General features: G+C 39.7%; 2 protein-coding genes, 1 long non-coding RNA gene and 1 pseudogene across 8 annotated transcripts; 1 reads left to right on the top strand and 3 right to left on the bottom strand.

Annotated features, from left to right (window-relative positions):
• Positions 1 to 14,012: 14,012 nt before the first annotated feature.
• On the bottom strand, positions 14,013 to 35,300 carry CYP2R1 (cytochrome P450 family 2 subfamily R member 1). 5 transcript variants are annotated; one of them, XR_009602256.3, is made up of 6 exons: positions 34,985 to 35,300; positions 22,804 to 22,945; positions 18,716 to 19,348; positions 17,755 to 18,084; positions 16,419 to 16,716; positions 14,013 to 15,165 (listed from the first exon to the last, which is right to left on the bottom strand). XR_009602256.3 is itself a non-coding variant. In XM_060606081.3 (5 exons), exons 1-5 carry the CDS (start codon positions 35,207 to 35,209, stop codon positions 16,541 to 16,543), a joined length of 1,506 nt encoding a protein of 501 aa, XP_060462064.1. In that variant the 5' UTR covers positions 35,210 to 35,300; the 3' UTR covers positions 14,013 to 16,540. The 5 variants fall into 5 exon arrangements, 4 of the variants coding, with proteins under 4 accessions (XP_060462064.1, XP_060462068.1, XP_060462066.1 ...); XM_060606081.3 differs by having other exon boundaries at positions 14,013 to 16,716; XM_060606085.3 differs by lacking the exon at positions 22,804 to 22,945 and having other exon boundaries at positions 14,013 to 16,716; positions 18,716 to 18,939; positions 34,985 to 35,097.
• Positions 35,301 to 53,826: 18,526 nt separating this feature from the next.
• LOC132661495 (uncharacterized) lies at positions 53,827 to 121,231 on the bottom strand. The gene is made up of 4 exons (XR_009602257.1): positions 121,139 to 121,231; positions 111,925 to 112,046; positions 54,460 to 54,502; positions 53,827 to 54,111 (listed from the first exon to the last, which is right to left on the bottom strand). It is a non-coding gene; the product is annotated as an uncharacterized LOC132661495 (long non-coding RNA).
• LOC132677285 (calcitonin receptor-stimulating peptide 1-like) lies at positions 94,881 to 99,441 on the top strand. Of its 2 annotated transcripts, XM_078434000.2 has the most exons (5): positions 94,881 to 94,995; positions 95,981 to 96,075; positions 96,392 to 96,529; positions 98,553 to 98,732; positions 99,278 to 99,441. In XM_078434000.2, the coding sequence occupies exons 2-4, from the start codon at positions 95,990 to 95,992 to the stop codon at positions 98,716 to 98,718; spliced, it is 390 nt and encodes a 129-aa protein (XP_078290126.1). In that variant the 5' UTR covers positions 94,881 to 94,995; positions 95,981 to 95,989; the 3' UTR covers positions 98,719 to 98,732; positions 99,278 to 99,441. The 2 variants fall into 2 exon arrangements, with proteins under 2 accessions (XP_078290126.1, XP_078290125.1); XM_078433999.2 differs by lacking the exons at positions 98,553 to 98,732; positions 99,278 to 99,441 and adding an exon at positions 97,448 to 97,829.
• Positions 121,232 to 124,270: 3,039 nt separating the features above from the next.
• LOC132660635 (thymosin beta-15A-like) lies at positions 124,271 to 128,076 on the bottom strand (annotated as a pseudogene).
• Between the last annotated feature and the right edge of the window lie 16,103 nt (positions 128,077 to 144,179).

The following is a 144,179-nucleotide window of genomic DNA, read 5'->3' as shown; positions in this document are numbered from 1 at the left end:
AGGACATTAGATGTTTATATTAGAAAAAAAGACTGATAAGTTGAGCTAAGGATCTAGCTTAACTTAGAAAAAGGACAGAATATAGATATACCACATTAACAAAATAAAAGGATAAAAATCACGATCCATAGAGCAGAACAAGCATTTGACAAATTTCACCGTCTGTTTATACAATCTCTCAACAAAGCGGGTAGTGGAAGAAACGTAATAAAGACCATATATGACAAGCCCACAGTTAACATTCTAAAATAAAAAGACACAGCTGCCTACCCTCACCATTTTTATTCAACTTAGTATTGGAAATCCTAGCCAGAGCACTCAGAAGAAATAAATCTTCCAGTTTGAAAGGAAGAAGTAAAATGGTCGCTACTTGCAGATGACATGATACTGTATACATAGAGAAAACCCTAAAGACTTCACCCAAAAAACTTAGAATAAACAAGTTCAGTAAAGCTGATGGGTACAAAATGAAAAAACTCTTGCATTTCTATAAATGAATGAAATATCAGAAAAAAAGACATTTACAATTTCAAGGAGAAAATATATAAGAATAAATTCAGCTAAGAAGGTGAACGTACACACTAAAAAAGTAACACATGTATGAAGAAAATGGAATGCATAAAAATTGAGTGTTCATGGTTGAAAGAATATTGTTAAAATTGACTCAATGCAACCTCTATCCAAATCCCAGTGGCATTTTTAAGACTGAATATAATGGACATGAAATTTGTATAGAAGCACAAGACACCCTGAATAGCCAAAGAAATCATAAGAAAAAAAAAAAAAAAAGCTGAAGACATGCTTCCTGATTTCAACCTTTATTGTAAAGTTATAGTTATCAAAACACAATAGTAATAAGCTAAAAACAGACATGTAGACCTAAAGAACAGAAGAGAACCCAGAAATAAATCCACACATGTATGGTCAATTTAGGAGAAAAAAGCCAAGAATCTAAGTGCAGAAAAGATAGTCTTTTTGGTAGTGTTGGGAAAACTGGACAGCTACAAGCAAAAGAATGAAACTGCACCAGTTTGCCACACCAAATACAAACTAAACTCAAAATGGATTAAAGACCCATATGTGAGACCTGAAACCATAAAACCCAGAAAAGAAAACATAGGCAGTTACCTCGACATGGATTGGCACTCTTTTTTTTTTATAGGTCACCACTAATTTTTTAATAGGTCACCACAAGCAAAAAACAAACACAGACAAATCAAACTACATCAAACTAAAAAGCTTCTGCACAGTGAAGGAAGCCATCAACAAAACAAAAGGCAAGCCACTGAATGGGAGAAGTTATCTGTAGAAGGACATACCTGATAAGAGGTTAGTTAATATCTGAAATACATTAAGTACTCGTATGCCTCAACAGCAAAAAACAAACACGACAAAAACAAAACCCAATCTGATTTAAAAAATGGGCAAAGGATCTGAGTAGACATCTTTCCAGGACATAAAGATGGGCAAGAGGTACATGAAAGGGTGCTCAGTCACTAGTCAAGGAAGTGCAAATCAAAACCGCACGAGTGATCACCTCATGCCTGTTATTCCTGCCTTTTGTATTTGTGAGCGTTCTAACAAGTGTTGGCAAGAGAGAGGAGAAAAGGGAACTCGTGTGCGGTTGGTGGGAAAGTAAATTGGCATAGCCACTGTGACTGACAGTAGGAAAGCTACCCCCTGAATAAAACAGAACTACCACATAATCCAGCAATTCCACTTCTGGGTATTTATCCAAAGGAAACAAAAAACACAAACTCAAAAAGGTATATACACCCTCATGTTCACTGCAGCAGTATCTGCTATAGTCAAGTCATGGAAGCAACCTAAGTGTCCATTGATAGATGAATGAATAAAGAAAACGTGGCATCTACGTCCAACACAATAGTATTCAACCATGAAAAAGAAAGAAATCTCGCCATTTGTGACAACACAGATGGACTTTGAGGATCTTAAGCTAAGTGAAGTAAGTCAGAGAAAGAAAACCACCATACAATCTCCCTTATACGTGGAATTTAAAAACAAAAACAAATGAACAAAAATAAAAAAGATTCATAAATACACATAATAAACTGGTGGTTGCCAGAGGAGAGGGTTGGAAGGAGGCTGAAAGAGGTGAAGAGGATCACTAGGTACAAACTTGCAGTTATGAAATACATAATGCACATAGATATGAAGTATAGCAGGGGGAATACTGTGGTTAATAATGTAATATAGCATTGTGTGGTACAGATGGTCAACACTATGATAAGCACTCCCAATATACTGCAATGTTGAATCACAATGTGGTACGCTTGAAGCAAATATAATATTGTACGTCAACTAGATTTCATTAAAAAAAATAGCGTAATGAAACACATTAGCCAATTAAAAAAAGAAAAAAGATAGTATCAATAGAGCAAATAATTCATCTTTTTATCATTTAAGGGAGAAGAAAAGAATGAACGAAGGAAGAAAGGATGGAAGAAAGGAATAAGGAGGGAGGAATAAGACAAACCTAGAATAGAAACAAACAAGTTCTAGGGTCATGAAGAAAAGAAACTACAACAAATGTCACATAAATGATGAAATGTTAGGGTCATTCCTTTAAACAGACAAGAATGATCACTAACCCCACTTTTCATCAGTATTGTACTAGAGCTTCTAACCTTAGGAAGAAATAAAAACCATGCTAATTTGGAAAGACACAAAACTGTCATTATTTATAAGCGATGTAATTGAGAAAATCCCAAAGAACTGAGAAACAGGATTAAAATTTTTCAAATTGCATGTTTAGCATTATTGTCATATGCTATCAGTGTACAAATTTCTACTGCATTTTTATAGAACAGCTTCAAATTCTGCTATTACCATTTCAGTTTGGAAGTGGTCCCCAAGTTTAGGATCTTAGACTCACTTTAATCTCTTGAAAAGGCTTCACATAGTCAAAATTCTCATATGGGGGGAGGGGGTTGCCGATTTTTAATGAGAATATTCAGTTAATTTCATCAAGAAGAAGAAATTAAGTGGGGATCTGTTTGCTGAAGATTTCTTTGCCTTGATTTTCCCTTAATAGCTGTTTCACTATTATCTGCCTGAATGAAGACACAGAAGATCAGTAAAGATAAGAAAATCAACCATGAAGATGATGAAATTCAAGAAGAATAAACAGGATTCCTTGCATTTAAGTTCAAATAACTCCTTTTAGAAAGGATAATTGAAGGGCTGGTTTAATAAGACCTCTACTACTAAAAGCACTGAAAGCTGTTGTTAATTACCTCTAAGTATGTTTTTCTGGTTTAAGAATAGGCAAAAGGAGGTCTCAAATTGCATTCCTAAAAAAAAAAAAAAATTAAAAAAAAAAGTGCATCCACCCCATTCTGAAATAGCCAGATGATATGCTTTAAAGTAAACATTGGTACATTGAAGAGGTCCAGAGAGAATAAGGACCAAATTATGTAAAGAACCTAGAATATTTAGTCTTTAGAAGCAAAGATTCACACTAGAACACAAATGAGAGCTTTCTTCAAATGTTTTAAGTGGGGCCACATATTTAAATACCTACAAGACTGGATAGAAACTGTAAATTAATAATTTGGGCTTGGTGCAATATATATGTATACTCATTTAGAAAGCCACAACTAAGCTCTAGTTTTTTACCACTCAAGATGCCAGCCCAGCATTGACAGATCTTCATTTTTCAAGAAAAGGCTAAAAATACAGATTTTTATAAGAAATTTCAGTTTTTTAAGTGCTGTTTTACTTTAAAAAATTTCTTTAATGTTTTATTTATTTTTGAGACAGTGAGTGGAGGAGGAGCAGAGAGAAGGAGACACAGAATCCAAAGCAGGCTCCAGGCTCCAAGCTATCAGCACAGAACCTGACGCTGGGCTTGAACTCACGAGCCACGAGATCATGACCTGAGCTGAAGTCGGAGGCTTAACCGACTGAGCCACCCAGGCGCCCCTAAGTGCTGTTTTATTTTGAAATTAAACTTAATTGTTCTAGAATTCCAATGGGGGAATGTGGTTTCCCCACACCACTACCAATTCTGCAACACCAGCTGCGTGTCCTACAATTCAACTCAATTCTGACACAATTTACCGAGAAATAGTATCACATTCCACAAGTGAAGGACTCAGTCCCACAAGACTGCCCTCTGCTTCAGACACCCATCGCTGACCAACCCACTGACTACGGATTGGAGGGTCCCACAACCCCCTCCTTGGGTTCCATTAATTTTCTAGAGTTGTTCATAGAACTTAAAAAAAAACCCATTTACTCACAAATTACCAGTTTATTACAGAGAATATTAAAGGATACAAAGCAACAGCCGATGAAGAGATACAGAGGGCAAGTTCCTCAACACTGGACCTTCTGTCATTATGGAGCTTCGGACCTAGCACAATGATAGGTGGAAACATTCTGGTTCACCAACCTGGAAGTTCTCCAAACCACTTCCTTTTGGGTTTTTATGGAGGCCTTATAACACAGGCATGATTAATTAAATCATTTACTTTTGGTGATTGATTCAACCTCCAACTCCTTTCCCCTCCCCGGAAATCAGGGGGAGGGACTGAAACTTCCAACCTTTTGATCCTGATTGGTTCCCCAGACAACAAGTCCTCACACTTAGGCGCCTCCCCAAAGTCACCTCATTAACATAAACCTAGCTGTGGTGGAAGAGGGCTTGTTATGAATAACAAGACACCCATTTCACCTTTATGGCTCTGAAGCATTTATTTAGATATTGACGACAAGGGACCAAACATTATAACAAAAGATGCTCTCATTGCTTTTATCGCTCAGGAAATTCCAAGGGTTTTGGAAGCTGTAGACCAGATATATATGAGAAATATATTTTGGTTGTAGATATGGCCAAAGATATATTTCTTATAAATCACAACATTGCAAACCTCTCATTAGTCATTACTACGTAACACATTTGAAAAATATCCAGCATTGTTCATTCAGTATACAGGCTCATCTGCTTTAGAAGGTATTTATAAGTGAAATATTTTTACATTAAAAATGAGTACAATGGGTAAAATTTTTAATGTTTTCGTGAAATATACATAGACGTATACACCAATATTCGCAGCAGAATAAAATACTATGAACACCATTATGCAGCAAACATTGCTGTCCCCTCAGAAGCTCTCTCATGCCTCTTCCCCATCTCAATCCCCTCATCTTCCTGCTGAAGACAATCACTCACCTGCCTTCTCTTTGTCTGAAATGTCTTTCACGTTTTGGAGTGAGGGTTATCAAGGCTGAGTGTAATATTCTAGATGAAGTATTTTCTTGCAGCATAAAAGGTATCATGCTTTTGCACTGTTTCTTTTATAAAGTTATTTATCAGTTTTATTGTTGTTGCTTTGAAGTGATTTTCTTTCTATTTTCACTGTATGGTATTCTTAGGCCTTCTTGAACCTCTGGCTTAAAATCTTTTAAGTTTTGGAAAATTAGATCTTCAAATACTCTGTCCCATTCTTTCTTTTTCCCCTCTGGGTTTTCAGGTACCCAAATGTTAGATGTTATTATATTCCCCATGTCTCTTACACATTTAAAATTTTCCACCCCTTTATCTCTCCATGCTTAATTCTAGGCCACTTCTTCACTACACTTTGGTCTGCTACAAAATCTATCTCGTTCTTATAATTTAGCTAAATTTTTTTTGTTCAGCTTTAGAATTTCCATTTTATGGTTTTAATTCTCTAATGAATTTTTCCATTTTAAACATTATGTTAGGTTTCCAAGAAGCAGAGCCTTCAGCTAGGGACTCTTGTGTAACTTATTTATTGAGGAAATGCTCTCAGCTGAAATTTATGAGGGGCAGAGGCTAGGATGGGGAAAAAGCCGAAGACACTGATGTGGCTGAAGTCCTCGGCCTGATCCCACAGGATGGTGCCCTGAGGCACCAATAGCATCACACAGTTGTCCTCTTTGAGGCAAGTGGTGTGTGTATATAATGTATGGGGATGGGGGGTTTAGGCTAACCTCCTAGGGAATTCCAGGATAGATGACCCCATCAATTGAGGACAGTTCTGGGAGAGTAAGAGCAGCTAACACTGGGGGTAGGGGTGGGGGCATAATTGAAGTGAATCCACCTAGAAAATACAATTATGGCAGAGCACTAAGAGTGTCCACTACAGGCATATTAAGCATGTTTACTGTTAACTTTGCAGTTGGTAATTCTATTACCTGGATCTGTTAAAGGTCTCTTTCTGTTGTCTGTTGTTTCTTTTGGTTTCAGTCAATATTTTGTCTCCTTACATGCTAGTTATCATTTAGTGCCAACAATGTAAATGAAAAAATTGAAGAAATATTTGAGGCCTAGAATTTTTATTTTCCTTCGGGGAGGATTTGTTTGCCTCTGGCAGGATGCTGGGACATTAGTACTAGTAATCTTGAATCACCTTAATCCAATCAGGGACTAAACTGAGCAATTCAAAGCTGGGCTTCAACTTCAGTGAAGCCCATTTTTTCACTTACACTGAAAACACAGCTTTTTAGGGGCCCTTGTTAGGCATATTCTCCCAAGTTTTGGGACTCTAGCTCTGTGAATCCACCAAAAACCGTGCTTACCTTCTCAGCCTGTGAGTGGTCTCCCCCAGATTGGTTCACAACTCTAGGAGAAAATAAGCAGGACACAGTCTAAGCTCACTTCTCCAGGTTTCCTCTTTTATTTGGATCTTGGCCCCACAATTCTTCACTATCTTGTTGTTAAAAGCTTAATTGTATATGTATACCCCCAAATCCGTATGTTGAAGCCTTAACCCCCAGTATCTCAGAATGTGACTGTAATTGGAGACAAGGCCTGTAAAGTGGCAATTAAGTTAAATGAGATTATTATGGAGACCCTAATCAAATCTGACTGGTGTCCTTGTAAGAACATTGGTCATGTGTGAAATATATATATATATTTACCTGTTTCCCTTGCCTGAGGAAGTGTGTCTAAAAAAAATGTTTCTATGGCCAATGTCAGAGACATTACTGTCTGTTCTCTTTTCTAGGATTTTTATAGTTTTGCATCTCACATTTAGGTCTTTAATCCATTTTGAGTTTTTGTATGTGGTGTGAGAAAACAGTCCAGTTTCATTCTTTTGCATGCAGTCTTCCAACACCATTTATTGAAGAGACTGTCTTTTTTCCATTGCATACTCTTGCCTCCTTTGTTGTAGATTAATTGACCATAAAAGGGTGGGTTTATTTCTGGGCTCTGTTTTGTTCCATTGATCCATGTGTCTATTTTTGTGCCAGTACCATACTGTTTTGATTACATGTGGTAATCTCTAGTATATCTTGAAATCTGGGATTGTGATGCCTCCAGCTTTGTTTTTGTTTTCCAAGATTGCTTTGGCTATTCAGAGTCTTTGGAGGTTTCATACAAATTTGAGGATTATTTGGTCTAGTTCTGTTAAAAATGCTGTTGGTATTTTGATAGGGGTTGCATTGAATCTGTAGATTGCTTTGGGTAATATGGGCATTTTAACATTATTTGTTCTTCCAATCCATGAGCATGGAATATCTTTCCATGTGTTTGTGTCTTCAATTTCTTTCATCAATGTTCTATAGTTTTCAGAGTATTTCACCTCCTTGGTTAAGTTTATCACTAGATATTTTATTATCTTTGGTGCAATTGTAAATGGGATTGTTTTCCTAATTTCCTTTTCTTCTACTTCATTATTAGTGTATCAGCTCAAATAGTTTCTCTGAGGGCTACGCTTTTGGCAACTTTTTCTTTGATGAAAACTGATCTGTTGAACCTGTTTCTTTTAGGGTGAATGTCAGTAAATTCTATTTTCACAGTTTATCGATTTCATTCAGCTCTTCAAACTTCTTTGCATTGTTATGTAAATCAATTTCTTATGATTATTAAAATTCTGTTTCTGTGATTACTCTCCCTTGTCATTTCATATTTTGAGTACTTATGCTATGTCCCCCTTTCCCTGGATTAATCAAGTTAGCTAGTGCTTAGTTTGCTTGTCTAATTCCAGAGGCAGCAAACTTTTTCATATAGTGGTGTATAGTAAATATTTTCCACTTTGCAGGCCAAGAACATTAGGTAGATATTTGTAAAACAGGAGTGAAAATTTTTACAAAATTTTTATTGACGACATTCAAAATGTAATAAGTACTTAAAAAATAATACTGATCCACTAATGAGAAAAAGGGAATTCTTTTCCAGGAGATAAAATTTTGCTTAACTGGGGTTCAAACTTCATGTTTCCTATCATCGAAACATTACAAATGTTCATCTGTTAATGCTGATCTGTAATGAGATTTACATATTTCATATTTGACAGTGCCTTTTCACAAAGATGGATACTGCCAATACTGATATCAATCCCTGAGCACCTAATTTTATTTTTTTATTATTTTTTTCAATATATGAAGTTTATTGTCAAATTGGTTTCCATACAACACCCAGTGCTCATCCCAACAGGTGATGAGGTATTTAAAAATACCCATCACCTACCCTACCCTCCCTCCCATCCCCATCAACCCTCAGATTGTTCTTTTTTTTTTTTTTAATTTTTTTTTCAACGTTTTTTATTTATTTTTGGGACAGAGAGAGACAGAGCATGAACAGGGGAGGGGCAGAGAGAGAGGGAGACACAGAATCGGAAACAGGCTCCAGGCTCCGAGCCATCAGCCCAGAGCCTGACGCGGGGCTCGAACTCACGGACCGCGAGATCGTGACCTGGCTGAAGTCGGATGCTTAACCGACTGCGCCACCCAGGCGCCCCTGTTCTCAGTTTTTAAGAGTCTCTTATGCTTTGGCTCTCTCCCACTCTAACCTCTTCTTTTTTTTCTTCCCCTCCCCCATGGGTTTCTGTTAAGTTTCTCAGGATCCACATACGAGTGAAACCATATGGTATCTGTCTTTCTCTGTATGGCTTCTTTCACTTAGCATAACACTCTCCAGTTCCATCCATGTTGCTACAAAGGGCCATATTTCATTCTTTCTCATTGCCACGTAGTACTCCATTGTGTATATAAACCACAATTTCTTTATCCATTCATCAGTTGATGGACATTTAGGCTCTTTCCATAATTTGGCTATTGTTGAGAGTGCTGCTATAAACATTGGGGTACAAGTGCCCCTATGCGTCAGTACTCCTGTATCCCTTGGGTAAATTCCTAGCAGTGCTATTGCTGGGTCATAGGGTAGGTCTATTTTTAATTTTTTGAGGAACCTCCACACTGTTTTCCAGAGTGGCTGCACCAGTTTGCATTCCCACCAACAGTGCAAGAGGGTTCCCGTTTCTCCACATCCTCTCCAGTATCTATAGTCTCCTGATTTGTTCGTTTTGGCCACTCTGACTGGCGTGAGCCTGAGCACCTAATTTTAATTGAGTATATTAATTACTGGGAAGACATTTATAGAATTCTATTAAATTCTTCAATATTTGCCTTTTTAGCATGTCATTACTTTACAGACTAATCACTTGCAATTGAAGGTTAGATGGAAGCTCTTTGGTCACACAGTTAAATAAATTTTGAAATATGGAAATTTCCTTTGCACTGGCATTCACATCTGAAAAAGTGCTGCTGAAACTTTAGTGTGAGCTCACGAAACATGTGCTGGAAAGATGTGTGGGAATGGAGGGCTTATTTCTCATTTGAACTTTTGACGGCACAACCAGTATATAAAGTGGCGTAATATTACAATTGCCTCTTGAACAACACAGATTTGAACTGTGCAGGTCCACTTATATGCAGAGTTTTTATAGTGCAGTACTGTGAATGTATTTTCTCTTATGTTTTTTAAAAATTTAAATTCTAGTTAACTTCGCCTCAGTATGCTTCCCACATAAGCACTGTTTGGCCTTTCAATTTTAGGTTAAACTCATTAAGAATGATCTGCTGTAAAAGTTAATGTCCAGGGGCACCTGGGTGGCTCCGTCGGTTAAGGGTCCCACTTTGGCTCAGGTCATGATCTCACAGGTCATGGGTTCGAGCTCCACGTCGGATTCTGTGCTGACAGCTCAGAGCCTGGAGCCTGCTTTGGATTCTCTGTCCCCCTCTCTCTCTCTGCCCCTCCCCCACTCACATTCTGTCTCTTTCCTCTTTCTCTCTCAAAAATAAACATTTAAAAAAAAAAAAAAAAAAGCTAACGTCCAAAGCCATTCAGTATGTAATAACAATGGTTAAGGATGGTTGCTTTCATTCAGAAAAAAATTCAATTTTGGTCCCAAGCTAAAAAAATTTGCAATAAAACGTTATCACTGCTAAGTCATTGAACCGTGGCTTGGGAGAGCAAGTCAGGATATTCAGCCTCTATTTCTAACAAAAATTCTCAAAACTGATGATGGTTAAGTCCATGAGAATAAGTGAAGTTCAGTGCTGACCTCACCAGTTCTGTAACACGTGACAGATTCAAGTATTTTGTGCAAAGTACCTGCTGATGAATCATAACTTGTCTACCCCTTGTTCTGTCCCACATCTACCTTTACTGTCAGTGATAACACATCTTAGCTGATTCCATCTCAAGTTGTACTGAAATAGTGTTTTCTCATCTTCTTTGAAAATATCCTCTTCTGTAGTTGTTTCATGGAGACTTCACAGAGGCTAAATTTTCAGTCAGTCAAACTTGGCACTGACTTCTTGAATAAACAGCAACTCAACAGTATGGGTAACATCTGTTTACTCATCAAGAACCAAGGAAAATCACTCAAAATCATCTGCATTGTTTTTAATTGACTATCAACATTGCTCCAATGTCCTTAACTCTGAGCAACTGTTCTCAATGAAAGACTGTTAGTCTTAAGCAAGTTTATTTTCTGGACACATTTCTTTGGCTGCTTCAATTAAACACAACTAATTCACAAGTAGCAAATGACTTTTCCTACCTGGATAACAAATGAGCCACTCAGAAACTTTGGTTGCAGCTTCATTTTCATTTCTTGGGAGGAAATTGTGAGAATGATATCATTAAAAAATACCTAATTTTCCTGACCACTGCTTTCCTGTGTGAGGGATACTGTGATAAGTGCTCAGTCTGGTAATGCCAGAACATTCTGCATTATTTTGGCAGAGCTGCAGTGTTATTCTATAATAATTTATTAATTATTAATATTTTGCCACCTAATTTGGTTAAAATAATCCACACTCCACTATGCCCTAAAAGCATGACATTCAAAATTCACTTTTCTCTCTCTTCTTGTTTTTGTTTGATGAGTATCCACTGGTAAAAAAATAAATTTAAAGATTAAATAAAATGCTGCAATTTGGATATATGCATGGAGCTGGGAATACTGTCACGTTCTAACCACATCACTGGTTTGCGGTGTGTCTAGAGGCACGCAAAGTGGTAAGACATGAAAGTGCCATATACAATTACTGTCACTACTCAACTCTGCCATCATTCCACAACACGCAGCTGTAGGCAATATATTTTTTTAAATGAGTGTTTCTGTATTCCAGTGTAACTATGAACACTCAATTTGAAATTCAGAAAATTTTCATGTGTCACGAAGTATTTTTTTCAACCATTTAAAAATGTAAAAACCATTCTTAGCTTGTAGGCCATACAAAACAGATGATGGGCCACATTTTGACTGTAGGGTGTAATTTGCTGACTCTTGATCCAATGTATTGATTTAAAACAAATACATCTTGGGGTGCCTGGGTGGCTCAGTCGGTTGAGCGTCCGACTTCGGCCCAGGTCACGATCTCGCGGTCAGTGGGTTCGAGCCCCGCGTCAGGCTCTGGGCTGATGGCTCAGAGCCTGGAGCCTGCTTCTGATTCTGTGCCTCCCTCTCTCTCTGCCCCTCCCCCCGTTCATGCTCTGTCTCTGTCTCAAAAATAAATGTTAAAAAAAAAAAATTAAAACATATACATCTTACTAGTTCTGTTTCTCTATTGTCTAACTCATTAATTCCTGCCTGTCAGGAATTTGTAATTCTTTTCTTATGCTTTCCTTTGGTTATTTTTCTAATTAAAAAAACCTATATTTAATTCATTTTCAACATTTCATTTTTCATTGAAGTGTTTAGGGCTATGACTTTTCTTCTGAGGACTACTCTAGCTATATTCCATAGATGTAAATATTCAGAGTTTTTATTGTTTTCTAGAAATTCTGCAATTTTGGTTTGTAGTTCCCCTTTGCCCAAAGATTATTTTTGATTTTTTTAAAAATTCCACAACATAAGGACAATTTCATTTTCTGGTTTCATTATTTTGTTATGAATACCCAATCTTATTGTATTTTCAGAGAATGAAATCTGTATTATTTATACTTCTGGAATTTATCAAAGTTCACTTTTCATCCACTGATATGGTCAATTTTCATGAATACTAGAAAGATGGCATATTCTATTATCAGGTATAGAATTTGATGTATATTTGTCAGATCTATCTGACTGATCATGTAGTATGGGTCTTCGTTATCTTCATTTGTTTTGTGTTTTGTTGTTGTTTGGTTTTTTGGTCCACTCAAGTTGTCTTAGGCCGACAGAAGTGAATTCATTCGTCTCCTAGTATTAAGGTACTTCTACATTATTTCTCCATGTATCTCTTGTCATTTTTGCTTTATGAAAGATGCCGTTATTAGGTGCAATATTTATTCATAACTATCATAACTTCCTTGAGAATTAGTCTTCAGGATTATAAAATGAATTTCTTTGTCTTGCTTATGCTTTCTGCCTTGAATTCTACCTTGTTTCACTAAGATCATGAATTCTGCTTTCTTTTTATTTCCATTTGCCTGGTATGCGTTGCCCAACCTTTTATTTTTGACCTTAATCTGTTTTAGATGTCTCTTCTGTATAGCATATACCTAATATAGCATTAGGTTTTGTCTAGGATCCAATCTGAACACCTTTTTATTTTAATAAGTGAGATAAAAGCCTCTTTACATTTCCTTAGTGTGACTGTATGTAGAGACTTAGTTTAGTTCTCTCATATTATTTGCTCTTTACTAAAAAATTAATTTTAGTTCTGATACTTTTTGTGTTTTTGATTTAGTGGTTTTCTTTATACTTCTACCTTTATGTAGCATTTTTGCACCTTATTTCTTTGGACAGTATCTGCTTCTCCTTTATGTATAGCATTAGCTTGTATCTCTTCTTCCTCCATATCTCCCACTACCCAATTTTAGGCAATATTACTATCCTTTACTTTTGGACTTTTAGGTATACTTAAAATTCTACTACTTGATTTGTCAGTTTTAAATTATGTCCTTTGATTCTTATTATATAGGGAGCTTATTCTACATTCTACCTTCTCTCCTTTTACTTATTTTTGTTAGATACATTGTTTCTACACAGTCAGAGTATAAAACGTTTAGGTATTACTCTGTCACACTTATTCCACCTTTGTAATGCTAGCCCTTTTGCTGACATTTTCCCCTAATTACTTGGTTGACTGAAACTCGCCCTCACACCTGATTAATAGTTTTAGTTGATGTAGAACTTTAGGTTCAAAATCAGACCAAACTAGGGGGCTGCCAATCTAGGGCACCAATCCCTATGTAGGAACACCATCATCTCCCAGGCACAGTACTCAATTTGTTTAGACTTTTCTTTCAGCACTGGGAACAAGTTCTACAGCTGCACAAACAGGAAGAGAAAGTGGAGTGAGAACAGGGCATAAGCTTGATTTCTTTCCACTCTTGTTGTCCTCATGAGCTCCTCTCCTTATCTGATTTTCTCCTTAGCTGTCCTTTGAAGAATGAGCTCCCACCTCTACCTCAGCCTTTGACTATGCGTGGTCTTGTCTGTAGTGCTTTCAGTATTGTTCCACTTGCCTTCTATCTTTTAGAACTTCAAAGTATATAATTCACTAATATGGTCCTCCATCCCCATTCTCAATGCCTTTATCCCTTTTTCTATCCTTAGAGTTATTTCAATGGTATTTGAGGAGAAGAATGCTCAGTTGCCATTTTGAATTGCAAGTTAGATTTCCAACATTCTAGCTAGGAGCTCACCACTGATTGATCAGAGAAGGCATTTCCACTGCAGAAGATCCATAGTCTATTACTACATGGTTTCCCAAAATAAGTATTTTCCATTATGGACTACTAATTCATGTTAATTTATAGTTTTCAAAAACGGCAGCATTTTATTTTTTACCACAGTTAATTGGCTCCAAATAGTCGAGTTGACAGTATATTGAAAAACAACCTTATAAACTGTAAAGCACAGTATAAATCATTAGGAGTAAAAAGCATAGGGATGAAGGACATGTGTCTGCTATGAACTACAGGAATCATTTTCCCTCTGAACTCCTATTTCTTTGGCTATAAAATGAGCACAATGAGATGAAAGCTCTTTTACATTTAACAAGCTATGAATCTACATTTTTAAATGATTTTGTCAAGTTCGCACTGACCTCAGTAAGAAAAAATGTAACATAAGAAATGGGTACAAAGTAAAGAAAATAAATAGTATGTTCTTCATTCTCTGTAGGTTTATGAAGGTCATCCTAAAAGAAATAGTGATAGCATTCAGGAGCAAAAAAAGCCTCCTTAATTTTGATTACAATCCATTCCAGTTCGGTAAATTTCTTTGCTAAGACCACCAACCCTCCAGAATCTCCAGTCTCAGAAGTTCACCTCAGGCATTCAGAGGAGATATGACAGTAAGCAGGAGGCCCAGGGATGAGAGATTTGCTCATCAAAGGAAGAGAAAGATCAAAAAGCAACTTGAATGAACACATTTGTCTAGAGGCAGGGAGGCAGGTAGGATAGCTGCTGGGCCTAGCAAGTGGTCAGGGGGCAGTGAAGTGGACATTGTAATTGGTCTGCTAGTCAGGAGTTCCTCTTCTCTCCTTATTTCTGTTTAGGTAACTATACTTCCCCAGGGTAGCACATGTACTTTGGGAGAAGCCAACTCCATCACGGGCTCTAGAAGTCAGGCCTAAGTGAACCATAATCCCACTCAAAAGACAGAGTTTTAAAAGATGGGCATGTAACTTAGTTAGGACCAATGGGACACAAAGAACAGTTCTGGGGGAATATCTGAAAAGCTCCCATGTCTCTACAAGGAGGAGAACAAAGCACATGTACTTCCACGAGTCTGCCTTAAGATAAAGCTGATGCCATCTGGGAAGCCAAATCGAGGGATGTGAGCAAGCAGATCTTTGTAGTATGGAGCATGTAGGACATACTCACCATAAAACTGCCATACTACCTCCAAATGTCCCATTGAAGTGTATCTACCCAGGACTTTTTCCCTCCTGCAACCAGAAACATCTTAATAAGCCAGAAAGGCAAAGACACCTGATTCATCACACTTGGAAATATTCAACAGATGAAGTTACTAAGGTTAAATTCATATTCTCTCTTTTTTTTCTTTTAAGTAGGCTCCACGCCCAGCACAGAGCAATGTAGGGCTCAGTCTCACGACCCTGAGATCAATACCTGTGCTGAGATCAGGAGTCAGACGCTTAACCAACTGAGCCACTGAGGCACCCCTAAATTCATATTCTTAACAGAAGTCATTGTTGTATATATACATACAAGGCTGCAAGTACTCATGAGCCAAGTTATACGAGCAGAAATCCTTGATGTATAATCTTGGAAGAAATCTTGTTAAAAAACTATATACGGGTAGATACACAGAGCAGTTTGATCAGGACAGTCAGTTCACACATTTTCCTGGCATCATTATTAACAGAAGCCCATCACTCTGAAGTGTCCCAATGTATACATTTACCCTGACTCTAAAGCATGTTTTTTTTTTTTTGGATTTATATAGTATTATCTTCAGGAAAATACAGTAATCCAAGGAAATGACAAGAGACCTCTACAAGTAAAATGATTCAATCTTTGGGACCTGTGCCTGGTTTAGGAAAAGAGTGGTACTAGGAAAAATGTCTGTGCCTGTGAAGAATTAATAATCACTTTCTGGGGGTCATTTTTATTGTAATTACATTATTGCAATTTCCTTCTACGGAACTGATGCTATGAGGATGAATACTCAGGGGTCACAGGGACCCTCATTTATAAGGAGATGACACAATTCTTATGAAGGTATAGTAGGGAGCAAGACTTGAAAGCATTCGCAGGTTCTAAAATATGTAGATATTTCTTCTATTATCTGCCACCATGTCTAAAATACCTCTGTACTCCAAACTCCTTTATTTGGGTTCTAATTTCTCCTTTAGTCCCCTATTAAACTGGACGCATACCACACTACCCATTAATGATGATACCTAATCAGAAGGGGGCTGGCATTGGCATTTGGAAACAGGGACCCCAGGACCAGAGCAAGATGGAGTTAAGAAAGGATGAGAAGTACGTGGTGTTCAACAAGAGGCTGAAAAGTCAGGCTCTGCTTAGGGCATCCACAGCCCTTCTTACTTAAGCAACACCTGTCATTTGCACCTTTGTTTTCCTCCACAGATAATTCTGCCTTAGAAGTCATAAAAGCTTAAAAAAAACATAGCTAATGCTTATTATTGCTTTAGTACTGTTTTCAAAGACACACCTGTGTTCATTTGGCTTTATGATGCTGTGATTTTTGTCCAAACGCACACACTGATTAGATAAACAAGGTTCAGAGGTAAAAGGCAACCAGATAGCCTTTTCCCAGAAAACATCCATGCACTTTCAGCGCCTTTCTGCACAGATGAGGTAGGGCTGGGGTTGCAATGTCATGCCTAATCTGGGCTTCAGATCTGGAACCAGTTCATGTGGAAAATGCAGGTGAAACCTCTGAAGCAATGTTGTAAAAAACAGGAACATTTCCATCCGAGCCAGCTGTTCTCCAAGACAGTGTCTTCTCCCTAAAAACAAAACAAAGCAAAACAAAACAACAAAACATATTTTTTTAAAACTCCACAATATTGGGGTGCCTGGGTGGCTCAGTTGGTTAAGCGTCCCACTTTAGCCTCAGTGAGTTCGAGCCCCTCGCCAGGCTCTGTGCTGACAGCTCAGAGCCTGGAGCCTGCTTCAGATTCCGTGTCTCCATCTCTCTCTGCCCCTCCCCTGCTCGCGCTCTCTCTCTCGCTCTCAAAATTAAATAAACATTAAAAAAAATCCACAATATTTACCAAAATTTGTATCTAATATGTGGGTACCGTTAAGGAAATCTGGAATTTAAAGAAAGTTATGTTTATTAAAAGGAATAAAAAATTGGCCCTTCAGTTCTCAGAGCCCATTTCTTTACCTTCTGTCAGATCATGGACTTCTGTAAGCTTATGAATCCCCTTCCACACTTCCCTTTCATGTTGCAACACAGCCCAAGATACACCATGAAAGACTGAATTTGAGGTATGACATTTTGTTCTCTAGATCCAGGAGAAACTCATTTCATTTCAAATGACTGAATGTTAACCCTTCCTCAATTAAAGGAAGAGTTTTCAGTCCATTTTCCATGGATCTTGTGATCTGTGTATTTTTTCACAGCAGAAGCCATATTTTTGGAGATGAGGTATAATAAACTAGGAGCCAAGAGAGCTGTGTTCTCATTTTACTTCAAATTATGGTGTCATCTCTTCCCCTGGGTCTCAGTTTCTCAAGCTACCTGTTACGGACTTCTAGCTCTGTAAGTTTTGCTTACAAGCCAAAATCCACAAGCAAAAAAGTTTCAGAAGAAGCCAGAGCTTCTCAACAGTTTCTTTCTAGTTACAAAATTAAGCGTTGAGTAGAAACAGGTGTAAATGACTTCTAATTAAACCATTCTCTCCTGTGAGAATCGATGTTGTGTTTCTGGTGTTGGAATCTTTAATTCTACAATGGAATGCTTCAGATTAAGATGTCATACGTGAGCAACCATCATTACACTCTGTCCTGAAGTTATGCCCCTGTGAAAGTTCTCTTACCCAAGGAAAAAGGAACCAAAGCTTCTTTCTTGGCAAAATAGCCACTGCTGTCCAGAAAACGCTCGGGATAGAATATTTCTGGGTTTCTCCAGTACTTTTCATCAAAGTGTACAGAATAAAGATTGGTAATTACTGTCGTGCCTTTAGGAATGGAATAACCACGTACGACTGCATCTTCAGAGGTTGCGTGGAAAATCCCTAATGGCACTATATTACAGAATCTTAAAACTTCATGCAAAACTGCCTCGGTATAAGGCATTTTGCATTTGTCATCCCAAGAAGGCTTCCCAGTGGGTCCCATAATTAAATCGATCTCTTTCTGAACTTGTCCTGTCAGAGGAAAAGTGTTCAAGTTATTATGCAATTCTTAGAATTATAGCCAAAGTAATTTCTCTTTGGGACAAAACAAAGGATAACCTATAATAAGTCAACAGGGTATGGGGACAACCAGGTTCAGATTTTTCATCATCTGGGAGTTCTATTTGACCATATGCCATATATTGTGTGCTACGAGAAACCAATGCTCTGAGTAACTTTGTTGTGAAAAACACACTAAAAGTAATAAAAAATTAACAATCGAAAGTAAGACAAATAAAAATTAAACAACCCTACAATTGGAATAACATCACTCTCAGCCAGGGAAATAGTGAAACATAAAATTTGACTTGAAGAAACTGGCGTTCAGGTTCCAGCTCTGCCACTTCTAGTGGCTGAACTTGGGCAAGGCAGCCATTTAGCCTTTTCCCTCATTTACAAAATAGGTGTAATAAGACCTATCTGAGGTTTTTACATGACTTGGGAGAACAGATGTGTGAAACTCTTTACAACTACTAAATATTTTTCTTCTCGGCTAGTACAGGAGAAATTCCCAAATAAAATGCTTTGTACACAGCCAAAGACTCTAAGACATGTGTGAGTCCTAAATGTAAGGACAGCCCTATATGGTCAACAGAATCCTCACCTTGAATGTTAGGATAAAGGGCCATGAAAAGAATTGCCCACCGTAGCACATTGGTTGTAGTTTCAGTTCCAGCAATGATGAGTTCACCCACGGAAAAAATAAGATTTTCTCTGGAGAAAGTAGATGATGGGTCATTTTTACCTTGATCCATCTCATCCAAATAAGCATCAACGAAATGCTGAGGTAACTGAGGCTTTCTGTTGATGGAAGCTTTTTCAATAAGCCTGGAGAGAAAATCATAGACCACAGCTGCATTTCTAAATAGCTGTTGATGTTTTCCAAAAGGTAAGATGCCAATCCACGGAAAGGCATTATACAGGAAGACAGAGGCACTGGCAGCCAGTTCCACATTTTCACTGAATAACTCAATCATGTGCTGAAAATCAGTGTCTTCATAAGTGAATCGTTCTCCAAAAATGATCAGATTGGTTATGTTTGAAACAGCATTTGTTATTAATTGTTTCAAGTCAAAAGGTCTACCTTTGTATGTTTCAATAACATCAATAAAAAATTTGGTTTCTTCTAAGATTTTAGATTCAAAAGACTTTTGACCATATCCAAAATAGCGAAAGCTATTTACAGCTAATCTTCTGTGATCAATCCATCCTCGACCATATCTGGAATTAAGTAAGCCTGAAAAAACAAAAGTATTAAAAAATTTGATCATTCCAACATTCCTGTATCTAACACCTGAAAACGCTATGGAGTAAAAAAGGGTGGTCAGTCATTCTACTCCAAATTCTCTTTCTATAAACCTAGTGGTTTTAAGCCCTGTTCTCTGCTACTCATTAGCCACAGAATACTGTCAACATATAAAGCTTGTCTACTTTTTATCTGGGGACAGGCAGAAAAGACCTGTAATTCTCCCACCACATGAAACTGGACAGTCTTATGTAATTCATCCTGGGTGAACTAGACCTGTATTCTCTAACTATTACTATACCCCTCATCTATAAACGACAAATGACTGCATGTTCCATGGGCAAAATTTTATCTTGGACTAAACAAACAGCTGAAAATCATCCCTCAAGGATTAGGAATCTTCTGCATTAAGAGTCTAGGTTTTAGAATACAGACATCCTCCTGTTAAAAGCATATGTTACACAAGGTAACTCTTGAAGAGGCCAAGGAAAGCTGAATGAGGCGTCAATGTGGTGGAAATACTCAAGCCTAAAGGAGGATACCAAGAACTGAATGTTTGTGTCCCCACAAAATCCGTATGTTGAAGCCTAACCCCCAGTGTGATGGTATTAGGAGGTTGGGCCTTTGGGGAGGTGATGAGGTCATGAGGGTGGAGCCTCATGAACTGGATTAGTGCCCTTACAAGAAACACAAGAAGAGATGATTGTTCTCAGCTATGCGAGAATACAGGGAGAAGGCATCTGTCTATAAGTCAGGAAGCAGGCTCTTCCCAGACACCAGATCTCCTGGCACCTTGATCTTGGATTTCCCAGCCTCCAGACCTGTGAGAATAAATGTTTGTTGTTTATGATACTAAGTCTATATGGTGTTTTTATTAAAGCAGCCCAAATGAAGACAGAGGGACAGAGGGCAAACATGAAACTCAAACTTCCAATGTTGATATTGCTTGCCTTAAAATTTCAGTCTTCACAGTATACTCTGCTCTTCTCATGTTGCTACTATGGAACATATTCCCTTTAACTTAACTATCAAGATGCACCCCTACATTTACTGTAGTATTTACAATAGCCAAGATATGGAAGTAACCCACGTGTCCACTGATGGATAAATGGATAAAGAAGATGTGGTATATACAAGGGAATATAATCAGCCATAAAAAAAAAATGAATGAAATCTTGCCATTTGCAACAACATGGATGGATCTAGAGGGTATTATGAAAGTAAAATAAGTCAGTCTGAGAAAGACAAATACCATATGATTTCACTCATATGTAGAATTTAAGAAACAAAACAAAGAAAAAAGAGACACACAATAAAACAGACTCTAAAATATGGAGAACAAACTGGTGGATGCCAGAGGGGAGGTGGGTGGGAGGGATGGGTGAAATAGGTGAAGGGGATTAAGAGTACACTTATGATGATGAGCACTGAGTAATGTACAGAATTGTTGAATCACTATATTGTACACCTGAAACTAATATAACACTGTAGTTATAAAATAACTGTAGTTAATTATACTTGAATTTAAAAGGTGATTTGCAAAAAGTTAAAAAAAATAAGTTGCCTATCAAGAGGAAAACATCTTTAGCATATACATTTATGTAACATGTGCTTTATTTAAAATTTCATTCATAACTGGTACATACATGTACCTAATACAAAAATGTCACATTCTCCTGTACATGAGGTACCTATGAAATTTACATTTCAGCAATAGTTTTTGAATTTGGAGCTTATAATAACATTAACCATACATAAGGGGTCTGAAGTGCTATGTAATAATCTTACGTTCCCATAGTTGTCTTTTCTATATTTCCAGATGACTATTCATTCAGCAAATACTCATTCAACATGTATTTATAGAGACCTACTGTGTTCCAGGCAGTGTGCTAGGTAACAGACCTAGCAGTAAATGGAAGAGGCAGAGATCCCTACTCCTCTGGATCTTACATACTAGTGAGGAGAGGCAAACAAACAAATTATACAGCAAAGATGGAGACACAGGGTGGTCAGGGAAAGCCTCACTGAGAAAGTGACATAAGTAAAGATATAGGACACGAGAGAGTGAGCCAAGCAGATATCCAGGGAAAGATCACTGCTCTAGAGGGAACAGCTAGTGCAAAGGCACTGGGATGAAAGCAAGCCCCAGAGAGATGTATGCATATGAGACACATGTACAAAAAGGTTCAGAGGAGCCTTGTTATAACTCTACACTGGCCAAGCGTAGGCTGAGCCCACCTACCGGGCAACTTTCACTCAAAGAGTGGGCTAATGGTGGCTCTCATTTCCCAGTTTCAAATTCAGTGCATATGTATCTTAAAATAACACATAATTTTCTACTTCTGTTTGTCTTCCTGTTTTTTGGACACATCAAGTTGAATGCTTATTTTAACTTTCTTTATAATAAAAACAGTCCAAACTATAAATCTATAGCTTTGAAAAATATATAGTATTATACTTTATCCCAAATACTGCTCTGCTAACATCATCTTTCATTTTCACAATTTCTTTAAAGGTCTCCTATTATGATTGTGGTATAATTTCTTCTTTGGCCTAATTATTATTGAGAAGAGTATTTAAGAGGCTGGATATTTGTGTTTTATTTATTTTATTGCTTTCAAATATCATTGTACTCTGGCCTGAGAATTTGTCCTTTACAACTGGTATTTTCTTTGCATTAGTTTTTTTGTTTTGAGATTTAATATATGGTTAATTTTTATTTTCTTTTCAATGTCTTTATTTTTAGTCTATGTAAGCAAAATATTGTTACATTTTTCTTTGAAATTAAGTGTGACGCTCTCATTAAACTAGAGAATATTGGACACCATTATTGTATAACTCTTAGACTATTAAGTATTAAAACCACTGTATCTGACTTCAACATTCTAGTTTAGGCTTTCTGCTCACCAATCTATTAATTTTCAGCCTTTCTCTCTTGTTGAATATGGAATCACCCAACACTGATCAACACTAAATCAAACAGAAGCTAGTCCTTTACACAAATCCCACAATTCTTCATTTACATGTCATTAACTACATATGTAGTTAAGAAAGCCTGCTTCATATTCTAGAAGCAAAATGATAGTAAAAATGTCATCAAGTATTCAAGACAGGCTTTAAAAAATACTTTTGATTCAAGTGTGCATGCACATATGTGTATTCCTAACCTGTTTCACAAAACTTGAAGATATTATTAAATGTTAATTCTTTAAAACATTATTTATAATATTACAGACTGGATTACTACAATAGAATTAGCATGAATTGGTCTAAAATATGGCTGTCAGACCTGAAAGGTCTTCAAATACGAGGTTCTATAACCTAAATTAACTGATTATTTCCTGTTTTTCAGTACAACAGAATCCAAACTCTATGTACTAAATTTACATAGAATAAGGAATGTAATTTAAAATAGTAAATCACTAAACAAGTGAAAATACACATACCTCCCATTTTTGTCATCTTCATGAATAAAGGAAGGCATGGTCTGTCTGCAAAAATCTCACTTTGATGAACAAGGCATTCTTTTACTACATCATAGCCATTTAAAACCACAGTTGATATTCCTCCAAGATCTAAACTGAAGATCTTAAAGAAGAAGAGAACAACAACATGTAAATGGCAAAATGTATGGACCAATATAACCATGGAAATCCACATGTGCTAAGTCCAGCTCTCCCAGCATTTGTTACTTCCCTGAAAACAGAACGATCTTTTACTCAACTGACAATGGTTTGAATGCCTTCTCTCTACAAGGCGTATCAAACACTATGATTTCATTACCGAGTCAGTGCCTGGAGACATAATCTTATAAATGGTGTAATGAAAAGAGTACTGGGCTCCTGAAGCCTGGGTTTTAGTTTAAGCTTTGTCATTAAACAAATGTAGGACCCTGGGCAGAACGCTTAACCTTTTTGGGCTTCAGGGTTGCCCGAGAAAACATGGTACTTGATTTAGATGCTCTTTTAAGATTCATTCCAACTTAATACCTTCAATGATATCTAGGGATCTCTTTTTATTTCCAAGATAAATGAGGAAGCAACACCATCTACATATTATTTATTACTCCAACCTTAGGTAGGGGACGGGGTTACTTGAGAGATAACTTTGAAATATGAACATATTATAACTAGGCTCATTTGTATTTGGGTCCCTGAATTCCATGAAGTCAACAAGGAGGTCCTCTCAGGGAATGTGACCTTGGAGAAAAGGCCTTTACCACATAGGCACAGGTGGATGCCGCTCAGCTAAGGGGAAGGCAAGACAGAATAGCCATCCTTTCCTTGCTGGAGTTCCTCAGGTGCTTCACCTCAGGTTCATGTACAATGAAACACCTCTGTAGTCTAGCTAGTCCACAATAAGAGACTAGTCCAGCGAGGGAGCAATGCTACTTTATCAGTGGGGTGCAAAGATCGCTTATCTTCATCCTCTCAGGGCTTGGCTGAGAGCATTTTAGAACCAAAATACTTAGTCAAGCCTCATCTCGGTGCAAATAAGTACAGCAGATTTAACCATGGTTCACACGACTTCGTAAAAAACAAAACAAACAAACAAACAAACAAAAAACCCAGGAGGTTTAGCAGAGAACATAAGTTCAACGGAAGTAATTACTGGGAAAAAAAAAAAAGTGATGAAACCTCCAAATAATCTCCAAATTGTAACAGAAGCAACCAACTGAGCAACAGAGTCTTTGGCACAGGATAGGTTCTGCCAACTGAGCAGCAGGAACACTAGAACCCTGGGGAAGTAGCATGGACTGTGTGTGACAAGCAGTGGTATCAGTCAAAAGTGGCAGTGTGAGAGTTTCAGCGCAAAGGGAACGGCTACCGGCTGAGCAAAAGGTGGGACTCTTTCGGCTCCCAAAGCAGTAATGGAATGATCTTGAAGTCATTTCCCAGCAGTGTAATTTTAACAGCTATAAAGGAAAAAACACCTCCTGTGTGCCTCCTCTATTCCCAATACTCTCCTATAACACTGTGACAACCAGACGTGAGGGTTTTCCACACCTCAGCAATTCTGGGACACCAACCGAGTGTCCTAGAATTTAACCCAATTCTGACACTATCCACCTGGAGATAGTGTCAGATCCCACAAGTTAAGGGCTCAGTCCCACAAGACTGCTGCCTGTCTCCACTTCAGGTGCCCATCCCAAGTCCTGTGCTTCTGACCAAAAGGCTATTAAGTCAGAGGCTCCCACGACCTCCTCCTTGGGTTTGATTAATATGCTAGAGTGGCTCACAGAATTCAGGAAAATATTTTACTTACTAGATGAATGGTTTATTATAGAAGGACATAACTCGGCCTATTATAGAAGGACATAACAGCCACGTGGAAGACACACATAGGGCAAGGTATGGGGTAAGGGGAGTGGAGCTTCCATGCTCTCCCCAGGCATGCTATCCATCTTCTGCTCACCTCCACCTGTTCACCAACATGGAAGCTCTCTGAACTCTGTAATTCAGGCATTTTTATGGAGGCCTTATTACCTAGACATGATTAACATGGGCTATTGGTGATGGAATCAACTTCTAGGCCCTCTGCCTTCCCCAGAGGTAGTGGAGGCGTGACTGAAAGTTCCAACCCTCTAATCAGGCTTGTTTCTCCTGGTAATAAACTCCCATTTTAGGATCTTTCCAAAAAATTACTTCATTAGCATAAACTCCCATGTGGTTGAAAGGGGCTTGTTAAGAATAACAAAAGACACCTTAATCACTTAGGAAATTCCAAGGACTTTAGGAAGTATATTCCAGGAAAGGGACAAAGACCAAATATATATTTCTTATTATAAATCACAGTATCACAGCATGAAAGAATGGCATTAGAAAATAGGAAAAAAAGCAGACTGGTGATTTCACAGGATGGTAGAAAACCCTGCGATTGAAAAGTGTCTTAATAGGGAGGGAGAACAAACATGAGGGTCATAGTGCAGGGTACAGCCATCTATCAGGTGTGGACACTATGGATTATAAAAACCAAGGAGGAGCCATGGCTTGAGAAGACTGTTACACAATCCACTTTTCCTCAAAAATGTGGTCCCCTATTTGAGGGTAAAACTGGGGAATTTGTTATCTGAACTGTTATTTGAACTATTCTGTTATATGCTGTTTTCAAGGATTTTTGATAAAGGTTTGTGAAACACTTTCCTTCTCATCTAGAAGTTAGTCTATGAACTTTAAGTTTCTTCCCTTCCCTACAAACCAGCTCTACCCACAATTTTTCACTGTCTCAGTTAATGACCACTCCATCCACCCTTCCAGCTCTTCAGGACCCAAGTTGCCCATGAGCTGCCCAGGTAGACTCTTATTTTTCTTTCCAGCCCCACGTCACTTCTTAGTAGCCATGTTGTTTCTATTTTCAGAATATAAACAGTGTATGATAATTTCTTACCCTTCCATCACTGACACTCTAAGCCATCTTCATTTTCTCCCTATGTTATCATAACAGCCTCTCAACTTGTCTCGTAATAGGTGATTCTTGACATGGCATACTCCCACTTCATGGCCTTTGTAAGTGTTCTCTTGGCCTGGAATGTTCTTTCCCTGGTTATTCTTATAGTTTAAGCTTTTGCTCAAAGGCCTTCTTTTTTGCAGTGAGGCCTGCTCTAACCCAGTTAAAATTTCATCCCTTAGCATTCTTCCTCTCTCTTGCCTTAATTTAGTTTATTTCATACTCTGTACTCCAGCATATTATTTACTTCACTTATTGTATTTATATTGCCCATCTCCCCCCCTCCGCTCAGCCCCCAGGAGAATGTAAGCTACACTAGGGCAGGGATTTTTAACAGTTGTGTTTGCACTCTCAACGATAGCCAAATTATGGAAAGAGCCTAAATGTCCATCAACTGATGGATAAAGAAATTGTGGTTTATATACACAATGGAGTACTACGTGGCAACGAGAAAGAATGAAATATGGTCCTTTGTAGCAACATGGATGGAACTGGAGAGTGTTATGCTAAGTGAAATAAGCCATACAGAGAAAGACAGATACCATATGTTTTCACTCATATGTGGATCCTGAGAAACTTAACAGAAGACCAGGGGGGAGGGGAAGGGGGGAAAAAGTTACAGAGAGGGAAGGAGGCAAACCATAAGGGACTCTAAAATACTGAGAACAACCTGAGGGTTGATGGAGGACTGGGGGAGAGGGGAAAGTGGGTGATGGGCATTGAGGAGGGCACCTGTTGGGATGAGCACTGGGTGTTGTATGGAAACCAATTTGACAATAAATTTCATATATTGAAAAAAAATAAAAATAAAAAGAAATTTCATAACCACCCTATGGATGACACAATTAAGTTGCACAGCATTTTCATTTCAAAGTATAAATTTTCAAATAAATGTTAAAAAAAAATTAAAAAAATAAAAATTAAAAAAAAAAAACAACAAAAAACAAAAAACAGTTGTGTTTGCTACTATTATCTTCACCCCAGGACAGTACAGAGCAGAGGCTGACAATTGTTAAATATATGTTGAATTAATGACTGGCGGTAGAGACATACATTTATGCACACTATTATACAATATCATGGGTGAAGGACTAGGAGGAGAGGTATGTGAAAGTGTCATTGATGAAACATGATTGCCACACACTTTTCCACATCTGCTTGGGTTGTCTTCTCATTTGAGATGCCTCCCATCACTGCCATACTGTTCAAACCATACCAAGTCGTTAGGGAACACCCCCACTGAAGCCTTTCTTGGTGCACTCTCCCTCTTTCTCTCCTCTGAACCACCACAGCACAAGCTGAGATACCTCTGTGGCACTTACTTAATACTACCTTGAACCAGAAACCAGGAATGTTCTTGTCTCCTGATTGCCTCCTAAATTATAAACTCCACAGAATCAGGGATTTCATCTTTCATCTTCTGAACCTTCCAAAGAATCTCACACAGTGCCTTGCATGAAAGTCTCAATAAATGCTTTCTGTGTAAATATGTCAATAAGCAGCCAAATCTACTTGTCTTAAAGTAAGGAATTGTTTTATGGTCCTTACGTTCATTACTTGAAAATAATCTGTAAAAAATACTTTTACTACCTTTGCTAGCTAAGAAATGCTTCTCAAAATTTGGATTAAGAGTAAAGTCACTGCAGAAGCTTACACATTCAGAGTGAATCGCCAAGGAAATGATACTTCTTGATGTGGTATATTTCCATTTAAGATTACCTTTAAAATGAATGTATGAGACCCCAGTACTGGTTATTTTCCCTTCAAGATTTATAAAAAAAGAACTGAATTCACAGATTACATAAAAGTAAGTGTCACTTGAGGTGACTGTCATTTCTCATACGCAGTTTTCAAGTCCAGGCTTTTTCTGTGAGCACACATCTCCAAATTAAGAAGAGAGTGGAAAAATAAGATTCTATTTACAAATAAGCCCTATAAACAACTTGCACAGCCTCTCAGAAGTGTAAGAGATAATAGTCTCCTCCTACTTTCAAAAAAGGTATAGTATTTAACAACTTGTACTAATGGTAAGACTTCATCAGAATTGCAAAATACCAGTAATGCAATGAGAGACCTTTAGGATGTTTCACAACTAAGATAAAGATCAAATGTTGCCAAGGAGGGTCCAAGACAAAGATATAGGAAGACCTGGAACTCCCCTCCTCCAAAACCACAGCAAATCTACACCTATTTATAAAGCAATTCCTCCTGAAGAACTAAGTAGCTTTTTCTTTTTTTTTATTTTAGTGAGAATGAGAGAGAGAGAGAGAGAGCGAGAGAGCGTGCACATGGGAGAGAGGGGCAGAAGGAGAGAGAAAGAGAGAAAATCTCAAGCAGGCTCCATGCTCAGTGCAGAGACCTATATAGGGCTCAATCCCATGACCCTAGGATCATGACCTGAGCTGAAATCTAGAGCTGGATGCCCAACCAACTGAGCTACCCAGGCGCCACCCCCACCCCCCATCCCAAAACAGCTTCTATACAACAAAAGACGACCACATAAAGAATGACAAGAGAGATGGAGACACAATAACAAAGGGAATCCCCACCCCCAATGCTGTGAATTTTGGTGGGGAGGGACAGTACTAAGGGGCTGAGAGCAGACTTGCCTGTCTGGGGCACAGACAAAAAAAAAAACAAACAACAACCCATGGTTTAAAAGGGCAACTAGAATATAAATAAACTAGCCCTATAACCCTGCCAAATGACAGGGGAGCTGCTGGAAATCTGCCCAATCAGGAATGGCTAGTGCCATGGTTTACATTTCTTCTCCACCTTGACAGCATAGAAAGGAGCAGGGGCTGGGCACCATAGCCAGCCTGCAGCCTCAGTGAGCACTGGGCCCCTAGCCCACACCAGCCCAAGCCATCCCAACAAGGAGGCCCCAGCACAGCACACACCAAGATACCCCTAGTCAGCTGTCTCACCAATGTGACAGGTGCAAAGCACCCTGGAATACTCCAGGCCCACACCATTTCAGCTCCAGATGACTTGCCAGGGTACCCCTGATGCAGAGGGCCCAAGGACCTCCTTGTGCATGTCTGCCTCGGCTCTAGCCACCCTGCCAGGGCACCCCCTGCTCACAGGGTCCTGGGATCCCCCTGGGACACCCATCCATCCCTGCTTTCACCTACTTCACCTTCAGCTGTCCTGCCAGGGTGCTCTCTGTGTGGAGAGCCCCAGGAGCCCATTGGCTTACAACCTCTTCAGTTCCAGCTGTCCTGCCAGGGAGCCCTCTGTGTGAAGATCCCCTGGACTATTCAGGCCCATGCCCACTGCAGCTCCAGTCATTCCAGCAGAGTGCCCAGGACCTCCAGCCCACATCAGCCACAGTTCCAGCCATCCAGCCAAAATCGCCAGGCACAACCACTCCACCCATGTTTAGGAGCAGTATCTATTCATTTAATTCATAAAAACAAACGCAGAAAGTCAAGCAAAATGAAAAGACAGGAGAGTATGATCCAAATGAAAGAATAAGACAAAATGTGAGAAAAAGAACTAAATGAAATGGAGATAACCAATCTACCTGTTCAAAGTAGGTTTGACTTCTGAGGAAGATGGTGGAATAGGAGGATCCTAAACATAAATACATGGAGGTTAAATAACATGCTACCAAACAATAAATGGGTCAACCAAGAAATCAAAGAGGAAATAAAAAAAAATACATAGAGACCAATGAAAATGAAAACACAATGGGCCAAAATCTTTGGAATGCAGTAAAAGCTGTTCTAAGAGTGAAGACTATAGTAGTATAGGCCTACTCAAGAAGCAAGACAAATCTCAAATAAAAAACCTAATCTGACACCAAAATGAGCTGGAAAAATAAGTAATAAAAACCAAAACCAGTATAAGGAAGTAAATAATAAAGATCAGAGCAGAAATAAGTGAAACAGAAACTTAAAAAAAACAACAGATCAATGAACAAGAGCTGGTTCTTTGAGAAGATCAATAAAACTGATAAGCCTTTAGCCAGACTCATGAAGAAAAAAAGATGACCCAAATAAACAAAATCAGTAATGAAAGAGGAAAGTAACAACTAACTTCAAAGAAACACAAAGGATTATGAGACTACTATGAAAAATTATATGTCAAATTGGACGACCTAGAGGAAATAGATTTCTAGAAGCATATAATCTTCCAAAACAAAAAGAAAATCTGAATAGACTGATTTTGACTAATAATAAACTAATAATGACACTGAATGACTAATCAAAAAACTCCCAACAAACAAGTTAGGACCTGATGGCATCACAAATGAATTCTACCAAATACTTAAATAAGAGTTAACACTTATTCTCCTCAAATTGTTCCAAAAAGAAGAGGAGAGAAAACTTCCAAATACATTCTACAAGGTCAACATTACCCTGATAATAACAGCAAAGACACTACAAACACACACACCACACAAACACTCACACAAAACCCCAAACTACAGGCGAATAACCTCAATGAACACAGAACCAAATATCTTCAACAAAATATTAGCAAACCAAATTTAAAAATTAATTAAAATGATCAAGTGGAATTTATTCCGGGGATGCGAGGCTGTTTCATACTTGAAACTCAATCAATGTGATACACCACATTAACAAAATAAAGGATAAAATGAGATGATCATCTCAACAGATGCAGAAAAAGCATCTGAAAAAACTCAACATCTGTTCATAATGAAAACTCTCAGCTAGAGGGAACATATCTCAATATAATAGAGTCCATATATAACAAACCCACAGCTAACATCATACACAATGGTGAAAAATTAAGAGTTTTTTCCCTAAGATCAGGAACAAGACAAGGATGTCCACTGTCACCACTTTTATTCAACATAGTACTGGGGTCCTATCCAGAATAATCAAACAAGAAAAATAATAAAAGTTACCAAAATTGGCAGGAAGAAGTAAAACTATTTGTTGATGACATGATACTATACATAGAAAATCTAAAGACCCCACCAAAACACTATTAGAAGTAATAGATGCATAAGTAAAGCTGTAGGATACAAAATCAATATACAAAAATCTGTTGCATTGCTATACATAATAATGAAGTAACAGGAAAAGAAATTAATAAAACAATTCCATTTATAATAGCACCCAAAATAATAAAATACCTAGGAGGTGAAAAACTTGTACTCTGAAATCTATAAAACACTTATAAAAAAACTGAAGATGACACAAACAAATGGAAAGATATTCCATGCTAATGGACTGGAAGAACCAATACTGTTTAAATGTCCATACCATCCAAAGCAATCTAAAGATTTAATGCAATCCCTATCAAAATACCAACAGCATTTTTCACAGAACTAGAAATACTAGAACAAATAATCCTAAAATTTGTAAGGAACTATAGAAGACCCCAAATAGGCAAAGCAATCTTGAAAAACAAAAACAAAGTTGGAGGTATCACAATCCCAGATTTCAAGATATACTACAAAGATATAATAATCAAAATACTATGATCCTGGCAAAAAAAAAAAAAACCCAGACACACAGATTAATGGAACAGTAAAGAGAGCCTAGAAATAAACCCATTAATATAAAATTAACCTACAACAAAGGAGGCAAGCACATTCAATGGGAAAAAAGACAAACGGTGTTGGGAAAACCGGACCAATATATGCAAAGAATGAAACTGGACCACTTTCTCACACCATATACAAAAATAAACTCAAACTAGATTAAAGGCCTGAATGTGAGTCCTACAATCATAAAAATCCTAGAAGAGAACATAGGGAGTATTCACTTGGTTATTTCCCTTAGCAATTTATTTATAGATATGTTCCTCAGGCAAGGGAAACAAAAGCAAAAATAAACTATTGGGATTACATCAAAAAATAAAAACTTGTAAACAGCAAAGGAAACCATTTAAAAAAAAGAAAACTGAAAAGGCAACTACTGAATGGGAGAAGGTATCTGCAAACTGTATATCCCATAAGGGTTTGCTATCCAAAACAGATAAAGAAATTATACAACTCAACACCAGTAAAACAAATAATCCAATTAAAAATGGGCAGAGGACTCAAATAGGCATTTTTCCACATAAGACACACACGTCATAAGACACACGAAAAGATGCTCAACATCACTAATCATCAGGAAAATGGCATATCAAAACCACAATGAGATATCACCTTATACCTGTCAGAATGGCTAGTATCAAAAAGACAAGAAATAACAAATATTGGTAAGGACGTGGAGAAAAAGGAACCCCTGTACACTGTTAGTGGGAATGTAAATTGGTGCAGCTACTGTGGAAAACAGTATGAAGGTTCCTCAAAAAATCGGAATTAGAAATAGCATGCAATTCACTAATTCCACTATTGGGTATTTGTCCAAAGAAATTGAAAACACTGTTTCAAAAAGATACATGCACTGCTATGTTCATGACAGCACTATTTATGATGGCCAAGATACGGAAGCAACCTAAATGTCCATCAATATATGAAAGTATGAATATGTGATATAATGTACACATTATTATTACTCAACCATAAGAAAGATGAGATCTTGCCATCTGGGACAACATGAATGGACACAGAGGCTATTATGCTAAGAAAGACATATACGATTTTGCTTATATGTAGAATCTAAAAACAAAGTCAAAAGCAGAAACAGACCCATAAATACATAGAACTGGTGGTTGCCAGAGGGGAGGGGATGAGGGGATGGACAAAATGCGTGAAGGTGAGTGGGAGGTACGAGCTGCCAGTTATGGAATGAGTAAGTCATGAGAATAAAAGGTACAGCATAGGGAATATGGTACTAGAATAGCAATGCATGGTAACAGATGGTAGTCACATTATGGTGAGACTAGCACAGGGCACAGAATTGCTAAATCACTACACTTTATGCCTAAAATTTAACATTGTGTGTCAACTACAATTTAAAAAAAAAGAATCAGGGGCACCTGGGTGGCTCAGTCAGTTAAGTGTCTGACTCTTGGGTTTCAGCTCAGGTCATGATCTCACAGTTCTGTGAGGTGGAGCCGTGTCAGGCTCTGTGCTGACAGTGCGGAGCCGGCTTGGGATTCTCTGTCCCCCACCTCTCTGCCCCTCCCCCACTCGCACTGTCTCAAAACAAATAAATAAACTTAAAAAAAAAGGATCAAATGTTGTCATAGCTGAAAGAATTAGTATGTTAGGTGTGGTTTTCAATATGTTAGGTAGTTTTCAACTTAAGTGTAAGGGCAGAGTCAGGCAAACAGTTATCTACTCTTCAATGCATACATCCTTTTCATTTTTTCTCCTCTCTTCCTCTGTTCTTCCTGTACTTAACAGCACTACTTGATTTTATCACCTCCAGTAAATTGCCCTCTTTGTAAAGAACCATGGTCACCTCAAACAGTCGTAACAGCAATAAAACGAATTACTCATGCCAAATTCTTAAATCCATTGAACCAGATCTACTTATCCCAAAATGAAGTCTTGTATAATTTGTAATCTATTTTGATAGGAAACTCAGGTTACCCCCTTCTGGAAAAGAATGTTCATTGTAAATACAATGATCCTATCAGTTCAAATATTTATATATGAAAAACAACTTCTTATTCTGCAAGACAGTGTTTCACATAATTAGCTTAAATATACTTTTTATGTTGTAGACCTAATAAATTGTTCTGCAATTTATAACCAAGAACATTTGAGAAGCAGTTAACTGTTTCTAGTCATTATTCTCATTACACAAGAGGAAAAATTAAAATTCAGAGAGGAAAAAGTCCAGTTTTATCTGACAAAAGAGGACTCAACTGCTAGGCTCATGCCTCCTTTCACATCTTATGATTTCTCTAGAATAGGGGTGCCTGGTTGAGTGTCTGACTCTTGGTTTTGGTTCAGATCATGATCTCAATGGGCTCTGCACTGACAGTGTAGAGTGTGCTTGGGATTCTTTCCTTCTCTCTAAATAAATAAATAGTTTAAAAAAAAAAAAAAAAAGAATTCATGATGCTTTGTACCCACATACCAGAGCTCATATACACTCAATGGAAATCACAGAAATACACTCAACTCCTGGAGAACTTACCTAAATCCACTTACCCTTTAACAAAGTTAACGGTTACCGAGGTACCAAAATCCAGGGTAATTCTTGTAAACACTGGTTCAGATAAGGTTTTAAGCCCCAACCTGAAATACCACAATTGCCAAACAGCAATACTCTACTTTTCCTTTTAAGCATTCACAATTTGTGGTCGATACCTAGATTTGCTCTCTCAGTGGGCTCGAACTCCCTGAAATCGGGCCGTGTCTGCCTTCCTCACCACATCTCCAGCACCTGGCACACAGCCTAGCTTCCTGCTGCATAGGAATGGATGGATTCGAAACATAACAGGCGAGCTCAGCCAGGGCCAATGCTCTGGAAACTTGTCTCCTTCTGGGGTCAGGACACCTTTCCAATCACAAGCTTGATTCCCGGCCTTGTCCCCTGCATGGAGGGGCCTAGCTGCTGTCTGCAAGTCACTCAGCATTTCTGTGCCAAACTTTCCTTCTCTAGACAGTGGGAGACACTGTAAATGGTTAGTGGGAGAGGCCGGAAGTTGGCCCTGCGGTGGGTCCTGAGTTTACCAGAGGGCACCTCGCTCAGTGTTTTCTAAGATGCTCCTGGCTGGTCAGGGCGACACTGCTCACTCTGCCCTGTAGGCCTCCGCATCGATTTTTAGTCATAAATTCATTCGCTTTCACAATTAATTTTCGAGAGCGCATCTTGGCCAAGGGCCTTCACCTGCGCTTTCTTACCCCCCTCCCCCCCACCCCAGCAGACGCCTAGACCAGGCATCCTCAGATGCAAACATTCAGGAACTTCCTGTTAAAAACATTAACCTGGACCTACGCTTCGAAAGCCTCATTTTCGCAAGAATCCGTGGGTAGAACCGAATACACGCCTAACTCCCGCGAGAGGACCAAAAAAAAGAAAAGAAAAGAAAAGAAAAGAAAAGAAAAGAAAGAAAAAAGGCCGGAGCTCCACCGCGCAGGCGTGGGAGCACGACCTCCGCGCCCTTGCTGGGGGCCTGGCCCAGATGGATCCCGCTGGGCTTTGGAAGGGTGGGGACTCTGGCTGGGCGGAGTTTCCCCTCAAGTCACTTGCACATAGGGTTGGGGACGACAGCTCGGGTCCGGGAGCCGCCGTCAGGTCCACCCCGGAGGTAGACCCGGGCCCTCCCTGCCCGTAGCCCGTCGGGCTGTACCTCGCCGTACACCTGGCTCTGCTTTCTCATGTAGACGTGGGGCAGCTCGCCTGAGGCGGCCAGCGAGTAGATGTTGCCGATAAATGGCAGCCCCGACGGCCCGGGAGGGAAGCCAGTGGGCCGCCTCTGCTTCAGCAGCTGGCGGATCCCAAACGTGAAGAACAGCAAAAAGAGCACGCCTCCGAGCGCCGCCACGCACGCCTCGGCACCCGGAGGGCCCCACATTGCCCGAGCCGGGGGCTGGGGCTACGAACCCCCACCGCCGTGGGGTGGGGTCGCCCTTCTGCCCCGCTGTGCTCCTATTGGCCGGACATCCCGAGGTCCCGCCCCCGTTCCCTGGCCATTGGCTGGCTGAGCGTAGAGTCCTCTGGCCGCTCCCCACATTTACTCCCAGCTCTGTACTGCTCAGAGTCTACAGTGCAGAGGCGGGTGCGAGCCTTTGGATCTGGGCGTGGCTCTTAGGCGATCTCCTGAAGGCCTTTTCCAGGGTGTTGACCCCAGGGCAGGGCGAAGGAGACAGCCTTCCCCACTGGGCTGCTGCCAGCCCTTTCTGAGGGGGTCTTTTTAGGAATTATTAAATAAGGAACTTTTAAACAAACTATTTAAGAGTGACAAAATTTCAAAGATTATCCGAATTCAGTTTTGAGCTAAACCTGATAATCTTAAAAATTTCCACTTGAGAACTGATTCATCAACATATTGTGATTACGGAATATGTAGGTAACCTGAATTAATCATGTATTTTTTCACCCCTTTCTGGTCTTCCCAAACTGGTTACTTCTTGGCAGAGGACTCATTAGGCTGCAGTTGCCCACAGATGGTACTTAGTCTTCAAGCTTTCTAAATTAGCTAAAATTAAGCAACTGATTGCTTATTTGTTAATTCCCATTTGGTATGTTTCTACTCCTGCTTTCTATTGAGCAGTTTCTTGCAACATAGGACCTACCCAGGCATGGGACTCTTCTAACAGGTGTCTTCTAGTTGTGATTCAGCAGTGGCAAGAGTGTTACGGTCGTTAGCTTAAGGTGCATTCATGCAACAAATATTTATTGGATGTCTATCATGTAGTGGTATCGTAAGCAATGGAGATACATAGGTGAAAAGAGCAACAAAGTCTTCACCCTCCTAGAATTTACATTCTTGTGAAAAGGAAGAGGAATAAACAGAAAATAATTTTAGATAATTATAATCAGAGGTTCCTGGGTGGCTCAGTCGTTAAGGGCCCACTTCGGCTCAGGTCATAATAATCTCACAGTGTGAGTTCGAGCCCCGCAATCGAGCTCTGTGCTGACAGCTCAGAGCCTGGATCCTGCTTCGGATTCTGTGTCTCCCTCTCTCTCTGCCCCTCTCCTGCTGGTGCTCTGTCTCTGTCTCCCTCTCAAAAAAAAAACCAAAAAACAAAAAAAACCCCCAAAACTTTAGATAATTATAATCAAATGAAAATAAGTGTGTAGTGAGATACCTTAGCAGGTGTGAGATATTAAGAAATGTCTCTTTAAGAAGATGACATTTGAACTTAGGATAAGGAGATGTATTAGTTTTCTATTGCTGCTGTCAAAACTACCACAAACAGTGGCTTAAAACACACACATACACACACACACAGAAACTTATTATCATACAGTTTTTGAGCTCAGAAGTCCAAAATAGGTCTTCCTAGGCTAAATGGTAGGTGTTGCTATGGCTGCATTCCTTCTACAGGTTCTAAGAGAGAATCAGTTTTTTTGCCTTTTCCAGCTGTCCACATTCCTTGATTTGTGTCCCCATTCCTCCATCTTCAAAGCTGGCAACATCAGACTGTCCTTCTCACACTGGATCTATCTTTTCTGCTTTCCTCTTCTACTTATAAAGACCTTTGTTGATTGCATTGGGCCTATATAGATAATACAGGTAATCTCTCCATCACAGAATCACCTGTTTAGCAACCTTAATTCCACCTGCAACCTTATTTCCCCTTGCCATGAAATCTAACATATTCACAGATTGTAGGCATTAAGAAGTGGACATATGGGGTGGAGGGATAATTATTCTGCTTACCACAGGAGGCAAGGCTGAGAGAAATCTGGGGAAAAATATTCCAATGAGAGAATATCAAGAGGACAGGTCCCCATATATGAAGCAAGCTCTATCATCTGAGAATATTTTCAGTTTCTCATTTCTGTATTTCTAATGCAAATACAGTGGAGATGAAGCCAGCCAGTTAGGTAACCTTAGAGTTTGGCTGTTCAACTGTTTTGAGCTCACCATTTGGTATGTGGATATCCTCAGATTTGGAAGATGTATTGCACAGGATCTCCAGGTGTGGAATATCTACCTATTAAAACAAGGTGCTTCATAGGATCTCCAGCCACAGAATATCTACCAAATGTCTATTACAAATGCCTGATATATTATCTTTAGAGATTCCTTACAATTATTTTGTAATGTTTATTTATTTATTTTGAGAGCAATCATGAGCAGGGTAAGGGTGGATAGAGAGGTAAAGAGAGAATCCCAAGCAGGCTCTGTGCTGTCAGCTTGGAGCATGACAAGGGGCTTGATCTCATGCCCACTAGATCATGACCTGAGCCAATATCAAGAATCAGACACTCAACCTGAGTGTCTAGGTGCCCCATGATTCCTTAAAATTCTTATTAATTAAGAATCTTCTGGGGCACCTGGGTGGCTCAGTCAGTTAAGCATCCAATTTTGGCTCAGGTCATGATCTCACAGTTCATAGGTTTGAGCCACACATCAGGATCTGTGCTGACACCTCAGAGCCTGGATCCTGGAGCCTGCTTCAGATTCTGTGTCTCCCTCTCTTTCTGCCCTTTCCCCATTCATGCTCTGTCTCTCTCTCAAAAATAAACATTAAAAAAAAAAAAAAGAATCTTCTAGTAAAATGGATAAAATAAGAGATCATCGTTAAACTTAGTCCTCAATGTCTTACCAAAGGCCAATGAAGATGACTAAATATGGATGTTGGGACTGCAGATGGAGTACAGGGATGCCAAGGCACCAGGAGCAGTGGCACTGCAGGATCATTGGACGTCAGCCCTGCCTGCTTTCCCCAACATCATCAGGTTTGCAGGGTCTGGGCTGGCCACGACTATTAGGCAGTATTGGTATTCAGTTAAAGAATGGTCCCTTCCCATCATTTTTTACAATAAAGTATTGATCTTCATTTCAACAATACCTTTCCATTCGTTTAAAGTAAGAACTGTCCCTTCTTTGGCATTCTCCCCCCCCCCCCCCCCCGCCCCCATAGTCACTGCAGTCCTGACAGCAGTCTGACAGACTAACAGCACTAATGAGCTGCCTCCTCCTTCACCCACACCACCCCTTGGGGGATAGTGGTGGTAGAGGGGGTGGTCCTCACGAATCATTAAATGTCCCTCAGAACACAGATCTTTTCTTGTCACCACTTATCATGTTTTCTCACTGCTCAGCTAAGAAAAATAGCTCACTTTGTTCCCTCTCCCCGCATTTGCTCCTAGAGTGATAGAAAATGATCAGTAAAGTTTGTCTGTGGATTTTATTATGACAGGGATGTTTGGCGGGACAGGAAGTAAAGGATTTTACTGCTTCATGGCCAGGATCCCGTCTACAGTCTGCAGAGTAGAATGGATACCTGGGGAAATGTGAAAACCCTGTATATGGCTCTGACATTTGTGTGTACAGAATAGCAACAGTCTCAAGAGAGGACAGTATTGCTGTGCTGGTACAAGAGCCTCTTTCTTGGCCTTTGGGAACAGTCCCTCCAAGGGCTCATTCTGAGGGGCAGGGGCAGATGAGTGGTTTCCTGCTAGTTCTTGGATGGCTGTAACTCTGGCCTGAGCCCTGGGTGCTCACCTGACATTCCCCCCAGTGGACAGTGTTGCAACCAACACAAATGTATTTCTCTTGCACATTCCATTATGTGCACTCACACCTGTGTTTCATTAGAATGAGAGGAAATGAGAATCAGAGGAAGTGTTGAGGTGAGCCATATTGGAACCTGAGGCAAAAGAAAAACACAATACTGATCATGACTTTTAAAATCTTGATATCTTTTTTTTTAAAGTTTATTTATTTATTTTGAGAGAGAGAGAGAGAGAGAGAGAAAGAGCATGGGGGAGGGGCAGAGAAAGAGGGAGAGAGAGAATCCCAAGCAGTCTCTACATCATCAGTACAGAGTCCTATGTGGGGCTCAGTCCCACAAACTGTGAGATCATGACCTGAGCCAAGATCAAGACTCCAACACTTAACCAACTGAGCCACCAAGGCACCCCTGATATCTTTAAAAAAAAATTTTTTTTAATGTTTATTTATTTTTGAGAGAGACAGAGAGACAGAGTGTGAACACAGAGAGAGGAAGACACAGAATCAGAAGCAGGCTCCAGGCTCTGAGCTGTCAGCACAGAGCCCGACATGGGGTCTTGTTTTCTTTTTTTAATGTAAGTTCTATGCCCAATGTTGGGCTGAAACTCATGAACCTGAGATCAAGAGTCACATGCTCTACTGACTGAACCAGCAGGTGCCTCCAAATTTTGATATCTTGTTCATCATGGATTTTTGCACTAATTTAGATTTTGAAGTGTTACATTAAAATATTTTCTTGATTACTGAGCTTTTTGGTGCTTCCTTAAATTTTGCTTCCAAAGTAAATGCTTCTGTTGTCTCACCCTAGTCCTGACCATGGGAAGTAGAGCACCCAAACGATCATTTTGATGACAAAGTGGGAGGTAGGAACAGGAATGAGAAACTTTTTCCCTTCATAATTTTCCCAAAGGCCAGATGGCCACAGAGAGATCACATTTCTCCAAAGAGTCATTTCTGCCATGTTCTAGGGATACTCACCTGGCCACCCCTGTCACTGCCTCTCCTCCAGCTCCATACTGGATTATCCTCTAATCTTGACATCTTCTATCCTTTCTTGTATTTAAAAAGATTAGAAGTCTAGAGTGGATGAACCCTTTATGACCATTTGTTAAAGACCCTCTTCCAAATGTGGTATCTGAGACTCAGAGGATGTATAATGCTCTATCCAAGATCACACAAGACAGCACCAACACAACCAGAAATCGGGGCTCTGGACTTGCCACATGTTCCTTCTGTCATTCATCACAAAATTATTCGGCACTTACTAGGTTAGTTTCTAGGGATGTAATGGTGAACAAAACCAGTCATGGGCCCCACCTTCCTGGGATTTACAGTCTTTTAGAAGATGCAAACATTAGTCAAATAATCACAAATAGACACACCATTACAAACAGTTTTCTGAAGTAAAGAACAGTTCTATAAGCATATATATCACAGGAAATGTGATCAGTGTTGGGGGGGCGGTCAGAAATTGAAGTCTGGGGCATAGAACTAGCTTATTCCCAGGGACTTAACTTCCCTAGAATAATGACCAAAAGCAAGTTTTACTGAAATTCTTCTCAAGCTACTGGTCTTCTGTGGGACACTGAGTGGCAGGTAGAAAGGAAAAGGAAAACAGATATAACGAAAATCCATTCTTTAAAGTTTATGAATATCACTCAGAGCCACTTCAGCCCCAATTTGAAGCCTTCTTACTTTTTCTTTGCAAATGCTTTGATAAAGATTCTTATATTGTGTCTCTAAAAACAGTAACTTCTTTTTAAAAAAAAATTTTTTTTTTTACATTTATTTATTTTTTGAGAGACATAGAGAGAGCACAAGCCGGGGAGGGGCAGAGAGAGAGGGGATGACACAGAATCGGAAACAGGCTCCAGGCTCCAAGCTGTCAGTACAGAGCCCGATGCGGGGCTCAACCTCACAAACCATGAGATCTTGACCTGAGATGAAGTCGGACGCTTAACTGACTGAGCCACTGAGGTGCCCCTAAAAACAGTAACTTCTAAGAAACAAAGTAAACAGCAGATGAAATTGAAGATGCTCATTAAAGAAGATTCGTCATTTTAAGAACATTCTTAAAAGTGCAGAGGAAATGTGTAACGTATTATTGGAAGATTTGGCTAAGTTTCTACAACACAAAGAAAAAACTGCTGGAATCTGAAGGATTAACTTCAGTTATCTAGAAAACACGCTTTGGGAGCCCTAATTCTTTGACAATGACAGTAAAGATAAGAAACCTTACAGCACTGGCCTGCTTCTGCAGTGGGTTTGCCTGGCCCCTCTCTTCCAGATTTTATAAATCTGTGCTCCCAGTGGACACAAGGGGAGAGTCATAAGGCTTTTGCCTTTGAGCCAAAACTAATTTTAATCATTATAGAACATAACCTAATTCTTCCATGTCATGTGTGGAACATGTCTACTTCTCAGTGACCAACCTGGTCCATCACACTGCATCTAGAGTCATCCTATTCAGCTCATTTTCTTCCAGAAAAATCTTCTGTTCTTCAGAAGAGACATTTGTAGGTGGCTGGTGGGACAGAAGGTTTATTTGTCTGGGGTTTGAAGACCAGCATTTTGAGTATGACAGAGGGAATGGGCAATTTTCTGGGCCTACAGGAGATGGAGGGCCAGTAAGACTTCACATAGGAATACTTGGCTTCTTACTTTCTGCCTATCCCAAATCATCCCACCCCAGGCCTACTCCAGACTACCTTCACTGAGGAGTCTTGAAATGCTCTGGACCATAGTGACCTACACATCTGAGCTACTCTAGCCTTTATACTCCTTATCATTCTGATCAGCTTTCACCTCTCAGTACCTTCTCTTTTTCATTAATCCTTTGATTTTTGGAAGGTAGGATTCCTGTTTTATTCTCCTGAATCCCAATATCCTTACACATGGTTAGGGCACCATGGGCCCTAAATCCATGATAGATGATTGGCAGCTGGGAATGTCTCCTCTGTCAAGACTCCTCCCTAGAGGGCCCTCTGGGTAGAGCGATGCAAGCCATTTTTCAGGCTCCAACAGAAGACATGTTTTGTCTCTAGGTTGGTTCATCAGGCAAACACTTGGGAAGCATTTACCTACAGCAAGGCATCATACCATCTGCACTGAACTTGTTCTCAGAGAAGCAAAGGCCCAGACACAAAGGCAGGTCTGTTTCAGAGAAGCAGGAATAAGCCCTACTGACACTGGTCTGAAGAGCATAGTGCTCCTTCCTCCTTTACAGCCTTGTTTGAGTGTCTCTCATTCATCCTATCCGGGAGATAGAGCAGGAAGTTTCTTGATTATGCCTCACGCCACAGTGACGTATCCTTGCATCCCTTGGCAACATTTTGGGAAGGCAGAGAGTGACCTGCTATCGGAAAGTAGTATAGGGTCTACATGGCACAAAGCTTACAGCAACTCTAGAAAATTTCAGAACTGGAAGGAGCATTAAGAAGCATTCAATCCAATTCAAGCTACATTTTACACATGTAGAAGCTGAGGCCCTGAGTGGACAGATTCACTCAAGGTCACATATGCAGTTGGTGGCAGGAACATGAAAGCAGTGTGCTGGTTCCTGTCCTCTGTCCATTTGCTCAGGCTGCCTCAACTGAGTGACAGTGAGTTTAACTCAGGGCTGATAATATGAGGCTCTCCAATCCGAAGTCATTTCACAGATTTTTGAGTTCCAATTTAAGCAAAATGTATTTATTTGGTTAAGCAGATTTATAAACACAGAATAAACAGAGTGGAGACATTTTCTGCTGGTGCAAAATGTCTCTTTTAATCTACTTAATTATTTAGGAAATTTTATGATTTACTTTGAAATAAGTGAGTAAACACATAATTTTCTACTGCAAAACTGAAAGTCTCCCCCACATATCCCACATGTATCTTTGGGCAATTTATCTTGTGACATTTTGTCTTTCATTACAATCAGTCTGGTTCTGAAAGACCTATGTTTTCTTTGGAACACATCTGTTGTCCTAGGGAACCAGATGTGTTAGCAAATATGGCAGAAAATAGAGAAGACTATTTGCTAATATATTTTAATAAAAAGTTTATGGTGAAACTGCAAAAATGTTAATTTTTAAGTCGAGACAAATTGGGAATGTCTGAATTTAACAATTTACAGAACATAAGGTCTAAAGTTTTAGTTTGGGGACATCGTATTTATGTGTTGATATCTTTATTTTTATTTATTCATTCATTCATTTTAAAGTTTATTTACTTATTTTATTTAAATGTTTATTTATTCTGTGAGAGAGAGAGAAAGTGTGAGCAGGGAAGGGACAGAGAAAGAGAGAGGGAGAGAGAATTCCAAGCAGGCTCCACACTGTTGAGCGTGAAGCCCGATGCAGGGCTCCATCTCACAAACTGTGAGATCATGACCTGAGTGGAAATCAAGAGTTGGATGCTTAGCCAACTGGGCCACACAGGTGCCCCTATTTACGTTTGAGAGGGAGAGAGAGTACAAGCAGAGGAGAGGCAGAGAGAGAGAGACAGAGGGAGGGAGACAGAATCCCAGGCAGGCTCTATACTGTCAGTGTGGAGCCAGAGGCGGGGCTCAAACCCACAAACCATGAGACCAAGACCTGAGCTGAAACCTACAGTCAGAGGCTTAACCTTCTGAGCCACCCAGGTGCCTCTGTGTTGACATCTTTATAACACAATCATACGGTTAAGTTTACAATCAAACTTCCCAAATTTCCCTGCGGTAAAGCTATACAGATAGTATAATGAACATCTTCCTTCACACTGGTTCTCTATGTTTGAGATAATTATCTTAGTGTAGGTTTCCAAACGTTGAATTAGTAAACTCATTAGTCAGGGTTCTCCAGGGAAACAGGACCTGTAGGATTTCGATTTAGAGATAGAGGTAAAAATGTACAGATGTGTAATTATAAGAGCAGATGTATTATAGGAATTGACTTACATGATGATGGAGGCTGAGAAGACTCATGATCTGCTCTCTGAAAACTGGAGAACCAGGAAAGCTGGTGGTATAATTTAGTCCAGGTCTGAAGTCCTGAGGAACTGGGGAGCCGATGTGTAAGTCTGAGTCCACAGGCCCAAGAACCAGGAGTGCCGATGTCTGAGAGCATGAAAAGACAGTGCAGCAAGAGCAGTTGGAGTCACCAGCTGGTCAAGCTTACCACAATCCACTGTCAGTCTCCAAGATCCATCTTTCTTCTGAACAGTTCAAATAGGAAAATTAAATAGGGATGTGTGACAATCACCAATCTTGTATCTTTCAAGTCCTTGACGGTGGCACTAATCTCTATGATTCCTCCAAAGATGCAGTATTGCATTCAATTCACTATTTTCCTAGGTAGAGGCCGTTCTGATGACTTTCAGTTGGCCTCTTGCATCACAGAAGCCCTTACTCCACAGTTCGGGAAACAAATGTGAGGATTTTGCAAGTTCTCAGTAGGTCTATGCCAACGATAAATTCTGGAAATGGGGAAATAATCACAGAATGGGTTTGGAGACCCACTGGACCCACAGTGAAATGGACCTGAGCTAAAACTCCATTGATCACCTGACCTACACAAGCATATATTCTGACTTCATGGCCACAGTGATGTTCCAGGTCCCCTGGAGTTAGTGTCAGTTTGGAGTCAGCATCCAGTAGTCTCTAAAAGATCAGATTATTTCCTTTTCTTTAGTGTACAGTTATGCTGGTAAAAACCTGTAGGTCTCTTTGAGGACCACAGGGAAAAAGATTAGCGGTATAAATTTTTGATGGTATACTATGGTCCTTTCTCAATGACCTTCATTCAAAGGAGTTTCTTGGTCTTTAAACTGTCTCAACTCTGAGAGCTGATTGCGGGTCCATGACTCTCTGTTTTCATTATTTAAGTTAGATTTGTGTTAACTTGATCTAAAACTTCTCTGATTATACAGATCAAGTAAGAATTTAGTAGGTTTCCTAACTATCTCACTTTTAGGAATCCTCTGATAAACTAGGCAATGCTGTAGGTCTGCGTAAGTCAGAATACTTTGATTGCTGCTTTGACCCTGTTGTCTGTTATGGTAACCACATGCACCTTGCTTTTGGTTGTGAGTGCCATCACTTGGCTCCTGCCACCCTGGGATCCAATTACTCCTGCTGTATTTCGGTTTCCCAATTGAGTGGCTGCCGTTCCCACTGTAAACATCTGGCCTACAGAAAAGAGTGACCACAAAGCTCTTCAAGGATGCTAGGGCTCCCCTCATGAATTAATTTCTCACAGTGTTGGTGAAAGTTACATCATCTGGACCCTCCCACTGTGAGTGGGTAGGTCTTAAATGACCAATTCCCTCAAACATTCCAATCTCCTTATACTTCGGGAATCCCTTACTCTACCATTAAAGCAAGGGAGGTAAAATATTTCCAGCTCACTCATGATAGACCATCTTCTGGTTTACGTTTCAGCCAACTAAACAAATTATTAGAGCCTTAAAAAAAAAAACAACAACAACAAAAAAAAACTACCTGAACTGCAACGTTTAGTGCAGAATTTCTGCTTAGTGAGCCCGTATCAATAAATTTAGCCTGCTCCAATTTTATGCTCCTTCTACCCTTACCTTGTATTCTTAATACCCATTCCCACACACATTCCCCAGATTTCTGCTTGTATAAATTAGAAAACTCAGATAGTTCTTTTGGAGTTTAGTGCACCTCCTCATGGGTCACACTTTTTACCTCACCTTTAGAGTCCTGCTGGGACCTGTGTCTAGTTAGAGGTCTGCAAGCAAAGAGGGGATGTGGAATTGGGTTCTGAGGAGAATCAGCATTGTCTAGCATGACAACTGCCTCAGGGGAGGCCATTGTTGTTTCCTTGCCCTACGCCCTACACATATCTTTTCATCTGGCTGTTCATCTGCACCCTTTACCATCTTTTTTAATAAACTGGTAAATATGTTTCCCTGAATTCTGTCAGCCACACTAGCAAATTAATTGAACCTGAGGAGAGGATCATGAGGAGACTCTGATTTGTGGCCAAGTCAGAGAGAAATTGTGGGTAACTGGGGGATCTGTTGCTTGTGATGGGCATCTGAAGTGAAGACGGGAGCACTCTTGTGAGACTGGGCCCTTAAACTATGGGATCTGACATGATCTTCAGGTAAATAGTGTCAGAATTGGTTTAATTGTAGAACACCCAGCTGGTGTTGCAGACAACAGTTTGGGGCAGGGGGGACTCTTACACATGTGGTGTCAGAAGTGGTGTGAGTGTGGTGTAGTGTGAGAGTAAAGGAGACACACAAGGAAAACTGGATTTTTCCCTAATACACTGCTGGATTCCTAAGCATTCCCATGTGGGTACCCTGCTACCTGGATCCTGGATTTGATGGCTCCCCAAGGACAAGTACCACAGTTCTCTCTGATAATATCTTAATATACAGCAGACTAGCAACGATGTCATTTTCTTTCTGCTTTCTTTCTCAATAGGCCCTTTGATAGAAGGCTCTTGGCTCTACACTTCCAAAACTATAATCTCTGTGTGGTTTGGAACACTCCAGTTAATTAGAGATCTTCAAATCCTGCCAAGATAAGAGGAAGAGCCAGGGTTAGAAAAATACTGTCTTGCTCACACATAGGTTGATCCAAAAGCAGTATTTTAACCTAAGCTCTGAAATATACTTTTTCAGTAACTATTATCTTAGGGAAAATGAAACTTTGAAAAAATGTATTTTGCCTACTTGATATTTTGCTCAATTTCAGAACTTTGTAATAATCTGTCAGCTATGAATCTGCTGATTGCCTAGAATTTATTTAAAATCAAAGTTAAACAAGTTATTTTGTTTTTGTCAGGTTGTGTGTGTGTGTATGTTTCAGTGGTAATGGTATTAAATTTCCAAAGAGTACAAAATTTGTTTAAAATATATATAGTTGGGGCGCCTGGGTGGCTCAGTCAGTTAAGCGTCCGACTTTGGCTCAGGTCACGATCTTGCGGTTCGTGGGTTCCAGCCCTGTGTCAGGCTCTGTGCCGACAGCTCAGAGCCTGGAGCCTACTTCAGATTCTGTGTGTCTCTCTCTGCCCCTCCCCTTCTCGTGCTCTCTCTCTCTCTCTCTCTCTCTCTCAAAAATAGACATTAAAAAAAGTTAAAAATATCTATACAGTTAATCCCGTCAGGTTATTTTAGAATAAATTATAAAATAATTTATAGAATCTCCTTTTGTAAGTAACTTTTAGGATTGGCCATGACTGCAAAAATAAAGGCTCCAGACTAGCCCATTAACAACACAGGGACAAAAACCCTGCCCACCACAGGCAAACTGGGCCTTGCAGCAAGCTGGACTGAAGGTGAATGAGGCTCAGATACAACAGAAGGGCATATGTAACACACATAGGAAACATCCCTGAAGTACCTGGTTTTGATGAGCAGGGGGCATTGCACTCTAGGACCTCTTCTTCATAAGGCCACCACTTTCAAAATCAGGAGACACACTGGCTTTCCTAATACATAGAAACAAACAATGAATTAGACAAAATGAGGAGACAGAGGAATACATCCCAAATGAAAGAACAGAACTAAACCACAGCAAAATAGCTAAATGAAATGGAGATAAGCAATATACTTGATAAAGAATTCAAAGGAATGGTTATAAAGATACTCACTGGACTTGAGAAAAGAGTGGAAGATCTCAGTGAGACATTCAACAAAGAGAAATTATAAAAAGGAACCAATCCAAGATGAAGAAATCAATAACTGAAGTTAAAAAAATACTAGCAGTAATCAATAGTAAATGAGAGGAGGCAGAAGAACAAATCAGTGGAAGACAGACTATGGGAAAGCAGCCACAATGGACAAAAAAAAAGAAAAAAAGAAAAATTTAAAAAAAGAGGATGGTTTAAGGTAACTCAATGACATCATCAAGCATAACAACATTCACATTATAGGGATCCCAGAAGGAGAAGAGAGAGGAAAAGGGTCAGAAAATTTATCTGAAGGAATAATGCTGAAAACTTCCTTAATCTGGGGAAGGAAACAGATATCCAGATCCAGAAGGCACAGAAGGCCCTCAACAAAATCAACTCAAGGAAGCCCACACCAAGGGACATAATCATTGAAATGACAAAAAGTAGTGATAAAGAGAGAATTTTAAAAGCAACAAGAGAAAAGAAAACAGTTACATACAAGGGAAAACCCATAAGGCTGTCAGTTCATTTACAATTGCACCAAAATGAATAAAATACCTAGGAATAAACTTAATTAAGGAGGTGAAAGGTCTGTACTCTGAAAGCTATAAAACATTTGATGACAGGAAATGAAGATGAAACAAACGGAAAGATATTCCATGCTAATGGACTGGGAGAACCAATATTGTTTAAATGTCCATACTGCCCAAAGCAATCTAAAGATTTAATGCAATCCCACTCAAAATATCAACAGTATTTTTCACAGAACAAATAATCCTAAAATTTGTATAGAACCACAAAAGACCCCAAAAAGCCAAAGCAATCTTGAAAAAGAAAAACAAAGCTGGAGGTAACACAATCCCAGGTTTCAAGATATACTACAAAGTTGTAGTAATCAAAACAGTATGGCACTGGCACAAAAATAGACACATGGGGGGTGCCTGAGCCTCCAACTCTTGATTTTAGCTCAGGTCATGATCTTAACAGGTTTGTCAGATAGAGCCCCACATCAGGGTCTATGCTAACAGTGATAAGCCTGCTTAGGATTCTCTGTCTCCCTCTCTGTCTGCCCCTCCCCAACTCTTGTGTATGTGCATGTGCACACACATCCTCTAAGTAAATAAATAAACTTAAAAAAAATAGACACATGGATCAACAGAATAGAGAGCCCAGAAATAAACCCATACTCTGATGGTCAATTAATCTGTGACAAAGAAGGCAAGAATATGCAGTGGGAAAAAAGACAATCTCTTCAACAAATGGTGTTGGGAAAACTAGCTACATGCAAAAGAATGAAATGGGACCACTTTTTTTTCATCATACACAAAATAAACTAAAAATGGATTGAAGACCTACGTGTGAAACCTGAAACCATGAAATTCCTAGAAGAACATATAGGTAGTAATTTCTTTTTTTTAATGAAAGAATTAACAAAATTGATAAACCCCTAGCCAGTGTGATCAAAAAGAAAAAGGAAAGGACCCAAATAAGTAAAATCAAGAATGAAAGAGATCAATGAAAGAAATAAAGAATGAACACTGCAGAAATACAAACAATAATAAGAGAATATTATGAGCAATTATATGCCAATAAATTGGGCAATCGGGAAGAAATGGACAAATTCGTAGAAATATATAAACTACCAAAACTGAAACAAGAAGAAATAGAAAATTTGAACAGACCCATAACCAATAAAGAAATTGAAATAGTAATCAAAATCTCCCAAAAAACAAGAGTCCAGGGCCGATGGCTTTCCAGGGGAATTTTATCAAATATTTTAAGAAGAGTTAGCACCTATTATTTTGAAGCTGTTCTAAAAAAAAAAAAAAAAAAAAAAAAAACATATGGAAAACTTCCAAACTCATTCTATGAGGCCAGCATTACCTTGATTCCAAAACCAGACAAAGACTCCACTAAAAAGGAGAACTATAGACCAATTTCCCTGATCAACAGGGATGCAAAAATCCTCGACAAGATACCAGTGAACCAGATCCAACAATACATTAAAGAATTATTCACCGTGGCAAGTGAGATTTATACCTGGGATGCAGGGCTGGTTCAATATATGCAAATCAATCAATGTGATACACCACATTAATTAAAGAAAGGACAAGAACCACATGATCCTCTCAATAGATGCAGAGAAAGCATTTGACAAAATACAGCATCCTTTCTTGATAAAAAGAAAGGATGGGATAGAAGGGGGATAGAAAGTAGGGATAGAAGGATCATACCTCAAGATCATAAAAAGCCATATATGAAAGACCCACCACTAATATCATCCTCAATGGGGAAAAACTGAGAGCTTTCTCCCCAAGGTCAGAAACACATCAGGGATGTCCACTCTTGCCACTGTTATTCAACATGATATTGGAAGTCCCAGCATCAGCAATCAGACAACACAAAGAAATAAAAGGCATCCAAATTGGCAAGGAGGAAGTCAAACTTTCACTCTTCACAGACAACATGATACTCTACATGGAAAACCCAAAAGATTCCACCAAAAACCTGCTAAAACTGATCAAGGAATTCAGCAAAGTCGTAGGATATAAAATCAATGCACAGAAATTGGTTGCATTTCTATACACCAATAATAAAGCAACAGAAGGAGAAATCAAGGAATCGATCCCATTTACAACTGCACCAAAAACCATAAAATACCTAGGAATAAACCTAACCAAAGAGGTGAAAAATCTATACATTGAAAACTATGGAAAGTGTATGAAAGAAATCAAAGAAGACACAAAAAATGGAAAAATATTCCATGCTCATGGATTAGAAGAACAAATATTGTTAAAATGTCAATACTAAGCAAAGCAATCTACAGATTCAATACAATCTCTATCAAAATAACACCAGCATTCTTCACAGAGCTAGAACAAACAATCCTAAAATTTGTATGGAGCCAGAAAAGATCCCGAATAACCAAAGCAATCCTCAAAAAGAAAACCAAAGCTGGAGGCATCACAATTCCAGACTTCAAGCTGTATTACAAAGCTGTAATCATCAAGACAGTATGGTACTGACACAAAAACAGACACTTAGATCAATGGAACAGAATAGAGAACTCAGAAATTGACCCACAAACATATGGCCAACTAATCTTTGGCAAAGCAGGAAAGAATATCCAATGGAATGAAGACAGTCTCTTTAGCAAGTGGTGCTGGGAAAACTGGACAGAAACATGCACAAGAATGAACCTGGATCACCTTCTTACACCATATACAAAAATAAACTCAAAATGGATGAAAGACTGAAATGTAAGACAGGAAGCCATAGAAATCCTAGAGGAGAAAGCAGGCAAAAACCTCTTTGACCTCGGCTGCCGCAACTTCTTACTCAACATGTCTTTGGAGGCAAGGGAAACGCAAAAATGAACTATTGGAACCTCACCGAGATAAAAAAAACTTCTACACAGTGAAGGAAACAATCAGCAAAACTAAAAGGCAACCGACAGAATGGGAGAAGATATTTGCAAATGACATATCAGATAAAGGGTTAGTATCCAAAATCTATAAAGAACTTATCAAAGTCAACACCCAAAAAACAAATAATCCAGTGAAGAAATGGGAAAAAGACATGAATAGACATTTTCCAAAGAAGACACTCAGATGGCTAATGGACACATGAAAAAACGCTCCACATCACTCATCATCAGGGAAATACAAATCAAAACCACAGTGAGATACCACCTCACACCTGTCAGAAATGGCTAAAATTAACAACTCAAGCAATGACAGATGTTGGTGAGGATGCGGAGAAAGAGGAACTCTCTTGCACTGCTAGTGGGAATGCAAACTGGTGCAGCCACTCTGGAAGACAGTATGGAGGTTCCTCAAAAAATTAAAAATAGAAATACCCTTCGACCCAACAATTGTACTACTAGGTATTTATCCAAAGGATGTGGGTGTACTGCTTTGAAGGGGCACATGCACCCCAATGTTTATAGCAGTGCTATTGACAATAGCCAAAGTATGGAAAGAGCCTAAATGTCTATCGACAGATGAATGGATAAAGAAGATGTGGTATATATATATATATATATATATATATATATATATATACACACACACACACACACACACACACACACACACACACACACAATGGAGTATTACTCAGCAATCAAGAAGAATGAAATCTTGCCATTTGCAATAATGTGGATGGAACTAGAGTGTATTATGCTCAGCAAAATTAGTCAGAGAAAGACAAATATCATATGACTTCACTCATTTGTGGAATTTAAGATACAAAACAGATGAACATAAGGGAAGGGAAGCAAAAATAATATAAAAACAGGAAGGGGGACAAAACATAAGAGACTCTTAAATACAGAGAACAAACTGAGGGTTGCTGCAGGGATTGTGGGTGGGGGGGATGGCTAAATGGGCAAGGGGCATTAAGGAGGACACTTGTTGGGATGAGCACTGGGTGTTATATGTAGGGGATGAATCACTGGATTCTACTCCTGAAATCATTATTATACTATATGCTAACTAACTTGAATGTAAATTAAAAAAGAGTAAATAATAAAAAAATTTCCTTTTTAAAAAAATGTTTATTTTTGAGAGAGAGAGAGAGTGAGAGAGAGTGCATGTGTGAGTTGGGGAGGGGCAAAGAGAGAGGGAGACAGAGAATCTCAAGCTCTGTCAGCACAGAGCCCGATGCGGGCCTCGAACTCACAAACTGGGAGATCATGACCTGAGCTGAAACCAAGAGTCAGATGCTTAATCTACTGAGCCACCCAGGTGCCGCAGTAGTAATTTCTTTGATACTGGCCATGGAAACATTTTTCTAGATATGTCTCTCTGCAAGGGAAACAAAAGCAAAATTAAACTATTGGGACTACATCAAAATAAAAAGCTTTTGCACAGTGAAAGAAACCATCAAGAAAACAAAATGACAACCCAAAGGGAGAAGATGTTTACAAATGATATATCTGACAAGGTGCTAATATCAAACATACAAAAAGAACTTCTACAACTCAACACCAAAACCACAAATAATCCAATTAAAATTGGGCAGAGGACCTAAACAGAAAATTTTCCAAAGACCTCCAGATGGCCAACAGACACATGAAAAAGATGCTCAACATCACTGATCATTGGGAAATGCAAACTGAAACCATAATGAGATACCACTTTACACCTGTCAGAATGGCTAAAATAAAAAACACAAGAAATAACAGGGAGAAAAAGAAACTTTCCCACTATTGGGGGGAATGCAAAATGATGTAGCCATTGTGGAAAATTGTATGGAAGTTTCTAAAAAAATTAAAAATAGAAATACCATATAATCCAGTAATTCCACTACTGGGTGTTTACCCAAAGGATATGAAAACACTAATTCGAAAACATACATGCACCTCTGTATTTACTGAAGCATTATTTACAATAGCCAAGATAGGGAAGCAACCCACGTGTCCATCGATAGGTGAATGGATAAAGAAGATGAGGTATATATACACAATGGACTATTATTCAGCCATAAAAACCATGAAATTTTGCCATTTGCAACAACATGGATAGATTTGGAGGGTATAATCCTAAGTGAAATAAGTCAGTCTGAGTAAGACAAATATCACAGGATTTCGCTCACGTGTGGAATTTAAGAAACAAAACAAATGAACAAAGAAAGAAAGAAACACACAAACAACAGCAACATAAAAAAAAAAACCAGACTCTTAAATAAATATAGAGAACAAACTAGGGGCTATCAGAGGGGAAGGGAGTTGGGGGGGTTGTTGAAATAGATAAAAGGGATTAAAGAGTACATTTATCTTCATGAGCACTGAGAAATGTATAGAATTGTTGAATCATATTGCATAACTGAAACTAATATAACACTATATGTTAGTTATACTTGAATAATAACTTGAAAAACAATATACTTGCTGTAATGCTGCAAGACAGCTTCAGAACAAGAAGCCTGTCCTCCCTCTGAACAAGATTGCTCCCCAAGTCTCTCACATATAGACTCTAAACTGCCACTTGATTACCAGTTTGGGGAAACATCAAGTTATATTCAAAATGTATATTTAAAAATTACAAACGTATTAAATAACTTAATGGTCATATGTTTTACAAAGTAACATTGAAAGTTTTTTATATGTTCATTTAGATACAGTGTCTAAACGTGAATTTTTGAAAGAACTCATAAAGGGAAAGGTCAATACATAACTTTTGTACAAGAACCAATTAATCACAGTGAAATTAAAAACGGCAGGAAAAATATTTGTGTTAAGTGTTAGGGAAAGGGATTATTATGTATAAAATACAAAAGTTTACTCTAACATATATAAGTATCATAAATGCCCCCTTAATGGCAAATGACCTGAACAGAATGAAATGCTGATAGTGAGCAAGTGGGAAAATATTCAGGCCATAACAAAACTCAAACAACAAGATATATTTTTCCATCTATTAACTTGGCAAAGAAGATGTAACAGTAATACTGGCAGAGTGTGCAATAAATTGATGTGCTCATCCCTTTCTGACAGCTGATATAAAACAGGAACTTGAGGGTATATATTAAGAACCATAAAACTGTTCACACCCTTTGACCCAGTAATTTTCATTCATTGTAATTTAGGTGAAGGAGCTGATTGATGAGGAGGGCAATCCCTAGATGTGAGGCTCTTCATTGTGGCATTTTCTATAATAGCAGAGATGCATTCACCTAAATGTCCAACAATAGAAAAAGTACAAACAGGTAAGTCGTAGTACATTAACTGGATGGAATATTCTGCAGTTAACAGAAAAAAATAACTATGAAGAATATCAGATAGGTAAGGAGCTGTTCAAAATAGCATTTTGAAAACCAAAATATCCAATTATGTAGATGATTTGATTATAGCACTGTTAAATATGCCAGTATGTAGATAAGGACGATGAGGGAGAAAAGAAAAACAGATTGTGTTTGTTCCTTCTCTTTCTCTTCAAATCACGAAACTGGTAATTTTTCTTTTGGCATCGACACGCTCCTCTACCTGCATCGTTCCCTCTTTTATTCATTTCTCTGTCTTACCCATTTTTTGAACGAGCATGCTTTTCCCGGGTATCCACGTCACCTAGAAAGAAAATCAACAGATACTTTATTCATTAATTATGGAGCCTTTATTTTGTATTCAGCAATGGGATACAATAATGGTTAAGATCTATTTCCCTCTGCTCATTGAGCTCACCATTTACACACACATGGATAAAGAGATATTTGCTATATAGTACAGAAGTTCAAAAACTGATAGAAAAAAAAAAGGAAGCTAACTAGGAACCAGAATTCTTAGGAGTCAAATGTTTTATCTCTTCAATGGGATTTTTCATTTCAAAGGGCTCAAGGGATTTGCATTTTTAATTACTCCACTTTTCTCTGACAGCACACTTTCTTGCTCCTCCCCCAGAGACATAAAAATGCTCCTCTCTGGGGTACCTGGGTGGCTCAGTGGGTTGAGCATCCAATTTAGGCTCAGATGATGATCTTGCAGTTTCTGAGTTCAAGCCCCACATCAGGCTTGCTGCTGTCAGCACAGAAACCACTTGGATACTCTGTCCCCCTCTCTCTGCCTTCCCTTGCTCATGCTCTTGCTCTCAAATATAAAAACTAAAAAAAAAAAAAATGTTCATCTCTCCTCCAAGGCAAAAATCGAGTTTTTACTTCCACACTCCTTCTCATTATTATTCCTATAACTCTCCTTCCTTTTAGTCAGGATTCCATATGTGTTTCTAATTCCATGCACTCATCCATCCAGTAATGATTATTGACCATTAACCAGAGATGTACCAGCTCTGGACTAGGTGGCCTCTGGGGCAGAGGTAAAGCAGTAGAAGATTCCTGACCACTGGCTCCTTAGGGAACAAATGAGGCAGGATTTGACCCCATCTAGGGAGAGGTAGCCAGACCTGGGACCTCATGACACTCTGACCAAACTGCACAGTAGACCCTTGGGCAAGAAAATACAGCATGGAGGGTTTTTGAAAATCTGTTTTTTATCAACTTCTTCGCCACCACTGTCATTTAGACAACCTCTTCTCAGGTCCCAAACCTTAAGACACATCTCTGCTATTTCCTTACCTTCTTCTCCTAGACTTATAACATCTTCATGAACTCTGATCTTCATGGTGATAACAGGAAATAAGTAGAAAAGGTGAGAACACCCATTTTACAGGTGAGGAAAATGAGACTTGCCTAAGGCCACATGACTATAAGTGGAAGAAGGATGGTAAATGAGAAAATCAATTGGTCTGGAAATTCATGAGATAAAAGTTATGGTCCTCTATTTGTAATAATCTTAATCCAGGCAGGTGGCCTTTCCTTCTTGGCCCATTGCTTCACTGGAGAAGCTGTGCCCTGTAGACGTCCTTCCAGCTCTCCACTATGAAATGATAAAATCTTTCCATTCTCTTTCAGCCTCCTCCTGGAGGAAGAGAAAGCTTCCTAACCCTAAAACCCAGGCCACAAGCCAGACCAATTTAATCAGAGTCTGGAGGAGGTGATGGAACCTGAGTATCAGGATTTTGTAAAGTCCCAGGAGATTCCAATGAGGTTCAAGGTTGAGAGTCAGCCTATTAGAAGCTCCTGAGGGGCAGGCATGTGGGCCACCCAGATCTGCATTGCCCTGCCCCTCCCTCCTTATCTTCTATCACTGTCCCCCAGGTGACTCCTCCCTGTCCTAGGGCTGATGCTGAAGATGAAGTCAAGCCACATCCCTTAACTGCTTTCCACAATATTTACTGTCCCCTCCTATTGACAGCCCTAATGGATTGTACTGATTAAATAATCCCTGTGATTTTGGGCTGCCCTGGGGCTGGTCTGTCAGACAATGGCAGAAGCCGCCATTGCTTGGTTCTAAATGAATCATTTGCTGTAAATAGCCTCTTATCCAGAGTCAGGCTCTAATGGGACTCAGGAGCAGAAATGAGCTGCCCATATGGCAGCTGCCCATATGAACTTGTGGTTGCAGCAGCCATAGCAACCATTGACCTCAGAGACACAGGCTTCAAGTCTTTCTTGTAACTAACCATTCCTGGTCAGGGAAGCACAGCCAAGAACCCTGCAGAAAATGTTGCAGGCTCCAGGGTGGAATTTTCAGTTAGGAAGGGCCCCAGGGCAGGTGATGGAGAGGTTCCCTCTTCCGTCTTCCTACAAACTTCTTCCTTCCCTCTTCTCACTCCCTCTCCCAGACACTTGCTCTGTCCTAGTCTCTCAAAGTATTCCATATAGTCTTGCTCCCATTCAGTTTAAGAGAGAAGTTCTTACTCTTTTTTTTAATGTGTTATTTATTTTTGAGAGAGAGAGAGAAAGAGAGAGAGACACAGAGAGACAGAGAGAAAGTGGGGTAGGGGCAGAGAGAGAGGGAGACACAGAATCTGAAGCAGGCTCCAGGCTCTGAGCCATTAGCACAGAGTCCCATGCAGGGCTCAAACCCACAAACTATGAGGTTATGACATGACTGAAGGCCAGCGCTTAACTGACTGAGCCACCCAGGTGCCCCATTACTTTTTCAAAGTCTAGCTCTGAGATCAGGTATTCCTCAGCCAGGGTAAGGGAGAACCTAAGATCAAGGTGCCTGATAGCAGCTTTCACGGGTGCCTTCCTGGGATCCAGAACCCTTGACTGAAGAGAATCATCTACCAGGGAACTTTTTCATGTTACTAAACATTTCTATCTAGAAGGATGTTCACAGGGTTATCTTATTTATTTATCCATCCTTAAATTCATTTATTCAATGGAGATTTATTTTCACCATAAACAAAGTGAATCCCATGTTTCTTTTCCAAGTTGTATATAGCCCAGCAGCGGAGATAAATATGTGCATGTGGCCACTCACAGTATCTGCAGCTCAGATACCACAGCAATATCACTCTTCCCTTACCCAGTGTGTTTGAGTTCATGTTCATGAGACTGTATCAGCTGGAGTACACAAGGAAGATACTTCTGGGAGAAAAGAGTATTGGACTGTAGCCACTCCCCTGATGGAACCCCCAAAAACAGGATGGACTGGGCTGTCCTGGTCAAGGCCAAAGGACAGAAAAGGCCAGGATGGTGTGTGAGCATCCAGGGGTGGACTGGGCCCCACGCACTAGGCCAGCAAAAGAAACGTTTCTGGGCACAGTGTACTACTGGAAACAGTAAAATCCTAAATTAGCAGCGTATGCGCACACTGGGGGAATCCAAGAGGAGGGTATGTGAGTAGAACTCAGAGGTGTTTTAGGAGCACCTTAAGACTGAATCTCAGAGCAGAAAAGCTCCCCTAAAATTGGGAACAAGACATCACTGGCTTCCCATTTCCTGGAACTGTGAGTTACAACTAAGGCAGGCCCACTCTGTTTTTATTGCTGTGCCATTTCACATATGGAAACTTTCCCCAAAATGTCCTTCTTCATCTTCTCTCTTAGATTTTAAGGCTCAGATTGAATGAGCCTTCAACTCTTTCCACTTCTCCCTCCAAAAGAAGGAATCCCTCTCTCTTCTGTATCTCAAAGCACTTGTTCATATCTCAAATAAAACACTATCAACACTTGTATCAGATTAAATCTGTATGATGTGCTATTTCCACATTAGACTATGTGTGATCCTGGTGGTTGTATTGTTACTTGCACCTAGCTTGTGCCTGGCATATCGTAGATATTCAGTACATGTTGGATGAAATAAAATTATGTCCCCAAGTCAAATCATTATGATGTACATCTGAAACTAATATAACATTGTATGTTAATTTTACTTCAATAAAAAAATAAAGAAAAATTATGTAACCTGATACTTTGTTAGAGAATATTATATATTAAATAGAAAAGTGGGTTTTCCTACTTAGGGCGATTACCAAGAGAAGGGGAAATGGATATCAAGGAGTCACCCTCTGGTCTTTTCACTATAGAGCTTATTGTCTTCAAGAGGCAAGTGGGATTTGCTGACTTTAAGCAATGAGTGCTCTGTAATACAATCCCAGAGAAGAGTGCATCAGTTTTTGCTAGGAGTCTCCATAGGTATGAGGGTTCAAGAGCCTGGCAGGGCTGAGAGATAATTCCTCTGTACCTACCATTTGGGCTTGCAAACAGCTAAGGGCCTCCTTTCTCCTGAATCCTCCTGCAAACATGCTGACAAATTCATAGTGTTCTGGTATTCATTTTCTGGACTTGGCTACCAGTTCTGTCAGATTCTTTCCTTGGTGTGTTAATTAATGATGTCAGAGTCTTCTTCCAGATCAGTTTCCATCGGAGTCCACATCTTGGTCCCTACAGATGCTGAATCCCAAGCATTAAATGTGAGATTACTCATTTTATCTTAAAGTTCTGGGAGAAGCTCATTTCAGTCCCCTACATAGTAAGAACCTTCCTTGTCTATCCTTCTTCTTGATGGAGAAGGTTAGATGAGTTTAAGGATCTGAAATCCTTTCACAAAATCAAAAATGCCACGCAGAAGACATTAACATTATATATGCACTGCTAGAAAGCCAAGATTTCATGAACCCCAAATCAGGCAAGCCTCTTTGCTCCTCCCACTAGACTCCCCCTAAATGGACACTGCTGCCAAGTCTGGATTTTTGTTTTTTAACTTTTTATCTTGAAATAAATTTAGTTTTACAAGAGTTACAGAGATAGTACAGAGAGTTCCTATCTACCCTATCCCAGCTTGTTCTGACATTAACATGCTTCAAAACCACTATCCATTTATTAAAGTTAAGAAATAGGGGCGCCTGGGTAGCTCAGTTGGTTAAGAAGAGGAATCTGACTTCGGTTCACGTCATGATCTCGCAGTTCACGAGTTCAAGTCCCACAGTGGGCTCTGTGCTGACAGCTCAGAGTCTGGAGCCTGCTTCTGATTCTATATCTCCCTCTCTCTCTGCCCTCTCCTGCTTGTGCTCTCTCTCTCTCAAAAATAAATAAAAACATTAAAATATTTTTAAATTAAATTAATAAAATATTGATATAATAAAATTAACTAAACTATAGCATTTACTCAAACTTTACTAGTTTTTCCACTAATATCCTTTTTTTCTGTTCTGGGATACCAGGTTGCATTCATCCATCTATTCATTCATTTACTTAAAAATTGAGATATAAATGACACATAATACAGTATAAGTTTAAGGTGTACAGCCCATTGGTTTGATTCATTTATATTGCAATATGATTGCCATTGCACTGTTAGCTAGCACTTCTATCCTATTATATTATTATCATTCCTTCTAGTGGTGAGAACAATTAAGATTTAGTCTCTTGGTATGTTTAATGTTAATAATACTATTTTGTTGTTTGTAACCTCTGTGCTGTGTATTAGTTCTCCAGGACTTATTTATCTACTAGTTGCAAGCATGTACCGTTAATCAATGTCTCTCCCATTCCTCTATTCCCCAGCCTTTGGCAACCACCATTCCACTATTTTATTTTATTTTATTTTATTTTATTTTATTTTATTTTATTTTATTTTATTTTATTTTGTATTCCACATGAAAAGGATATCATACAGGATTTGTCTTTCTCTGTGTGACTTATCTCTCTTAGCACAACATCTTCAAGATCATTCCATGTTATCAAAAACTGCAGAATTTCCTTTTTTCTCACAGGTGCATAGTATTCTGCAGTATATATATACTGCAGTTTCTTTATCCATTCATCTCATTGATGGGAACCTAGGTTGTGTCCATATCTTGGCTATTGTAAACAGCACCATAATAAACATGGAAATGCATATATCTCTTCGATAACAGGTTTTCATTTCTTTTGGCTGTATACCCAGAATGCTAGATTATATGGTAATGCTATTTTTAACTTTTTGAAGGACCTTCAGGCTGTATTCCACAGTGGCTGGACCAGTTTACATTTCCACTGACAGTACACAAGGGCTCCCTTTTCTCCACATCTTCACCAACACTTGTTACCTCTTGTCTTCTTTATGATAACTATTCTTACAGGTGTGTGGTGAAAGATGATTGTGGTCTTAATGCATTTATTTCCCTTATGATTAGTGATGTCGAGCACCTTCTCATATACACGTTGGCCATGTGAATGTCTTTTTTTTTGAAAAGTGTCTATTTAATTCTCTGTCCATTTTTTAATTGCATTTTTTGTTGTTATTGCATTGTCTGAGTTCTTTGTGCATTTATTTTATTTTTTTAATTTATTTTTTTGGGAGAGTGCAAGCAGGGGAAGGACAGAAAGAGAGGGGGACAGAGGATGCAGAGCAGGCTCTGTGGTGACAGTAGTGAGCCCAATGTGGGGCTTGAACTCACAAACTGCAAGATTACGACCTGAGCTGAAGTCGGACACTCACCCAAATGAGCCACCCTGGCACCCTGGTACATTAACCCCTTATCCGATACATGACTTGTAAACATTGTCTCTCATTCTGTAGGGGCTTTTTGTTGTTGTTAATTGTTTTTTTACAGTATAGAAGGTTTTTAATTTGATGCAATCCTATTTGTTGATTTTTGCTTTTGTTGTTTTTTTTTGTTGTTTTGTTGCTTTTGTTGCTAACGTGGAGGAGCTTCTTCCCTGTTTTTTTCCTAGGAGTTTTATGACCAGGTCTTATGTTTAAGTCTTTTTTCCATTTGGAGTTAATGTTTGTTAGTGGTGTAAGAGACGGGTCCAGTATCATTTTTCTGCATGTGGTTACCCAGTTTTCTCAACACCTTTTGTTCAAGAGACCATCTTTTCCCCATTGGATGTATGTTCTTGGCTCCCTTATCAAATATTAGCTGACCATATATGCAGGGGTTTAATTATGAGCCCTGTATTCTGCTGCTGTTAGATGGAATGTTCTATAGATGTCTGTTAGGTCCATTTGGTCTAATGTTTGTTCAAGTCTATCTCTTCCTTGTTGATGATCTGCTTGGATGATCTATCCACTGTTGAAGCTGGGGTATTGAAGTCCTCTGCTATTATTGTATTGTCTATTTCTCCTTTCATATCTATTAGTATTTGCTTAGTATATTTATATGCTCTGATTTTAGGTGTATATATATTTTTTTTTTTTTTAATTTTTTTTCAACGTTTATTTATTTTTGGGACAGAGAGAGACAGAGCATGAACGGGGGAGGGACAGAGAGAGAGGGAGACACAGAATTGGAAACAGGCTCCAGGCTCTGAGCCATCAGCCCAGAGCCCGACGCGGGGCTCGAACTCACGGACCGTGAGATCGTGACCTGGCTGAAGTCGGACGCTCAACCGACTGCGCCACCCAGGCGCCCCTAGGTGTATATATTTTTATGATTGTTTTATCTTCTTAATGGACTGATCTGTTTATCATTATATAATGACCTTCCTTGTTGCTTGTTAACATTTTTGACTTAAGGTCTATTTTGTGTGATATCAGTATAGCTAACACTTCTTCCTTTTGGTTTTCATTTGCATGGAATACCTTTTTCCATCCCTTTACTTTGATTCTATATGTGTCCTTAAGGTCCAAGCAAGTCTCTTGTAGGCAGCTGACAGTTGTTGTTTTTTTAATCCATCATCTACTCTGTGCCTTTGGTTGCTAAATTTAATCCATATACATTTAGAGTAATTATTGATATTAAGGACTACCATCTAATTAATTAGTTTCTGGGTTTTTTTAAATTTCCATTGTTGCTTTTTCTGTTTCTGCCTACCTTTGTAAAGTGGTTATTTTCCATGTTGGTATGGTCTGTTTCCCCCTTCTTTGTCTTTTGTGAATCTGCTCTAGGTTTTTGCTTTGTGTTTACTATGGGGCTTATGTAACACACCTTATATAGATAGCACAGTTCATTTTAGGCTGATGGCAACTATTTTTTGGTCACCTATAAAGGGCCCAACCTTTACTTTTTCCCTTTTATATTACTGATGTCATAATTTACCTCTTTTTATGTTGTTTATTCATTAAAAATTTATAGCACTATAGTTATTTTTACTACTGTTTTCCTTTAAACTTTATACTATAGTTGAGTGGTTAAAATACATTTTTATCTATATTAGTGTGCTGTGTACTTTCCTGTGTTTTCATGTTGATTACTATCTTCTCATTTCAGCTTTGAGAACTCCTTTAAGCATTTCTTGCAATGCAGTGGTGATGAACTCCCTCAGCTTTTGCTTGTCTTGGAAAGCCTTTATTTCTCCTTCATATCTGAAGAATAACTTTGTCAGATAATATATTCTTGACTGGCAAATTTTATCCTTCTACACTTTGAATATGTCATTCCATTCTCTCTGCCTATAGAGTTTCTGCTGAGAAATCCACTGATTGCCTAATGGGGGTTTCTTTGTAAGTTACATTGTTCCCAGCCCACCCTCCCCCTTCCTCCAGCCCCCAGCTGCATTTAGGATTCTTTCTTTGATTTTTGACAGTTTCAGTATAATGTGTCTTGGAGGAGGTATTTTTTCATTATGATAATAGGGTGATTTATTAGCTTTCTGGACTTGATGTTCAAGCCTTTCCCCACATTTGGGAAATTGTCTGTTCTTTCTTTCAATAAATTCTCTTCCCCCATCTATCTCCCTCTGGAACCTCGGTTATTCTGATATTTGTCTTTTGATGGATTCCCATAGTTCTACATATAGGTTTTCCTTCCCTTTTAAAATCTCTGTTATTTCATTTTTTTTTCACTGTGTTATTTCAAAATTCCTATCCTCCAAGGCACATATTTGTTCTACCATCTGGTCTGCCCTGCTACAGAGGCTCTCTATTGCATTCTTCATCTCATTCATTGACTTCTTCAGCTCCAGAATTTCTGTTTGGTGCTTTTCTATGATTTCAATCTTTTTGGAAAATAACTCATTTTGTTCATTTTATTCCTGATGTTATTGACTTGCCTTTCTCAGTTTTCTTACAACTCACTGAATCTTCACAACTGCTATTTAGGTTCCTTATCAATTATATCACAATATCCCATGCCTTTGAGCTCAGTTGCCAGAGACTTGTCATTTTCTTTTGTGTTGACATATTTCCTTGATTTTTTTCATATTCCTTATTTGAAGTAAAGGAGATCTGCTTAACTCTGTGCTCAATGCCTTCAGCAGATGGGATATTACATTCTATGGCATTGGTATTATCTGGGTTTTTCCTCTGTGCTTGTGAAGCTGAACCTGCTGCACTCTTTTTGCTCTGTTCTACAGCAGAAATTTTTAAATGTTTATTTGTTTATTTTTAAAATTTTATTTAAATCCAAGTTAGTTAACATATAGTGTAATAATGATTTCAGGAGTAGAATTTAGTAATTCATCACTTACATATAACACCCAGCGCCCATCCCAACAGGTGCCTTCCTTAACGTCTATCACCCATTTAGCCCATCTCCCCACCCAACACCCCTCCAGCAACCCTCAGTTTACTCTCTGTATTTAAGAGTCTCTTATGGTTTGCCTCCCTCTCTGTTATTATTTTTCCTTCCCTTCCCCTATGTTCATGTGTTGTGTTTCTTAAATTCCACATAGGAGTTAAGTCATATGGTATTTGCCTTTCTTTGACTGACTTACTTTGCTTGGCATAATACATTCTAGTTCCATCCACATTGCAAAAGGCAAGATTTCATTCTTTCTGATTGCTGAGTAATATTCCATTGTAAATCCATTGTATAGACATATTGCTGGGTAACAGGGTAGCTCTATTTTTAATTTTTTGAGGAACCTCCATACTGTTCTCCAGAGTAGCAGCACCAGTTTGCATTCCCACCAGTAGTCTGGCAGAATTTTTAAGCTTCTTATGTTTTCTCTGGTTCTTAAAATTCACCAGGCTGGTTACTGGAAACTTCTTTTGTTGTCCAGAAGGTGGTGCTATTGCTCAAGTTTGTGTTTCTTCCCTGCCTGCCAACCACTATTTTCTGAGGGTGCTTTTTGTCTCTAGAGAGCTCTGGCAAGCACACCTGAAAGCATTAACAGGGCGCCTGCATCAGAGTGCCCAGAGGTGTGAATTTAGCGGTAGTGCATTGAGGGGTGCCTAGTAGCCTATCGGGGAGATCCTTGGTGGTGGTACTCCCAGAGGATAGTGGATGGACTTCTTGTTGAGCACAATCCCTTCGAGGTGGTTTGAACTTCATATCTGCCTCTTTCCCAATAACTCTCCTCCCTAGGTCTTAGAGCTCTCATTTTAGTACTCCCAGTGCTGACAGAGACAAAATGGGTTTTTCCAGCCACATTCTGCCCAGCTGGGGCAGCCAGGGACTCACTTGGCACTTTCCTTTTCCCTGTGGGCAGGTCACCATTGCCAGATAAATCAACTTTGTTCAGTGTTTCCTTAGGGAAGAGGAAAAGTGACAGGAAATTGTCTCTTACTGCCTCCATTGCAACCAAATTCGTATTTTTTCTTTTCTTCTTTTTCCAACGGTATGCTTGAGTCTCCTTCACATAGTCTGGACTTCTATAAGTTGTCACTCAGCTGTGAGTGACTGTCCTGTCAGCACTTACCTGGTTTTTGACTGCGGGCAGCTAAGGGGGTCTAGACACTTACGCTGGCTCTACCTGTTCTGCAGCCTGTTATGGAGGCTTGTCTGTCTCTTACCAAGTGCACTGGTGGGTGAGATTCCTCCCAGGCCCCTTGGAGTAAGGTTCTCAGACCCAAAAGACCAATCAAGGCAAATCTGTTCATATATGGATGACTAGTTCATTGATTAAAAAGGAGGATAAAGAGGAGAAATGGCTTAGGCCGCCATATTGCTGACATTACTCCCATATTGCTTTTAGTTGTCACATCACCATGGTCTCCTCTGATTCTTTTAACGGATTCTTAGTCTTTCCTAGCTTTTTCATGACTTTGACATTTTTGAATGCCGTGATCATATATTTCTTAAACTGCCCCCGATTTAGGTTATCTGATGTTTTCTCAAGGTTACAGGCTATGGATCTTGGGGAAGAATATCCCAGATGAGAGGTGCCTATCTCATTGATCCAGTCGGGGAGTTCATGGTGTCAAGATGTATTACTAGCAATGTTAATCTTGATTGATGAAGGCAGTGTCTGTCAGGTTTCTCCTGTTACTAAAGTTTTTATTTTTCCCTTTCTCTACTCTGTTTGTTAGGTGATGGTCACTATGTCCACCCCACAGTTTGGATACTTGAGTGGTTCCTTACTTTCTGGCACTACAATAAATATGTTCCAGACCCATCTTGTATTTTTCCTTCACCTGCCCTGGAATCAGCTAATTTCCCAAGGATTCTTGCTTTGTTTTATTGGGAATGTTATATAAACATTTACAGAGTGTGCTGGTTACAATGCTATGTGCTGGGGATGGAGAAGAAACCAAAAAAGGGATGGGGTTTTGCTTTCAAGGTGCTTCAGTCAGGTGTGACAAGCATTATAGAAAGGACGTGCATGGAGCTACAGGGAAGATAATAAGAGGATTTAAGCACCTTTGGGGTTAAAAAGCTTCCCAGAGAAAGTGGCACTAATGCTGAGGCTTTAAGGAAGAGCAAGAAATGAGGAAGAGAGGAAACCAAGATCTGGGTTTGTGCTACATCTTGTGATTGGCTTAAACCTCAAACAAATCATCTATTATCATTGTTTTGTGATTAATTCCCTAATCCCTTCCCTACTCCTAATCTTTTCCCTGAGAAGATCTTACACTCTAATATCCCTTCATTCATTCATCCATTCAACATTTTTTTTTGAGAATAGAGGAGGAAAAAGCATTCTAGGTGGAAAGAACAGCCTATGGGAAGGCCAGGATATGAAAAAGAGCATGGTGTGTGCTCAAGGAACTGAAGGAAACTTATTATAACAAAAATGAGAGAGCAGGAGAAAGAGTGGCAAGAAATGAGGCTAGAGACATGGGAATGCACCAGGTCCTGTAGCTCCTTAAAGTCATTTGAGAGTTTTGGACATAATTCCAAGGGCAATGGAGAGCATGGAAGGCTGTGGAGCCAGTGAGTGACCAGACTGGGTCACCTGGCTGCAGAGGGGAGGATGGGTTGACAGGGAGAAAGGCATCAACCTCTGTAAGGCTTAGTAAGGTTAGATTCCTTCCTGCCTCACAGGATTGGGGTGAGGATTAAACAAAGGAACACGTATAAATTCCCTGGAAGGATGTTTGGCACATGACAGGCAGTCAGGAAATCATTTAATTCAACAATTCTGATTCTCTTTCATCTGATCTCGCTTTTCTCTTTATTCCCCTGACTATATTTTGGTTAAGAAATTACCTTTTCAACTTTTTGCTCCAGTTAAAATTGAATACCGTGCTAGCCAGTGAACAAATGTAAATAAGGCCTGGGTGCTTAAGACACAATTATAAGCAGCCATAACATGATGGTATGAACCACATTAGTGACATAAGCCCAGACTGTTAGAGGGCAAAGACAGCATCCTTCAGCTCTCTGCCCTTAATGTCAGGCAAAATATGTGTCATGGAGGACTTCAGCATGGACTTTTCTACCAAATGAATGCATGCTCTGGGAGCTCAGAAGACAAAGCAGGAGCCTTGGATGCACTGTAAATCAAATCTCTTAGGATTTAGTATAAGCTCATTGAGGACAGTGGCTTACCTTCCTTATATTTGGTTGACATATGTTTGGGAGTATAGTTAGTATGTTTTCTGTTTTATTTCATGAAAATTGCTTCAAAGTCATTGTTAATCACATTTTTAAACAAAAAACTTTCCTATCATGAAGCACACTGTAACATGAAAACATCAAATCTATACTGAGATGCTTGTCTTGATAAAGTTAAGTTCCTAATTATCTATTTCCATCTGAGTCACAGATAATATGAGAGAAATTTCATTCTTTATTGCTCCCTTTTCCCACCACCTATCTGTACCCTGGTCACCTAACCTAACTCCTAGCTGACATGTGTTAAGAAAATCAGAGTGATTTAGGGGCGCCTGGGTGGCTTGGTCGGTTAAGCGTCCGACTTCGGCTCAGGTCATGATCTCACGGTCCGTGAGTTCGAGCCCCGCGTCGGGCTCTATGCTGACAGCTCAGAGCCTGGAGCCTGTTTCAGATTCTGTGTCTCCCTCTCTCTCTGCTCCTCCCCTGTTCATGCTCTGTCTCTCTCTGTCTCAAAAAAATAAATAAACGTTAAAAAAAAATTAAAAAAAAAAAAAAAAGAAAATCAGAGTGATTTTATCCTTAGCCCGAGTAATACACCAGTAGACTAGTGTGAGATCCTGTAATATCAGGTAAAGTAAATGACTGCGGGGGTCATAACTAACACGGTTCCCTCTATTAATGTGTGTAGTTTATGCTAATGTATTTTATTTCTGAGGCCAATTGAAAAATGAGGTAAGTAATCATGTTGGCTGTGGGAACACTTAGCATTATTGTGGGAAATTAAAGCTGTTTTATTCTTGTATTTATGGTTCTTCAGTTTCTTATGGTGGAATCAAACTTGGTCACATGGCTTACATTTTCTTCAAGAGTTTTACTGTTCCAGATGGAAGCCCTGGCTGCCTGTCCTTAAACTCACTGGAATCGGTGGCTCCGTCTGTGACAGCTGTTGTGCACCAACATGATCATCCAGGGAGGACAAACACACTTCAGATGCTTACTAATGCCCCTCAGGTAAATAATACTGTTTTGAAAAAAACTTGGGAAGTAATTCTGATATTTCATAATGAATCTGTACTCTTTAGCTGCATTTTGAAAGTATATTATAAGGCCTAAACTCAAAGTAAGAAATTTAAAAGTACAGGGAATGTAGAAAAGGAATATATGCTCCTATTTCCCAATTCTTAGTTCCTAATATAATGGTATTGTTGATTTTTTAATCACGGATATCCATATTTTCTTGTTTTTCCTGGGGTCTAACTCTGAATATGTTTTTACTAGAACCATAAGTGTGCAGGTGTAATGCTTATGTCAGGTCCCCATTGTGGCTAAAATCTGTTGTGCTTGCATGATCATCAACATTTCTTTAATGAATGAGAAGCAATTTATTTTGTTTTACCTTTTACCTTCCATTTAGCACAGCATCCATTTATTATTAGTTATTCTTTTTACTATTTTTGCATAGGAGATATTGTATGTTCACCGATGAGTCAATCTAGGAAGATGGAAAAACTTTTCTGAAATCACTTCAGCGTTACAGATGGGATTGAACCTAGATCGTTGTTCTTACCTTTTTACTGTTCATTAAAATCTGTGTCAAGCTTTGGGTCAAGAATTAGGTGTCGAGTTTATTGGTAGGAAAATACTTAGTCATGATTCGATCCAAGTGAGCTGTGACACTCTCCAAAAATATGTGTCCTTGGATCTTTCATGCCAGGGATGTGGGCTACATACAGATTTGCACATGAATATTACTATGTCTGTTCTGTGTAAGAGAATACTTACACTAATATAACAAAGCAAGATCTAAAGATATGGTATGGAGAAAACTAAAATATTCCTTCTTCTCCATTATTCTACCAATTCAATTTCATGATTCTGTAATGCATTGATTAAATGTCATAATAAATAAGGAGTTAGGAGATAAAAGGAGGCACAGAAATTTTGTTAATATAAAATGAATTACAGAATGCTTCCAGAAAGAAGCCGATCTTGATCAGTGAGGTGAAGGAAAGGGAAGATCTATTGTGAAGACTGACAGTTTAAAGTCAGAGTGCATCGGAATCGTCTGAGGAGGATAGTAACTATTCAATGCTCAGGTCTGAACACTGGAGATTCAGATTCAGTTGGCATAGGGTAGGGCCTGGGAATGCATGTCTTTATCAATGCATGGATGATGCTAGTGTCATAAGCCTTCAGACTTTTTTTGTTTTTGTGTGTTTTGTTTTGTTTTGTTTTGTTTTTTTGAAGACAAAGGTTTAGGATGCAGTCAAAAGTTTTTTTTTTTAATTTAAATTTCAACCTTTAGCATTTTAAAAATGTTTTGATGTCATTCTCTCGTATCATCAGGTTTTCTTTCTAGCTTTCTTTTGTTGGAGTATGTACAAGGGAATGTCTGTACTTTAATAGAAGCCAAGATTCTGATCCATTTTTGCTGCTATCATATTAAGTTATTCTCGTATTTCTTGTGCTGAATCAGATGAAAGTCTATTTTCTTGTTTCCTTTGAATTAAAAATGGAATAAAACTCTTAGAGTATATGATTATGGGCTACTAGCTATATTAGTAGTTACATTTCCTTTAAATCTCAAAGTTTATTGCCAGTGAATTATACTAGTAGTGTTTGGCTGCACCTTCTTTTTTAGTACAGAAATGACTGCCTTCTAGAATCATCTTTCTTTCTTTCAATGTTTGCTACAACTTTGAAAATTGGATAAATACTCCAGTGACTTACCAAAAGGGTCTCTCCAAGTAGTGAATTATTATTATTTGGCATTCATCAGTATTTCCTAAATGCATCTAGAAGTCTCTTAGCCCCTTCCTTCTGTAATCAAATAGTGCACTGAGGATGTTTCCCTACAGCTGTTTGAGGATTTTTATATTGGGCCTCAATCTCAGGAGGAAATTCATTAATTCAATAGTTTTTTGAGCATATACCATATTCTAGGCCCTAGATATACAAAGGCAAACAAAACAGACACCATTCCTGCTCTAATGGTGCTTACAGTTTGATGTGAAAGAAAACGGATCATTATATAATCTGGTAGAATAATTTTATCAGGCAGTGTTCCACCAGAGAAATAGAAGCAGAAGAGATATATATCTGAAAATGTGTATATGTCTGTATATGTACATATGTAAATATGTATTTATGTGTATATACATATACACATATTTCGAGAGAGAAATTGAGGAATTTAGTGCAAAGAATTGGCATATGAAAATGTGGGGCTGGCTAGTCAAGTTCAAATTTCCTAGGGTAGGCAGTTAGCAGAGAAAGGCTGGAATCTCTCAAGCAGGAGGTGACAATGCATTTCACAGATGGAATTTCTTATGCCACAGGAAAGGTTTGTTTCTGCTCTTAAGGCCTTTCATCTACTTGGAACAGACCCACCCTGACTGTGGGAGATAATCTTTACATAAGGTCAACTGACTGTAGATGCTAACCCCATCTATAAACTACCTTTATAGTAATACGTCAATTAAAGTTTGATTAAATAACTCAGCACTATAACCTAGCCAAGGTGCACATAAAACAGTATCACAGCAATGACTGGAAAACGCTATGGCAGAGAAAGTATAAAATACCAAGGACAGACACAACAGGAACATTTATCTTAGGCTAAAGGGGAATCAGATGTTTTCCTGAAAGATGACAATTAGGGTAAGACCTGAGAGATGAGTAGGAACTAGTTAGATAAAGAAGTAGATAGAGAATATTCTAGGATGTGGGAAGTGTAAGCAAACACCCAGAGATCACAGAGTAAGAACTAGGGATGTAATATTCTTTTATCACATTTTTTTCCTCTTTCTTTTCTCAGAATACCTATGAGGTGATGGTTGTTCTCTAACAGGAGCCACAATTTGATTCTTTTTTTGGTAGTTATTATATTAACTTGTAAATGTCCTTAGTGCTGAATCAGTTGAAAGTCCCCATTTTCATGTTTTAATTAGCATTTCTAATAACTAGTGAGATAAAGCACCTTTTCGTATGTTTACTTGACATTCGGGTTTTCTTCTCTATAGATTGGCTGTTTGTAACCTTTGAACATTTTCTATTGGGTGAATTTCTTTTCATTATGTTTGATTTGGATATTACTAGAAATCTTTTGTCTCTATATGCATTTCAGATATAGCCCCCCAGAGAACATCAGTCCAAACCAAAAGGAGGAGCTGTGTAGACTACAGTTTGTAAGTGAGTGCAAGGGGACCTCATTAAGTCAGAGAGTACTGGGGTGATCTTGATTTTGGACCCTATCACTTCTAGAACAGAATCCCCATATTGAGCAGGAACAATAGGGGCAAAGAAACGAGTAAAGGGGACAGCACAGCTCACAAAGTACAGTATTTTTAAACAATTCAAATAAGTGCCAGAAGAGGGAGCTCTAGAATCTTGAAGCCAGGAAAATTACACTGGCTCCCTTCTAGTACAAATAACTGGTCTCACTGAAATATGAGCAATAAGAAAGAAAAGCAGTCAAACTCATCACAAATTATCAGTGGGAACCAGGACAAATAAAAAAGGGGTACCTGACTGGCTCAGTTGGTAGAGTGTGCACCCTCTTGATCTCGGGGCTGAGTGCAAGCCCCACATTGGGGGTAGAGATTACTTAAAAATAAAATCTTAAAAAAAACTATTATCAGAAAAAAGGAAAATTAGAAGCAGAATAACATTCTTTCAAGCAAACATACCAGAAAGACAGGATAAAATGAATGAAAACTGTATTCTAATATTTTAAATAAACAAGCTAAAGGAAATTAAGAAAATAATAGCAGTTATAAAAGAACAGCTTAAATTGGAATCAAAATAAATTGGAATCAAAAATTATCAGAGAAAAGAAAACATGAAGATTTGAAATGGAGCTTAGAAAACCAAGGAAAGTGTTAGAAATAAAAGAAACAACATCATAGAAATGGAAACTAAACTAGAAGCAATATATTAACTAATAAATACCATGGGCATTGCATAAAGAGAAACAGAAGATAGAAAGGAGGAAAATTTTAAATTAAAAGTATGAAATAAATGAAAAAGGATTTCGGAGAAAGTGACACAGAACCTCAGCAAAGTGTCTGTGTGTGTGTGTGTGTGCGTGTGTGTGTGTGCATTTGCGCGTAAATTCCTGAGAAGAAAACCAAAGCTACTGAACAGAACAGACTGAATGCTACAAAATAATCATTGAAGAGAACCATTGTGAAATAAAAGGGAACTTGAAGTCACATACTGAAAGAAGACGCTGCATACTCTGGAAAATCAACTCAGAGTGCCTGACTTGACTTTATTCTGGTAAAATAACTGGAACTGAAGAAAAAGAAAAATGAATTAAAAATAAAGATTCAATAACAAAAATTTTAAGAGTCCCTTTCAGCTAGCTATGAAACAAACATGCTTCAGGATTCATCCTGAGGGGTAACAGCAGGTGAATGTGTCATGGCCTCCTGCCAGTTCTTGGGCAGCTGTGGCCCTAGCCCTGGGTGCCCACCCCACAATGCTCTTCCTGCACTGAGTGAGGCAGCCAGCACCCATTTGGGCCCTTTGTACATTCCAGTATGTGCACTTATGAGTGTGTTTTATCAGAATGAAGGAGACTGAGGGTCTGAGATGGGACAGCCTAATTCATAACCTCAGAGGTAAAATTATACAGGAGAATATACTGCATTCCTAGGCAGTAAGAAATGAAAGGTTAAATGAGGGCTTTGCCTTCTACTGGATAATCATAACCATAAAGTACCTGCAGGCCAAATGTAAAATTTGTAGAAATCATTTATGTGTTAATACCTGAAGAGCTCTCCCAATGCTAAGAGAAAAAATAATTTCTCTTACTGATAGATGAAGTTCCATTATTAGACATTCATTCTTTGGTTTAAGTCTTAGCTTTGGCACACTGGAAATATTCAAAGCACTTGGATGTTAAGATAGAAATGGCATCAGCACACTCAGGATCCCTTCAACCCTCCTAGTTATTTGGAAAACTAAGTCACAACTGTTCCCACACTTTTTTAAAGCTGCTGTCTAAAGGCAAATTTTGCCCAGTTAGATGTCTTATGTGCAATTGGAAGGCAGAAATACAAACATTATTTAAATTTTTAAAAAATGTTTATTTATTTTTGAGATAGACAGAATGTGAGCAGGAAAGGAGCAGAGAGAGAGGGAGACACAGAAGTTGAAGCAGGCTCCTGGCTCTGAGCTGTCAGCACAGAGTCGGACACGGGGCTTGAACTCATGATCCGTGAGATCATGACCTGAACCGAAGTCAGACACTCAACCGAGCCACCCAGGCGCCCCACAAACATAATTTTTAATACTTTAGTTCCCTGTGTGAAATTCCATTCTATTTAAAATACCTACAGGAGCTTTTATTTCTAAAACTGACCAGGGACTGTCACAGATGTGAATAAGAATGCCTACTGGGAGAATGGATGAAGCAATGTGAAGGAATATAATTTCTCACGAATATAGGGAGAAAACAAGACTCACAAGAAAACAAGTCCCATTAATATTTGACTGAAAGATTAATATTTGACTGAAACAAGTCCCATTAATATTTGACTGAAAGTCCCATTAAAATTTGACTGAAACAAGTCCCATTAATATTTGACTTTAACACTTGGCTCTTCTGGAGGTGCCTGTGTGGCTCACTTGGTTAAGTGTCCAACTCTTGATTTCAGCTCAGGTCATGATGTCATGGTTCGTGAGATCAAGCCCGGAGTTGACTCTGTGCTGACAGTGTGGCACATGCTTGGAATTCTCTCTCCCTCTCTCTCTCTCCCTCAAAATAAATAAACATTAAAAAACCAACTGGTTTTTCTGGAAGAACTTATTAGGAAATTAGGCTAGACTTCTCTGCAAAAATAAAATAAAATAATAATCATCAGTGTCTTTCAACTAATCTCCAAGTAAATCTCATTGCCATCACACAACATCCTTATTTGTTACTTGTCCTTATTTGTTATTTGTTCTAAAATTTTTTAAAAGTTTATTTATTTATTTTGAGAGAGAGCGAGCACTGGGTAGGGGCAGAGAGAGAGAGAGGGGGAGAGAGGTAATCCCAAGAAGGCTCCTCCCTGTGAGTGTTAAGCTTGATGCAGCGCTGGAACTCATGACCCATGAGATCATGACATGAGCTGAATCAGGAGTTGGACGCTTAACTGACTGAGCTGCCCAGGCACCCCTATTCTTCTATATCTACCTCCTTCATCCCTCTCCCCATTTTTAATAAGTTAAAATGTAAGGCTGGAATGAGCCATTTTAGCTATTTGTTACTACTTTCTAAACATATAAAGAGGCTAAATCAGTAGAACGACTTTCCTAGTATGATCTATACTTGATCTACTGACTAGATATGATCTACTTTTACCCCACACCTAGTAGGACTTCAGAGAATAAAAATAAAATGGAAGAGGGCTAATCTAAACATTTAATGCTAAACATACATGACAGAAGTAGGAATAAATTTTCTCAACAACCTCTCCCTATTCTGCCTCATCTCCTTCAGGAACCTGGTATCCCTATTCCTACAAAACAAAACAAAACAAAACAAAACAAAACAAAACAAAACAAAACAAAAGACAAAAACAGAAAGGATTTCATGGCAGTATTTTGGCCAGTGAAAACTCCTGAAGTTGTAAGGCAAAAAACAAAACAAACAAACAAAAACAAATAATTCCTAGGTATGCCACAGGTAAAGCAGTGAAAGGGAGAAACCACTCTAGCCCACGATCTCTACTCATCCCTTGGGGAGCCTAGTCATCCCACGACTCCTTGGGGAGCCTATTTTTCACATTTTCATTTTAACTGGAAATTTCCGTGGATGGTGCTTATTGGTACTGAAGAGAAGTTTGGCATTGATTGCTTACATGTGTTTAACTACTGCGTAATGGGGTGCTGAGGACAACTGGCCTAGGGCTGAGGGGCTTCCAAAGGGCTTTTATGGTCTTCTGGGTCCTTGATGCCAAAAGCTGACTCGGTATTAGAGAAGTCAATACAAGATCTAATATCTGAAAGTTGATTGATCGCACAGCAGCTACAAGGATATTTGCCTGGAAATAGAAACACAATTTCTATTCATGTACTTGGAGGCCAATTATTCAGGGACACACTCCTCACAAGAATTGCGGATTCTGAGCCCTTCCCATGTCATGAACTTGGTCTTCGCCATGACGGTGCCTCATGAAAGAAACTACAAAAACACCCACTCATCAGGTGTCCCTTGCCTGCAGACCTCCCTTAAACCAGACAAAGCTGAGAAGAGACCAAGAATATCACCTCTGGATAACTAATATAGATGTCACAACAATTCATTACTTTGACCACGACTAAGCCCTCACTCAACGCCTATAGACTCTTTATTCACATATAACTCTAACCTGTTTGGCTGTTTCCTGTTTGTTTTCCAAGCTGTTGTTTTAAAAGACCCATGAAGGAGGGTTTTGGGAATATGGCTATGCAGGAAGTGCCAGATATCTGGCTCCCCACCTACCCAATTGCACTTGTAAACCTGTCTAAGGTAGTTACTTTGGAACTCTGGAAAGTGTTGAAGGCTTGCAACTTCCAAGGGAAGACTTGACTGAAAACTGCAGTGAATTCTGGCCAATTCCAGTGCTTAGCACCATAATGGCTACCAATCCCCCACTCCTAGCCACGAAGCAATCAGCTGTTTGTGTGTTTTTGGAGCAGCTTGCAAACAGCTTGTGGGAGCCAGGGTGGACAAAAAAGACCCTGTCCTCCAAATATCAGGGGTCTGTCCTCTGATTGATGATTTCTGTTTTTATCACAGAGGTTCAGATAAGGAGGAGGTCTGGGGCTTTGTTGTTGCACCTCCTTCCATTGTTGTAAGCCCCTCCCCTTCGTCGAAAGTGACTACTAGGGGACTTAAAGGGCCAGAACCCATTTTCTTCCTCATTCATTTTTCTCTTTCTCATGGGGAAAAAAACTTATCAAACACCAGGACATTCAAAAACAACTGCATTTATAGGGAAAATTAGAAGGTGACCATGTACGTAAAGGAAAAGGCTCTTAGAAGACCTTAAGTTTACACCTCAGATTGATCCACAGCATAGCAATAGCCTATAAAAACAGTAACGACCAAAACAAATATTGTTTAAAGAACCCCAGCAAACCCTAAGGAAGGAGGAGAATCTGATTTTTCAGAGTTATCAAAACATTAGATTCGGGGCGCCTGGGTGGCGCAGTCGGTTGGGCGTGCGACTTCAGCCAGGTCACGATCTCACGGTCCGTGAGTTCGAGCCCCGCGTCGGGCTCTGGGCTGATGGCTCGGAGCCTGGAGCCTGTTTCCGATTCTGTGTCTCCCTCTCTCTCTGCCCCTCCCCCGTTCATGCTCTGTCTCTCTCTGTCCCAAAAATAAATAAATGTTGAAAAAAAAAATTAAAAAAACAAAACAAAACAAAACATTAGATTCAAATTCCAATGTTACAAAAGAAGAAAAAAAAAAAACAAAACCCCAGGAGACATACAAAGAAACAGAAAAGTATGGTCCATTCCAAGGAAAAAGATTAAATAAATAGAAATTCTCCAAGAAAAATATTTGAATGGCAGATATAGTAGTCAAAGATTTAAAACCACTATCTTAAATATGCTCAAAAAACATGAAAGGAATATGTGGGAAAAGATAAGAAAATGATGTGTAAGCAAAATGGAAATACCAATAAAGAGAAAACCTAAAAAGAAACAAATAAAAAAAGTGATTCTGGAACTGAGAAGTATAATAATTGAAATGAAAAATTTGCTAGTGTGATAAAAAGATTTGATCAGACAGAAGAAAACAAAATCAGTGAAGTTGAAAATAAGACAATGGAAATTATTAATCTGAGAAACAGAGCCTAAAGGACCTGTTGGAAACCATCAAATGGACCAACATATACATTTTGGGAATCCCAGAAGAAGAAAGAGAAAAAAGGGCAGAGAGAATATTGGAAGAAATAATAGCCAAAGCCACCTAAATTTGATGAAAGACATAAATATAAATAGCTAAGAAATTCGGCAAATCCAAGCAAGGTGAACTCAAAGAAACCTACACCTAACACATCATAATCAAACTTTAAAAAGCCAAGGACCAGGAAGAATCTAGAAAGTAACAAGAGAGAAGCAAATTACTGTAAACAAGGAGTCCTCGATAAGATAGCATATTTCTTATCAGAAGGCAGTGGGGCAATATACAAAAAATACTAAAAGAAAACAATTGTCAATCAAGAATCCTATATCTGGGGCACCTGGGTGGCTCAGTGGGTTAAGAGTCTGACTTCGGCTCAGGTCATGATCTCGTGGTTTGTGAGTGCGAGCCCCGAGTTGGGCTCTGTGCTGACAGCTCAGAGCCTGGAGCCTGCTTCAGATTGTGTCTCCCTCGCTCTCTGCCCCTCCCCCACTCACACTCTGTGTCTCTCTCCTTCAAAAATAAACATTAAAAAAAATTGAAAAAAAGAATCCTATTTCTGGAATAACTCTTGTTAAAAAATAAGGTTTATATTAAGACATTCCTAGATACACAAAAGCTGAGGGAATCTGTTACCACTAGATCTGCCTGATAAGAAAAGGTCAAGGATTTCCAACAAGGTGAAATACAAGGACACCAGACAGTCTAGAAAGTACAAGGAGAAATAAGATCTCAATGAAGATAAATACATGAGCAATTCTAAAAGCTAGTTTTATTATAATAGTGGTTTGTAATGGACTTTTTGTTTGCTATATTGTGAGATTAATAAATGAAAAATGATTAGTCTAAAAGCTAGTAAATTTGGTTTGTAATGCCCTATTTTATTTTCTATATAATTTAAGAGAATAATGCATTTAAAAGAATTATTAGTTCATATTTTGGGATGCTCAGTGTATAAAGATAAAATTTTGTGACAGCAACAACTACAAGAGGTGGGGTGGAAATGTAAAGGAGCTGTGTTTTGGTATGTTATTGATTTAACTGGTATGAATTCAAATTAGGGTATTACAACTTTAGGATATTAAATATAATTCCTATAGTAATCACAGAGAAAATAGCTACAGAACAAAAAAAAGAAAATGAGAAAGGTATTTAAATATATATGACAAAAATCAACTACACACAAAAGAAGACAGTAATGCAGGAAATGAGGGAAAGAAAAGCTATAAGGCATATAGAAAACAAATAGCAAAATGACAGATGTAAGTCTGTTCTTATCATACTTATATATTAAATGTAAATGAACTGAATTCTCCAATGAAAAGCTGAGATTAGCAGAATGGATAAAAACATATGATTAATTGATATGCTAGCTATAGGACTCACTTAATTTTTTTTAATTTAAGTTTTTTTAAAATATTAAAATTCTTTAAATGTTTATTTATTTTTGAGAAAGAGAGAGAGAGAGAGAGAAAGAGAGACAGAGAGAGAGACAGAGACAGTGCATGAGTCAGGGAGGGGCAGAAAGAGAGTGACACACAGAATCCAAAGCAGGCTCTAGGCTCTGAACTGTCAGCACAGAGTCTAATGTTGGGATCGAACTCATGAACTGTGAGATCATGACCTGAGCCAAAGTCAGAGGCTTACCTGACTGAGCCACCCAGGTGCCCCCAGGAGACTCACTTTAGACCAAAGACACAAATGTGTTAAAAGTGAAAGGACAGAAAAAGATATTCCATGCAAATACTAACCAAGAGGGAGCAGGGGTGGGTACGCTATTATCAGATAAAGTAGACTTTAAAGTTAAAAAGTTATCAGACAAAGAAAGACATTATATGGTAATAAAAGGCTTAGTGCAGCAAGAAGATATAATAATTATTTATACACATAATAATAGACTTGCAAAATATAGAAGCAAAACCTGACAGAATTAATGGTAGAAATAGACAGTTCCATGATAATTGTTGGAGACTTCAATTCCCCACTGAGAAGAATGGATAGAAAACCGGACAAAACATAAGTAAGGAAATAGAGAATTTAACAACATAATAAACCAGCCTGATCTAACAAACATCTACAGAACATTCTATGCAAGAACAACAACATAGACATTCTTCTCAGGTGTACATGCAACATTATCCAGGACAGAACGTATGTTAGGCCACCAATTAAGTCTCAATAGATTTTAAAAGATAGATCTAATAAAAAGTATCTTCTCCAGTTCAAACAGGATGAAGTTAGAAATCAGTAACAGCAAGAAAATTGGGAAAATTCAGAATGTGTACAAATTAAACACATTTTTAAACAACCAATAAATTAAAAAAGAAATCACAAGGAAAATTAGAAAATACTTACACATGAACGAAATTGAAAACTCAACATACTGAAGCTTATGGTATATAGTATTAAGGAGGTGTTAAGGGGAAATTTATAGTCTTAAATGCTTATATTAAAAATCAGGAAGAGGGCACCTGGGTGGCTCAGTCGGTTGAGTGTCCAACTTCAGCTCAGGTCATGATCTCACAGTTAGTGGGTTTGAGCCCTGTGTCAGGCTCTGTGCTGTCAGTGTAGAGCCTGCTTGGGATTCTCTTTCTTTCTCTCTCTGTCCCTCCCCTACTCACCCCCCCCCCAATAAATAAATAAGTAAATAAAATAAAAATCAAGAAGGACCTCAAATCAACAACCTACCTTTACAATGTAAGAAACTAGAAAAAGAAGAACAAGGTAAACTCAAAGTTAGCAGAAGGAAGAAGAATACATGTTAGAGCAGAGATAAGTGACATGGAGGATATACACAATAGAGAAAATAAATGAGACCAAAACTGGCTCTACTAAAACATCAACAGAATCGACAATGTTTTAGGTAGATGGACTACAACAACAACTATAAAAACAACAAGCCTCAAATTCCTAAAGTAGGAACATAAGTGGGGATATTACTACAAATTCTGGATAAATAAAAAAGGACAATAAGGGAGTACTATGAATAATTATACATGAACAAATTGAATAACCAATGGTGAAACGCACAATTCCTAGAAATACAAAGCCTACCAAGACTAAATCATGAAAACATAGAAAATTTGAATATATCTACAACTAGTAAGAGTTTGAATCAGTAATCAAAAATCTCCCCCAAAGAAAAACCCTGTATCTGACTGTTTCACTGGTGAATATGACCAAACAATTAAAGGAAACAAAAACCAATCTTTATCAAAATTTTTCCAGAAAATTGAAGAGGAAGGACCCTGATACCAAAGCCAGGCAAAGATACTACAAAAAACAAAAAACAAAAACAAGACAAAAACAAAACAAAACAAAACACATAACATAAAACAAACAAAAAACAAAACAAAAAAACCCCACTATAGGCCAATATCCCTTTAATGTCCCACTTATATCAATTAATATATAAACCACACAGAAAATCAGTAAGGAAACATAGGCCTTAAGTAACATGGACCAAATGGATTTGACAGATATATACAGAACATTCCATGTGAAAGCAACAGAAGCAATGGAATACACGTTCTTCTCAAGTGCATGGAACATTCTCTAGGATGAGTCCTATGTTAGGCCACAGTATAAGTCTTAACAAATGTAAGAAGATTCTAACCATAATTCTAATCATATCAGTATCTTTTCTGAACACAATGGTATGAAACTAGAAATCAATTACCAGAAGAAAACTGAAATATTCACACATATGTGGAGATTAAACAACATGCTACTGAACAACCAATGGGTCAAAGGCAAAAATCCAAAGAGAAATCATAAAATACATTAATACAAAGGAATATCACAATACAACATATCAAAATGTATGGGATGCAGCAAAAGCAGTTCTAAGAAGGAAGGTCGTAGTGATAAATGCCTGAATCAAGAAACAAGAAAAACTCAAGTAAATTGTCATTACGACTCATGAAACTAGAAAAAGAACAAACAACGCCCAAAGTTAGTAGAAGGAAGGACATAGCAGAGATCAGAGTAGAAATAAATGAAAGAGGGCCTAAAAACAAAACAAAACCAAACAAAAAACAAGTAAAAAGATGAATAAAACTAAGAGCAGGTTCTTTGAAAAGACAAACAAACATCAACAAACTTGTAGCTAGATCCACCAAGGAGAAAGATAACTCAAGTAAATAAAATCTGAACTGAAATTGATGATATTACAACTGATATCACAGAAATACAAAGGACTGTAGGGAGACTACCATGAACAATTTTATACCAAAATAGGACAACCTAGAAGAAATGGACAAATTCCTAGAAAATTACAACCTACGAAGACTGAATGAGGAAGAAGCAGAAAATCTGAACAGATTAATTGGTGAAAAGGAGATTGGATCAATAATCGAAAATCTCCCAACAAACAGAAGCCCAGGACTAGACAGCTACACTGGCAATTGCATTCTACCAAATATTCAAAAAATAATCAACACCAGTCCATCTCAAACTTTTCCAAAAAAACTGAAGCTGAGGGAATACTTCCAAACTCACTTTATGAGGCCTAGTTTTACCCGGGTCCAAAACCAGAGAAGGGCACTACAAGAAAAAAAAAATTACAGGCCAATATTCCTGATGAACATAGATGTAAAAATGCTCAATGAAGTATTAGCAAGCCAAATTCAACAATACATTAAAAGAATCACATATCATGATCAAGTAAGCTTTATTCCAGAGATGCAAGGATGGTTCAGCAAATCAATCGCTTTGATATACCACATTAACAAAACGAAAGATAAAGATAATATGATCAGCCTAATATATGCAGAAATATCATTTGACAAAATTCAACATCAATTTATGATAAAAACTCTCAACAAAGTGGGTACAGAGAGAATATTTCTCTAAATAATAAAGGCCATATATGACAAGACCATAGCTAATGTTATACTCAATGGTGAGAAGCTAAAAGCTTTTCCTCTAAGAGTAGGATGCCCACTCTTACCACTTTTATTCAACATAGTATTGGAAGTTCTAGCCAGAGCACTCAGACAACAAAAAGAAATAAAAAGCATCTATATTGGAAAGAAAAAACTAAAACTGACCATCTGCAGGTGACTGGATATTATTAAATATAGAAAATGCTAAGGACTCCACCAAAAATTTTTTAGAACTAATAAATGAATTCAGTAAAGTTGCTGGATGCAAAATCTATTGACAAAAATCTGTTGCATTTCTCTACACTAATAACAGTAATAATTTATCAAAAAGAGAAATTAATAAAACAATGTTTACAATTGCATCCAAAAGAATAAAACACTTAGGAACAAATTTAATCAAGGAGGTGAAAGATCTGTACTCTAAAAACTATAGGATGCTAATGAAATAAATTGAAGAAGGTACAAATAAATAGAAACATATTCCATGCCTATGGCCTGGAAAAATTAATATTGTTAAAATGTCCATATTACCCAAAGGAAGCTGTGGATTATATGCAATTCTTATCAAAATTCCAGTGTCATTTTTCCACAGAAATAGAACAAACAATTCTAAAATTTGTATGGAACCATGAAAGACTCCAAATAGCCGAAGTAATTTTGAGCAAGAACAAAACTGGAGGCATCATGTTCCCTGATATCCAACTATGCCACAAAGCCATAGTAATGAAAACACTAAGGGATTGGTATCAAAACAGACACATAGATCAATGGAACAGAATAGAAAGCTCAGAAATAAATCCATGCATATATGTTCAATTAGTTTATGACTAAGGAGCCAAAAATATACAATGGAGAAAGTATGGTCTCTTTAATAAATATTGTTAGAAAAACTGGCTGTTTACATGCAGAAGAATGAAACTGGACCACTGTCTTATACCCTACACAAAAATTAACTCAAAATGGGAATACTTGAATGTAATGCCTGGAAACCATAACACTTCTAGAAGAAAATACAGGCAGTAGTAGACTCCTTGACATCAGTCTTGGTGATTACTTTTTGGATCCAATACCAAAGCACAGGCAACAAAAGCAAAAATCAGTGTGCGACTATATCAAAATAAAAAGCATCTGCACAGCACAGGACACTATCTCCAAAATGTTAAGGCAGCCTATTGAATGGGAGAAAATATTTGAAAATCCTGTATCTGATAAGGGGCTAATATCTAAAATATATAAAGAACTCATACAACACATAAAAGAATAATTTGATTAAAAATTAGGCAGAAGATCTGAATAGACATTTTCCTAAAGAAGACATACAGATGACCAACAGGTACATAAAAGAGGTTCAATATCATTCATCATCAGAAAAATGCAAATCAAAACCATAAGGAGATATCACCTCAAACCAATCAGAATGTCTAGTATCAAAAAGGCAGGAAATAACAAGTGTTGGTGAAGATGTGGAGAAAGGGAACCCCTGTGCACTGTGGTGGGAATGTAAATTTGTGCAGCCACTATGGGAAATAGTATAGAGGTTCTTCAAAAAATTAAAAATAGAAATACTGTATGATCCAGTAATTCCACTTCTGAGTACAAAGGAAATGAAAACACTAGCTTGAAAAGATATCTACATCCCTATGTTTATTACAGCATAGTCAATAAGTATATGGAAACAACTTTAATGTCTGTTGATCAATGAATGAATAAGGTAAAAATGGCATATATATTTGCATATGTATATATATGCATATTTATATATATTTCAGTCATAAAATGAAATGAAATACTGCCATCTGTGACAATACGGAAGATTCTTGTGGTCATTATGCTAAGTGAAATAAGACAGCTCATAGATACAGAGAACATATTGGTGGGTGCCAGAAGTGGAGATGGAGGGGGCAGAATGGGTGAAGGAGTCAAAAAGTACAAGCTTCCAGTTATGAAATAAATAAGTCACATGGATATAATATACAGCATCGTGACTATAGTTAATAATACTGTACTGCATGTTCAAAAGTTGCTGAGAGAGTAGATATCAAAAGTTCTCATCACAAGAAAAATATTTGTAACTATGTATTGTGATAGATGTTAGCTAGACTCATTGTAATCATTTTGCAATATATACAAATATCTAAATCTTTATGTTGTACACCTGAAACTAATGATATGTCAGTTATACATCAATAAAAATCACTTAAAAACATTTCTACAAAGCTACTGTAATCAAATCTTTGGTGCTACATATGGACAAACATATAGATCAATGATTTAGAACAGAGAGCCCTGAAATATACCCTTGTGTATGTATGATCAAATGATTTCTGATAAGGGTGTAACGACCATTCAGTGGGGGAAAGGACAGTCTTCTCAACAAATGGTTCTGGGAAAACTGGATGCCCATATGAAAAAGAATTAAATTGGACCTTTACCTAATATCATATACAAAAACTAACTTAAAATGGATCAAAGGCATAAGTGTAACACATAAAGCAATTTATCTCCATAAGACAACAAATTCTTATAAGAAAACAAAAACTTCATGACATTGGATTTGGCCACTATTTTTTTAATATGACACAAATGGCATAGGTAAAAATTCAAAATGGCCAAGTTTAACGTGATGAAAAATTTTTAAATTTGTACATCAATAGAAACTACCAACAGAGCAAAATGGCAATTTATAGAATGGAATAAAGTATTTATAAATCATATATCTGATAAAGAATTAAATGCAGAAATTATAGAGAATTCTAAAAGAAAAAACAAAACACAAATATCCTGACTCCAATATGGTCAAAGAACATGAAAAGACATTTCTCCAAAGAAGATACACAAATGGCCAGTAAGCACATGAAAAGATGCTCAACATAGTTAACCTCTGGGGAAATACAAATCAAAAACACAATGAGATACCACCTCTCACCTATTAGAATGGATACTAAAAAAAATACATAAGTAAATAATAAATGTTGGCAAGAATGTGGAGCAATTGGAACTCTTGTGCACTTTTTGTGCATGACATGGACTGTAAATGACTGCATAGCCATTATATATCCAGAATGTAAAAAGGTATAGCCATTGTGGAAAATAATGTGATAGTTCCTCAAGAAATTTAGAAATAGAATTACCACATGATCCAGCAATTCTGCTTCTGGGTATATACCCCAAAAAACTAAAAACAGGGTCTAAAAGAGATATTTACATTCATACATACAGTAGTAGTATTCATAATAGATTAAAAAAATGGATACAACTCAAGTGTCCACTGATTAATGAAAGAAGCAAAATGTTGTATATCCATATAGTGAAACATTATTCGGCCTTAAAGAGGAAGGAAACTGACACGTGCTACAACATGGATGAAACTTGAAGACATTATGCTAAGTGAAAGGAGCCAGTAAAAAAAACCACAAATACTGTATGATTCTATTTAGATGAGGTGCTAAAAATACTACCAGAAATAGAGACAGAAAGTAGAATGGTAGTTGCTAGGACTGGGGGGAAGGGCTCACGGAGAGTTATTCTTTCATAGGTACAGAGTTTCAGTTATACAGGATGAAAAGGAGTTACGGAGATGGATGGGGGTGATGGTAGCACAATATCATGAATGTATTCACCACCAACCTGTACACTTCAAAATGGTTAATGTGGTAAATTTTATTTTATGTGTGTTTTACCACACACACACACACCCACCCACACACACACAGAATTGTGGGAAGAAAACACCTGCCAAAATGTGAAAAAAAAAAAACAAACATGACTTTCTGACCATGATTTCTTAAGTGCTTACTCAGCATCTCTTTGCTCTGTATTTACACATAATTCCAACAAGTTTTGTTTCTGTTCTCTTGAGTACAGATTAATTGAGTAGTTGACCACAAAGACCCCTTTTATAGTTCTTGACTGGGATTTCCAGGGTTTCAGTTAATGCCTATTGGCTGTTTGTTTCTATACCATTATACCAAGCTTGGCTTTTATAGTTTCAGTTTTGTTGTTTCTTTCACCGCATACCCAATGAAAAGACAAGTGGAGAGAATGTTGCTAAAGACAGTTACAATGACATCAGCTAGGAGAGATCCTTGACAACCCGATGGGAAGAAATAAAATAAAATAAACATAAAAGTATATAGTTGTTAGACATCAAAAAGAACCAACAGCATGATATCTAGTTGGGGTTATCAGCCCTACATGTGTTACTCCCTTGAGGACAGCACTATATTCAGGTCAACACATTAAGTGACGTTTTTTATGATGGTATCAATGAATCCTCAAGAAAGGATTTCAATTACGTTCCCTTTACTGTATTTAAGAAGGGAGAGGAGTGTGCAATGCATTTTACCTAGTTTTCGATTCAAGTTGGTACAATTTGTCACTTCCAACGGTAAGTTTTTGTTATAATGATAATAACAGCCCCTACTCTTGACTGCCTCTCCCATGCCAGGCAATGTGCCAGGTGTTTAAGGTAAATGGTCATTAATCCTGCTGGACAGTGAGCCTGCAACATGGCCAGGCATGCATCTGACAGGTTTCCGGAAAGCAGATTTCTTCTACTGTGGCTTTGGCAGTTGGTTTTATTTTGAGAATTAAAGATACAGTGACTTCCTCTTAAGAAGGCAGAGTATGTACTGATTTCCTTTAATTTAACATATTGAGCTGATGATGCATTTAGATAAGCTTTAGCAACAACAACAACAACAAAACAGCAATGGCCACCACTTTTAAGTATCTGCTCTGTGCCAAGCAACGTGCCTGGTCTTTAACATTTATTTTTATCTTTAACTTTACTCCTGCTAGGTACTTATTACATATTCCCATTTTATGTGGTGAGAAACACTGGTTCCAGGGGAGTATCATCTGCTCAAGGACAACAGGGAGTGACAGAGCCAAGACTCAACCCCAGTTGCAATAAGATTCCAAAGCCATGCTCTTACCAACCCCAGACAACTCTGGTTAGAAAGGAAATTCATTTAGCTGCACCTTATGGTTCCTGAACAGTGCCCTAAAGGAGTCACCTCTGCAAGGAGCTTTCTGGTACAGTGGAAAGGTTCCTATTTCTATCCCTCTTCTCCATGGAACAGTGTTTTCAGCCAGGGAGAAGAGAGCCATTCTGTATCGTGTGAGTCTGAGCCAAGGGAGAATTTTAATGATCGAAGAAGAACCCGGCCAGAATAATTTCTTGACGTCACCAGCTGAGTCCATCCACCTCTCAGAGTGACCTGGTCCTCCTCCACCACCCTCAGTTCTTTCCCTGGCAGCTGAGGACACCCTAAACGTGGTCTCTGGAACCTGGAAGGAACCTCCCCTGGTGCCCAGAGCAAAGAAGGTGCCTTAGGGTTGGGAGAGCAGCCCTTGGTGCAAGTTGACTCCACTCTGCAGCAAAGTCAGCTGGGTTTTCTTATTTTCCCACTGTGAGAGTCCAGGAAGATCGCATGAACACAACATCCCATTCCTTCATTCTGCCATAAATGTCTCTCTCATTCCCTGTGTATTCTAAAATCCACTGATGTCATCCCTTTGGTTCTAGGCTCTTCTGGCTGTTGGAAGGCTAGTGCTGATTAGAGCTGGGTATTTCCCTTCCCCCTGGTCAGTTAGGGATGATATTTCGGCACATTAGTCTCTGGTTAAATGGTTTCTCCTGAGGGCAGGCCTTCTGAAGAAGCAGCTCTGGTATATTAAAAAAGTGGTTGGTTCCTTTCCCCTCCCTCTCTAGGAACAACACTAGGTGATTTTTCTGTTATTCATTTTGAGAACTGGGTACAGCTCCAGGAGGTAAATCCCACCAGTGGATTTTTCTCTCACATGTACTGTTGAGAACCTGGTCAAGTTCCTAGGGGTAAAATGCACATTTGTGGGAGTTTCCTATGAGTGAGTGTCTGTCCCTGGAGTTTTTAACTCTCAGAGTTGCCCACACTGAGCCTCCAGCAGCTTGCTGGTGACCTACCCCAACACTAGCTCCAAGCACTGAGATTTGCCCTTGTTGAGCGTTTGCTCTGGTAAGACATTACTCCCTGCATTCATCTGCTTCTCCAATCTTGAGGGCAAAGGTTTGCTATGTGTTCAGCTCTCTTAAGGACCCTGCAAGGGTTGTTCTTTTCCCCTCAGTCTCTTCAGCTTTTCACTTATTGTTAGGACAGAGTGGCAACTTCCATGCTCCCTCCTTGGAGAACCCAGTGCAATCCATTTTCAGTGGAGATTCTCCAGGAAATTTGACAGCTCTGACTTTTCCCCAGGTTAAAGAGAATGAATTTGTGGTGTTGTTGCTACTGCTCCTGCAGTTGTTGTTGTGGTTTTGGTGTCATTGCTGAGTCTGTATCATACCCAAGCTGTGTAGAATTAAAGGAGCAACCCATTAGGTATAATCCTTTTAAATGCATAAAAACTCACATAAGAATTTTCAACCAGGTACAAGACTCTGGCACACCCTGATAAATCATCTTTTAAAACACTTTAAATAAGAAAGTGCAGGAATCTGATTCAGAAGAATGGAAATAAATGTTACAGGTAGAGTTTATCAGCTTGCTGTAAAATTGTTTTTCCAAACTAGATTGTTTCTAATGTACCCTGATTTCCAGGTATAAAGCTATGAGATAAGATCATGATATCAAAGGTCAAATGGACAAATGGCTATTTTATTTTATTTTATTTTATTTTATTTTATTTTATTTTATTTTATTTTAAACCAACTGTATTATTTTTAAATTCTAGTATAATTAACATACAGTTTACATATTACATATTAGTTTCAGGGATATACATATACATATCTATATCTATCTATCTATATATATAGTGATTCAACAACTCTATTCATTACTCATCACAGTAAGAACCTATTCACTCATCTCCCCACCCACCTCCCCTCTGGCAAGCACCAGTTTGTTCTCTATATTTTAGAGTCTATGTTTTGGTTTGTCCCTTTTTCTTTGTTTGCTTTGATGCTTAAATTACACACTTGAGTGAAAGTGTATGGTATTTATCTTTCTCTGAAGGAATTTTTTCCACTTAGCATTTTACCATCTAGATCCATTCATGTTGTAAATGGCAAGATTTCATTCTTTTTTATGGCTAAGTCATATTCCATTGTATCTATATACCACATCTTCTTTTTTTTTTTAACTCTTTTTTAACGTTTATTTATTTTTGAGAGACTGAGAAAGAAAAAACATGAGCAGGGGAGGGGCAGAGAGAGAGGGAGACACAGAATCTGAGGCAGGCTCCAGGCTCTGAGCTGTCAGCACACAGCCCAATGCGGGGCTCGAACCCATGAACTGCGAGATCATGACCTGAACCAAAGTCGGACGCTCAACCAACTGAGCCACCCAGGTGCCCCTATGCCACATCTTCTTTATCCATTCATCTATCAGTGGACACTGGGTTGCCTCTATATTTGGCTATTGTAATAATGCTGCAATAAACAGGGGTGAACTTGTCTTTTCAAATTAATGCTTCGCATTCCTTGGATAAATACTGAGTAGGGGAATTAATCATAAGGTAATTATATTTTTGGATGTTTTGAGGACCCTCCATACTGTTTTCCACAGTGACATTTTGCATTCCCACCAACAGTGCATGAGGGTTCCTTTTTTGCGGCAATATCACTAACAAATCTCTTGTTTCTTGGGTTTGTGATTTTAGCCATAATGACAGGTGTGAGGTGGTATCTCGGTGTGGTTTTGATTTGTATTTCACTGGCGATTAGCAATGTTGGGCATCTTTTCATGTGTCTGTTTGCCATGTGTATGTCTTCTTTGGAGAACTCTCTTTTCATGTCTTTTGCTCATTTTTTAATTGCATTCTTTACTTTTTGGTGGTGAGCTGTATAAGTTCTTTCTATATTTTGGACACTAATCCTTTAATGGATGTATCATCTGTAAATATCTTCTCCCATTTAGTAGGTTGTCTTAGTTTTGTGGATTGTTTCCTTCACTGTGCAGAGCTTTTTCCTTTGATGTAGTCCTAATAGTTTGTTTTTGTTTTGTTTTCCCTTGCTTGAGGAGTCATATCTAGAAAACTGTTTCTATGGCTGACGTCAGAGAAACTACTACCTGTGCTCCCTTGAAGAATTTTTATGGTTTCAGGTCTCACATGTAGGTCTTTATTCCATTTTGAGTTTATTTTTGTGTATCACCGGTGTAAGAAAGTGCTCCAGGATCATTCTTCTGCATGCAGCTGTCCAGTTTTCCCAAAACCTTTTGTTGAAGAGACGATTTTTGTCCATTGCATATACTTGCCTCCTTTGTCATACATAGATTAATTAACCCTATAATCGTGGGTTTATTTCTGGGCTCTCTACTCTGTTAAATTGCTCTATTTGCAGACAGACTGACCTTTAAAGTAAAACTTGAAATGGCTGGAAGCCACTCTAGCACCTTCTGGGTACAGACCCTGATTCTTGTCACACACCACCAGCCTGTGGTTTGTAACCACGAAAGATTTCCGAGTGAGGAATGAACGTTGGCTTTGAAGGCTCAGGGCACACATGGAAGCCAGAGGGAAAGTCCTGAGCCTGCAAAGTGAGGTAGCCATGAAGTTGGCCACTACAGTAGTCATCTCTTAGCCGTTCGTCACCACTGCACTGGAGGAAGTTATGGCTGGTTCTCTCATCAGCAAAACACAGTCCACAGACGTACATATTTACAAATGATTTCATAGGGTTCTTATTTAGAAACTTCAAGACTTGGAGTGGAAATCATTTCTGTCAAAGTATGTGGCACCTGAGAGAAGTCCCCTATGACTGCCTCAAGTGGCAGAGTCCAACCGTCCTGCCATCCAGTATCTGCTTGCCGCCTTCACCAGTTTGGCCCTGCACCTCCAGGTGGAAAGCTCAGGACCTCAACTGCTGAGCCAAGGTCCTAGACTGGGTCAGCAGTGGTTGTCTGTGTAGCCTCTGGCATTCACTCACTGAGCCTGGGATCCACCATCCTGAGCCCTGTCCCTTGCTCCGCTCACCAATCTTTACTCTGTGCCTAAGCACACTTGCATCCTATTGACCATTCCCGGGTTCCCCTGCAGCCTTGCCAGCATAACCTGCACGGAGTTCTCCAGCCCCAAGCTTTTGTTCCCTGACGGCAGTGCCGCGCCAAGAGTTAAAAAGGAGGCACTCTGAATTAAAGACATCTTGGAAGCACGCTGTCCCTGAGCACAGAGGCCACCAACCTGGGAGAGGAAGAGATGCGGCACAAGGCAGATGTGTCCTAAAACACTGAGGCTATTGGGGACCGAGGATGGGGGTGCACTGTGGTTCTGGTCACTCACGGCACACTCGGGGTGGTTTCTGCCTGGCTGGGGTCTCTGCCTGCAAGCACAGCCCCGTGATGCAGGCCCACCAACCACGTTCACAGCCCGCCTTATGGGCGGGGTATTTGCAGCCCGCGGCTGCCGACGCACCTGCAGCGGTGCTGGGAGAGTGTGTAGAGCCTGAGAATCACACACTCTGCTCTTAGACTGGGAGATTCTGGCAACAATGCACAGCTTCTTTCTAGGCACTCTACCCGCTGAGGGCAGCAAGTCTGAACCTCCGACCTTCCCGGCAAGCTTGGAGTAGAAAGATCAGGTGGAGGGGTCCTAAAGCCCTCCAGGTGGGTTGGGTCCTGGAGAGGGTTGAGGTGCTGCATAACTGTGTTTCGGGAGTGCGCTTAAAATTGAGAGTTAGTGCAGGTATGATGAGAGCAGATCATTGTCAGGCTGTGTGTGCAGGCGATCCCACGAGAAGCCCAGAGGAGTTTCAAGGATTGCCTGTCTCAGTTTAAGCCATCTGCACACAGAAAGGTCTGAACTTGTTCCTTGCTTTCACTTGATAATCAGGCATGTAGCTCAGTAGAAAATGGGTTTGGATTTATTTTCTCTCTTTAAATTATTTCGTGCAAGAAGAATGAGAGGATAGTCAGCGGGACTGAGGTTATCCCTGACTCGCTGAAAATTCCCAGCTCAGCTAACAAGGCAGGACAGGACAAAAGTTAGTGGGGATTCCGGCCCCATCCAAAATTGGTGACACACAGGACCCAGAAATACCAACTGACTGTCCTCAGTCTGTCGTCCACGAGGGCATCGGTCAGATCGCTTGGGGCACAGCCCGCAGACTACCTACAATGCGGGTACTAGGGGTGCCATGGTCCTTCTTGAGAGGGGTGTGTAGGGGGTCTTACTGTGTCCTGTGTCGGAGGTGTCCCTATGGTGAAGGCATCCGCTATGCTCATGGACAAGGTCTTGTCAGGGATCTGAGTGAGGTACCTGTGAGGCACCTGTAGTCTGTACTGGCAGATACCTTCCACCATGGCAGTGATGGCTGTAGGGGTCCCCTGATTGTGTGAAGGGGGTTGGAACTGGCTCAGAAGATGATCAGGAAGTTGTTGGCTGTTGATCTTCTAAACTTCTTGGAGAATGCACTTCCGTGGTTTGTTCACCCAGGCTTCCAGGCAGCAGTGTTCAGGGCTTTGTGGGAGATGATCTTGTGGGACCTGGTGCTGGGCTCAGTGTCCAGCCAAGAGCCTGTGTACTCAGGAACTGACAGCAGGGAGGAGACATTGCTACCATTCCCCCAGCTGAGGTCGTGGCTATGAGGCCAAAGACAGGGACTAGAGTCCCGATGCAGACGGAGCCCACACGTGGGTCCTTTCACACCAAGTTACGAAATAAGATTAGAAAATCAATCAAGAGCAAAACAGTCAAATTGCTATTTTAACATCAGTATTTTCCTTGGTGATTTATTTTTTAAAGTTCTATATTTTGAGAGACGGGGGGGGGGGGTGTGTGGAGAGAGAGAGAGAGAGAACGGGGAAGGGGCAGAGAGAGTTACAATGTGAGATAATCCCTAGCAGTCTCGGCAGTGTCAGCACACAGCCCGATGCAGGGCTCCAACCCAGGAACCGTGAGATCCTGACCTGAGCCGAAACCAAGAGTCCCTGCAAGTAACCAACTGAGCCACTCAGGTGCCCCTTCCTTAGCGATTTATATATTAGCCTTAAGTTGGGAGAGGATTTAGGGATAGCTGGACATAAGCTAGCAATCTGCACACACGAAGGTCTAAATTTCCTTGTATTTACTTGGTAAATCAGGGGTGGACTCAGAGAACAGTTTCGTAGCTCCGAACTTACTCCTTCACGTTGGGGGCAGCACCAGGAGTTAAGAGCGAGGAATGCTGAATAGAGCATCTTGGAAGTTAGGTGTCCCCAACACAGAGGCACAAAATTGGAAGGGAAAGAGACGTGGCAAAAGGCAGGTGTGTTCTATGAAACGCAAAGGCTTCTGGGGACTGAGGATAGGGATGCACCGTTGCCCGGGTACGTTGCCCGGATCACATAGGACGTACCCGGGCAGGATTTCTGCTCTGCCTGGGAAAACCACCTAACTGGGGTCTCTGCCTGCCCGCCACAGCCCGTGATGCAGTCCCCACCCACTGTGGCTGGAATACCAGACTTGCCGCCACGGTTATGCTTGCCGCGCTGGGGAAGTGTGTAGAGGCTGAGGCTTGGACGCGCTGCTCGCTCACACCCGGAGATCCTCGGGAACAGTGAGAAGCCGCTTTCTCGGCACTCTCCGTGCCTAGGGCAGCAAGTCAGGACCTTGGACCTCCAGGCAGGAGAGGAGTGAAAGATCAGGTGGAGAGGTCCTAAAGCCCTCCAGTTGGGATAGGTCCCGGAGAGGATCTGGTGCTGAATAACTGCATGTTAGAGAGCACGCTTAAAATTGGGAGTTAGTGCGGTGGCACAGGGCGGCTCAGTCTGTCGAGCATCTGACTCTTGCTCAGGTCACGATCTCCCGATTTGTGAGTTCGAGCACTGCATCGGGCCAATGCTATCAGCCTGTTAGCACATAGCCCGCCTCCAATCCTCTGTCCCCATCTCTCTGTCCTGCCTGGAATCCTCTGTCCCCATCTCTCTGTCCCTTCCCTGCTTTCGCTCTCCCCAAAATAAATATTTTTTTTTGAAAATTGAGAGTGAGTGCAATTTGATGAGAGCAGATCAGCATCATGCCATGTGTGCACGCGATCCTATGGGGGAGAGACTCGGAGGCAGGCTGGGCTGCGATTCAGAGAGAACCCACAGGGTGTCCCGTGTGTCAGACCCCTGTGCCTGCCTGAGCTCTGGGGAGTGGGCACATGATTTGGAGACAGAAGTGAGTTTGTGTGTGTGAAAGCTTTGAATGTGAGTGTTGGTGTCCGCAGGGACTCTTCAGTACCTGCAAGCATTCCCTGCTCTCTAGAGGAGGACTGAAGTGCGGGGGATGTGGGCGCAGGGGACAACTTGGCAAACAGCAGCCGGAAGCAAGGGGCAGCTGAGCAAATGGCTCCAGCAGGCTGAGGACCTGGGGTGATGGATAGCGGATAGGAAGAGGGAAGGGCTGGAGGTTTGTTTGGTGGCTTGGGAAGCATTGGTGCCTTACACACTTATGCTGAGGCACAGCGGGGCTCTCCACTCCTACGCACGTGACAGACCACTCAGCAGGAGTCCAGGAAGCCACATAGGGTGGGAAGAAGGAAAACCGATCGCGATTTCACAGAATCCCCCATTTGGGCCTGAGTGTTCTTCTAAATCTCTACCTTGTTATGGGACAGGTACATGGTTACTAAGGACACCACACTGTCAAAATGGGACTATGGTCCCCATTTCAAAGGTGAGTACGTTGAGGTGCTAAGAAGTTACCTGCCCTTGATTCTACAGCATGGAATTGGCACAGCTGGAATTGAGTTCTGACAAAGTTCTTGCTATCACTTCTATCTCCGACTTCCCGGGAGCTCTGCCCCTCAGAGTAATTCCAGCCCAGAATCAACACTGATGCACGTTGTCATCCCTCCAAGCCTCCACTGGACAGGGGTCGGGGGTGGGGAGGTCTCGGGTCAGACTTGAGGAGCCAGGATTCCCTGCTTCCTGGATCTTGCCCTGTAAGAACGCAAGCTAGGGACAGAGTGGGGCACATGTTCAAAACCTGTGCAGCGGAACTTAACCGGTGAAATTTACCATGACATCAAACTGCCCTCAACTTCCTGCTCACTTTATAAGGATGTTCCTTCTTGGTCCCATCCCTCTCCCTCCCTCCACTTCCATCAATGACCTCAATGCAAATACAAGTGGGATGGTCCCGCTGAATGTTCTAGGTTCTAGACGCAAATGGGTGACACAATCCATCTGGGGTACGTGATCTTTTCCCTCATTGGTTGCTCAGAGCTCCTGGACCCCCCCCCCCCACCCCACCCAGACCCAGAGCGGCGGGAATAAGAGCAGCTGCTGGTGCTGGGAGGCAGCCGAGCCACTGCTCTGCTCAAGTGTCCCTGACACTTCCACAGCGCCATCGCCCGACGCCAACGCTACCGCAGCTGCCACCGCCTGGGCTCCAAGCCACCTGCTGCCTGCTGCCAGGTGAGCCCCGAGATTCCTACCTTCGCTGTATGATTTTCTCTCTCCCTCTTCTTCTCTCCCTCTTCTGCATTAGTTGTTCTTGTATCTGCTCTTCCTGCCCATCTTTGAGTCTCTGGGCACTTCTGTCTGGGTCTCTTCGTCACAAAATCTGTTACTCCGCTATTCAAACCCCAGGTACACTGAGCTGTCTCAGTTCGGAGACTTCCTGCTTTAATCTTTCCATCAGTCTCGCTGTCTCTTGCTACACTTGCGCTCAGGACGCTGGAGCTCCGCAGGCACTGTGCACACAGTAGGACACAAGGGTGCTCACGGGATCATGTCTTGTGCCTAGTGGTCCCTGGGAAATCGGTTCGGAACCTGGACCAGCGCCAGTGGGTGGCAAATAGGTGCAATGACTAGGGGCCGGCAGCCCGGGAAGGAAAGCCCCAGTAGTGAGTCCTGGGAGCTTTTTTCCTGGTTTTCAGAAGACTCTGCTAAACTTGGTTCTTGCAGGGGATTCTCTACTAGAGTGCAGAGCAGGTGAGCAGTAATATTTGTTTCTTCAGTTTCCCTAAGATTCCAATGGGACAGATACACCCTTTTTAGCTAACTCCCCCCCCCCCGCCGCCCCACACCATGGCCAGATATGATCAAAAGCCCTACACAGGGAGTACAGCTCTGGGTAGGAAACAGGAGATTGTCCCGGGATTGTCTTCAATGGAGACCTGGCCAGCAGGTAATGTAGTGTGTGAGGTGGTGGGGAGGGGGCTATGGACTGAGTCCTCTTTCCCCAGTTGTCCTGCTGGGATAGCTTGCTTCAGTCTCACTGGATCTTCCCACAGTCCACTTCCCCAGTGAGGAAACACTGGGGAAAGGAATGGCATTACCAGCCTGAAGCCACCATGCCAGGGAGTTACAGGAAGAAAGAAGCAGGACCAGAGTCCAGGTTCTTGGGCTCATGGAACTTCAAACTGGTGCAGAAAATGACATTCTTTTTCCCTTGCAGAGAAGCGCCATGGGCTTCTGGAAGTTCTCTCCTCTCCTGGTTCTTGGCATCTTGGCCCTGTACCAGGTGGGCATGCTCCAGGCAGCACCATTCAGGTAAGCCAGCCCTGCCTGGAGGTCACTCCTCTCCCACTTCTCCTGGGATCAGACAATTCCATTCTCAAAATTGTGGTGTGCTGAAAGTTTACCAACTGGTGAGCCGGGCAAAGGGGAGTATATATTTTCTGATATAAGGTGTGTAGCACATAATTGAAAAACAGCACTGATATACAATATTCTTTATTATAAATTTCAGATAACTCATTGATCTGACAGAATGCTTCTGTTGCTTTTACTAGGAAGCCTGGCTGCTTATCTTGGGAGAGACAGGCAGCGACCCAGAGCTTCTATTGTGTTTTCTTCCCCTCCCCAGGTCTGCTCTGGAGAGTCCTCAGGACGCTGCTATGCTCAATGAGGAGGAACTGCGCCTCCTGCTGACTGCAATGGTGAAGGACTTTGTGCAGAGGAAGGCCCGTGAACTGCAGCAGGAGCAGGAGACCGAGGGCTCCAGGTGAGGATCCCCACTCCACTTGGCTCAGGGCATCCCCTCCCTCCTGTCCTGCCAAGGAAGGCATATCCTAAGAGGTAAGACGGAACACGGCTGGACAGGAGGCCAGCACACTGCCATGGCTCTCCTCGGCCTGGGGCCCAGCTATTCTCACGCACCACTGAAAACAGAGGTCCCACACAGAGACTATGGTTAGACCACATGTAAAAAGATCCATTTCTGAAAGCAACTGGGGAAGGTATGAAATCCCTCCCTCCGGAAACTGGTCTGAAAGCAATGAGGAGACTTCTCAGCATTGGAGGAGTTAGGACTGGTAAGTGTGAGGCCAGCAGATGGACCCCACAGATCCCAGGAGATTTTAGAAATTGGTTTCTCCTTGTAAACCTGCACTTGACGTTCTCTCACATCCACATGGAGCCTTCATTGCACATTTGCAAGGTGAAGCCAAAGGCTTTGCAGAGGGTGGGGTCAGGTAGAGCAGTACCTGAGGTAGGTCTAGGGGCTTGAGATGTGTAGGATCTGTGGAGACGTGCATGTTGTCATGGGGCCAGACGCCCTTCCCCAGCCCCACCTCCCCGTGTCCCCTGAGCCTGGAGCTCACGCCAGCCCCTGGCCCGGCCCCGGCACTGCCTGGCATGTGCTGCACCTGCATCTACCCTAAGGACCTCTCTGCAGAGCAAGAAGGACTGAGCGGCATGCGGAAGGCTAGGAAAGGGCACCCCTTCCCCGCTGCAACCCTGCCCCACGCTGCCCTGGCTCAGCAAACCTCGGAGTTCTCCTAATGGAGGATGTGTGAGCTGCCCTCCTGCCTGCCCCTCCTGCCCCCACTCAGAGTGCCTCCTCCCTGGTCTAACCTTCTGGGCGATCGCCACAGGGGCAGACCTGGTGCATGGTACCACCTGGCATGTCTTTTCCCTGCAGCCTGGACAGCTTCCGAGCTAAGCGGTGCAGTAATCTGAGCACCTGTGTGCTGGGCACATACACACAGGACCTCAACAAGTTTCACACGTTCCCTCAGACTGCAATTGGGGTCGGAGCACCCGGCAAGAAAAGGGTCATGGCCAGCAGCTTGGAGAGAGACCACGGCCCTCACGATGGCATGACCCAGGATGCCTATTAAACCCCTCCCTCTCTTTTCTAATGTCCTTTCTTCCTTCCTTCCTATATCGTGATACGTGTGGTCCTCTCGGGTTGCTGGTATCGGTGGCTTTCTTTATGGCAGTGGATGTCTGGAACCTCAGATGGGAGGAGAGCAAGAGGAACAGGCCAGAAGAGAATCACGCAGGAAGAGATGGGGGGCAGCCCTGTGCTTCCCCTGAGGAATCACAGCACGGCTTCTCAGTCCTGCTTGTGAATGTGTTTGCCGATGGGGAATAAAAGTATATTTCTCAAAAGACCTGAGTGGTGGTGGTTATTGCTCTGGCCCACACCACAGGCTTCCCAGATTCAGGGACCTGTGCTTAGAAGTAGCCTCAGCCCTGTGGTAGCTGGGTGCAGGGTGGAGTAGCTAGTCCTTGGACCAACCTCAAGTAGGAAGAACAGGAGCAGTAAAGAACAGGTAAGCACCTCGGGGACCCAACGCTGTAAAATCGCCTTTTCTTCCAGGTAAGTCGGGGAAATTTTGTATTTCTAACAAGGGATATTTGATGCCTTTGAGTGGGATGTGACTTCCAGACAATCCTCGTGTTAGGATCAGTTTGGGGCCATAATTCTCTGTGTCTCATAAGCCTTTCTTGATTTGTAGTTTATTTATACAGGAAAGACAGGCTGTTACAGCTCTGTGTTCCATGGCCACTCACCCGGAGCCACCTTGGGTTTTCTGACACCCCTGGGAATGTCTGTGGGAGTGATTATGGCATTTTCCCCAAGAGCCTGTGTATTTCTGCAGTGACAATTGTGATTGAGGAAAGACACAAGGTTAACTGGTGCCTCTCAGAGCAGTAATTTTACGATGATGGTTCTATGTGGCAGGTATCTGTTCCAGTCTCTAACAGGTCTTCTCTTCTTTTTCCACCTTGCTAATCAGAGTCACTGTCCAGAAGAGAACCTGCAACTCTGCCACCTGTGTGGCCCACTGGCTGGGAGGCCTGCTGAGCAAAGCCGGAAGCGTGGCAAACACCAACTTGCTGCCTACCTCTATGGGCTTCAAAGTCTACAACAGGCGCCGCAGGGACCTTGGACTTAAGCAGTAAACAACTCCAGGAAGGTGACTGCCCTTGTACTGTCAGATGGGAGGCTGGAAAACTGGTTATTGCAGGGATGCAGTCCACACTTTAACCCTCCCTAAGCTCATGAAGTAGAAAAATTCACAGGGCAATGTGCCCAACCAGTGTCTGGAAAGAGAAGAGGGAGTTCCAGTAGCTGAAACTCCTAAAATTTAGGTTCATTTTCCTCCATTTTCCCAGTATCTCCCTGTGATACTGGGATCATCTGCTAGAAAATACAAATCTATTTAAATGTCTGTCCCATGAAGTTATAATTATGAATATTCTATCATTTGAGTTTGAAAGGTAGGGACATACTTTTGGTATATTTACATATGAATTCAGAACATACATTTGGAGTCAAGAACTATTTGCCTTCTATTAGCCATATGACCATGGGTCACACATTCTTTGAGCTTCAATTTCCCTATTTGTGAATCAAAGGCAACAATATCTACTAGCTAGTATTAAAGAGTAAATGAGATAATAGATTTCAATATTTTCACAACAAAGTTACAAAATTCTGGTTGTTATTGTTTTTTTCCAGGTCATCATGAAGCGAAGTCTACTTTTAATTTGTAATGAAAGCAACTCATCGGATACAGAGCATGGAAGACACATATAAATGCATGCTTAATATTAAAAACATTCTCTTTAGTTTGAAATAAACTAAAGCTGTGCTCGCTTCGGCAGCACATATACTGAAGTAAACTAAAGCTAACTATGAAATAAAATCATTGCAAAGACATACTGTGTATCTCGTTGTATTGATTGTTCAATAAACGTAACAGCAGGTCTCACTGGCTTATCTGGTGGCAAAGGTGAGCCCTGTCAGCCTACCTTTTGATGTTGGCGATCCTGTTAAACCTCAGGGGGAAGTGGCGTAGCTGCCGGGTGGGTGTCTGGGGATGCATAATAATGCTTGTGCCCACACAGAAGTCTTTGAAAAAATACTGTCACTGGTGAACTTCATTAAGACGAGAAAAAAAAAAAAGAGGTTTTAAATACACTTAACAGGCGTCCCTACTGCTATTTATGGTGTTTTTCCAAGGAAAGCCTAAAGACCTGTGAATACTTTGTTGACCAGGCTGACCACGAAGCAAAGGCAACATGCTTGGGATGGGATAGGTCTTCTGTATCCTGTATCTTTAGCTTTTAAGGAAACACCTTTAATGGAACAAGAACTCGAGACATCTCCAAGACAATCCACCTTCATGTTCAGAGATCCCTAGCACCAGAGGTTCTCTGTGTACTTCCCCTTGACTCAGCTTTGCCACTGCCCATCCCTGCCTTCCCTCCCCATAAGCACCCTTCATACACCCTATAGCCTGCAAAGCCCTTTAGAAACAATGGCTCAGAGTCTGAAATGCAATCACACTGACTGGCAGGCCTGGAAAATTCATCAGGTGCCATCCAACCAACTATTCTTATTCTCTGAGGTGCTGAGAACAAAAGTATGATGCTCAAAAATCTGCAATATTTTTTTTTAAGTTTATTTATTTATTTTGAGAGAGAGGAAGCATGAGTAGGGGAAGGGCAGAGAGAGAGGGAGAGAGAAAGGATCTCAAGCAGGCTCTGCACTGTCAGCACAGAGCCCAACATGGGGCTTGAACCCACAAACCAGGAGACTATGACCTGAGCCAAAGTCGGTTGTTTAACTGACTAAGCCACTCAGGCACCCCTAAAAACCTGCAATATGTTTAATAGGGACATTCAAACATTTACAAATGCTAATTGAGTGGCTGTTATTTACTGGACACTATTTAAGGCACCAGGATAGATCAATGAACAGAAGGGACAAAACTCCTTATATTCATGGAACCTATATTCTAACTGGGGGAGATTAGGGTGATATATGCTGTGGCACCAGAGATGCTCTTAGTGGAAGGAATCTGGGATGTCAGAGTTTAATGCCTTATTTGATGTAGGAATTTCCCAGCGTTAACAACCCTCACATCTACTGGGACTGTCAGTTACGTGCTGCTGACTCCCAAGGTGACTGAGCACCCAGTTTCACTGGTGGATAGTCAGTTAGGTGAGGTTCTTTAGTTGGTAAAGTCACCCCCTTATATCCACTGACTCTAATGATTTCTCAGGAGCACACGGAATATGACCCTTGTTCCCATTCAGTCTGTATTCCACACTGTTGCCCAACTGGCGCTGTAAAGGTAAATCACCCAAATGTCTTCATTATGCACAAAGTATTCCACTGACTCCCCACTTCATGGAATAAGCACCTGGATCATTGTGGGGACTTCCAAGGTCCACAATGATCTTCCCTCCCTCCTCTCACCACCAGCCCCATGACCTGTCTGGCCTCATCTTGTACTTCCTCTCACACACTGGCCTTACTATTCCTCAACCCTGGCACCTACCCCCTCAAGTGTTTGCACTTGCCTCACCTGTTGCACAATGCTCTAACCCCATGGCCCCATTTCCTCCAGATCTTTATTCAAATATCACCTACCCTGGCCATCCTTTCTGAAATTGTACCTCACCTTGCCAACACACCCTAACCCTCTTTCCTCCCTTTTTTCTCTGTCTTTACCATTTATTACCTTCTGTCAGAATATATATTATCTACATTTTTTATTTAATGTTTGTACCCCATTCCATAAACCATGTCAGTACCACACTGACAAGGATATGGCTATTTTGTTAATTGCTGAATTGCCAATACAAAGAACAGTATGCCTGGCACAAGGTAGGACTCAAATATTTATTGAATGAATGAGAGAAGTAATGGAGTTATGTCTTTTTTATGTTCATGGTCAACTACCAGGTCCCCTCTGGGCCTGATTTTCTTCAAGCCAAACTGTCCAAGGGCCTTCATCTTCAGTGAATTCGGTCACCTAGAGAGTGACTCCTTCAAAAGCCTGGAGGTTTCCGCAGTGGCCACCAGTTATCAGTGACTCTGCCTCCTGCCTCCACAAGGCCTGTGTCTTTAGTTTGAGCACCCTTCTTGCTCTATGTTTCTCCTCCTCTGTATTAATCTGACCAGCTTTGCTTCCTCCCCACGCTGTAAACAGAGCAGACAGGCAGGGTGCTCTCTAGGAGTAATACCTATGACTAGGAAGTCATATCAGGAGGGGAAACAGATGAGAAACCATTTCAGTGTGGGATCCAAGGCAACTTCACCATAATAAAGCCAATACTGCACTGAATTCCCACCATACTTCTCAATGGACTCAGAGCTCACAGAGTGAAAGAGTGTGACCAATGTGAACTCTCCAAACAAAAGCAGGGTGCACTGGCTCAGAACTTTACGAAGCGCTGTAGGGAGTGGGTGAGGAATCAAAGCACAACATGAGAGACAAAAGACTTTTAGCTTATGGATGGTGTGGCTGCAGCATCAGTCTTTACTACGCAAAACCCACATGGGCCGTCATAGCAAAACAATGTCTTCTAGTGTCATTAAGACTCATGCCAAACACTTGGAGCTTGAGAATCTATGCTGTGCCTGTTGAACTATCGCTCCCATGGTAGTGTGCGTGTGTGTGTGTGTGTGTGCGTGTGTGTGTATGTTTATTCTCACCATGGCCACAATGTAGGTGAAATGGACATCCCTGATCCTTGATTTTGGGCTTAGCCTAGTAACTTGATTTGGCTGATGGGATGCTGGTAGATGTGGTACAAGCAGAGGTTTGAAACATGTTTATGTGGTTGGGTTTTGTGCTCTTGTGGTACTGGAATCACCCTGAAAAGTACATGCTTAGGTGTCCTTTGCCCTTTTAGCCTGGACTCCAAAATGAAGCCTGTGGACCTAAACCTGACCTGCAGTCTAGATCCACACGCAGCCAACACCAGCTGAGACCACACTCATCCCTACTACCTGCCCATGACCAAGAAAAATAAATATTTGCTTTTGTAAACCACTAAGATTTTGAGGTTGCTTTATAATAATGTTGTGGCAAAGCTAAATGGGATATAAGATTTGGGAGTATTAGAGAGAGAACACGTACCTCCACAATCCATATGCTGAAGCTCTAACCCCCAATGTGACTGTATTGGAAGATAGGGCCTTGAGGGAGCAGTTAAGATTAAGTGAGGTCATAAAGGTAGGGTCCTGATCTGATAGGACTGGAGGCCTTATAAAACCAGAGAGAGATAGGGGCGCCTGGGTGGCTCAGTCGCTTGGATGTCTGACTTCAGCCCAGGTCATGATCCCACGGTTTGTGGGTTCGAGCTGACAGCTCAGAGTCTGGAGCCTGCTTCAGATTCTGTGTCTCCCTTTCTCTCTTCCCATCAACCACTCACACTCTGTCTCTCTCTCTGTCTCAAAAATAAGCAAACATTTAAAAAATTTTAAAAGAAAAACAGAGATATAGCAGAGATCTTTCTCTTTCCCTCTCCATGTACACACAGAGAAGTGGCCAGGTGGGGACACAGCTGGTGGACAGCGATGTGTAAGATAAAAGTGAGATTTCACTACACATCAATGCTGATGGGATTTTCATCTGGCACTTCCAGCATCCAGAACTGAGAGAAAATATATTTCTGTTGTTAAGCTATTTAATCTGTGTTATTTTGTAATGACTGCCAGAGCAGACTAATACAGGGGTCATCAGTTGATGGAACTGTTTTTGGTACCATGGCTTGTTTTTCCTCTTATTGAGATTTTATGTCAATTCGCTTAATGTCCAACTTAGCAATTTTATCCATTTATTTTTATGAGTTCATTTGCATTTCATCTCCTTAAAATCATTGTAAGAATGTTCACTTTGGGGCACCTGAGTGGCTCAGTCAGTTGGGTGGTCGGCTCTTGGTTTCGGCTCAGGTCATGATTTCATGGGTCATGGGTTTGAGCCCCACATCGGGCTCTGCTCTGACAGTATGGAGCCTGCTTGGGATTCTCTCTCCCTCTCTGTCTGCCCCTCTTCCCCCTCACTCTCTCTATCAAAAGATAAATAAGCATTAAAAAAAAATAATGTTCATTTTGTTTTGGTTCCAGTCTACTGCTTCTGAAACTCACATACGCTATTATCTCTTTATCTATCTATTGATAATCTATACCTTAGATAAACTAATTGTGGTTTATTCATATAATGGATATGTACAATACACTACAGAACAATGAATATAAATATATGTATCAACCTGGATAAATCTCACATATAATGTTGGATGCAAAATAAAGTAAGTTGCAAAAGGTACATACAGATGGTACCATTTGTATTGAATTTAAAACATGCATAACATTACTATACATAATTTAGGGATACATATATATGTAGCAAAAATATAGTTACGTGCAAGGAGAATAAATATCATATTTTTAAAAGTTATTAACTTTGAGTGGGTGGGAAGAAGATGTCATGAAGAGGGGTATAAAGGCAGCACCCACCATGGATTTGTTTCCTTAGGTATCATTTTCTAAACTGAGTACTGGAATATATGGATGGTCATTTATACTCATGTTTAGTAAAAATAAATGTCATAAGTATAGGTCTTTTATATTAAGGGACATACCATAAAATTTAAAAAGAATGCATACATTTAAAAAATTTTTTTTTAATGTTTATTTATTTTTGAGACAGAGAGAGACAGAGCATGAACGGGGGAGGGTCAGAGAGAGGGAGACACAGAATCTGAAACAGGCTCCAGGCTCTGAGCTGTCAGCACAGAGCCCGACGCGGGGCTCGAACTCATGGACCACGAAATCATGACCTGAGCCAAAGTCAGCCGCTCAACCAACTGAGCCACCCAGGCGCCCCCTTTTTTTTTAAATTTTTTTTTTAAGAATGCATACATTTTTAATACTGAAACAGAATCTGTTCTGTTCAGTGGAAAGACCTGTTCATTGGGAATGCAAGCTGGTACAGCCACTCTGGAAAACAGTATGGAGGTTCCTCAAAAAACTAAAAATAGAACTACCCTATGACCCACCAATTGCACTACTAGGTGTTTATCCACGGGATACAGGTGTGCTGTTTCGAAGGGGCACATGCACCCCAATGTTTATAGCAGCACTATCAACAATAGCCAAAGTTTGGAAAGAGCCCAAATGTCCATCGATGGATGAATGGATAAAGAAAATGTGTTATATATAGACAATGGAGTATTACTCGGCAATCAAAAAGAATGAAATCTTGCCATTTGCAACTACATGGATGGAACTAGAGGGTATTATGCTAAGTGAAATTAGTCAGTCAGAAGAAGACAAAAATCATATGACTTCACTCATATGAGGACTTTAAGAGACAAAACAGATGAACATAAGGGAAGGGAAACAAAAATAATATAAAAACAGGGAGAGGGACAAAATATAAGAGACTCATAAATATGGAGAACAAGGAGAGGGTTACTGGAGGGGGTGTGGGAGGGGGGATGGGATAAATGGGTAAGAAGCATTAAGGAATCTACTCCTGAAATCATTGTTCACTATATGCTAACTAATTTGGATGTAAATTAAAAAAAAAAAAAGACCTGTTCATGAAAAAGACCCCTGACATATAGTTAATGCACAATTTGAGAAAAGATGGCAGTAATAAGTATTCACATAGCTTTAAAATAATTGTAAATTAATTAAAGTCACCAAATAAAAGACCAAGACTATCAGGTTGCACTTTCTTTTAGGGCTCTAGCAATGATTTTTTTTTCTATGAAATAAACACTTAGAAGGATTCAAAATTATTTAAAATAGATGGATAGGAAAAGATACATAAGACAAATATGAAGAAAAACAAGTTGAGCTTCATAATATATGATTAAAATAGAATTCAGGAGGAAAAAAACCTTATTGGAAAAGGAAAGAGATCATCTAGTGGGAAAAGGAGCAAAGTGGCAAGAATATCTATTGATAATAGACACACATGCATCCAACAACACAGCCTCAAATTATGTGAAATAAAAACTGACAGAATTGCAGGTGAAATATGTATATCAAGAGTTCTTATTACAGAATTAATGTACCCTACTCAATAAGCCTTCGGCTTTTGGAATCACTTCCAAATGCATGGTTCAAATTTGGTTCTGCAAATATCGCCTGACAATATGATGGATTTCAGAAAACATACAGTATTTACAAATGCAATGGAGTGATAGATTTTATTAATAATAAAATTATGTCTACTTTTCACAAAACATTTATTAATTAGCCAACAATTTTCACAATGATTTGAAACACCACCCTTATCATATGCTATCTTCTTCTGGTCTTTCTTTTCTCTTGTGTTGATATGTATATCTCTTGCACTTGTAAAAGATGAGGCCTCGTATAAGCCAAAAGCACCTCATACTTCTCCCTCTCCCATTTTTTTAATGTTTATTTATTTTGAGAGACAGCAAGTGTGCAAGCAAGCACAAGTGGAGGAGGGGCACAGAGAGAGAGAGAGAGAATCCAAGGAGGCTCCTGCTGTCAGCACAGAGCCTGACCCAGGGCTTGATCTCACAGGTGTGAGATCATGACCTGAGGCAAAATCAAGAGTCAATTGCTTAACCAACTGTGCCACCTAGGCACCCCAATACTTCTCTGTTTCAACATGCTCTTGGCAATTTTTATACATTATTTTTCTTCTAGAAGAAAGTTAGAATAATTACCAATTGTTTAAAAATCCTGTTTGGATTTTGACTGGCATTGGGTTTTCTAGGTAGACAAATGTATCATTTGTAAATAATAATAAATGTTATTTCATACTTTTTGTTCTTTTTGTATCACATCATGACAATGTTGGTGATAATAGGCATCCTTGATGATGAAGGCTACAGATTTCAAATGGAGCTTCTTAATTATTTTAAGAAAATATTTTTCTTCTTACTGTATACTAGAACTTTTTAAAAATAATAAATGAATATGAAACGTTATCAAAATACTTTTGATATCTAACAACATTACCTGATGGTTTTTCTCCTTTGACTTGCTAATATGAACAATATATCTCCAAACATAGAAATTAATAGTCATTAATATTTTTGAGTGCTTACTATATACTTGGCTTATAATAAGTGCTTCACAGAGTTACTCTTTTAAGTTTATTTATTTATTTTTGAGAGAGACAGAAAGGGAGGGGGAAGCTGGGGAGGGGTAGAGAGAGAATCCCAAGCAAGCTCTGAGCTGTCAGCACAGAGCCTGATGCAGGGCTCGAACTCTCGAACTGTGAGATCATGACCTGAGCCAAAATCAAGAGTTGGACACTTAACCCACTGAGCCACCCAGGCGCCCCCACAGAATTACTCTCTTAATCTTTACAATGACTGCATGTCATTGTAAATGACTCTCTTAATCTTTACAATGACTGCTAATTACTATCAGAAGCCCCATTTGATGGATGATGAAACTGAGATACAGAGAAATTAAATAGATTGACCAAAGCCACACAGCTAGCAGATCCATAGCAAACCTGTTCCTAGGCTATCTGGTTCCAGAGTCTGGTGTCATAAATCTCTACACTGTTTCTTGATAAACTCTGTCTGGCCAGAGGGTATGTATTAAAATGTGCTTCCACAACCCCAAAGGCAAGGGAATTAAAAGCAAAAATGAATTACTGGGACCTTATGAAGATAAAAAGCTTCTGCACAGCAAAGGAAACAACCAACAAAACTAAAAGGCAACCAATGGAATGGGAAAAGATATTTGCAAATGACATATCAGACAAAGGACTAGTATCCAAAATCTATAAAGAGCTCACTAAACTCCACACTCGAAAAACAAATAACCCAGTGAAGAAATGGGCAGAAAACATGAATAGACACTTCTCTAAAGAAGACACCCGGATGGCCAACAGGCACATGAAAAGATGCTCAACATCACTCCTCATCAGGGAAATACAAATCAAAACCACACTCAGATATCACCTCACACCAGTCAGAGTGGCCAAAATGAACAAATCAGGAGACTATAGATGCTGGAGAGGATGTGGAGAAACGGGAACCCTCTTGCACTGTTGGTGGGAATGCAAATTGGTGCAGCCACTCTGGAAAACAGTGTGGAGGTTCCTCAGAAAATTAAAAATAGATCTACCCTATGACCCAGCAGTAGCACTGCTAGGAATTTACCCAAGGGATACAGGAGTACTGATGCATAGGGGCACTTGTACTCCAATGTTTATAGCAGCACTCTCAACAATAGCCAAATTATGGAAAGAGCCTAAATGTCCATCAACTGATGAATGGATAAAGAAATTGTGGTTTATATACACAATGGAGTACTACGTGGCAATGAGAAAGAATGAAATATGGCCCTTTGTAGCAGCGTGGATGGAAATGGAGAGTGTTATGCTAAGTGAAATAAGCCATACAGAGAAAGACAGATACCATACGGTTTCACTCTTATGTGGATCCTGAGAAACTTAACAGAAACCCATGGGGGAGGGGAAGGAAAAAAAAAGAGGTTAGAGTGGGAGAGAGCCAAAGCATAAGAGACTGTTAAAAACTGAGAACAAACTGAGGGTTGATGGGGGGGTGGGAGGGAGGGGAGGGTGGGTGATGGGTATTGAGGAGGGCACCTTTTGGGATGAGCACTGGGTGTTGTATGGAAACCAATTTGACAATAAACTTCATATATTGCAAAAAAAATAAAGAAAAATTTAAAAATAAATAAATAAATAAAATGTGCTTCCAAATTCAATTTGTTGTGATTTATTTAGGACTTTGTACTACTATTGTTAAAGTTAGTATTGGGGCTCTGCCAAAGTTATCAAATGAGCTGGCAAACTTTTGAACTTCTTCTGTTTTAGGTCAATGTAAATAACATGGAAACTATCTGTGCCTTTATATAATACACTTCTAAAACTTTCTCACAGAGTTCCTTTTATAACATAATTCTTAACAAGGTTTTTCAATTTCCGCTATGGTCAGTCTACTCTATTATTATTCTATTATTTTTTTGAAGTTTTTATTTAAATTCCAGTTAGTTAACATACAGTGTAATACTAGTTTCAGATGTATGATACAGTGATTCAACACTTCCATACATCACCCAATGCTCATCACAAAGTGCCCTCCTTAATCCTCATCACCCATTTAACCCATCCCCCCGCTCACCTCCCTTCTGGTGACCATCAATTTGTTCTCTATTGTTAAGAGTCTGTTTTTGGTTTGCCTCTCTCTCTCTTGTCTTTCCCTTTGCTTGTTTTGTTCCTTAAATTCCACATATGAGTGAAATCATATGGTTTCATCTTTGACTGACTTATTTCACTTAGCATAATGCTCTCTAGCTTCATTCATGTCATTGCAAATGGTGAGATTTCATTCCTTTTTTATGGTTGACTAATATTCCAGTGTGTGTGTGTGTGTGTGTGTGTGTGTGTGTGTGTGGTGTACACTTCTTTATCCACTCATCAGTCTATGGACACTTGGGCTGGTTCCATAATTTGGCTATTGTAGGTAATGAGCTATAAAATATTGGGGTGACTACTCTATGATCCAGCAATTGTACTACTATGTATTTACCCAAAGAATATAAAAATATTCTATCCTTGATTCATTTATATTTTTGTGCAACTTGTTAATTTGAATTTTTGCATGATTAGCAAATTGTATCTTTTCATTATAGCTTAAAGTATTCATATTTATGTCTTCTTTTCCATTCTGTTATATATCTGTATTTTCCCTTTTCTTTTTCCTTACTTTACCAAAAATTTATTTTATCAGACTTTACAAAGAACATAATTTATTTATTTTTTAATTCTATGTATATCTTTCACTATATATCTTTTTGGTTTCTAATTCACTCATTTCTTTCCTGCTCACTTAATTACCTTCACTCAGTTGATTGAAAAGTTTGTTTAGCTGGTCTCTTTAGATTTCTGAGTTGAATTATTAAATCAGATGGTCTATATTCTCTTTTCCTTGATTACTTGTATTTAACCAATTCTCCCCCACCTCCACTGAGTCTCTCCTGATCCAAGTCTCCATCACGTTTTACCTGGATTATTACAACAACCTCCCACCTGATCTCCCTGTTTCTACCCTTTTTGCTACATAGACAATTCTGGAATGATCCTTGTAAAACATAAGTTATATCATGTTTATCCTCTGCTCAAAACCTTTCATAGGCTTCCCATCCACTAGAATACAAGTTAGAGTCCTTGCGGTAGCCTAAGAAGTACTACATGATTTGATCCCACATCATTTCTCTGATTTCCCTTTCTACTAATTTACCCATCGCTTGCTCCACTACCAGCTTCCTCAGGGTCTTGGCACTTGCTAATTATTTTTCACCCTAGAATCCTGTCCTCTCAATGTCTGTATGATTGCCTCCCTCCTTTCCTTCAGAACTTTACTGAAATGTCAGTTTCTCAGTGAAGGCTTCCTTGACCAAAATGGTATTCCTTCTTTGATCAGTCTCTACCTTATTCAGTTTTATTCTTATTCATAGAATTTACCACTATCTTAAATATTATACATTTATTATATGTTTATTATTTTGTTCTCTGAGTTCATCCTTTAACCGTGTAACACGTTATGAGATGTAAAGATCTTGCCTTTAAAAGTCTATAATTTTTGTTTTGACTTCCACTTTGACTCAAAAGTTGTATAGTAGTTTTTTTTTTTAATTTAAAATAGCTTTTAAAAGTATGCTTCAGTTATCAGTTCTATGTTTTTGCACTGAGGTTTCATCAAATGATCTTTATAATTTTTTACATGGGAAATTGAAATTTTCTATGAGGTTTATTAAAAGATCCTTTCCCATAATGATTAAAAAATACCAGAAAAATTTCCCTAAGGCATAAAATTACATTTGTAGATATCTATATCTATATCTATATCTATATCTATATCTATATCTATATCTATATCCATGTGATTAAGTATGCTATTTAATATATGGTATTTTTGCCTGGGTAGAAAGCAATACAGTTTCCAAATATTATTTTGTTTCTATGAATTATCCCTCCCATTCTAAAATTGTTGTTTAAATATTTTGAACATTTTTCCTATTTTTTAAATATTTATTTATTTTTGAGAGAGAGAAGTGGGGGAGGCACAGAGAGAGAGAGAGGGAACTAGGATCTGAAGTGGGCTCTGTGCTGACAACAGCAAGCCTGATGTGGGGCTTGAACTCATGAACCATGAGATCATGACCTGAGCCGAAGTGGACTGAGCTCAACCAACTGAGCCACCCAAGAGCCTTTTTTCTTATTTTTAAAATTACGTTTCATAAGGTATAGGTTGCACAATAAAACATTATATGTTTTAAATTACATTTCCATGAGTTTTGCCAAATGTTCTCCATGTAACCATCACCACAGAAAAAGGTATGGAATATTTTCTTTGTCCCAGATGTTCCTCATGACACTCTGAAGTCAGTATCTCCCAAACCCCTATCCCATACAATCATTGACCTGATTTGTATCATTGCAGATTCATTTTCCCAGAGATAGACAGATGGTATGTATGTTCTTTCCCTAAGATGTTCCACTTAGCATAATGACTGGGATTTATTTATACTGCTACGTGTATAAATATATAATTATCTGGGAAGAGGGAGAATTAAGAAATATTTCACATTGGGGCGCCTGGATGGCTTAGTCAGTTAAGCGTCCGACTTCAGCTCAAGTCATGATCTCATGGTTTGTGAATTCGAGCCCCGCATCAGGCTCTGCTGACAGCTCAGAGCCTGGAGCCTGCTTCGGATTTTGTGTCTCCCTTTCTCTCTGCCCCTCCACTGCTCACACTCTCTCTCTCTGTCTCTCTCAAAAATAAACATTAAAACATTTTTTAAAAAAGAAATATTTCATGTGTACACAATTTGTTGGATGGACCCACAAATGAATTGTTTCTTGACTTGGCTATTATAAATGATACTCTTATAAACATTTATGTACAGTCTTGTGTGAAAAGCTGAATTCATTATTCTTAAATTACTGGAGGTGGTATGGTAAATGTGTGTATAAGTAAAGTTTTTTTTTAATGGCTCTGACATTTTACACTACAGCAGAAGTATATTATGATCACTTAACTCATTCCGCATGTCCTTGCCAATGCTCAGTATTTTCAGTCTTTTAAATTTTAGCTATTATTATTACTCTGTAACCATCTCTTATTGTGGGTTTTAATTTTGTTTCCCTAATGATTAGTGATAATTGAGTATCTCCTCGTGTGTTTTTTGGCCATTTGTTTATCTTCTTTTGTGGAATTTCTGTTCAAATACTTTGTCCATTTTTTTAGGAGGGGGGCTGCTTCTCTGTTATAGGAGATCTTTTATATTGTAGATAATAGTCCTGCTTCCTTTTTGGGCACTATTTCACTCACTCATTCATGTTTCTCTCCCTCTTGAATCACTTCTTCCTTAGGAAGCCTGATGCCATGTCATGAGGCCATTAAAGCGGGTTATGGAGGGGTCCATGTCTCTGTCCAATAGCCAGGAATAAAGTCTGCAACAACCAAATAAGGGAGCTTAGGAGAGACTTCTTTAGCCCTGTTTGAACCTGCATATGATTCTAGACCCAGGTGAGAGCTGGACTATAAAATAATATATTTGTATCTATCTACCTATTTATCTATGTAGAGAGGGACCCTGAGCCTGAACCACCCAGCTGAACCACTCCTAGATAGTCTTAGAATCTGTGTGACAAAATAAAATATTTGTTCTTCTGAGCTACATTTTGAGATAATTTGCTACACAGCTACAGATAACTAATATCCATCTTCACCATAATAACCCTAGCCCAACACCAAAATCTGAAAAGCACATTCACTGGAGTTGGGTAGATGTGCAGACCTAATTTCAAGTTGGAAGCCACAGTTCCCAGAAAGAATCCACTGTTAGATTTCTTCCTCTTCATTCCCAAACCCAGATCAGATTAGGTACAATGGCATAAACTGCTTCTACTCCAAACAAAATTAAGCCCTTCTGTTCTTTATAACTGAATGCTTTTTACAAGCAGCCTCTTTCTCTCGCTCAGTTCTCAGTTCTCTCTATCCTATGGTTACTCATTCACATTATTCTTTCTGCCTCTGAGATTCTCATGGTGGGAAGAAACCATTAAGTTCATGTAGACCAACCCATAAGCTTGAATCTCCTCTATAACACCCCAACTGGCCTACTAGCTTATTTTTGAAGTTTTGAGATCACTATCTTCTGAGGTAGCTCATTCTATCTTTGGATCACTCTAATTGTTAGAAAACTCCTCCAGTAGCAGAATTTACTTTCTCTGCTCTCCTGCTTCACTTGGCTCTCTCCAGGGAGAATTGGCTATGACTAAGAGCATACCTTGGAAGCAAGGACCGGTTCGTAATTGTTGAAATTTCAAGAAAATTCTGTTTTCTTCACTATGAAGTCCTAGCTTGACTTAACTTTCTAAGAGCCATGTCTTTACCTGGATCTATCCTAGACAATGAACAATTCATTCTCAAGAATGCCTCTGGAGTAGGGGGTAAGGCTATTCAATTATTTGGATCCTCAGATATTTCTGCTCTTGATGAAACTTTTCTGGATATTCTTGTAATAGCTGCTGCGTGTAAGTGATGGGTAGAGCTAACAAAAGTCTTGCCCTTGTCTCTGGCAGGGCCCTGAGCCAAGCGCTATAAATCTGGGCTTCATCTCTCCTACTCTGGCTTACCAGGGCAATGATAAGATTAATTGTTTCCATAAAGAGGGGTAGTTTTGAGACTTCCTGGAGATCTTGGCTTATCTGTAAATCTAGGAAGATTATATGTGTGGTTTCTTGCCTTCATAGAGATAGTCAACGATCTGCCAGGTCCTGTACAAAACCCTTAATACAGTCCACAAAGTTACATATAATGTGGCACCTGACTATTGTTCCAGTCTGAATTCTCACTATGCTCTCCCTCCCACTCTGAGTTCTAGTCACATTGGCGTTTTTTAAATTTGTCAGAATCTGCATGTTTTTCCAGTCACAGTATCTTTTCCACTGGTCTGGTCTCCCCTTATTGTCTATTTCCAGTTAAGTCTTACTCATCTTCAGATCTCTGCTGAGCATTGCTTCCTCAAGGAAGCCTCTCCAGACTTGCCACTCTCTGAGTCTAGGTTATATTTCTTTCTTATTTGATTTTAAAGAGTGGTCATACCTTTCTTTCAGCTCACTACTTGTTTTAGTTTATATATCTAATAGTGTAGTTATTTGGTTAATGTCTACCCCCCCCCCCCCCTTAGACTGTAAGTTCCATTCACACAGGGACTACATCTGTTTTGCTCTCCACTGTAACACTTAACATAGAATCAAGTATGGTAGATGCTTGATTGGTATTTGAGGCATGAAGGAAGGGGGCAATTAGAGCACAGTGTGATAAACAGTATCTCTGGAGTAGGCACAGGAGGTTGTATTCTAACCTAATCCAGATAGAAAAGCTTTCCAGGGTAGGTGATATCACTTCAAATATATTTACGTGTATATTCAATTTCACGTAAATACTTTGTGTGATCCGAAGACAGACAAGTCTAAAATCTGCAGGGCAGGTTGAGACGCTGGAAACTCTCAGGTAGAAGTTGATGGCTCCTCATCAACTTTTTTGCTTGTGCGTTTCAATACGTGATCTATATATATGTTGTATATAAGCTGTACCTTGCTAACAAAAGTATTCAATTATTCTATAATGTTGTACACAGCCAAAGCAATATTTTTTTCTCAGTTTTACTGAGATATAATTGACATACAGCACTGGATAAGATAAAGTGTATAGCATAATGATTTTTACCTATATGGTGAAATGATTACCATAATATTTAGTTAATATCCACTATATCATACACATACGAAACAAAAAAAAGGAAAAATTTTCTCCTTGTGATAGCACTTTGGCTTTATTCTCTTAACTTTATATATACCATACAACTGTGTTAACTATGGTCATGCTGTACATTACATCCCTAGTACTTATTTATCTTATAACTGGAAGCTTGTAGCTTTGACCACCTTCTTCCAATTCCCTCTCCACCACTCCCTGCTTCTGGTAACCACAGATCAGGTCTTTTTTCTGAGTTAGGTGTTTTTTCTTTTAGATTCTCTGTATAGGCGAGATCATACAGTATTTGTCTTTTTCTGGTTTATTTCACAAAGCCTAATGCCCTCAAGATCCATCCATGTTGCAAATGGCAGAATTTCCGTCTTTTTATGACTGAATAATATTTCATTGAATATATACCTTACAATTTCTTTATTCATTCATCTGTCAGCAGACACTTAGGTTGTTTCTATATTGTGGCTATTATAAATAATGCTGCCATGAACATGGGGTGCAGATATCAATCTGACATAGCATTTTCAATTCCTTTGGATAAATACCTAGGAGCAGAACTGCTGGATCATATGGTAATTTTAGTTTTTTGAGGATCCTACACACTGTTTTCCATAGGGGCTGCCCTGATTTAGATTCCTACCAGCAGTGCACAAAGATCCCCTTTTTTATACATCCATGTCAGCACTTGTTATATCTTTTTGATCATATCCATTCTAACAGGTATAAAGTGATATCTCACTGTAGTTTTGATTTGCATTTCTGTGATTAGTGAGACTGAACACCTTTTCATGTGTTAGCCTGTTAGCCATTCATATATCTTCTTTGGGAAAATGGTCCTCTGCTCATTTTAAAAGTGGATCATTTGGGCTGTTTGCCATTGAGTTGTACAATTTCTTTATATATCTTGGACATTAACCCCTTGTCAGTTATATGGCTTGCAAATATTTTTTCCTATTCTGTAGGTTGTCTTTTCACTTTGTTGATGGTTTATTTTGCTGTATAGAAGCTTTTTAGTTTCATGTAGTCCCACTTGTTTATTTTTTATTTTGTTGCTTATGCTTTAGGTGTCATATCCACCCAAATTATTATCAAAACCCATGTGGAGAATCTTTCCCCCTAAGTTTTCTGGTAGGAGTTTTATGATGTCAGGTATTACATTTAAGTTTTTAATCCATTTCAGGTAAATTTTTGTGAATGGTGTAAGAGAGATGTTCAATTTATTTTCTTTCTTTTTTCTTTTGCATGTGGTTATCTGGTTTTCCCAACATCATTTGTTAGACCATCATTTCCCCTTGGATTCCTTTTTGGCATCCTTCTCAAATATTAGTTGGTTGTATATGTGGGAGTTTAATATTGAACTGTCTGTTCTGTTCCATTGGTAGTATGTCTTTTTTTTTACGCCAGTACCATACTGTTTTAACTGCTATAGCTTTGCAATATCGTTTGAAACCAGGAAGTGTGATACTCTGGCTTTGTTCTTCTTTCTCAGGATTTGTGGTTTCTTTTGTGGTTTCATACAAATTTTAAGGTTGTTTTTTCTATTGCTGTGAAAAATGCCATCGGAATTTTGACAGGGATTGCACTGAATCTATAGATTGCTTTGGGTAGTATGGACATTTTAACAGTATTAATTCTTCTGATCCATGAACATGGAATATCTTTACATTTGTTTGTATCTTAATCAATGTCATCCAACAAAATCTTGTAGCTTTCATGGTTCAGATCTTTCAGTTTCTTGGTTAAATTTATTCCTAGATATTTTATTGGTTTTCATGCTATTGTGAATGGAACAGTTTTTTACATTTCTTTTTTCAGATGTTTCACTGTTAGTGTATAGATTTCTGATTTCTGTATATTGATTTTATATCCTGTAACTGAAATTTATTGATTAGTTCCAAGAATTTTTTGTTTGAGTCTTTCGGATTTCCTATATATATGATCATATCATCTGCAAATAACCATTTTGCTTCTGATTTGGATGCTTTTTATTTCTTTATTCCTTATTTCTTTAGCTAGGAATTCCAGTACTGTATTGAATAAGTGTGGTGAGAGTGGGTAGCCTTGTCTTCTTCCTGAACTTAGAGGAAAAGCTTTCAATTTTTACAACACTGAGTATAATATTAGCTGTGGGTTTGTCATATATGGCCTTTATTATGTTGAGTCTTGTTCCTTCTATACCCAGTCTGTTGAGGGTTTTTACCATGAAACCATGTTGTATTTTGTCAAATGCTGTTTTTGCATCTATTGAGATAATCATGTGACTTTTATCTTTCTATTAATGTAGTATATCACATTTATTGATTTGCATATATTGAAACATCCTTGCACTCCAGGGATAAATCCCACTTGGTCATGGACTATAATCCTTTCAAAGTGTTCTCAAATTTGGTGTGGTAGCATTTTGTTGAGGATTTTTCATGTATACTCATCAGGGATATTGGTCTGTAGCTTTCTTTTCTTGTAGTGTCCTTGCAGGCTTTGGTCTCAGGGTAATGCTGGCTTTGTTAAATGAGTTTGGGTGTGTTCCCTCCTCTTCAATTTTTTGGGAGACTTTGAGAAGGACTGCCATTAATTCTTCATTAAACGTTTAGTAGAATTTGCCACTGAAGCAGTCTGGTCCTGGGGTTTTTCTGCATTGGGAGCTTTATGATTACTGATTCAATCTTATTACTTATTATTAGTCTATTCAATTTCTTTCTTTAAAAAAATTTTTTTTTGTTTATTTACTTTCCAGAGACAGAGACAGAGTGTGAGCAAGGGAGGGTCATAGAGAGAGGGAGACACAGAATCTGAAGCAGGCTCCAGGCTCTGAGCTGTCTGCACAGAGCCCAATGAGGGGCTTGAACCCACAAACTGCAAGATCATGACCTGAGCTGAAGTCAGAGGCTTAACTGACTGAACCATCCAGGCCCCTCAATTTTTTTCTTCTTGATTCAGTCTTGTAGGTTGTATGTTTCTAGAAATTTCTCCATTTCGTCTAGGTTATCTATTTGTTGGCATACAATTGTTCATAGCAGTTGTGTATTGATCCTATGTATTTTGGTAGTATCAATTTGATAGTATCAACCATTTTTGATTAACTTGTCTTCTCTCTTTTTTTCTTAGGTTTGCTAGGGTTTATCAATTTTGTTTATCGTTTTGAAAAATCAGTTGTAGTTTTGTTGATATTTTCTATTACTTTCCTGGTTTCTATTTCATTTATTTCCACTCTTATCTTTATTATCTTTTTCCGTCTGATAAATTTGGGCTTAATTTTTTCTTTCTTTTTTTTTCTAATTCCTTGAGGTATAAAGTTAGGTTGCTATTTGAGATTTAATTTCTTAATATATGTGTTTACTGCTATACAGCTCCATCCCAGAAGTGCTTTCATATCATCCTATAGGTCCGTTGGGGATGTTATATTTCCATTTTTGTTTTGAAATATTTTTTATTTTCCCTTTGATTTCTTCAACCTATTAGTTGTTCAAGAATGTGTTGTTTAGTTTCCACATATTCGTGGGTTTTCCAGCTTCCCTGTTGTGGATTTCTAGTTTCTTACCATTGTGGTCAGGAAAGATACTTGGTATGACTTTAATATTTTAAAATTTTCTGAGGCTTGTTTTATCGCTTATCATATCATCTTTCCTTGAGAATATTCTGTGTGCATTTGAAAAGAATGTATATTCTTCTGCTATTGGAAGGAACAATCTACAAATCTCATTTGGTCTAATGTATGGTTCAAGTCCATTGTTACCTTGTTGACTTTCTGTCTGGGTGACATACCCACTGCTGAAAGTGGAGTATTAAAGTTCCACTCATATGGTATTGCTGTCAATTTCTCCCTTCAGATGTGTGTATTTGCTTAATATGTTTAGGTGCTCTGATACTGGATGTGTATATATTAACTGTGTATATGTGTATATACTAGTGTGTATAATTAATTGTTATATCTTCTTGATGAATTGACCCTTTTATCATTTTGTTTCATTATTGTTTTTGGCTTAAAAGTTTATACTCTCTGATATAAGTATAGCTACCTTTGCTTTATTTTGGTTACCACTGCATGGAATATATTTTTCCATACCTTCACTTTGAGATTATGTGTGTCCTTAATACTGCAGTAAGTCTCTTGTAGGTAGTATATAGTTGGATCTTGTTTTGTTTTTTTCTTTTTTTCAATCCATCTAGCCACTCTGTGCCTTCTGACTGATGAATTGAATCCATTTATATTTAGGTAATTATTGATACGTAAGGACTTAGTAATGCCATGTTTGCCTTATTGACTGTTTTCTGTTTGTTTTGTACTGGCATTGCTCTTTTTCTATTTCTGCCTACCTCTCTAAACTGTCGATATTCTAGGATGGTATGTTTTGCTTCTCCTGTTTTTCTTTTGTAAATCTACCTTAGATTCCTGCTTTGTGGTTACCATGAGGCTTACATAAACCATTTTATAGATAAAATGTTCCATTTTATGCCGATAGCAACTTATCTTCAATCTCCTACAAAGGCTCCACCTTTTACCGCCCCCCCCCCCTTTTTATGTCACACTTACTTTCTATGTTGTGTATTCATTAAGAAATTATGGTTACTATAGTTATTTTTAACACTCTTTTAACCTTTATTTTATAGTTAAGTGGCTGACCAACCATTCTATTTTAGAGGTTTCTAAATCTGGCCTGTATATTTTTCACCTATACCAGGGTGTTGTGTACTTTCATAAGTTTTCATGTCGCTGATTATTGTCTTTTCATTTCAGCTCTGAGAACTTCTTTCAGCATTTCTCCCTCAGCTTTTGTTTATCTGGGAAAGTCATTCCTTCTTCATCTCTGAAGAATAACTTCACTGAATAGAGTATTATAGTTGCAGTTTTTATTTTCCAACACTTTGAATATGTCATTCCATTCTCTCTTGGCCTGAAAGATTTCTGCTGAGAAATCAACTGATAGCCTAATGGGGGTTTCTTTGGAGGTTATACTTTTTTCCCTGGCTGTGTGTTTAGGATTCTTTCTTTCTCTTTGATTTTTAACAGTTTCCTTATAATGTGTTTTGGAGAAAGGTCTTTTGGCATTTAGATAATATGGTAATTTATTAGCTTCATTGAAATTGGATATTCAAGTCTTTCTCCAAGTTTGGGAAGTTCTCAGCTATTTCTTTAAATAAACTTTCTGCCCCCTTCTCCTTCTCTTCTCCTTCTGGAATCCTGATTGTTTTGGTATTTGTCCTTTTGATGGATTCTCTTAGATCATGCAGGCTTTCTCTGCTCTTTTTTTTCTTTGTTCTCTTCTGTGTCATTTCAAAACTCCTGTCCTTTAAGTCATTTATTCTTTAATCTAGTATACTCTAATACAGATGCTGTCTGCTGCATCTCTATTTTATTCTATTTCTTCATTCTATTTTATTCTATCACATTCTTCATCTCATTCATTGAATTCCTCAGCTCCAGAATTTGGTTCTTCTTATTATTTCTCTTTCATAAAGAACTCAGGGGGTGCTTGGGTGGCTTAGTTGGTTAGGCGACCGACTTCGGCTCAGGTCACTATCTCGCAGTTTGTGAGTTCAAGTCCCACGTCGGGCTCTGTGCTGACAGCTCAGAGCCTGAAGCCTGCTTCGGATTCTGTGTCTCCCCCTCTCTCTGCCCCCTCCCCTGCTCACACTCTGTGTCTCTCTGTCTCTCAATAATAAATAAACGTTTTAAAAAAAAGAACTCAGATTGATCTTTTTCTTTCCTCTTTCTTTTCTTTTCTGTTTCATTGCATTGTCTGAGTCTTCTTTTAGCTTGAGTTTAATTTTTTTAAATGTTTATTTTTGAGAGAGATAAACACAGAGTGCCAGTGGGAGAAGGACAGAGAGGGAGATATAGAATCTGAAGCAGGCTCCAGGCTTGGATCTTGGAGCTCTGCATGCAGAGCCCCGTGCAGAGCTCAACTCAGAAACCATGAGATCATGACCTGAGCCGAAGTCGGACACTTAACCGACTGAGCCACCCACACGCCCCATTAGCTTGAGTTTTTTTTAAAGTAGCTATTTTGAGTTCTTTATCTATTAGATCATAATATACACCTTTTAGCTAAGTTACGTGAGGATTATTGATATCTTTTGGGGATGATATATTTCCTTGATTTTTCATGTCCCTTATATTTTTACATTGCTACTTGAAGTAGTAGACATTTCTTTAAATCTTTATTGGTTGCCTTCATATGGGGTACTGTTGATTGGTGCTGCTATATGTGGGTTTTCCTCAGCTTTTGAATGAGTAGACCTGCCCCACTCTTTTTTCTTCCTCTTGTGGCAGAATTCTTAAGCTTTCACATCTTTTCTTGTTCTTAGAAGTCACCAGGCTTGCTGCTGGATGCCTCTCTTTGGTTTTCCAAAAAGTGGTGGTTTCTCCCTTGTCCATAGCCCTGTTCCATTTTCCTGAGAGTACTCTGATTACTGGACCTCTATTACCATTGCACTTGGGAGCACACGAGGATCTTGTCACAGAGTGTGTGTGTGCACATGCGTGTGCGTGTTGGGAGGTGTGCATTAGCACTGTTGGCGTACGAGTGCCTGTAGACCCAGTGGGGAGATCTTAATGTGGTTGTACTCCCAGAGCCTTATCAGCAGAGTTCATGCTGAGGTCCTGAAGTAGTCACCAGGAACTGAATTACTTTGATGTTCTTATCTGCTTCTTACTCTGTCTTGCCTCCACTTAGTCATGAGGTCTCACCTCAGTGGGCTGCATGTTGTTGGATACAAACAGATTTCTCTAGTCACCACCACACAAGTAAGGTAGCCAGGAACTCACCAATTTCTACCTCCTCCACAGGAGAGGTCACCATGGATGAACAGTGTGGCCCTGTGCAGTGTCTCTTTTGGTTGGAAGGGTGGCTCTGGCAGAGTTCTTCCTTCTCTACTATGACCAAACTCGTGTCTTTCCTGCTCTAGTGGTGTTCTAGAATCTCCCCTCAGGCAGGCTGACCCTCTGTAAGTTCTCTCTCACCCAAGGATATCTTCCCAGGTCAGCATTCTCCAGGCTTTTTTTCTTGGCCAGTGAGAGGGGGTGCAGCAGTTTTGTTGACTCTAAAATCTTTACCGAGATCCAAAATCTGTCTGCCTGTTTTTAGATGCACTGGTGGGCAAGAGTTATCCAGGTCTCTTGGCATATTAAACTGGGTCCAACACTTCTTACAGAGATATTTTGCTTGTGGATGAATGTCTAATTAGTTGTTTAAAAAGGGAGAGAAAAAAAGACTAATGTCTTATGCCACCGTGATGCTAATGTCACTCTCATTTTTTAATGTAAGCATTTATAGCTTTGTTCCTTAGCACTGTTTTCACTGTACCAAATTTTAGTTTGCTGTGTTTTCATTTGCCTCTAAGTATTTTCTAATTTCCCTTGTGATTTCTATTTTGACCCATTTGTTGGTTAAGGATATGTTAATTTCAACAAATTTGTGAATTTTCCAGTTTTTCTTTTGTTATTGAGTTTTAACTTCATTCTGATGTGACTGGAGAGGACACTTTGCATGGTATCTGTCTTCTTAAAGCTACTGAGACTTAACTGGAGGCCTAACATATGGTCTACCCTGAAAATGTTCTAAGTGCACTTGGGAAGAATACGTATGCTGTTCTTGGGTAGAGTGTTCTATGGATGTCTGTCAGATCTACCGTAGTTATTCTAGTAAGCCCTCTATTTGCTTACTTATCTTCTGTCTAGTTGTTGCATCTACACTGAGAGTGGTGGTACAGTAAAGTCTTGGACTATTATTGCAGAACTATTGCTCCCTTGAATTCTGTCAGTTTTTACTTCACATATTTTGATGATCTGTCATTAGACATGTAAACATTTACAACTGGTATATGTATTTGCTGTACTGAGCGTTTTATTAACATGTAATATTCTTCTTTGTCTCTTTGGAAACTTTATAAAGTATACTTTGTTTGGATCACCTGGGTGGCTCAGTCAGTGAAGCATCTGACTTTGGCTCAAGTCATGAGGTCAGGATCTCAGGGTTCATGAGTTTGAGCCCTACATCACGCTCTGCGCTGACAGCACAGAGCCTACTTCAGATCCTGTCTCCCTCTCTCTCTGCCCTTCCCTGACCCCTGCTTACATGCATGTGCACTCTCACTCTCAAAAATAAATAAGCATTTAAAAATAATGTCTGACATCAGTTTAGACATCCCTGCTCTCTTTTGGTTACTATTTCTGCAGTATTTTTCCATATATTCACTTTCAATCTATTTGTGTTTTGGGATCTAAAATGAATCTTTTGTAGATAGCATATAGTTGGATCATGTGTTTTTATCCACTCAGCTAATCTCCTTTGGTTGGAAAGTTCAATCCACTTCTATTTAAAATAGTTACTGATAAGGGAAAAACTCACTTTTATAATTTTGTTGTTTGTTTTCTAAATGCCTTATAACTCTTCTGTTTCTCATTTTCTGAATTACTGTCTTCTTTTGTGATTAAATTTTAAATGAAATGTGTAATTTCACATTTCCTTTTGTGTATAATTAATCTACAGTAATTTTCTTTGGGGTTACCATGCAGGTTACATTTAACATCTGAAGGTTATAATCTAATTTGAATATATACCAGTTTAACTTCTTCTTTAACAGCAAAGTTTGGTTGTTGATGTCACAACATTGCATCCTGATATGTGTGCGTCCAAAAGCATAAAGGAACAATTCTTTTAAATGTATTAGTTAGTTTAATTATTAAAAAAAAGCCAAATGTGGAGATAAACACTGTTATAATAATACTAGCTTTTAGAAAAAGAAAATTTTTTAATTATTAATCTGGTCTTTCTGCCCACAGACGCTGCCGAGTAAGCATCGTGAAAGTCTCCCCTCCCACCGCCATCATGTCTAAGTCAGAGTCTCCCAAAGAGCCTGAACAGCTGCGGAAGCTTTTCATCGGAGGTTTGAGCTTTGAAACAACCAATGAGACTCTGAGGAGCCATTTTGAGCAGTGGGGAATGCTTACGGACTGTGTGGTAATGAGAGATCCTAATACCAAGTGCTCCAGAGGCTTTGGGTTTGTCACGTGTGCATGCCACTGTGGAAGAGGTGGACGCAGCCATGAATGCAAGGCCACACAAGGTGGATGGAAGAGTTGTAGAACCAAAGAGGGCTGTCTCTAGAGAAGATTCTCAAAGACCCGGTGCCCACTTAACTGTGAAAAAGATTTTTGTCAGTAGCATTAAAGAAGACACTGAAAAACATTACCTAAAAGATTATTTTGAACAGTATGGGAAAATTGAAGTGATTGAAATCATGACCGACCGAAGCAGTGGCAAAAAGAGAGGCTCTGCTTTTGTAACATTTGGCAACCATGACTCTGTAGACAAGACTGTCATTCAGAAATACCATACTGTGAATGGCCACAACTGTGAAGTAAGGAAACCTCTATTTAGCAACAGATGGCTGGTGCTTCATCCAGCCAAAGAGGTCGAAGTGGTTCTGGAAATTTTGGTGGTAGTCGTAGAGGTGGTTTTGGTGGGAATGACAACTCCAGCCGTGGAGGAAACTTCGGTGGGCGAGGTGGCCTTGGTGGTAGTCGAGGTGGTGGTGGATAGTGGCAGTGGGGATGGCTGTAACAGATTTGGTAATGATGGAAGCAATTCTGGAGGTGGTGGAAGCTATAATGATTTTGGCCATTACAACAATCAATCTTGACATTTTGGGCCCCTATGAGGAGGACGTTTTGGAGGCAGAAGCCCTGGCCCGTATGGTGGTGGAGGCCAATACTCTGCCAAACCATGAAACCAAGGTGGCTATGGTGGTTCCAGCAGCAGTGGCTATGGGAGTGGCAGAAGGTTTTAATTACTTCCAGGAAACAAAGCTTAGCAGGAGAGGAGAGCCAGAGAAGTGACAGGGAAGTTACAGGTTACAACAGATTTTTGAACTCAGTCAAGCACAGTGGTGGTGGGGCCTAGCTGCTACAAAGAAGACATGTTTGAGACAATACTCATGTGTATGGACAAAAATTCAAGGGCTGTATTTGTGACTAATCGCATAAGAGGTTATTTTAGTTTCTGTTCTGTGGAAAGTATAAAGCATTCCAAAAAAGGGTTTTAATGTAGTTTTTTTTTTTTTTTTGCACCCATGCTATTGATTGCTAAATGTAATAATCTGATCACGATGCTGAATAAATGTGTCTTTTTAAAAAAAATAAATAAAGGGACACCTGGGTGGCTCAGTTGGTTAAGCGTCTGACTTTGGCTCAGGTCATGATCTCACGGTTTGTGAGTTCAAGCCCTGCGTCCGTCAGGCTCTGTGCGGACAGCTCGGAGCCTGGAGCCTGCTTCGGATTCTGTGTCTCCTTCTCTCTCTGCCCCTCCCCGACTTGTGCTCTGTCTCTATCAAAAATAAATAAACGTAAATAAACAAATAAATAAAAATTATTAATCTGAACTGACTGGTTCAGTTGGTAAAGCATGTGATCTTGATCTCAGGGTTGTGAGCTCGAACCCCACGTTGGGTAAAGAGATTAGTTAAAAATAAAATATTTTTAAAAGTTTTATTGACCTGCTAAAACATGTAGAAAACAAAAAGTGCAGTTATAAACCACTATTACCACAAAACTAGATTTTATAATTGTCTACGTAATTGTATTTATTGAAATCTTTAGGGGTGTCTGGGTGGCTCAGTTGGTTAAGTGCCCAACTTCGGCTCAGGTCATGATCTCACAGTTCATGAGTTCAAGCCCCACAATGGGCTCTGTGCTGACAGCTCAGAGCCTGGAGTCTGCTTTTGAGTCTGTGTCTCCCTCTCTCTCTGCCCCTCCCCTGCTCGCACTCTGTCTCTGTCTCTCTCAAAAATGAGTAAACGTTAAAAAAAAGAAATCTTTATTTATTCATATAGTTTTTAAAAATATGATCATCTCAATAGATGCAGAAAAATTTTTGACAAAATTCAACATCCTTTCATGATAAAAACTCTCAAATTAGGAGGAACCAACCTCAACATTAAAAAAAGGCCATGTATGACAAGCCCACTCCGTCATTTACTTGATACTCAATGGCAAAAAGCTGAAAGCTTTTCATCTATTATCAGGAACAAGACAAAGGTGCCCACTTTCAGCACTTCTAATCAAAATAGTGCTGAAATTCATAGCCAGAGCATTTCAAGTAAAAGAAATAAAAGCATCCAAAACAGAAAGTGAGAAGTAAAATTGTTTGTTTGCAGATGACATAATCTTATATAGAAAACTCTAAAGACTCCATCAAAAAAACTGTTAGAACTGATAAATGAATTCAATAAAGATACAGGATATAAAATCAATACACAAAAATCAATTGTGTTTCTATATTCTAACAATAAACTACCCAAAAAAGATGTTAAGAAAAAAAATCCCCTGTACACTAGCATCAAAAAGAATAAAATACTTAGGAATAAATGTAACCAAATAGGTAAAAGATATTGAAACTACTAAACTACAAAACTACACTAAAAACTGTGAAACACTAATGAAAAGAATTGAGTAAGACACAAATAAATGAACAGATATCCTATGTTTATGGATTGAAAGAATTAATATTTTAAAAATGTCTAGCAAAAATGAACTATTGGGACCTCATCAACATAAAAAGCTTCTGCACAGTGAAGGAAACAATCAGAAAAACTAAAAGGCAACCAACGGAATGGGAGAAGACATTTGCAAATTATACATCAGATAAAGGGTTAGTATCTAAAATCTCTAAAGAACTTATCCAACTCAACACCCAAAAAACAAATAATCCAGTGAAGAAATGGGAAAAAGACATGAATAGACACTTCTCCAAAGAAGATATCCAGATGGCCAACTGACACATGAAGAAATGCTCCACATCACTCATCATCAGGGAAATACAAATCAAAACCACAATGAGATACCACCTCACACTTGTCAGAATGGCTAACATTAACAACTCCGGCAATGACAGATGTTGGCGAGGATGCAGAGAAAGAGGAACCCTTTTGCACTGTTGGTGGGAATGCAAACTGCTGCAGCCACTCTGGAAAACAGGATGGAGGTTCCTCAAAAAATTAAAAATAGAACTACCCTACAACCCAGACATTGCAATGCTAGGTCTTTATCTAAGGGATACAGGTGTGCTGTTTCAAAGGGGCACATGCACCCCAATGTTTACAGCAGCACTATCAACAATAACCAAAGTATGGAAAGAACCCAAATGTCCATCGATGGATGAATGGGTAAAGAAGATGTGGTACATACATATACAATGGAGTATTACTTGGCAATCAAAAAGAATGAAATCTTGCCATTTGCAACTATGTGGATAGAACTAGAGTGTATTATGCTAAGTGAAATTAGAGAAAGACAAATATCATATGACTTCACTCATTTGTGGAATTTAAGATACAAAACAGATGAACATAAGGGAAAGCAAAGATAATATAAAAACAAGGAGAGGGACAAAACATAAGAGACTCTTAAATATAGAGAACAGAGGGTTGCTGGAGGGGTTAAGGGAGGGGGGATGGGCTAAATGGGTAAGGGGCATTAAGGAATCTACTCCTGAAATCATTGTTGCACTATATGCTAGCTTAGATGTAAATTAAATAAAACAAAAATAGAAAAAAAAGAAAAAAAATTGTCTATTGATCCGGGGTGCCAGGGCACCTGGGTGGCTCAAGCATCTGACTCTTGGTTTCAGCTCAGGTCATGATCTCATGGTTCATGAGTTCAAGCCCTACAGTGGGCTCTGAGCTATCAATGCAGAATATGCTTGGGATTCTCTCTCTCTCCCTCTCTCTGGCCTTCTCCTGTTTGTACTCTCTTTCTCTCTCTCAAAATAAATAAATAAACTTAAAAAAAATAATGGTGGAGTAACATTTTTTTAAAAAATGTCTATACAGCCAAAATGAACTACAGATTCAATGCAATACTTGTCCAAATTCCAATAGCAGTTTTAACAGAAATAGAAACAAAAATTAGAAAAAAAAATCTTAAAATTTAATGGAACAAAATTAGACTCAAAGAGCTAAAGCAATCTTCAGCAAAAAGAACAAAGCTGGAGACATCACACTTCCTGCATTTGAACTATATTACAAAGCTATAATAATCAAAACAGTATGGTATTGATATAAAAATAGACACATAGATCAATGGAACAGAATAGAGAACCCAGAAATAAAATCATGCACAAATAATTTTTGGATTATGTTTATTATTTTGTTGGTACATTAGAAATGAAAATAACCTTTGAGAAGCTATAAACACATGCCACATCATGAAGTTTATGGAACAATGGAGGCACCCAATGCAGAAGGTTAAAAGTGGCTTATCCTGTAGGGGGTAAAATAACTTCACACACAAAAGTCATCAATGCTGAGATTATTGATAGCATTTGCCAGCTGGAGTTTATGCACCAATGGAAATTTTAAAAACAAACATAAGGGAACACTGGCTACTCCTGACCTCTTAGCCAAGGAGAAAGGGTAAGTAAGAAGACATCAGAAGGTGCCTACAATCTCTACAAACACATAGGTTTACCAAAAAAAACAAGCCCCAAACCAAACATTCAGGCAATGCTGAATTTGCTCTTCAAGGATCCCCATTTTATGATGTTTCAACAACTCTTTCTCTTGCTAGATAGTTTCCTTTGAGGAAAGAGTATTTTTTTCTTTAGTTTCATTTTCTTCCATTTTGACCTGTCAAGCTTCTCCACTTTGGACAAGTCTGGCTTATCATTCATCTTGAGGAAAAGACAGACTCAAGCCTTGAAGACCTGTAAAAGGCTGACTGCGGGGCTAACACTGCTCCACACAACACAAAGTTTCCACAGTCAAATGATTTTTGACAGAGGTACCAAGAATACATAGTGGGGGAAGGGGACAGCCTCTTCAGTAACCAATGTTGTGAAAACTGGATATCCACATGCAAAGGTACGAAATTCGATCCTTACCTTACACAACATACAAAAATCAAATCAAAAAAAGATTAGACTTAAACTTAAGACCTAAAACTGTAAAACTTCTAGAAGAAAACATGGGGAAAAACTCCTTGACATTGGTCTTGACAGTGATTTTGTGGGTCAGTCACCAAAAGGATAGTCAACAAGAGCAAAAACACAAGTGAGACTATGTCAAATTGAAGTTTCTGCACTGTAAAGGGAACATCAATAAAATGAATAAGCAATCTATAAAATGAGAGAAAACTTTTGCAAATCATACATTCAGTGAGGGATTCGTATCCAAAACATATAAGGAACTCTTACAACTCAGTAGCAAAAAACCAATAACCCAATTTAAAAAATGGGCAAAGTGGGGTGCCTAGGTGGTTCAGTCAGTTAAGTGTCTGACTCTAGATTTCAGCTTAGGTCATGATCTCATGGTTTGTGGGTTTGAGCCCCACATCAGGCTCTCCACTGGCAGTCCAGAGACTGCTTAGGATTCTCTCTCTCTCTCTCTCTCTCTCTGCCCCTCCCCTGCTCATGCTCTCTTTCTCTGTCTCTCAAAATAAATAAATAAACTTAAAAAAAAAACTCTTGAAAAATAAAAATGGGCAGGATTGAACAGACATGTTCCCAAAGAAGACAAATGGCCAAAAGGTGTGTGAAAAGATGTTCAGAGTCACTAATCAGCAGGAAACCAAATGAAAACCACAAAGTGATACTGCCTCACACCTGTTAGGATGGCTAATATAAAAAAAGTGAAAAGAGAAGTTTTGGTAAGGATGTGGAAAAAAGGGAACCCCTATATACTGCTGAATGTTAACTGATACAGCCATTATGAAAAGCAGTATGGATATTCCTTGAAAAATTAAAAAGAGAACAACCATATGATCCAGCAATCCCACTTAGAATATATATCCAAGGACATAAAATTGCTACCTTAAGGAGGTATTTGCACTCTCATGTTCATTCACTGCAAACTTATTCACAATAGGCAAGATATGGAAACAACCTAAATGTCTTTCAATGGATGAATAAAGAAAATGTGGTCATATATACAATAAAATATTACTTAGCCTTTAAGAAAAAGGAAACCTTGCCATTTGCAAAAATATGGATGAATCTGGACATTATAAAGCTGAGTGAAATGATCAAGACTCAGAAAGACAAGTATTGCATGGTCTCACTTATATATGGAATCTTGAGCAGAAAAAAAAGCTGAATTCTTAGTAGTAGAGTAGAATGGTAGTTTTCAAAGCATGGGGCATGAGAGAAAGGGGGAAATAACAGAAAGAACATAAAAGAAAGAGAGGAAGGAAGGAAGGAAGGAAGGAAGGAAGGAAGGAAGGAAAAGAAAAAGCAAAGGAAAGAAAGGAAAGGAAAGAAAGCGAGAAAGAAAAGTTAGAATGGTGAGGGGCTGGGAAGAGGAGTTCATAGGGAGTTACTGTTTGATGGATACAAAGTTTCAGTTTTGCAAGATGAAAAGAGTTCTAGAGATGGATAGCAGTGATGGTTGTGCAACAACATGAATGTACTTAATACCGCTAAACTGTACACTTAAAATGATTTAAATAGTGAATTTTATGTTATATGTGTTTTAGTTGCTGGTGTGCTGCCCTGGGGAGCAGGTGATAGTGAGGCCAGCAGTGGTTCCGGAAATGCTGCAGACCAGCCAGAGGTTGCAAAACATCCTGCTGCCGAGCAGCCTGATGGGGAGTACATCTGGGAGGTAGAAACCCTCTCCCCAGGGCTGACAGAGCAGCCTCCCCTGGCCCATTGGGACCAAAACTGCTCATCATCTGCAGAGCCCCAGTCATTGAGCTGCTGAATAGCAGCATTAAGGAAGGTAACACTAAACTGTAGCTGCTGGCCCCAGAGCCACCTGGTTCAGTTTTGCCGCTGAGGGCGTCCCCATGGCTCCCATCTCTCAGATGGTACAAGCTCCTGTGGTCCTGGCAGGAGCGGCAGCTGGGGGCATGACCCCACAGGACCCACCCTCCATCCAGATTGTCTAGGCTCTGTCCACAGTCCAGTTAGTGCACACATTTTGAGTAGAACTGGTACCTCTTCTTGTCTCACATACAGACCCCTACTAGCTGTCTGCCTTGGGTGGGCTAGGCTTGGGGGGGGGGGGGAGCTGCAGGCTGGGCTTGATAATAAAGATAAGAATTTCTCCCCCAAATTTTTTTTGGGAAAAAAATTTGTTAAACTTATATGTAAGACTGGTAGTAAGGGCTACCAAGCTACAGCCACTTCAGAATATCCGCCTAGGAGAAGGTACGTTTGGCTAAATGATGGTTTTCAATCTTTGCCCAAGGGCACCCCCTTTCCCCTAATGCAAAGAATAAACTAGCACTTGACCTACAGGGCTGGGAGTATGTTAACTCATGGGAGCTCGTGTCCCAGCCTCACTGAGCACCCCTAGTTCAGAGCTCACCCCGGAAGACTGCAGGCTCTTCTTCCCCTATTTCCTGCCTCTGTCACCACTGCTCATGAACCCTCTTTGTAGCATGGTCATGCTATCCTAAATCTGGAATGGAACATCACATTGTTGTGTCTTTATACAAATGTCCTATCTCTTTGAGATAACTTACAAATACAATGCAACTTCAGGAGGATTTTTCTCTTGGGATAAACAGAGGAGTTCTAAAGTTTACTTAGAAAATAAGTGGTCCAGAGACCTAAAAAGAAGAGTTTTGGGGTACAGATCAGCTTTAACAGCTGTTAGAACATATTTAAAAATAATGATTGTTTAAAATACTATGGTTCTGATAAGGTAGAAATGTGTATTTGAGGAACTGAATGCAAAGGCACAGAGTAGACCCAATAATTTAGCTAAAGAGAGCTAATTTGTGCTAAGAGGTGACTGTGGGACAGGGTTGATATCCATTAGACACAGCAGGCATATAGCTTAGTGGCCCACAAAAATGTTTTCATTTTCAAATAAGTAAAAAAAAAAACTTTAAGAATGAAAATGAATATGTAGTAATGAATCCAGCCTGGGTTGTATTTGCCTTTATTACACACAGTTATAAAATAAAAGCAAAAATGCATAAGGCACATGAAAATCACAAGGCAATCCTAGCCAACAGAGCATAAACCTTTCTCTATTCATGATCTGTATCATGCTCACCACCATCATAATGGTTATAACCTAATTATTAACCCATAACCCTATAGCCATAATTATTATACCTAATAATATGCATTGTCAGTAAAAACAACACAGCTTCAAGACAAGGGCCTGTCTGCTCGTTTTAGTAAGTTTGTTCCCTAACTCTTACATACTGACTGTAAACAGCCACTGGATTATCCGTTTGGGCAAACATTAAGTTATATTCAAAATGTATGTTTAAAAATTATAAATTAGTGGAAGAACTGTCCAAAAATTGCACAAAATAGGATTGAGAGTTTTTGCACGTTAAAAAAAAATTTTTTTTTAAGTTTATTTATTTTGAGGAGGGGGAGAGGCAGAGATAGAATCTCAAGCAGGTTACACTCTGCCAGCTCAGAGCCCAATACAGGGCTTGAAGCCATGAACTGTGAGATCATGACCTGAGCTAAGATCAAGAGTTGGACACTCAGCTATCGACAATAGCCAAAGTATGGAAAGAGTCCAAATGCCCATTGATGGATGAATGGATAAAGAAGATGTGTGTGTGTGTGTGTATATACACACACACAATGGAATATTATTCGGCAATCAAAAACAATGAAATCTTGCCATTTGTAACTACGTGGATGGAACTGGAGGGTTTTATGTTAAGTCAAATTAGTCAGCCAGAGAAAGGCAAATGTCATATGAGGATTTTAAGATACAAAACAGATGAATATAAGGAAAGGGAAGCAAAAATAATATAAAAACAAGGAGGGGGACAAAACATAAGAGACTTAAATACAGAGAACTGAGGGTTGCTGGAGGGGTTGTGGGAGGGGGGAATGGGCTAAATGGGTGATGGGCATTAAGGAGGACACTTGTTGGGATGAGCACTGGGTATTATACATAGGGGATGAATCACTGGAATCTACTCCTGAAATCATTATTGCACTATATCTAACTAACTTGGATGTAAATAAATAGATGAATGAATGAATATATACATAAATAAATAAATAAAATGTTAAAAAAATTTTTTTTAAACATGAAAAAAAAACACAAGAGTTGGATGCTCAACCAACTGAGCCACTCAGGTGCCCCATATAAGCTTTTTGTTGTTGCTGTTGTTGTTGTTGTTGTTGGTGGTGGTGGTGGTGGTGGTGATGGCAGCATTTAAACTTATAAATCATAGGGGCCCCTAGGTGGCTCAATCGGTTAAGCCTCTGACTTCGGCTCAGGTCATGATCTTGTGGTTCACAAGTTTGAGCCCCATGTTGGGCTCTGTGCTGACAGCTCAGAGTCTGGAGCCCGTTTTGGATTCTGTGTCTCTCCCTCTCTGCCCCTCCCCTGCTCATACTCTGTCTCTCTCTGTCAATAATAAATAAACATTAAACATTTTTTTAATTTATGAATCTTTGAAAGAAAAGGATCAAAAGATAATTTCTGTACAAGAACCAACTAATCACAGTGAAAAAGTAATCAGCACGAAAAGCATTTCATTCAAATGTTATAGAAATGGATCATTATGTTTAATATATAAAAAGTTTATTCTAATGTAGAAGTATCAATAAATGCTCCCTTGATAGCAAATGACATAATGCAAAATATAGATAGAAAGCAAATAGGGGTAAATGTTCATCTTGTAACCAGATTCAAATTAAATAATGAGGTATGTTTTTATATCCTTAACTTGTTAAGAAAGGTATAATAATAACACTAGCACCATTGTTCACAGTGAAATGGATGAGACTTTATGACTGTGGATAAAAAACAGGAACACAGTAGTAGGTACTGAAACCATAGAAGGCTCCTGCCCTTTGACCCAGTAATTTCACTCACTGTAATTTAGATGAGGAGCTAATTCAGGAGAAGGGCAATCCTTCTGTATGCTACTCCTCCCTGTAGCATTCTCTGTAATAGCAGAAATTGAAAACAACCTGAATGTCCAACAACAGGGACAGTGAAGACAGTGATGTAAATTGCAGTACGTTAACTGGATAAAATGTTGTGCAGTTCTCACAATAATTATGAAGAATATGAGCCAGTGTAAGGTGTTGTTCAAAATACTGTTTGGCGGGGCGCCTGGGTGGCTCAGTCGGTTGGGCGTCCGACTTCGGCTCAGGTCATGATCTCGCGGTCTGTGAGTTGGAGCCCAGCGTCAGGCTCTGTGCTGACAGCTCAGAGCCTGGAGCCTGTTTCAGATTCTGTGTCTCCCTCTCTCTCTGACCTTCCCCCCGTTCATGCTCTGTGTCTCTTTCTGTCTCAAAAATGAATAAATGTTAAAAAAAAATTAAAAAAAAATACTGTTTGGTAAAACTAAATGTCCAATTATGCAGATGTTTGATTATAGCTCTGTAAAATATGCTAGAATGTAGACAAGGACTATGAGGGAGCAGAGAAAAATAGTGTTTGCTCCTGCTCCTTCCCTCCCAATCATGAAGCTCTCATGAAGTTTCTTTCAGCATCCACACACTCCGTGTTCCCGCCTTGTTCCCTCTTTTCCATTGCTCCTTCTTCCATTCATTGAGTGGATTCCTGCTGCTCCAGGGCACCCATGTCACTTACCGTTTTTTGTATGCAGCACTAGGATCCAATGAGGAAGACCTATCCCCCTCTGCTCACTGAGCTCACCGTTCACACACACATGCATAAGGAAGTATTTGTGATACAGTATAGAAATCCATAAAGTGATAGGAAAAAAAGGAAGCTAAGTGAGAACCAGATTCCTTAAGAATCAATCACATGTTTTATCTCTTCAAAGGGATTTTGCATGGAGAAAGTGCTGGGGGAATTTGATCCCTTGATTACCAGACTTTCCCCACATGACAAGTTTCCCTCCTGCTGGCTCCTTCTGAAGAAAAAATACTCAAGTCTCTCCTCCAACACAAAAATCAAGTTTTTACCTCCACATTCCCCACTCAACATCTTTTCTATAAACTCCTTCCTTTTCAGTCACAATCCATACTTCTAATTCCATACTGAGCAGTCACTGCCTACCCTGCTGCTAGTTGAGTGCATTGCGATAATAAAAACCCCAAGAAAAGATGAGGTTACACTGGAATATGTAGGGCTCTTGCAATCCAGGTGGAGGAGACAGAAATTGCAGAAAGAAGGAAGAACTCGGTATTCCAGAGCAGAGACAAGCCGGCGTGTCTAGAACATGTGAACACAGATGGGAATGGCAAGTGTTGAACCTGGAGGTGTAGGCAAGAGCCCCACCATGTGGGGTCTGTGGGTCTGAGTAGAGTTTGAAGTTCATTCTAAGCTCAATGGAAGCCATGGAGTGGAGACGCAGCTCTGCCGTTTCTTCTCTCCCATCCTAGACTGTTTGCACAGCATCCTCATCAACCCTGATTTTTATGGCAATAATAGGAAATACGTAGATTAGGTGATGATACCCATCTTACAGGTGAGGAAAATAACACTTGACCAAGGCCACATGACTGGTAAGGGAAAGAAGAGTGGTAAATGGGACTATTAATTGTCCTGGGAACTCAAGAGATAAAATGTAAGGCCCTTTCTTTGTCACTAGTCCATGTAGGTATCTTTCCCTCTTGGGCTGTGCTTCACCTGAGAAGCTGTGCTCTGTAGGGGTCCCTCCCGCTCTCCACTATGAAATGATAAAATCTCTCCATTCCCTTCAGCCTCCTCATCTGGAGCATCCTAACGCTGATGTCCAGGCCACAAGCTAGACCAATTTAATCAGAACCTGGAGGACGTGGTTAAACCCAGATATGAGCATTTCATAAATTCCCAGAAGATTCCAATGGGCATTGAAAGTGAGAAGTCCATGATGGGCAGGTATGAGGGCCACCCAGATCTACCTTGCACTGTACCTCTTCCTCACCTTCTATCACTTGTCTCCCAGATGCGTCCTCCCTGCCCAAGGGCTGCTCTTGAAACTGTAGTTAGGCCACACCCCTTAACCACTTTCTGTAATATTTACTGTTGCCCTCCAATCCCCACATTGAAAGGCTAATGGATTCTGCAGATTAAATAATCCCAGTCATCTGGAGCTGTCCTGGGATTAGACTGCCAGACAATGGCACAGTGCCCCTTGCTCCTGGTTCTAATGAAATAATTCATTTAAATAGCCTCTGTTTCCTCCAGAGCCCAGGTCCTTTAGCCAAATGGAGGTGAGCAAGGGCTGTCTCCAATGGAATGCAGGAGCAGAAGTGAGCTGCTCATATGAAACAGTGGTTGCAGGAGCCACAGCACTAAGGGACAGACACTTAAGGCTTCAAGTCTTCCTTGTAAACTACCTACTCCTGGTCAGGGAGGCACAGCCAAGAACCCTGCACAAAATGTTGCAGGCACCAGGATGGGATTTCGTGGGGAAATAGGTACTACTTACATAAATGGGTTAGAAAAAAGCTTAGGGCAGAAAGTCACCACCATGGGGCAAAAGCACCCAAGGTTAGCTAGCGAGATTTTGTAATGGGATCACGAGTAACTTGTTATATCACCTGCAGGAAATTACTTTCCATTTGATGCCAATGTACAATTATACTTTAATCACAAACTCCACTTGCCCCCCAGATCCTTTGCTTCTTACACACGCAAGTTAATAATTACTGTGTGATTGTTTTCTTCACATTCACGTGTGTAAGATCTTATTTTCTACATGCTCACCACATGAGTAATATCTTGTGTACTCAATAAACATGGAGATGAAACTCCTGTTCAGGGCTCTTGTCTCTTCCTGGACATTAACTTCTCTCGTATTCAATTCTGCATCCGCTCCCTTGCTGGACAAGAGAGAACTCCAGATTCATAGTCTGCGACAGGATTCAATTTGGAGAGGCCCAAGGGGAACTAATGGAGGGCTTCCCTCTTCCCTGTTCACTTCTTCCATCCCCTCTCCCTGATCCTATCCCTGGCTCTGTCCTAGTCCCCCAAATATTCCTCATAATGCTATTCCTACTCAGTTTAAGAGAAAAGTTCTCACCTCTTTCAAACACTTCCTCTGGGCTCACATATCTTCCCCCAGTGTATGGGAGGATCCAAGTTTAAGGTGCCTGATGTCAACTCTCACTGGTGCCTTCCTGGGATCCAGGACTCTTGAGTCATCCAACAAGGAACTTTTTCATGTTACTCAACTGTTCCATTTAGAGGGATGAGCACAGGGTTATCTTGTTTATTTATCCATCCTTAATTCACTTATTCAATGGAGATTTATTTTCACCATAAACAAGGTAAATCCCATATTTCCTTTACAACTTGTGTACAGCCTAGCAGCAGAGATAAATATATTCACATAGGAGGACACTCACTGATTTGCAGCTCAGATGCCACAGATATATTACCCTTCCCTTGTCAGTATATTCATGCTTATTTCCAGTCATTGGAGATCGTATCAGTAGGATGATCAGTATGATGATTGTTGCAGGACGCTTATAGAAGACTTCTCAGAGGAAAGAGAACTAGATGGTAGCAAGTCTCCTGGTTGATGTACAAACACTGGGTGGACTGGGCTGTCCTGGTTAAGGTCCGAAAAGAAAAAAAAAGAAAGAAAGAGAAAAGAAAAAAAAGTTCCATGGCAATGAATGAGAATGGTGTGTGAGCACCGAGGAGTGGACTGGGTTCCATGGACTAGGCCAGCAGTAAGAAATGTTACTCCTGGGAATAGTGTGCTCTTAGATATAAGAAAATCCCTCACGAGTAGCATATGTGCACACTGGGGGAAGTGAAGGAGGGTGTGAGTATAGCTCAGAGCTGTTAAAAAAGCACCTTAAGACTGAATCTCAGAGCAGAAAATCTGCCCTTCAGTTGGAAACAAGACATCAGTGGCTCCCCATTGCCTGGAACTGTGAGTTACAACCAAGGCAGGCCCACTCCCCAAGAGGAAGGAAGGTTTCGTGCAGCCCCTATAGGAAACATTACTCATGCCCACTCTGCAGGTTGAGAAAAACAACCATGGTGACTCATGTTTACTAATTGGAATGCATCAGAATCATTCATTATTTTGTCAGAGAAGAAAGAATGAGAACCACGGGCCTTGAAAATAAAGTCCCCCTAGCAAGGCATACATAAGCCCCCCATCTTTTCCATCTACCTTTTGGACTCCTCTCCAGCTGCTAGCCAGTTTTCTCCCTAATGTCCACTCTGTTCAGGGGCTATGTGGTTGGGTGACTTGGGTCCCCGTCCTCCAGCTGGAAGGGTGGTGTGATAGATTTTAAACATCACAAATTCTTACAGATGTTCCATCACAAGGTGAGGACTTGCTTTGTCCAATATAATGTGACAGAAATTACATCACACAGGTCTCAAGTTTCCAAGTCAAGAGTCCTTACAGTTTCTGTTCTCACCCTCATGGAATGCTGTGTGGTGTGTGTGTGTGTGTGTGTGTGTGTGTGTGTGTGTGAGAGAGAGAGAGAGAGAGAGAGAGAGAGAGAGAGAGAGAGAGGAAGAGAGAATGAGTAAGCCCAAGCTGGCTTGCTGGGGAAACACACCCAAGACAGGAGAACCCAGGTGGCCCAGACAAGCAGCACGTCTGTGACAGACACCCTCCAGGCCAGCCAACCCCAAGCTGACTTCCCAAGTGACTCTAACTGTGTAACTGGACCCACCACGTGGAAGATAGTGAGCCATCCCACCTCAGTCCTGCCCAAGTTCCTGGCCCACAGAATTACGAACACTTAGGCTGTTCTGGTTTTGAGCCACTACATTTTGGGGTGCTTTGTTAGGTACCAAGGTTCATGGAAACAGTGGGCTAAGCCAATCAGGGCAAATCCTTCCCTCCCGGCACAGTTGGGCCAGAACACAGGCCTAAGTCATCAGTGCAGGCTCAAGGAATCAGTGAGAACCTCAAAACCATGCCCGGGACACCGGGGCAGAGCTGTTCTCCCTCCTCTGCCTACCGTGCTGTGGAGTACAGCCAAACTATGGCACTGTTTTGCAACCTTAAAAGGAGGAGCCAGCCCAAGGAGGAAACCCTTATGTGGAAACTTCACAGGACACTGCACAGAAGCAGAGTCGAGAGCCTTGATCAACGTCTCTGTCAAACTGCACCGAACCTCACACCCCCTCCAGACTTTTATAATCATACAGGTCCTAAATCCTCTCGGTTACTCAAGGCATGTGACTGAGGCTTTGGGGATTTGCAACGGAAAATGTCCAACTGACACACTCCCAAGCTGTAGAACTGTGGTTTTCGTGTCTACCCTATGAAAGAACCCCACTTCTCACACAGAACCCGGAGCAGAAGCATAAAATGAAAGCCAGTGTGTTTGAGACAGGGGTGGGCAGTCCAGAACCCTAACTGACAGCAACTTCTTAACTCCCTGTGTTAGTTTCCTAGGGCTGCCCTAAGGAAGTACCACAAACTGGGCATCTTAAAACAACAGCAGCTTGTCGTCTCCCAGTTCTAGGGACTAGACCCCAAAATCAGTGTGTCAGCAGTGCCATGCCCCCTCTGAAAGCCATAGGGGAACCCTCCCTTGCCTCTAACTTCTGGTTTGCTGGCTTCTTCGCTGTTCCTTCCTTGTGTTACAGATGCGTCACTCATCAATCCTCCTTGTTCCCATGGGTTCTCCCTGAGCCCCTTCCCACCGTCTTCCCTGAGCATGTCTGCCTGTGTCCAAATCCCCCTTTCTAAAAGGACACCACACTAATGACTTCAGTTAAACCCGATTACTTCTACTAAGACCGTATTTCCAAATATAGTCATTCTGAGGTGGTAGGGGTTAAAACTTCAACATACCTTTTGGGGAGAGACGTTTTAACTTGTAAACCTCATTATCCCAGGACAGTACCTGAGGCAGCTAAGCAGGGCATAGGGGCTCTGAGGGAGATGGTTTGTGTTTTTATTTCTCTGTGATATTTTAAATTCTGAAACTCGTCCCAAATTGTCCTTTTTACTGTTCTTAGTTTTCAAGGCTGAGGTTGAATGGCACCTACTCTTTCTGCTCCTGCCTCTACAAGAATTAATTCCTCTCTCTTCCATGTTTTGTAAAATTTGTTCATAACTCAAATAAAGCACTGTCAACATCTCATTAAGGTTATATTTATATATATGTGCTATTTCTACACTGGACTGTGTATAACCCTGACCCAAGGTTGTCACTTGCATTTAGCTTCTTGACTGGCTTATAGTAAATATTCCGCAAGAATTAAATGAAATAGAATTATGTGTCTTGACATTTATAATTGTTGGAGGGCAGTATTTGTTAAATAGGAAAAAAAAGGTTTTATTCATTCCTTTAAAAGATACTTGCTTGGCAAAAGACTCAGTTTAGGGCTCTAAGTTTATGACATCAAAATGGTCTTAGGAATGTGTAAGAAGTGGAGGGAACTGAACATTGACTGGAAGTCACTCTTGTCCCAGTTTTCCCCCCATTCAACTTTTCCTTGTTGCTCGTAATCCTGTCATTAGAACACTTAGACATCAAATGTAGTATCTTACGATTTTTGTATATTACATACAGTCTTTTACAGTCTTAATTTTGTTCATTGGTGGTTCCTGAATATTCATGTAATAGTTTTATGAAAATGGTAGAATAGCAAAATCCAGTGTGGAAACATTCAGTGTGCTAAGCCTGTGTAGCTGCCATAGCGTTTGTGCCTGTGCTAGGGGGACAGGAAGGGACAAGGTTTAATACTGACATATAGGAAGTAATACTGAAAGGTGAGGCCCACAGTTGATGAGGTCAGGGAACTGGGAGAAGGAGAGGGAGCGTCCATACTGGAAGTTCTCTTCTAACCTAAACCAAGGCTCTCCTGTTCACTGGCTGCTCTGGGATCAAATGTACATCTTGCTTACATGAGTTTAAGAAATAACTCCAGCTACCTCTTCATGCCTAACAGAGTCCTCCAGCTGCTTTGCCTGCTTTCCAGGTAACTAAATATCAGAACTCTTACAAAGTAACCACTGTGTTTAGCCCAACAGGCACACACTAGGGAAACACTCCTCCAACAAGCAAATATTAACATGTGTCCCATGAAAGTGTTGTGAAGATTAATGATACAATGTATTTTAAGTGCCTGGTCACTCAGTGTCCAATGCATGGTGGATTTTAGGTTGGGTTATTGTAACCAAATCTTCATTTCTACCCTACAATGGATTTATATAATTAAGTCCTTCACTATGTGATTTTTCAGTGTCTCCTTCTTGGAGTAAAGTGTATGGCCTTGCTCCAGTATTACTGAGCTTGGTCAGCAATACGACTCACTATAGCCAAAAGAATGTGAGTAACAGATGTCAGACCTAAGGTTTTAAATGTTCTTGGTTTATCCTAGCATCTTGGAACGTCCATCCTGTACGGTTAAAAGAGCATGTGCCAAGTGTTCATTGCTCTTTCTGCTTGTGTACAAGAATGCACACAGATGGAGCATTCTGAGCCCAAGGCAAAGTCTGCAGTTCAGCCTGGCCAAGCAAGCACAGCTGAGATCAACCAGACCTGCAGAGTCATCAGCAAGAACGATAAATGTTAATGTAAACCACTGAGATTTTTGTGGCTGTTAGATATGCAGCATTTCTGCATCAATAGCTAAGTAATACTGGCTACTATTATTGTTGTTAGTATTACTATCTCTGCCCTAAGGAACATTCCATCCTTGAGAATCCCACTCCAGCACTCAGCTCAGAATATTACAGACTAGAGACAAACCACGTACGCTCATGGAATGTCGCATTTCATTTCACATATTGAAAAACTGGTACCCAGAGATATAGAATCAACTGCAAAAAGTCTCACGGCTTTTTCCCGGACAGAACTGCAAGCAGCATATACCTCAGGGGTAGAGGGACCACACATCTCAGTTTGTCCACGATGGTCCCAGTTCACACCTGTTGCACCTCTATAATAATTAATAGCTCATAGTCTCTGAAAAAAGTTATGGTTTTACAGGAAATTATATGGTTACCCTACTTACTGGCTAACGAACATAAAATTTAATTTGGAAGTTGTCAGTGAAGATGATTTCGGTTGTAAATAAGATTTAAAAATGAGGGAAAAAAATAACACAAACTGGATTAAGTCATAAAAGAGATTGATTAGCTCATTAGGAATGTGGGAACAACAATGTTTGGTTTATTCCAACTTGTCTGATCCACACACAACTTTCCCCAAGGGCTGACTCCCCTTCACTACGGCAAAGTGATCTGCTGCGATGCTTCCACATCCATACCCTGTGCTACATGTTTCTTCTTTCCTGTCACAGAAGAAAGGAAAGAATTTCTCTAAAATCCTCTCAGAAGAGCTAAGAGGCGTATTTCCCAGAGGCTCCCAGCAAATGAATCCTCATGCTCTTTGGCCCAATTTTGTCAGCATGCCCATCCCTCCACCAAACTCTGGGGCCAGACAGCAGGGTCACATTAATTTGAATCACATGTCCTGCCTTCAAGGCCAGGGGTGGGGTCAGCTTTAGCCAAGAGGGCTTGGGCTGGGTAGGGTTGGCATTAATGTTGAATATCAGGGGAATTAACAAGAGACGGGGAAATGGATATTGGGGAGGCCACTCAACAGAGCTTGTCCATTCAATACACAGCTTGTTGTCTTCAAAAAGTAAATGGGGTTTCTGCCTTTAAACAATGAGTGCTCCATAATGCAATCCCAGAGCGGTCATCCAGTTTTTGCCAGGAGTTCCCAACATCCTACCATCAGGTTGGATGGTTAAAGAGCACAGTGGGGCTGAGAGGCATCTCCCTGTGTACTTACCAAGTGGGGCTGGAATGAAATGGGCCAGAGCATGAGCCACACCTGGATTTGAATCCCAGCTCTGCTACTTACTATGTAACCAGGCTTGTTTCTTAACTTCTGTACAGATCTGTAACTGGGGGCAGTAATGTCTACTTCATAATGTTTTGAGAGAATTCAAAAACATAACGGTTTTAAATTATCTACCACAAGACTGACTACATGGGTAATCAATTTCCTTTCTTTGTGCCTTAATTACTTGTTGAGACAGAACAGATCCAGCCAAGGAACTATAATAGCTTGAAGCATCATCTCTACCAAAGGAACATCCCAGTGACCAGCTTTAAGAGACACAGCTTAGGCATATATATATGTATATATGTGTGTGTGTGTGTGTGTGTGTGTGTGTGTGTGTGTGTATATATATATATATATATCCCTCTGGTGCCTCCTGCAAACATGCTGACACATTCATAATGTTTTCGTATCCATTTTCTGGACTTGTTTGCCACCCTTGTCAGATTCTTTCCTTAGTGTGTATTAATTAATGATGTCACAATCTTCTTCCAGATCAGTTTCTTTCAGAGTCCACACTCTGGTCTCTACAGATGCCAAATCCCAAGCATTAAATGTGAGATTACTCATTTTAACGTAAGGTCTTGACGAGAAGCTCACTTTAGTCCCCTATGAACTTAAGCATTTTCCTGGACTATCCTTTCTCTAGATGGAAAGGGACAAGTGAGTCTAAGGGTGTGAAATCCTTCTATACAATTAAAATTTTTTTTTTTAACGTTTTATTTATTTTTGAGACAGAGAGAGACAGAGCATGAATGGGGGAGGAGCAGAGAGAGAGGGAGACACAGAATCGGAAGCAGGCTCCAGGCTCTGAGCCATCAGCCCAGAGCCCGATGCGGGGCTCGAACTCACGGACCGGGAGATCGTGACCTGAGCTGAAGTCGGACGCTTAACCGCTTAACCGACTGAGCCACCCAGGCGCCCCCCTTCTATACAATTTAAAACACTATGCAGATAAGGGTAGCATTATATATGCACTGCTGGAGGAGAAAGATTTCACAGACTTCAAATCAGACCAGCCTCCTTCCTCCCCACCGCCCATACTCCTTCTAAATGGACATTGCAGCCAAGCTTTGTTGGAATCTTTTTTTTTTTTAACTAAATTTTGAAATAAATTTAGATATACAGAAAATTTGCAAAGTTGTACAAACAGTTCCCATATACCCTATCCTGTTTTCTCCTGGCGTTATCAATTTTATAACCACAGTCCATTTGCCAAAATTAAGAAATTTAACATTATTGCAATAAAATTAAAGTACAAAATTATTCAGATTTTACCAGTTTTCTCCACTAATATCTTTCCTGGTTCAGGACACTACACTGCATTTCGTTATTAGTTCTCCTTGGTCTCTTCTGATTTTTTAACAGCTTCTCTGTATTTCCTTGTTCTCATGACCTGGATACTTTCAAATACACTGGCCAGGTATTTCTTACACTGCCCCCCAATCTAAGTTAGCTGTTCTCTCACAATTAGATAGAGGTTAGGGATCTTGGAGGAAGAATATCCCTGAAGCGGTATCCTTTTCATTGATCGTGTCAGAGAGGCCAAGATAACAAAATATGTATTCCTGGTGATATTAATCATAAGTGCTTGGTTAAGGTATTATCTGTGAAATTTCTTCTTTCCCTTTCCATACTCTTTCTGTTATATGAGAGTCACTTAGTTCAGCCCACACTTATGGCCACATGAGTACTTCCTTACTGACACTACACGATGCTCCAGACTCATCCGTATTTGCCCTGTCCCAGTCCTAGAATCAGTCATTTCTCCAAGGATTCCTCCTTTATTTTATTGGAGAATGGTATTTAGAAACCAATTTCTGAGTGCTAGGTGTGCTGCCTCTTTTGACCAGCTTAAATGTCAAAAAAACATAAAATAGTTTTGGGATTGATTCCCTCCTGTTTTCCTGATCTTTCCCCTGAATAAGATCCTACATCAAATCTTTCCAATATTCCTTTGTTCATTCGGTCATTCATTAATTCAACAACATTTACTGATCTCCTATCATGTGTTAGATACCACTGTACTTGACACTGAGAATGAAGTTTGCATTTACACAGCCTAAGTGCAAATTGTCTGAAGTGATAGCCCTGCTGAGATATAAAAAACAGATAGGAATTAGGCAAAGAGAG

This window comes from Panthera onca, chromosome D1 (assembly GCF_046562875.1).
Source record: "Panthera onca isolate mPanOnc1 chromosome D1, mPanOnc1 haplotype 2, whole genome shotgun sequence".
Taxonomy (NCBI): Eukaryota; Metazoa; Chordata; class Mammalia; order Carnivora; family Felidae; genus Panthera; species Panthera onca.
This window is presented reverse-complemented; position numbering and strand designations above follow the sequence as displayed.

Bases quoted from the DNA above. Each gene is read 5' to 3' on its own strand.
- CYP2R1 (XM_060606081.3), bottom strand. From the start codon at position 35,209: ATGTGGGGCCCTCCGGGTGCCGAGGCGTGCGTGGCGGCGCTCGGAGGC. The intron at 19,349-22,803 runs GTATGTGTATTT...TTGTTTTTTCAG, and splicing joins GAAGATGACAAAAATGGGAG to GCTTACTTAATTCCAGATAT. The intron at 18,085-18,715 runs GTGAGGATTCTG...TTCCTCTGACAG, and splicing joins CCTTTATCCTAACATTCAAG to GACAAGTTCAGAAAGAGATC.
- LOC132677285 (XM_078433999.2), top strand. From the start codon at position 95,990: ATGGGCTTCTGGAAGTTCTCTCCTCTCCTGGTTCTTGGCATCTTGGCC. The intron at 96,076-96,391 runs GTAAGCCAGCCC...TCCCCTCCCCAG, and splicing joins CTCCAGGCAGCACCATTCAG to GTCTGCTCTGGAGAGTCCTC. The intron at 96,530-97,447 runs GTGAGGATCCCC...TTTTCCCTGCAG, and splicing joins CAGGAGACCGAGGGCTCCAG to CCTGGACAGCTTCCGAGCTA.